This window comes from Phycodurus eques, chromosome 11 (genome assembly GCF_024500275.1).
Source record: "Phycodurus eques isolate BA_2022a chromosome 11, UOR_Pequ_1.1, whole genome shotgun sequence".
NCBI classification, from domain to species: domain Eukaryota; kingdom Metazoa; phylum Chordata; class Actinopteri; order Syngnathiformes; family Syngnathidae; genus Phycodurus; species Phycodurus eques.
In genome coordinates this window covers 6,113,325-6,232,266 of record NC_084535.1, presented here as the reverse complement: position 1 = coordinate 6,232,266, position 118,942 = coordinate 6,113,325, and the positions used below count along the sequence as shown (strand labels likewise).

General features: G+C 40.6%; 2 protein-coding genes across 6 annotated transcripts; both read left to right on the top strand.

Moving 5' to 3' along the window:
• The first annotated feature begins 12,764 nt into the window (after positions 1 to 12,764).
• LOC133409800 (cGMP-dependent protein kinase 1) lies at positions 12,765 to 103,739 on the top strand. 5 transcript variants are annotated; one of them, XM_061690280.1, is made up of 18 exons: positions 12,765 to 13,035; positions 27,402 to 27,568; positions 53,565 to 53,678; positions 74,221 to 74,326; positions 78,357 to 78,420; positions 83,180 to 83,257; positions 84,753 to 84,847; positions 92,999 to 93,064; positions 96,334 to 96,408; positions 99,949 to 100,045; positions 100,157 to 100,296; positions 100,938 to 101,027; positions 101,674 to 101,815; positions 101,887 to 102,050; positions 102,162 to 102,284; positions 102,348 to 102,410; positions 103,112 to 103,178; positions 103,267 to 103,739. In XM_061690280.1, the coding sequence occupies exons 1-18, from the start codon at positions 12,779 to 12,781 to the stop codon at positions 103,363 to 103,365; spliced, it is 2,007 nt and encodes a 668-aa protein (XP_061546264.1). In that variant the 5' UTR covers positions 12,765 to 12,778; the 3' UTR covers positions 103,366 to 103,739. The 5 variants fall into 5 exon arrangements, with proteins under 5 accessions (XP_061546264.1, XP_061546266.1, XP_061546263.1 ...); XM_061690282.1 differs by lacking the exon at positions 12,765 to 13,035 and adding an exon at positions 16,907 to 16,955; XM_061690279.1 differs by lacking the exon at positions 12,765 to 13,035 and adding an exon at positions 20,437 to 21,040.
• A 5,904-nt stretch (positions 103,740 to 109,643) lies between these two features.
• Positions 109,644 to 112,549, top strand: LOC133410150 (dickkopf-related protein 1-like). The gene is made up of 4 exons (XM_061690938.1): positions 109,644 to 110,022; positions 110,158 to 110,302; positions 110,383 to 110,511; positions 111,842 to 112,549. The coding sequence occupies exons 1-4, from the start codon at positions 109,813 to 109,815 to the stop codon at positions 112,111 to 112,113; spliced, it is 756 nt and encodes a 251-aa protein (XP_061546922.1). The 5' UTR covers positions 109,644 to 109,812; the 3' UTR covers positions 112,114 to 112,549.
• The last annotated feature ends 6,393 nt before the right edge of the window (positions 112,550 to 118,942 follow it).

The window sequence follows — 118,942 nt, the reverse complement described above, 5'->3', positions numbered from 1 at the left end:
GCGGCGATGCAAAAAAGGGAGCCGCCGATGATAACTCACAATATCGGCCGGAGTCGTCTTTGTCATGCAAATGTGGAAAATTGTGTTTGCGTGTCTCGAACTCCTTGGCTGAAGGACGCTTTTCTTGAATGAAACATCAAAGCGGCATCGGCACTTAAAAGAACAGTAATGAATCCATTAAAGGACAAAAGTCTTAATGGCGTCCACTCAAGGGGTGAGTGAGATGCGCAAATAAGAGCAACAATGGCCGTGTCAATGTGAGGCTCTCGAGTGTATAAAACTATCACGTCACAATTACTGGATAGAAACTATCAATACTAGACAAAAACGCAAAATATACAGCAACAACATGCAAGTGTGCCACATAGATCATCTGGAGCCGTTCACAATCAATGATTATCTAATAACATGACAACGAATCTGAACAGAATACATCATACTCACCAGAGTTGCTGGTTGTTAAATGTATTGATGTGTGCAGATTGCTACAGGTGTGTTTTGCTAGCTGAACAGTTTTGTTCTGACCAACCAGAGGACAGAGATATTGGGATGAACGGCAATGTTATTTTTGAAATGTGATTGGTTAAAAGTCCTATTGCTAATCTAGTTTAAGGTACATGGGCCAGCACTACCGATTGTGAAGGCCCTGGGCCGATTTGATTGACATGGCAACACATTGGGGCTGAACTCTGATTGGACACAAAAATCAAACATACACATTCTGGGGGCATTGTTAGGAATAAATTATTACAATTTCATGGAACAAATATGAGAATTTAGGTTGCGAATGTAGGTCAGTGCTTCTGCCAGCAGAGACCCTGATGACCTAACAATGACAGGTTCAGACTTGACAGCTGGGACAAGACTCAACAGAGACCCCCTCTGCCCCCACAGTTAGGACACCACACCGTTGATAAATCTTTCACTGCGTCGTCGGTAACTTTTTGCACCGATCTTTGTGAAGTGACAAAACATTCATTTGGAGTTGTCAACCTATCAAGTCTTCATTCATTTGAACATGACACGCTTGTGACATGTCCTTTCTCACTCTTAAAAAAACCAAGGGCACAGACTTTGGTTAATGTAGGTTTGGTCATTTTTTTTGTGGCTCTTTCATGGATTGTGGTACTAAAACTAAATATACATTTTTTAAAACATTCTTCACATTTAATACATTCCAATTTCCACTGTTCCAAACCAAAGTCCACAATCTTTGGTCTAAGCTTTTCATAAACATCTCTTGACGGCACTCGACATTCTCGTTTGAGCTGCTTTAAACCTTCAGGCATTATTGTCCTAGAATTAAAAAAAAAAAATTAAAAAAAAAACTGAATAATTCTTTCACTGTTCTAAAACCATCGGCGCACAGACCTTGCTATTGTAATTCTGTAGCTCTTTCAGAGATTATACCCCTAGAACTAAGGAAAAACAATTCATTTGACTTATTCTTTACATTAGTTAAAATTTTCCACTGTTCTAAAGACAAGGGCGAAGAGTTTTGTATTTAGGTTGTAATCTGCGGCTCTTTCATGGGTTATAGTCCTTGATTCGTAGAATTGTATTCATTTTTAACTATTCACTAATTTGACTAATTCTTTAAATTTTCATTTTATTTTATTTAATCAGAAGCATGACGTTTTGTACGAATACTGACAGGTATTTCGAAGTGTTCATAATTCCTTCCACCTTGTCATTGGACTGTAACAAAATCTCCCAAACACACATGGGAAAATGTGTTACGGTCTGATGAAACCAACTGTAACTAAGTAGAAGAAATTATTTTGGCTTTTTCCCTGTCAGGGGGTCACTACAGCGAGTCACTCACATGATTTGTTTGGCACTGTTTTTAAAAAAAAAAAAAAAAAAAAAAAAAAAAAAAAGTTTTGCCGGATGTCCTTTCTGACGCAACCCCCCTATTTTTAACAGGGTTTGCCTGGGAAATGGTACACTAACTGGGAATCAAACCCGTGCCGCCTGCTTGAAAGGTAGCACCATGTACAAATGTGCAAATACTGTAACTGAGTAACAGAAGCAAAGCAAAAAGTGTCATGAAAGACCTACTTGAATATCTGAACTTGATTTTGGCTTTAATAGGAGAACTTTAAACGGTGGCAGGTGTGTACTGACTCCCATTTACCATGTGTTTGAATGTGATTTGTCAATTATGAAGTGGGTGTGCACACTTGGGCAACCACTATTTCAGATCTTTAGTTTGAATTCTCAAAGATGTTTTTTTGCCGATGTTATCTGACCTGTGATTGTTGGCATAGTTAAGGTCAGGACACACTGTCGCGTGCGCCGCTTTCTGGTTTTAACTGCAGCTGTCCAGTAGTAAAGTCCTCTTCTGGGGCACTTTTACTAACACTTCCAGGGTTTTATGGTTCTTGACCGAGTGTAGTGGCGGTCTGCGCCTGATGACATGCTGCAGGTGGCGGCCTGTTGAACGTCCAGCTCTGGCAGGAATGCGCCAGGGCCTTTGGGGCGGTTGTATTTTTAGCAAAGATGATTTAAAAAAAAAAAAAAAAAAAAAAATGTACGGTCACTGTTTGGCAACTAACAGTCGCGTTTTCTCCTGGGTGTAATGAGAGGGGCCGGGTTCGGTTCCACGCCGGAGATCGGCTTAATGACAGCGAGCTAGGGCTTCTCCATCCGAGAAGTCTTTCTAGTCCGAACCCCGGGGTTCCTCCCGCTGATTTATGGCCGTCCCTCTCGCACAGCCTGTGTCTATCTTTAGCCGCGGCGGCTTTTTATGAGGCGCCTGAAGACAGGCCCGTGCTTGCGGCGCACTTATCAGACATTCGGGCCGTCGACTCGGCTGTGCCGGCTCACCGCTTGCTCACCTTCTGAGGTAGGTATTCGCCAAAGGAATTTTTTTTAAAGGCCAAAAACAGCTGCCGCACCAGACAACCCAAACAATGCAGTTAGCTCACGATGCAATGATTAGGATGCCAGCCTACAATCACTTGACTTAAAAAGCAATTTGAAGATTCTCGCTGACGAGTCGGGAGGCCTTGACAGTTTTCCACAGCATTTGGTGTACGAGGCTCCCTCTGAGCAACACGGTGTGCGCACCTCTATATACCGGGTGATTGAAAAGTAACTCCCTATTTTTTAGTACTTATTTATTTCCGAACTATAATTCTTAAAAGAAATGAACAGGAGAAGAAAGTGTATTGCATGGAATTTCATTTAAAATTTGATATGGGTGCCAGCATTAGCCACCGGTTTCTCAAGCTGCCTGGGAACCGCATGAACTGATTTCACAAGGAACTCTTGTGGGATGGAAGACATAACGTCTCGTATTGGCCCTCCGAGTTCTTCCAAAGTCGTTTATTTGGTAGAATAGACTTGCTCCTTTTAATCATGGCACATACACCAAAAAATTGAGAAAAATATTACAACCTATGTATAAATAAGTATTTTAAAATAGGGGGTTACTTTTCAATCACCCTGCACAGTAATGCAAATACAGTGGATATAAAAAATCTACACACCCATGTTCACAGGAAAAGCCTACTAGAACATCTGAACTTCATCTGAAGATAATCAGAGGAACTTTAAATGGCGGCAGATGTGCGATGACTCTCATTTAAATTTAAATATGACCAGTTCATTCTGAACACAACCGCATCCTCAGTTATGAGAGGGTGTGCACACTTGTGCAACCACATCATCTCTGTTCTTTATTTTTACTTTCCTACATTTTGTACATTTTGTAATGGTGGGGGGAAAAAAAGTTTTGAAATGATTTATTTTGGTTTAATTTTTTTATTTCTCAAAAACCTGACATTTGAACAGGGGTGTAAAAAAAAGACCTGCCCATGATAAACAAATTAAATATAAATATATCTTGAATTAATCAATACTTATACAAGTGAGTATTTGTCTGAGTGTCAAGTCAAAAGTAATGTATTGTCTGTTGCTAATATAAAATGTAATATTTTTCAATCCTTCTGAAATTTCACACAATAATAAGATAAACTAAGATATAAAATAAAAATACCCACCTATACTGATATACAGCGGTGGAAAATATTTTGGAATTCATAAATGTATCCAAATATACAAACGAAATTAGTTTATTGCTAACTTTATCTTGATAAAGGTAGAAATTTTTATTTGGTTTTTAATTTTTAATTTTACCTTTTAGGAAGTAGATAGTAGTAATGTAGTCTTTTGAGTGTACTATATAGTTTTCTGTTAGACACCATTATAATGCAAATAAGGTGCAAATTTACAGCAAAAAGTGCATATATTAAACAATGACCGCTTACAATAAGCCTGCGTTGGCACATCCGTGTTAAATTCAAATTCCTTCCATAATTATTCTGCCTTGAATCAAAGGGAGAATGTGCTTTATTTATTGTGCTCATTTGTAGTCAACCACAAACTCGGGGCGGCCTTCCCCCTTTTTGTTTACCTTTTGCATACTTTCCCTTCCCATAAAAGTTCCCCACCAGCTGAATCATGTCTTGTAAAAGCGTAACTGCCACTTCTTGGGAAGCGGCCTCATTTGAGGAGCGAGCGTACCCCACGTTTCCTGCCACAATAGCTCAGAAATCCTTTTGTATGGCGCACACACAAAAATATGGTACGGTTTACTCACGCAAATGCACGCGCAAACACACACACACGCGCAACCACACGACCATACAATCACACACACTGTCACATTCACGCTAAAACCTGCACATATCACACACCCATCTTACACCACCCAGGCATGTGTCATAGGTGACGACCTCCTTCAAGCACACAAAGGTGAGACGGAGGCGCAGGTGGTGAGAACGCTTGTATGAGGCTGCGGACACGGAGCTCCAAATATGTCACTTAGAAGCAGCGGGGGGAAGTAAACAAGTCAAAGATTTAGTTGGACCTTTTTGGGGGGGGGGGGTCTACCCGCCGCTGTGCGCTATTCTAATTCTCCACGATGGCAAACATCACCACCACACTCGCCTTGGTTTGACATAAACACGGGGCAAGAAAACCTAACAGAACCTGTCGGCAGTAAATTCTTGGGTAATGAGAACATCACTCAACTGTGTTTTTTTTGGGACAGGCGAGATGAGAAACGCCTATCTTGACTCCCCGGGACCAAATAATCTGTCTTCATTTTCACACACAGATCCAGACGATATACACGATGCAATTTTTCTCCCCCCCCCGTAGCTTTAGTGGCCTGCCTCAGGGGTTTCTGGATTTATATTCCTCTCGCAAATCACAACATTAGGTACTCCTGCACCATCCATACAGTAGCTAGCCAGTACAAGAGCTACAGCGTATGACAACGTGAACGATGCCCAGTGTCATGATCGGTTTTTGTTGGTTTCGATTACATTTATTTGAGTTTCATGTTATGTCTTGTTTTTCTGACCCATGTTCATGTCATGTTAGGTTTTCATTGCCACCTGTTTTCGTCAGCCCAGTCCCTCGTGTCGACCAATCAGCTTCTCCCCCCCCCCCCACAAACTCACATTCTTCTTATACAATCTGCACACTTTTCCTCATCAATGTTGACCATCTTCTTGATGTAAGGATTTTTTTTTCTCTCATACTACACTAATTTTTCCGTAAAATTCCTCCTTTTATTCTTGACTTTTTTTTCCCACATGATATTGACACTTTGTTCCATAGTCTTTTGCCTTTATGAACATACAATTTTTGTAATCTAACGAAATGTCGTCAAATTACGACTATTGTTCTCGTAAAAGGATACGTTTCTTGTAATATGAGTCTGTCATCTAATGACTTTATTCTTATAAAAGAATGCTCGCTAGATGTTTGGGAATCAGTGTATACAGTTGAAATGAAACATATATTAGAATTGAGGTTGTAAATGTAGGTCAGTGCCTCTGACAGTGTTTAGGCTTTGCGACGATTGAGCACCCCTCAGCGCGCCCTCACACCTGGAATACGACTGGAACGCCACATTCCAGAAGCTGAACTCTGACCTCTTCACCTTGGCTTTTGCCTGCTGTTCCTCCGGTGATGCTTGGAGGTGATTTCATAGCAAAAAACAATTACTATCCAGCCCCCCCTGGAAAAAAAAAAAAAAAGAAGCTAGGGCGAGCGCCGCAGGAAGCAAGCATCATTACTGTACTGCGTTTGCTAAGTCAATTTCCTGCGCTCTGCTTCTATCCGTCTCCAGTGCCACGCTGCCGATCAATCAGCAGGCCACGTGATGTGATATCAGGTTGCGGCATGAGACCTGCTCATGTCAAATTTCCTCAACCACCCCCCACCCCCCCCCGAACACCACACTCCCTCGACTCGGAAACAAAATAGATCTGAGGGGAAGAGAAGAAAAAGTTCCCAACAGCTCCCTAAAAATGTCTCCCATGTTTCAGTATCACCTCTCCTGGGACGGCAGGTCCAGACAGGCAGCCAGCTGGTGCGCTCTCGGCGGGCGGGACCAGCTGGGAACAGTGAAAAAGACACACCATATGTATCGGGACACATGGACGTGCAAATGGAAGAAAATACCAGTCCCTTTAAAGATGGAACTTTCCAAAAGGGATTTATTTTATATTTATTATATTTATTTATATTTATCATTTTGCATGTCCCATGTTGTTAAAGAGCGGTGGTAACATTTGAACAAAATACATTTGACTTCTTATGTGTTTAGTAGCTGGTGGTTTTTAGGCTAGCAAAAGACACTGCATTCACCACCGATCATTCCTGTAGACGACGACATCAAACGTTCTCTCAAATTTTGCATGTGTGTGTATAAGTACAGATATCTGCTTTCAAATGTAGGGAATAAAAAGAAAAAGTTATCAGATAAATAAATAGATACTTCGCTAAATCAATTTAAGTAGAGTTAGGAAGTATTTGTACTTCATTATGTTGACACACCAGTTGCTACTGTTTCCTCCAAAAGTCCTAGGTTTTATCCCCAGGTGGGGCGCGGGTACTCTGGTTTCTCCTGCAATAAAAAAAAAAAAAAAAAAGGGGGGGTGGTTGGAGGTGGGGAGGGGGGGGAACCCCACGTCTGTAAGAATCATTTCATTGACCCAAAGTGCTCACCCACTGTTCCTCAGAGATGTGTGGAATGCAAAAATAGTGTGCGAGTGTACCGAATAAATTTAATTCAAATATTATTTTAATTGTGCATTTTTACTACATGTACGCTATTTAATTAAATAAAAAATATGTTTATTTTATGTTTATTGTTGATAAATAAAAATGAAAAAGGAATAGTGTGCAAGTGGACCAATTGCATTTAATGCATAAAAGTTTTGTGATGCGTTTGAATTTTTGAATGTAAAATCAGAATATAGAAATATTTTAAAAAAATTAAATATCAAAAAATATTTTTATTTAAAATGAGTCACACACACGGACCTAATGTAGTCAATTTGAATTTTTGGAAATTATTTTTGGTCATTTTAATTGTACTAATATATATCAATAAAAATTGAATTGTGAGCAAGCAAACCTAATACATTTAATGCATGTTTTTGCATTGTATTTTTTAAAATAAAATATACAAAAATAATAAATTATAATACATTTTCCTTTCGAAAAAATGAATCATACCTAATGTGAAATTTTGATTTTGTACATTATTTTTAATCATCCTAGTTGTATTATTACTTTATCAAAATCATAAGTGAATAGTGTGCGATTCTTCCTCGATTTTGTTGTTGAAATTTCTTCAATAAATATAAATAAAATATAAGACCTAATATATCAGATTCAAAGTTTTGCAAATCATTCATCATTTTAAGGGAATTATTGCCATAATAAAAATGGAATAGAGCGCAAGTGTCTTGTTTAATGTACAAGTTTTTTTCTTTTAAAGTATATACTGTAAAATGTATTTATATTTTTTGCTAGAAATTTGAAAATGAACAATGTAATACTATTTATTACAAAAAAACGAAGGATACATATTTGTATGAATGACTCTGTAACTGTTCAAGCGTGTCCGATAATGATGACATCCCCCCTACCCCGCCTTGTGTCTTTCCAGGAAAACGGTGACTTCATGTCTGCCCTCTCGCCTTCCGTAAGATGATCCGTCCTCCCCCCACCCCGAGGACGACGGGAGGGCATACCGAGCGGGCCACCGCCGTGAACTCTGCGACACCCGTGGGTGCGGTGGGAGTGAACGAGGTCAACTCCCTTTCGTATGTTTGGGACGTCACCCGTGTCTCGCTCAAACTAGTGGTGGCGCATTTCTAGCTTTGTGCTCACATGCAAATAAACTCACTTTACGGACACTGCGATATAGTTAATAGTACTGCATCAAAGACTTGTAACTAACAACTTGTCTTTTTTGTCCCCATACATGAATTAATTGCCTTTTCTTGAATAGGATGGTGCCTTCCTATCCCCCCTTACACCACCCCCACCCATGTGGTGGATACACTCAGGGGTCGAGCAAGGTGATTCATAATTTACCACTGTCATTAGGAACTCCGACGCATGCATAATTAATCGATTACTTTTTTTTTTTTTTTTTCCCGCCGCTTCGACTCGTCTTTGAATGGTGGCGATCGGTTACCGGGTGACGCGTAAGACTCGGACTGTGTGATGACTCTTTGGGCGATATCTGCAAAGCTGTTGATAAGAAATATCACACGAGAGTGAGTGGTGCTGTAGTGTATATAATCCCGGCTGTGACTTAGTCTCCGTCCTTTACTAGTTAAAGGGGTTTGCAGTTCTTATAAAAATCACTCTTTGTCGTATTTGTTAAAACTGTCAGCATGAGTGAAATGATTGTGTCTGTTGTTTGAAATAATCTTGTCTGATCTTGTACTTTTAATTTGATTTGCAAGAAACCCGATGACCCGTTACCTTGGGCTTCAGGAGGTTTGCTGAAACTGTGGCGGAATATCTTCCTCGAGGGGGGAAAGAAAAAAGGAAGCTATATGTATACATGAACAAAGCCTAAACAACAGATATTGTCATCTTTGGGTGGGTCTGTAGTGAAATCTTACATTACTGAGGGGCGTGGCTTTGGTCAGAGACTTGCGTGTTGTGGGGTGATTAGTGAAGTGCATCTCCGCCAACTCAAATAGTTCGACTACCACGACATCCTAGCAAGCTGGGGTGCGCTGAGCTCTCGCTGGTAAGACAAGCCATCCTCGGTCCCCGTTGCTGAAGCTGCAGAGAGCGAGAGCAGAGGAGCGTGACAAGGCACTTTTGTGTGTGCGTGTGTGTGTGTGAGAGACTTTTGTCTTCATTAAAAGTCATTCAATGCTTTTCCTCCCAGTTCGCATGACTATTTGACTAGTATATCCGTCAATGGCAGTGAATGAGTTAACTGGAAGGTCTGTACTTGACTGACTGTAAAAGAGGAGGACATTTTTTTTTTTTACTTGAATTATTCAATTACAATGTGTTGCACACAAAAGTTAAATAGAAATTGTCCCGAAATAAATGTTTGAAAACAAACCGTTCTTAAAGATTAAATGCAAATATTTTGAATGTAAAAAGTTAAATACAATTGAATTGTACTGAGAGTGATTCCTTTACTCACACATTCCTTCACCACGAAAGGGTGCCACACTTTGAGAATCACTGACCAAGAGAATATTGATTTTATTTTTTATTTTTTTGCGAAATGGGCTCTTCCTTCGATCTTTCTGAATGTGACACTCTGCAGAAAACGTTTGGACACACAACAATTTAGTTTTAGCTAAATTTGATTGCAAGCGAGGAGAAAATGTGCAATTTTGGCCTGACTGTCTATATGTGCGTACCCCACTTTACCAATTACTTTTCCCTCATCATGTCTTGGGTCTTTCACAGTTTAAAAAAAAATAAATAAATAAATAGTCAGCTGAGCACTCCAAGACCCGCAGAGGCTGAAACAAAAGACGAGGGGGCCAAGTGGCAAACGCCAGGGCAAGACATGGTGAATTACAGCAGCAACAGGAAAAAGTGCACTCTATTTTTAACCCTGAATCTTAATGAGTCTCCACCACCCATTTCCACACAATCCACCATCACCCCTCAAACTGATTTAGGCAGAGGAGTTGGGGGGGAAAAATAAAAATGAAGCCCAGAAATGACTCTTTCCGGCTGTGGAGATTAATCAGCGCTAGTGAGACTTGCTCGGCAGCGAACTCTGCGAGTGACGCTCGGCAAAGTATATCAGTACTGCTTATGCTAAGCAGCCAGATAAAACGGCGCAAATTTGTTGGCTCATTAGCGGGGCGCTCTGGTGGATGACACCGAATCATAAATGATATCATCTGTGCATTGATATTATACAGTATGTACAGTACACCACCGCGGTCGCTTATGTCAGATGGATTATATGTACAAAACACTGCAGTGCTATAATGACCATAAATACGTTGCGGTAGGATTGATGTTCGATTCCACCGATTTCCTTTCCAATCAAAAAAAAAAAGACATTTGCAAACAACAAAACTTTTGCTTTGGAAAACAATGATCAACATTTTTGCCTATTTTCTGACATGGTACGGACCAAACCAGTAACTGAATTATAATCGATTTCTGTAAAAAAAAAAAACAATAGTCAGTTTAATTTATTACTTATTTGCAGCTGTATAATGAATAACCTGTAATTAACATGGAGTTGAACCTGAAGCATCCTCAGAAGTGTACATCCAACTAGTAGCCCTTCACATTAGTTAGTACCCAAGAAGTAGCTGTTATATAAAAAAAAGTACATCACTCCCTCGCGTTTTATATTGCTTGATTGTTGCTTGTTTGCTTTTGTTTAATCATTGAACAAAACCAAATGAAGAAGAAGAATCGGTTAATAGACAATAATTGGCAAAAAAAGATTTTGCAGTAAACTTGAATATTGCAGTTTAATTGTACTTTCTCTGAAAAATTGAATGAAACCTAGTCTATGTAATCCACTTTCAATTAGCAATTCTTTAGGAAACTTTTTATGGGAGATATTCTTAGTGATACAGATATATATATATAAATATATATATATAAATATATATTTATTTCACTACAAGCTGAATTCATGCAGCTATGTGTCGAATTTTTATTTCTATTTATTCATTTGAACATATCTGTTTGTAGCTGGATAGTACCTGCCTGCAGCACTGAAGGATCGAAACTGTGCTCTCCACTCACCCGTATCACAAGGTTTGTTGTGTTGCTTCAATTCCTTACCGGTTTTTCCACAAACATCCAAACCACGTCTTATGTACATATGGGCCATTTTCTCATAATTTAATCAATAACGAACAAAATCAAAACAAATTCTAATTTAGTTAGTTTTTTTCATACCACCTTGGTTTTATATGGGTAAATGTCTCCCATACTGAAACAGCCACACTTAAAATCCTACTTTCGAAACGTTATTGATGGTTTAAAATTGTAGGCGTTTATAGTAAACGCAATCCCTGACAGTTCAGTGTCCGGTTCAGTGCACGTCAGCTCACAGATCCCTCTGGTGTATTGCAACGACATGTTGAGGCTCTCTCCAGTGGCGGGAAAGACAGCTTGAGTGACAAAGGACTGTAAAAGATGAAAAAAAAAAAGGAACTCGAAAAGACACTAAGATGCATTTGTGTTAGTTTTCATGGAAACGGCATGTTAAGCAATAAGAGAAAAATTTTGCAAATCACGAAACTTCAGTTCAGGCAAGTAATCAGAAAGACATTCTGGCATTAAAAGTTTGAAAAATATTACTTTAGAATATTAGAAACCAATTAAAAGGAATTTGTAATTAAAAACAAGAAGATATAATATAGTTCTATATATCATATTAATAATTTACTAATAAGTGATAATTAAATTATTAGTAAATTACAATTACTTTACAATTACAATTATGAAATTTACATGTATAACAACTGCCATTACTTCAAATACAGTACTCATAGCAATCGATTTTCAAAAGGAAATTCAGCGGGCCATGTTATTATCGTTTTCGATCAAATTATAGGAAAATGACCCATATATGTACATATCTATATTTGAACCAAACAAAATAAATACAAATATACATTTTTAATTTTTATTTACCCAATACAGTACATTTAATCAATGTTATTTTAAAATTGTTTTACAGATAAAATGCGGGCATATCCATTTTTTTTAATTTTCTTTTTTTTTTTTTTCCAGCATAACTAATCTATCATTTTCATCATTCCCCCCCCCCCCCCCCCCCATTGTACCTAATTTATAATTTACCTCATTCATTTTATCATCACACTTGTATATATGATTCATATGATTATTTTTCGTGTTCAGCACATTGAACCGTTGCAAACCAAGGGAGAGTCGACCTGGAAATGCGATGCGTTCAAGTGCAGCATGTTATCTCCGCGTTCGTGTGCTGTTTAAAGAAGCGCAAATATTTGTTTACCCCCCTTTTTTTTTTTTTTTTTTTTGCAGGGCGAAAGAGGAAGAGGAGGAGGATGAGGGTGGACGAGTTCGTGGCCGCAAGTCCACGAAGAGAGAGGCTGCTGTCATTGGTTTTCTCAATGAGACATCAGCCCCCTCCCCACCTCCCTTACCCTCCCTCCCTCCCTCCCTCCCTCCCTAGAAGAGACGAGAAGAGAAGATTGAAGCTTCGGCGGGTTAACGTCGCTCCATCCGGCCGCTTAACGCCACGCTTTGCTCGGCTCATCCCAACAAGTGGAGCCGGGGCTGGTGGGGGCGGGGGGAGGCGAGAACCGACGTTTTTTGTTTGTTTGTTTGTTTATTTTTCCTCCCCTTCCCGCAGAGTCGACTTTTTTTTTTTTTTTTTTGTAATTAAAAAAAAAAAAAAAATATATATATATATATATAAGGTGGTGTAGGGGAAAGTTAAAAACCACGCGCAAGCATGAGCGACCTGGACGAGGACTTTGCCAAGATCCTGCTGCTCAAGGAGGAGAGGATCCGCGAGCTGGAGCGGCGTCTGCTGGACCGCGACGACGAGGTGCACGAGCTCAAGAGGAAGCTGCACAAGTGCCAGTCGGTGCTGCCCAGCGCGCAACTTCTGGGCCCCAGGACCCGGCGAGCGCAGGGCATCTCGGCCGAGCCCCAGACCCACCAGGACGTGTCCAGGCACACCTTCCGCAAATACGCCAAAACCGACTGGTAAGCGCGCAACTTTTTTTTTTCTTCTCATGAATGGGGAGAAAGAGGAGGAGGAGGGGGGGGGGGGGGGACGCAGCCCTTGCAAGAGAGCTCCTAATTGATCAGATCCATCACGCCCCCCCCCCCCCCCCCTCCGGAGTGGGGGTAGGTAGCATCCGGAGGAAGTGTGATGCATTATTGGCTTTTAGTAGCCCAAGTGCATGTCTGAGGATATTTAATACTCCATTAGAAGACGACGCGGTGCACCGAAACGCATGGCTGGACCAGATGCTTCCTGCTGCCCTGTATCATGGGAAGCCGCTTGAGCATTCATTCCACATATCCATCTTCAGGTTCACGTACTAGTGTGCGAAGCAATTCGGCATACGAGTCTCGCTATTAGTCATGTTTTTCTACTACTAGTGCCACTTTTGGGCCTTTAGCTGGAAATTAAGGACGTCGCATAAACAACTACAGTATGGTCGGTAAGCATTTATTCAGTATCGTTGATATCCAGCTTAAAGTCCGTGTACTAGTCCACTCTTTGTCCGGACGAGTAAGACAATTTAGCACACTAGTAGAATCACTGTGCCTTATTAGTAATGCCCCCCCCAACAACAACTAGTGCCACTTTAGGTCTACAGCTACAACTATCGAAAGGCGTTTGAACACTTTTTTTTAATATCCAGTTTAAGGTCCATGGTTTAGTATGTTCTTTGTCCTCACTAGAAAGAGAAATTCAGCACACTAGTAGAAAAACTAGAGTGCTAGTAAGCTTTTTTTCCATTACTGTATGACATTTCTGCACATTAGTAGGACAACTTTGGCATAATAGTAGTGCCTATTAATTGGACTGAGTAGTCTCGTACTAGTCTAGTACTAGTGCAGCACTGTAGTTTAGTAGTAAGGTTTAACTGCATAGTCGTAGGCCAAAAGTAGCACTGGTAGTGAAAAAAACCTTTACTAGCACTGAACTGTCTTACTAATGAGTAAGAATTATGAATGAATACTAGTGCGCAGCGAATCAATGCTCAAATGCATAGGTGTCAAACTCAAGGCCCGGGGGCCAGATGCGGCCCACCACATTATTTTATGTGGCCCGCGAAAGCAACTTCTGCGATTTTTGCTCAAATCTGTACCCAAATTCCAAATTGTCATAATGAGAAACAATAATGTTGAGATATTGCATTTTTCTGTTACCAAACCCTTCTTCTACAGTAACTTAAACAATACTTGAACAAACTATTATCCTTGTCTTCTGATTTCAAAAGTAGTTGTCCCTCAATTTGTTGTGTAATGGTAATAATATGATTTGGTGATTAAACATTTATATGGTTTCACTGTTCTAACGGCCCTCTGAGGGAAATCATAACTACAATGCGGCCTGAGACAAAAATGAGTTTGACACCCCCGCTCATTTACCCGTTATTCTTGATATCGATCTTAAGGTCCAGGTACTAGTACTCTCTGTTTTCTCCACTACTAGTGCCACTTTTGGCCTAAAAGTATGCAATTCGACCTGACAAGTAAACTACTGTGCTGCACTAGTAACATTACTGGGCCCAACAAGTGAGCATTCTGTCATGTGATGGTACCCTCTTGGACCCTGTTAGCCAGCACCAAAATGACCCTTAAGTTTGGACAAATCATTAGGTATACCCAACAATCTCGTGCAGTGTTTCACAACCTTTGCTGAGCCAACGCACGTATTTTACGTTATAAAAAATGAATAAAAATTATGGCACACTATCTTAAACAAAAATGTCACAAAAAAGAGGAGACAGGTTAAATGTGTACCTTCTGCCATCTAGTGGAAGAGCATTTAATTGTTCTGCCAGTCCCACTATACGTCGCTAGCATAGATAGCTGAACAAAGATACATTATTTGTAGTAAATAAATACATTTCCTTAATGTACATACTTCAAAAGTTATATTAATCATAGATTTGCCCGCCCACAAGCCCTCCAACAATGCTCTGATTTAAGCCAAATATTGGGAAATGGCATCAATACTCCATAATCCATACAAAATATCGTCGTCACGATGTATCATATTGTTTTTGCATAGACGAGTGTTAATTTGGATTCTTTTACTGTTATGTACTGTTATGAATATTGTGAGTTACTTTGCGATTCCCACTTGTGCTTCATACATCCTTCTCACGTCCTCCGTTAAGGTCGCCATATTTTTTATATTCATGCATAATTGAATGATAAATTCAGGTTTTCTTGATTTAAAAGACAACATTGTGTAAAATTTGACAAAAGGTAACTGTAAAATGTGTTTCCCAATTTGGAAAATGTAGTTCCTACAATTTGGAAAAAAATAAATGCCAAATTTATAAAAAGAAAAAAATTTAAAAAAATGATTGTAAACATTGAAAAAAATGTGTTTAATGTAAAAAAGAAATAGCAATGCCAAAAGTATTTTAGGTCAATTAGTGAAGTACTTCTTGCCTTTTTGTCAGCTGAAAACAAACAGACATGAAAAAGAATCTCCTTCCTTATTTAGCTAAAGCATCCACTCAAAATATTAGTATCACTTCTCTACCACTGCAAACGATCACCACAATAATAAATACAGTGATCTCGCTACTGACGAGTTTTTTAAGATATCAGCCATCACTAGTCGTATTTTTTTATTTTTGTTTTTATCTTGAGCTGTGAGTAAAAATTCGAGTCGCGAGTGTTAGCTATGGTGGAAGCAAACTTTACAACAAACAGCGGTTTGGCGAATAGTGACATTTTTTTTCCAAAAAGTGACAGAGTGCTTCTTTCTGAAGCTTACTATAAAACTAAACATAAAAGAGAACTTCACCTTTTGTACCAAAACCACATTAGCTTTGTCTTACAAAATTCCACTAGCTAAATGCTAACACACGATGCAAAAACACACTGATGGGCTAATGAAACTAGCATCGACTTTACATTGGAACACAAGCGGTAGCAACACATGCAGACAGAGCATATAACAGTATTCACAGGCATTAAACAGTACATTTTTTATTCTTTGTGAAAAACAACTTATATTATTTCGGCTGGTCTTAGTCTGCTTCATCATTAAATCTACGTGTAGTATGCCTTTATGTATTATACTCCCACCTTGTGTTTAAGGCGCACACACCAAAAGGAACAGCACAATGCCCACAGAATTATCATGAGGCACAAACTGTTTAATTATTTACATTCTTACTTAGTTAAGTAATAACTTTAGGTTTTTGACTAATGCAAAGCTGTAGTGGTGTCTATTAAAGAACACCCACAATTTTGTTATTTTGGGAGCATGAATGGATTACTGGCATTTCTAGTTATACCAAATAACAAGTCAAGGCACCGCCGTCGTACTTAAATACCTCTCTGATATTGTCAATCAAAAGTGAGCATTATTATCTTTATAAAGGCAGATTGTTTGATCCATATTTCAGATCGCCTTAGATTGCGACCAGTGAGTGTGCATAAGCGAAAGAACCACTGCGAACTCAGCTGAGAGACAGCTGTGAGGCTTGAATGTGCCAGATGAATGAAATTCAATCGAGACAAAAGGACGCGCGGGGCAGGTCCTCGTTTGCAAACTTCTAATCGACGCTTGGACCGCGAGCAGTAGCAGACGAACTCCTCGAAAGGCCGCTGGAAATTTACAACACGAGACCCCCCCCCGTATAATCCTATGTGTCCATATGCCGTGAAGCAGAAACAAGCACTGGTGACATAATGTGTTTTCTGACTGCGCGCACCTGTGTCATACTTGTCTGACACGATATAAGCCCCCCCGACCCACTCTTCCCGTATTCCAACCTCGGCGCATTAGAGTCGGGCCGTGGCACCAGCCGTCCTGCGCGGCGGAGCAACGGATCCTGTTTCTATTGATCTGCATAGGAAAAGGGCTGATCTTGGATGGTTGGGGAGGTGAAATTTAAAGCCCAGAGGTGCTTTGAAGGACAGTGAGTGGGCCTTTTTCATCATGCCAGGATGTGTGTGTGTGTGTGTGTGTGTGTGTGTGCGTGTGGTGGGGGTAGTGAGGTCATAGTTTGAGTCTATGGGTACGTGCTTTGTGTTGACCTCTTGTTAAAAAAATTGCGCAATGTGATTGGTTAAAGACACAGTCCCATTGCTAATATAGTTTAAGTTATATTTGCCAGAACTAGTGATTCTGAAGATGAGATCAGATTGACATGGCAACACGTAGAGGCTGAAATCTGATTGGACAAAAAAAAAAAAAAAAAAAAAGCGCACACACATCAACGTTAACATTCACATGTTCGGGATGCGGCCAAGGTAAACGTTATGAAATGAAGAGAAAAGCCTGTTGGGAATAGAATAGAAGTTTGGGTCAATTTCGATATTCCTTTAGGCCTGGACTTGGTCAACTATTTGAGGCCACATGGCAACAAATGTCAAACATAAACATTGGCTGGACATTGCTTTATTATACTCCTCACTTTCTCCCTGCCCTTATTCTCCTTTCGGATGAAACTTTGTCACCTCACCGAGAAGTAAACCCTCTCGCTTGCCTCGTTTGTTTGTTAGAGCGTCTTGACTGGTTTTTGCAGCTCCATTTTGAAGTGGACAACCGACAATGTCGGCTTACAGTGACCAACAAAAACACAATGTTTTGATTTATTTATCCATTGGATGAAAAAAAAAAAAAAATGTCATTTTCAATCTCCTGCAAACATGTTTCAAATAAGAAACCTGATCGATGACGTTCATTATGTCAATTTGACTATAATCTCAACAGCCTTCCAACACATTTAGAATATAAATTGCTAAGTAGATGCTTCAAGCTCATTATGTCTGTTTGTCTTTTTTCAGGGGGTCAGACAAGCGGGCCCCAGATTACTTTGATCTGTTTTGGCTTAATGAACAATTTACATTCATGTAGCCCCACTGGGCTCCGTGTTTCCTGTGTGTACATTTAGTACTTTTGAGAATGAACTGCAAAAAAAAAAAAAGATTACAGTAATTTATCAGAGGTGGTAAAAGTACTCACACTCTGTACTGAAGTGCAAGCACAGATGAAAGTAGGAGTATTGATTTAAGTCGTTGACTTAAAAGTAAAGATGTCGCTGCTGTCCTGTTGTTTTCCCTCTCTCTCTATTTGTCTTTTTTATGTTGTGTGGTCATTAACAGAGGTTTAAAAAAGTTCCGAGCCTATTTTGACGAAGGAGCATCTGTTATATTCGGTACTCAAGTACAGAGACCTGAAAAACCTATTTACATTGACATTTACTGTAATTTCTACACGTAAAGGTACAGTGACATACTTTTGGGAAATAGAACGATGCTGTGTGTGTGTGTTTTTTTTAAAATGGTTGCTAAGGAGAAAGTTGCCTCAATTGTGTTGCAAATCAATGCATAATCAAGGACTTTGTTGGAAAATTGTGCATACCAGTCGCTTTTGTGCAAATGAGGCCTGTTTTTTTGTGTGTTTTTTCATAAGCGATGCTTTTGCTGGCATCAAATCCCTCCCACTTTTTTTTTTTTTTTGCATCTTTTGTGTTTGCTCACACAACCTACTTCCCAAATTGCCCTCCTAAGCCATCACGTGTCGTTTGCACGATAAGAGGGTGGCATGCCATCTCTTGTTGTCGTTGAGCCACCTCTTTTTAATTTTTAATCCGACACTAGGGGGCAGCTGTGCTCTTTCTTTCACCCTATCTTAATAGATCATCTTGTCTCGGGACATGTTTCACCATGTTGTTCCTGTTGACAACAACAAAACCCCAAACAAACACTTTATCCTCCTCGCTGGCTTGTTGCCTCCCATTCTCGCCGGTGTAATTGCTATTTTATTTGAAACCCCGCTAAGTCTCCATCTCATCAGATTGGCCTTGACAGTTTATTCCTCCACTGAATTTCTGCGGGAGATGAATTTTGGGATGTGCACATGAGGCTCACGATGAGACCAGGGGATGTTTTCTGTTGTTGCTTATTTGAGAGGCCTCGACTTGAAGGAGACGACTCTTTGTTACCTTTATAGATAAACAGACGAGGCTTCAGACTGATGCAAAATCTGACGTTTTTACAGGGATAACGAAGCTTATTTTTGAGGTATTTCACGCATTCAATTGCCCTTATCCTCATTAGGGTCAAAGGTGAGCTGGAGCCTATCCCAGCTGACTTTGGGCACACCTTGGACTGGCAGCCAGTCAATCGCAGGGCACATGCAGTGGATATAAAAAGTCTACACACCCCTGTTCATTTGCCAGGTTTTGTGATATAAATAAAATGACGCTAAAATAATTTCAAAAGCTTTTACACCATTAAGATGACCTTTAATCTGTACAACTCAACTGAATAATAATAAAAAAAAAAACTAATAATAAAAAAACTTTTAGGGGAGGTAAAAAATAAACAACTGACATATTTTCCTAAACATGTTTGGGAGATTTTGTTGTGAAACCAAGGTTTAGTTCCAGTTGATTGTTGGTTGGTTAATTGATTGGTTACTTTGTTACCTGATTTGTTAAGTAGTTGGTTGTCCGTGTAGTTATTTTGTGTGTTGGCCGCTGGGTTAGTTGGCTGGTTTACGGCTTCATTTGTGGTTAATTGGTCGTTTAATCTGCTGTTTGATTGGTTGGTAAATTAGTTTGTCTATTAGCTAACTGTTTGATCAATATGTTGGTTTGCTGTCTGATCAGTTAGTTTGTTGGTCAATTTCTTAGTAAGTTAGGTGGTTATTTGATTGGTTAGTTTGTTGTTTAACTGATTAGTAGGGTGGTACTCTGTTTGTTTATTGGTTGGTTAGTATATCGGTCGGTGGTCTGGTTAGTTTGTTAGTTGGTTGGTTACTATGACCGTGAATTTGTAAATTGGTTGTCACCGTACTTATTTAGAGTGTTTGTTGCTTGGTAATTATTTAAGTGGTTGGTTGTCGGCTCAGTTAGTTTTTTGCTCGATTACTCAGTAAGGTAGATGATGTCATTGTTAAATAATTGGTTAATTTGTTGTTTGGTTTAATAAGGTTGGTTGCGTTGGCTGATGATCTGTTCTATTTGATTGATGGCTGGTTGGTGGGAAAGTTCATTTGTCGATCAATATGCCGATTGATTCGTCCGATGAATGAGTCGATTCGATACTTGATTTGTTAAATGGTTGTTGTCTCTGTAGCGATTGATGTGTTGGTTGGTGGACTAGTTTGCTCTGATCAAAGTCATTTCGAGCGTTTGATGGTGGGTTCATTAGTTGCCAGTTAGGTTGTTGGTTGACGACTTGTTAAGATGGGCAAGTTTATTTATCGGCGAGTCGTCGGGTTGATTTATTGTTTTGGACGCCACGGGATTGACCGCAAATGACGCGTGCAGTGTTCCCCCTGAGAACTTCTTGGAAATGGTCTCCATTCATTGACAATGACAAGTCAATGCTGCGCCGCCCCTCAGGTTCCTGTAGGCGCCCTCCTCTCCATGCTGCTCTCAGGCTGACGTGCAGCGATGAAGAGGAGGAGGAGGAGGCGGAGGGAGAGAGAGGGCGAGGGAGGCAGAGAGCTGCTGAGGAAACTTTGCGTGGTTGGGACCAAGCCCAGCATGTCAGCCGCGGGATCCAGCGCGCCTTGCTCCGCGTAAACGGACTCGGAGCGGGCTGTTGAAGAAAAAAGAAAAAAGAAGAAGCAGAAGAAGAGGGAAGGCAGGCGCAGGCTGTTGATGCCGGATAAAGTTTGCGCGCGGCGCGGCAGAGCAGAGGAGCGAGGACCCCCACGCGAGTGGAAACTTGACGCCGACATGGGCACCCTGCGCGACCTGCAGTACGCGCTGCAGGAGAAGATCGAGGAGCTGCGCCAGCGCGACGCGCTCATCGACGAGCTGGAGCTGGAGCTCGACCAGAAGGACGAGCTCATCCAGAGGCTGCAGAACGAGCTGGACAAGTACCGCTCGGTCATCAAGCCGGCCACGCAGCAGGTCCACAAGCAGAGCGAGCTGCACTCGGAGCATCAGCGCACCAAGAGGCAGGCCATCTCGGCGGAGCCCACCGCCTTCGACATCCACGATCTCAGCCACGTCACGCTGCCTTTCTACCCCAAAAGCCCGCAGTAGGTCCACCCGTCGGCACTCTGCTCGCTGCCACGTTGCCTCACTTTTTGCGCCGCTTGTTGCGCGGCAGGTGGCGCACCTGTAGGACGAGCGTGCCTCAAAAGTCTCCTTTGATTCCAAAACAGTCATTTTGGAAAGCGGGCTTTTCATTTGAGCAATCCTATTGCAATTCCATAGGAACTGTATCATTTCTAGGACTTTTGGTCATTCCTTGAAGGCGGAATGGGTAATGAATGCACAATTCATCTTTTAAATTGGTTAGGGGTTGATCGACAGGCGGACACGTCACCAGTCAGTCACACGCAGACAGACGGTCACACCAGCAGTGACTGGTGGGGAGTCACAGAGTACAAATACTTTTGTCGCTGTAAAAAAAACAAAAAAACGTTGCACTTTCAAACCATGGCTGTTGCACTTTCCTAAACAGAAGGAAAAACATGAAATTTTGCATTTTCCCTTAAAAGAAGACAAACCAGTACTGCATTTTCCTAAAAAAGAAGGCAAGCTGTGTTCGCAGTATTGCTACTGCATCTGTCGCATTGTGCGGGGGAGAATACGGCCGGTCAGGCAAGTAGTTCGAGGGTCATTAAGGGGAATCGAACCAGAGTTCTGTCAGTGACAGGTCATACAATTGACCACTCGTGCACATCTGTCCCCAATAGGTTTATTTTGGTAGTGCGTCGCAACCAGGGAGGTGAAAGGTGAAAGGTGAAAGCGGGGATCTTACGAGAAGCAGACAAAGCCGGTCTGATTCAGCGCGGGAGAATTTTTCCACACGCTGGCAGCAGATTTAGACGAGAGCTTTTTTGGAAAGGCTGAAGTGTGCCAAAGCGTCTTTAAACAAACTGCCAGTACCCTGACGGCGAGTTCTCGCAGGCCCCGGGGCCGGGTGCGTGTTTACCTTAAGATTGGACTCTGAGCGTCCGAATCTCTCCTCCTTTAAGACTCGCTCCTTCTTTCATGCTCACTGACTTTGGCCACTCTGGGAAACAACATAAAAACAAAAGTTTGCATTGCTTCATTGTATTAGTTTGTGGTTGGTCGGTTTGTTACTGCTTAGCTGTTAGCTGGTTGACAGTTTGGTTAATTGGCTTGATGTGTGGTGCGTTAATGAGTTGATTGGTGGTCCAAGTTGGAGTGCAGCTAACAGAGGCACTGTTGAGTTGTGTCTGGAAAGACGTTTAAAGGAGTCGAAATAGTTTCTGTCTAAAAGTTGAAACGGAAGTCCATGTTTTTTGTTTTTTTTCCTTAGACACGTAACGAGGGAGAGCTTACACAACCGCTCTCAACTCTTAACCCTGCTAGTCCATCGAATAGCAAGGTGGTCGCTAAGAGACACATCCTTGTAGAGGTTTGGAAATTTTTTTTTTTTTATACAAGTGAATAAAAATGTAAAATAGATCTGCTGTGCTCCCAAAAATGGAATGGTTTTCACCCTTGGTCAGTCAGGTATTCATTGTTTTTTGTTTTGTTTTGGTTTTTTTAACTTCAGCTCACAGACAAAAAAACAAAACAAAACCACACCTCGGCTTACTGATACTTTAGATCAGAAAGAGAAGAAAACACAAATCCCAGGAGGAGATGCCTCATCTAAAAACAAAGCAACAGGCAAAAAATAAAATAAAAATCAAACAAAGCTTCAAAAATGTCATTAAAAGTGAAGTTGGTTATTGTGTCGAGCAGGTGAAAGGTCACTACTGAGGCTGCGGTGTCCCTGTTTTCCCCTCGCATTTATATTTATGTGCTTTATTTGGCTTTAAACTTTAAAAAAAAAAATGCAAGATTCTGGACCTCGGAATGTGAGATATGGACAACTCCATCGAATGAAAATTTCATGACAATAATCATTCACGCACTCAATCTTTTATCGTGTGGGATTTTTACCATTAAGAGAAGTCCTACTGAGCGTCCTGATAGCATATTTATCATCATCATCATACCGCAGATACATTATTCCCTCTCGCTCCTAAATACTGTTTTTATTTTTATTTTTTTGGGGGGGGGGGGGGGGGGGGGGCAACAGTTAGTGGTCTGTGGCGTCTTCACGACAGTCTCCTTTGAGCAGCTTCCCTTGGTATCACTTTATAAAAGGAGGAACCATATATGGTGACTTGAGTGGAAAATGGCCGCCACGCCCTTCACAATAAGGTAGTAAAAGCATTGGATTTTTTCCCAGCCAATCAGCAAAGACCAATAAATATAATAACAAAGTACACTGTACTGATGTAATATTGTTATTCCCCCCACCCCCAATAAGAAACAACATACACGGTCTTAGGTTTCACATTTTCATCAAATGAAAGGTACATTTTGATGAAAACGTGAAGTCAGACTGTCTCTAATTGTAAATTTGAAGGGGAAATAAACACATTATGTTTTCCTATGGTGCGATATCATATAATTTCACCCTTTGTCAGCACTGGTGCCCTTCTGGGATGGCATCAGACAAAAAAAACCCCCAAAAAAACAAAGCTAAAGAAAAAGCAATCGTGAAATTAATCCTTAAGACTCTCTTTGAGCCGACGTCTCATCAGATTGGCTGATTGGCTGACGTCGCACGTGGTAATGGCTTGAAATGTTTCAAACGTTCATAAATGTTCATAAGTATTCGTTCCGCAATTCCTTTGCCCGTCTATGGCATTTTCCATCGTTTGTTAACATTAAGCTAAACCGAATTGACTAAGGCAAAGCTACGTGGTTGTTTTATGTTCCGTTTGACAGTAAACGTCAAGTGGGAGTGGCATTAAACAGCTCGAAGCCTCTCTCGTGAAAAATTGTCCACGATCTGCCATCCGTCTATCATCCATCCATTTTCTTCTGCTTGTCCAGGGTTAGTCATTTGTGTAAACATGCTCTTATTCGCTAAGTGATATTCAATTTCTCTCCATGTATGTGTTTTTTCTTCTTCTTGGTATTATTATGATTATAAAAAAAACATCACTATTGTTCTGTATTTTGCTGATGTCTGTTGCATTTGGCAGCATGTTCCTGTTTTCCTTGTATTTATTACATTGACACCCACTCTATCTTTTTTACAAGGCCCACGGAGAGGAGAGCTCCTCTCCCACAGAGTGCCTCTTTATTCCTCGGCGCTCCCCCACCACTTTTAACACCACCCCTCTAATGTCCCTTCCCTTTGTAAAATAGCATAGTTTGTCCTTTTAAGGAAAGCCCCACTTGCTCGGCCCTAAACATCGATATGCAGTCGAATACATCACCCTCACCAAAAAAAGAAAAATGATTTTTTTTTTTTTTCGGAGTCTGCTCAGTGGCGCCCCAAGGGGCTAAACATACAAATGTCGAGAGGCGACAAATCTCCCAGCTGTTACAAGGGTAATGAAGCGCATTGCCACATGTTCTTGAAATAAGAATAATAGATTTCCAATATTTTCCCAGTTAGTCATTTCCCAGTGACATTCTGCCGTACCTCACCATGTCATCTTTAATAAAGTTGTCAGCGTGAAATACGCTGCTGAGGAATTAAAAAAAAAAAAGACACGGTAAAATAAAAATCGAAGCAACATTCGCATCAGCAGAAATCTCCAAGGAGGAGCTTCGATATCGTTCTCAGGGGTCTTAAACGGCCACCAGAAAGACATTAGGAAGCTTTTTGATGGCGGGTGAGGGTGTCAAAAAAGACTTTGCAGGTGACGATGTGCCAAACATGATATATAGACTGATACATCGCGCCTGGCTTTCACTCATAAATATGATGCGGTGAAACTAAATATGAGATAAGATCAAGTGAAATGAAATTACAGTATATGAGATGAGACAAAGACAAAATGAGATAAGATGACTGCAGGGGACATAAAATTAGAAAAGATCACCTAACAAAGAGTCAAATGAAATGAGATAAGATACGGGGAGAAGATACGGTGCAGGGTGAGTTTAGGAAAGGCAAAAGACATAGATGAGATCAGATAAGACATAAAATGAAATGAGATTAGGTCAAACGAGATAACAGCAAGATAACAGTACAAATGATGTGCAGTGATCTTAGAAAAAGAGAGATCAATTTAGGAAAGATAAACTAGGTAAGAAGAAAATGCAATAAGCCTACTTGAAGCGGGGTACACTGAACCCTCGCCTCGTCGCGGTTTACGCCTCATCGAATTCACCAGTTTGCATTTCTTTTCCATGTGGAACCGATCCTCGACAACAAGTCACCTATACGCAGTTTTGGCTTCCTTCTATAATACTCTAAAATGCCACAAGATGGGGCCAAACCCTGAAAGTAGTAATTGGTGTCAAGGAAGTATGTTGACGTGATACATCACAACAGAGGGTATGAGATAGTATGAGAGAAATGAGATGAGGTATATAGAATATCTCTAGAGATCAATTTGTGTAGGAGCGCTACAGGCTGTACTTGGGCTGCACTTATTTTTGCCAAGAAAAATAAATATCAATTTCTGCTGCTGTGTTTCAGCGCCTTGGCCGATCCACAGTCCACAATGCTCAGAGAAATCTGTCGGCGTAAAGGCCAATGAGTACAAAGCAAGTCGGGGAATACATTTATAAAACGGTCACTTCTTCTATGTGGAAGAGGACTACTTTTTTTTTTTTTTTTTTTTGTCGTCGCTGGATTAACCTGGATGCATATCATTAACCTGGTTGGTCCTGCAGAAAGAAGGCCGACATGCTCCGTCTTTTTTTTCTTTCTATTCATGTGGTCAAACTTCTCTCCTTCTTGTTGGCGAAAGATCAAGTGGCTCCTGCGCTGCGCTCAAATGATTTTCATCATGCTGTCAGATCCCATCCTGGTATTGAACGCTTTCATTGTGCGCCCAGCTGCGCCCTGACAACGCCACATTACCCTTCTAATTAATTGTTTGCTACGTACCTGCAGCATAGCTTTAGTTCTTCAGTGTGTGAAGGCCAACAATTTGGCCTTTGGAGTTGCACTCTTGAATAGAAGCAATTAGCTTCAATTCAGCATGTTGCCGTTGATTGACATTTGTGTTCTTGCATGCTGCATTCAGTCGCAACAGCAGTGAGTCACCGAGAGGATACCGGACTTCCATATATAATGGAAGGTACGATGGTGCCTTTGGATATGAACTGTTGTTTGGATTATTTTTTTTTTACATTTTTTGGCAAAAATTGAAAATACGAGTGCTGTATGTACTGTGAACTCAACTCACTTCATGACAAAAGAGGCTTGAAGCTATTTTATGCCACTTCCCAGTCGAAGTTTACATTGCGTATTTAAAACAACCACGTAACTTAGTCTCAGGAGAGTCTGCTTAGCTTAATGCTAACAAACAATGCAAAATGCCATAGACGGGCTGACAAATGGCATTGGTGTGGCGGTGTTATAACCCTTCCAGCAACTGATCTTTGAACAAAAACGGTGGAGCAACACATGTACACAGACAGTATACAAATATTTACAGGTGTGTCTTCTTTATCCTGTGCAAAAAATAAATAAAAAGACCAATATTACTGCAGTTTACGAGCTGGAACGGAATAAAGCCATCTCCATTCATTTCACTGGGCAAAGATGATTTGAAATATGAGTGTTTTAAATTACGAGCGTGATCCAGGAACAAATTAAACTCTTATCTCAAGGCACCACTGTAAAGGGAGGCATCTATAGTTACAGTTGAAGCATTCATTCAAGCGTATGACAGACGTTGCAACAAAATGCTGCCTGAAACTTCAGCTTTACAGATGCCACATTTAGGTATTTCTTTATTTTTCTGGTAAGGTAGAAAGAGAGGCGTCAATTTGAGGTGTGACGTTCACGTATTCAAGCCGAGGGCGCACATTTAACTGTTTTGCAGCTTTGACTCGAAATGCTGTCAAAACTTCAGCTTTACAGGTGCCACGTCTGTTGCTCTGTGTGGAAATGACGTCCATCACGACATCATATGGCGAAGGTAATTACAGCCACCAGCTGTCTTTATTGTTCTGGTAGGATAAAAAGGGAAGCGTCTATTTATTCAAGTGGATGCCGCACATTTGCAATCAGCTTTACAGGTGCCACGTCTGCTGAGCAGGCTGAGTGTATTGTGGTAATGGAATCTATCGTGACACATGGTGGCACCAGTCAGAGTAAACGCCACCAGCTGTTCTTGTTTTCTTGCAGAATTCGATGATGGACCCTGCGTCCATTAGAGTGGTGGTGACTATTTGGGGAAACAGTTTCATTTTCAAGAATTCTTTTGCGGGGGGGAAAGCAACACAGAAGCCCGCTGCGTCGTTCGAAACCAAACCCCGCAGATTTTGTGCAGTTGACATTTGCGCTCGGCGACTCTTGCACTTCATTTGATCCCTCATTGTCCGGTCAATGACATTTATAAGTCTGATCTCGTAACGTCAACTTGTGTTTCTTTCCCTTTTTTCGTCTCCGAGGTCTAAGGATCTGATCAAAGAGGCCATCCTGGACAACGACTTCATGAAGAACCTGGAGCTGTCGCAGATCCAAGAGATCGTGGACTGCATGTATCCCGTGGAGTACGGAAAGGACAGTTGCATCATCAAGGAGGGCGACGTGGGCTCGCTGGTGTACGTCATGGAAGGTACGAGCACACGCATGCGCCCAGCCTTGACGAAAAGTGCACGAAAATTGCACGTCTTCCTGTTTTTGGGACATAATAACCCTTGCAGCTCCTGCGGTAAGGTAAGAGACTGCCACACTGCTTTGTTTGTATCTATGAAAAGTGATTTTGGTCAAATAAAATATGAGCCAGTGCTCCAATAAATCCTTTTATCAATCACCATAGAGAAGGGCACACACAATATACTGCGGTATTATTTGCAGTGTATTAAATACAATCATTCATTGCTGACTAGGAAAGGGCATACTTTTATTTATGTCATTTTTAAATGCAAAAAATGTAGTCGATCAAACATGAAAGTACAGTGAACTCCCGTTTAACGCAGGGATACCTAACCGCAAATGGTGAAAATCTGTGATGTCGAGGCAGCATTTTGAAAAAGACGTTGTTGTTTTTAACAGTTTTATGCCTCCCACACACTTTTTAACATTTATTATTACTTTGAAATGTTTCAGCTTCACAGGTATAGTATTTGAATACAAAAAAAAGTAGTGGCATAATCGCCTAATACATTTTTTTTAACATTATCGGATAACAGGAAAAAAAATTCAACAAACAAGAGTCACCTCGATTCGAACCTTTTCGGATTACCATGACCTGGATGACCGAGAGCCCAAATTTCCACATTTTTATTGCTGCAGTGACAGTCATTGAAAATAACTGAGGCAATTATTCTTTATATGCAAATGAACGAAAACAGGAACTAGAGGTTCCAATGTGCTCTTTTGGTTAACGCTAAACATGCTGCTCACAAAAAGTTGCGGATTTTGGGCTTTAATAATAACAATCTTTCAGAGACATCGCATAATCTCGCGTTTCCTGGCTCAAATGCGTCTCGTTTATCGGTGCGTGTGTGTCGCCCGCTTAGCAGTCTTATATGCTGACATAATGGTGCAACTAAAGATTTACACTCTTCTCCCGTGGAAAGTCTTTGCACACAAGTTTCAAGAAGGTGTGCGGAAAGCGAGAAGCAATAAGCCTCCGTCTTGTAAAATGATATTAGACTGAAAGGTCAACCAACGACATACTTTGGAGAATGCCGATATTGATCTTTTCATCTCACCCACGTTTTCCTGGAGGTTCGATTTGTCCTCGCGCTATTTGAACGGATCTATTGTAAAAGAGAATCAGACACAGTAAGTTGAACTCGTTTTTTTTTTTTTAAATACCTACACCACGCTTTATTTTCTACATGCCCTGCCTCTCGGGTAGGTACACTGCTGAAGAGGACTGAGCAGACAACGAGTACTGTGATGACAGCAGGAATGTTAAATGCTGCGTTTGTTCTCCATCTAATCTCCTGAGTCATTGGGGCCGACTTCCAAAACATTTTGTGAAGGGCAAAGTCAATTTGACTTTAAAATAGGATCACATTAGGGACTGGAATCAGTCGTACCGGACAAAGTTATGCCATTTGTATTAGCGTCATTCGATTACTTTTCTTTTAGCATGCAGGATTTCGCATGCCGTGGGCACGGTGTGCAAATGGTTAGCACATCCGCCTCACAGTTCTGGGGACCGGGGTTCAAATCCCGGCCCCGCCTTTGTGGAGTTTGCATGTTCTCCCCGTGCCTCCTTCAGTTGGTTGGTGTGCCCTCTTAAAATCTACTGTATTCTTATTCAGTCTTTATTTTGTGGAAAGATAAAATGACATGCTTTGATTGAAAAGTGTCCGTCTTACAGTAACCTTCAACTGGGACTGACAAATAAACAGTTTGAGCCACGCTAGTTTTGCTTCTTATTTGGAGAAGTGTGCGAGCGAGATTGTGGGAACAGGTGCTGAGGAATATTTGAAAAAAGTGTGTTTTAACATGTTTAAATGCGTTTAAAGCATGTGGGAGTCATAGATTATTTCTTTGCTTTGAAAAAGCTTCTTGGCAATAAATCTTATACCATTGGAAAGCCATTTTTTTGTTCCCACTTTGAAATGGTGACACATTAGAGGGATGTGCAGCTGAGCTGAGTATGTTGGGTTGAGCCCATGCAAGATTTGCCAAATCTTCTCTCGTCGGTGCTGTGCATGCCAGAGTTACCAATTCAACGCCGACTTGAGACAAATGCGGCTTCGAAATGCTACCGAGGCTTCTGATTGTTAATTGAATAAAATGGTGAAATTGCCAATATGTCTTGTTTCTTCAAACTCAAATGATCAAATCCATCAAAAACCAAAAGAGAGTAGATGGCAACAGCAAAATAAGATGTTTGCCACTGGCAGAGAATTTTTCCAGGGGCGCATCCCACATAGGCTCCGCTGCTCATCCAAGTCGTGCCAATATTATGCGGTATTTACTTTACAACTTCGTCTCAAAGTTGAATCCAGTTTAATACGGTTTCTTGCCCTATAAAGGTGATGGCCCAAGTGGATTAAACACTCAGTGACTCGCAAGCAACAGCTGCCTAAATGCTCGAATGAGACAGTAAACATTGTTTTCATGGATCCTTCATGTGTACTTCATTGTCGTTTTATGGCAAGAATGACATCAGATGCTTACCCGCGACACGCAGAAGGGGACGCGAGCCATCTAACGTGACATCACGCAGATAAAATGCAAAAAGCGCCACCGCTGATGAGACGCTCTAAGCAAATCAGGGATTATATCTTTGACAATAATTACCAAACACATTTGTTTATGGCGAGCATTGTGATGGCAGAAACAATATGCCTCTGGATGTTGAGCTGGGAAACAAAATCTGGTGTCTATTGTATTTGTTTTTTTCCCCCCATAGATTTTGTTAATGAAGGGTTTTGATCACGGTATCCATCTTGGAGTTGTCTCGTCACTTTTGGGGTCTCCAATGAGCCGGTCGTGTCACGCTAGACGTGATGAATAGCGACATACACAATGACGTGAAAAAGAGACTTCTGCACGGCTTAACTGGAGGGACTTTGTGATTTGTAAGAAGTATATTGGAAATGTGTCAGCTCGGCTGCAGTATTGCTTTTTTCTTTCTTTTTTTTTTTTTTTTTAGGTGGGATCCTTTGAGGGAATTACACGTTTCATTTGCTCATCTTTTAGGAGCTATATCACAGTTAATCTTCATCTCTATTGCAGATTTTTAAACAATGGTTAAAAAAAAAAAAACGTTACCGAACCTGCCTTGAGATATGAGTAACCCAACTAACGTGTTTTTCGAGACACGAGCCGTTGTTTGGACGATTTTCTGCTTTGACTTGCAAGTAAAAATTGGAGATATGAGTGCTGTATGGTGGCAGTGAACGCAACTCAACTACACTTCATAACAAGTTGCAGTTTGGCAGATAGGGAGCAATTCTTCATAAAAGAGGCTTCAAGCTGTTTATTGCCACTCCCACTTGAAGTTTACTGGTATAAAATGAAGGAAACACATTTTAAGAGACTTATCGTGCTTTGTCGAAGTTGGCTGTCAAACTATACATAAAACAAAGAGAATTACACTATTACAGTTATTTAACGAAACCACATAACTTTGGCTTCTTAAAATACACTAGCTTAATGCTAACACACAATGCAAAAACACCATACACGGGCTACCTAATAGCATGGGTGTCACAGTGTTCTGGGCAGAACTGTTTTTATTTCTTTCTTTTTTTGTCCCGGCGGAGCTTCGAGGCACGAATTTTGGATCAACCTATTTTTGAAGTTATTCCACACGGCGACACACGTTTTGTCAAAAGGTCCGTTTTGGGGCAGCGTGACTTTTTAATCCACACTGACTGCTTGGTCGTCCGTCGCACAATGTTAAACGCTTTCAGTTAAGCGTCGTACAGGATTTGTCACAGCAAATGAAGTGTTGCTCGCTTGCCTCGGCGATGGTTAGTGTTTTGCTATCGCGCGGTGAGAGGATGTCTGTCATGCGTTGCGTCGCGAGGCAACGGTGAACTAATTGTGCTTGTCCGGCCGTTAGTGTGTTTTCATTCGAATTTAGTGGGATTTCATATCCCAAAAAAATATGTGCAATACTTGCCATCAGTCCCCCATTTTTTTAAAAATTGATAAATAAATAAACCTTAACTGCTGGCAAATATATGTTTAATGGCAAAATTTAACATTCCTGTTGGGGAGTAGGGTTTTTAGGTTGTGTATTTGTGTGGACTGTGTTGCTCCATTACAATGTGATATTTTGAGGCGTTGATGAAAAATAGTCCATTTATACCTGCAGTGTTTAACCTTTGGTATAATTTCCGAATAATTCCCCCGAGAAAACTGTGATCTTTTTCCGTCACAGCCTCCCTGTTTGCCCCGATAGTTTGCATGAATCATTGTGCGAGATCAGACGAGCCAGAAGGGACGCTGGCTCGCTGCTTTGATGAGGCGCGCCATAATGAACTTTTGTTGTATTATTATTTTGTTTGCCCACATGGATTCTGTTTGAAAGACAGACCGTAACTCAGAACAAAAGTGTTTCTATGGCGACAAGAGCCACAAAAAGCCGGGACAGGTGGCTAATGACGAAAAGTAATCGAGTACTGTATTAACAATAAAACTGTCAGGATGTGCCTCATTGTCACCATTAAACATAATTAATTGCAACCACGTATGCAAATGGGCCCGAAACCCAAATTACACCTGTCCTCTAGTACCGCGTTTGCAGTTGACAGTGCAAACAGTGAGTGTGAACCAGCGGACTGTAATCCAGAGGACAGGGGAAAGAGATTTAAGGATTTGTTAGGATGCCAGTATAGTGGAAGACTGGGCTCAGGCCAAACATTTACAAAGTGAACACGATGGCTTCAATTGCTGCAGCTGTGGAATTTTTGATTTTTTGGGACAAATGACTCGCAGAAAACAAAACAAAACAGCAGAATAATGAGTTTACATGGCAAGTTGAAACCAAGTAAAGAGACAAATTGTAAACACACGGACGTTTGCATAAATAGCTACGATCACGAGTCACTGTAGCGAAAACGTTGTTCATTTATTGTCTGTGAATGAAAGTTTTCCCAAATGGACACGACACTTTTCTGCAAACATGATGCTTGGTTTGGGGTATTTGAAATGAAAAAGCAAGCTCATCATGACTACTTGGTTCAATATACCGTTGAGCTTCAGGCGAATATTTGCGTTTGTGTAACAGTAAACATGGATTTGGTATATAGGGGGTCCTCGGTTTGTGACTATCCCGAGATAGGAGGTTTCCATGCAATAAGCAACTACAGTAGCCACTGGGAAAATAATGCTCAGTTACCGCCGTACTTACTGTGTTTACTTTGATTGATTCATATTTATGGTCTATAATATTGAATCCAAATATTTACTGTAATCATGAATTTACTGCTGCGCTAGCATAGGTTAGGGGTGTACAACACCTTCCAATTTAGGTACGAAATCAAATTGCTGCAATCAAATTAGTTGCTAGATGCGTCATTCACAAAAATGAAAGCCTCCCTCAAATACATCATCCCTCCTTTTTCCTATCATACGAAACAAGTACTAACTGTACTTATTTCAGTTCACAGACACAATCGTTCGCATATTGACATTCAAGAGTTAACGCTTGATCACATTTCAACACAGTTCTGAAATAGCAGCACTGAAGAACGTAAACAGTTGCTCAGAAGATGTGTGTAGTGTTCGCTACTGCATGTTCAAAATGATTATTAAAGATAATCTCACGATATGTGGAGACGCTGTTTAACCTTACAGATTATGTGGTGCCGCCACAATGTGTCTGTACAACAGACGTATGTTTGTTCCGGCAAGCTACACAACTTTTTAAATACTAATTACTAATAATTTTAAGGAGTTTTCTGGTTTCTCAATGAATGTTGTGAACTTCATCTATATTTGAGAAGCGTCATTTTGCAAATGGTTGTGTTTTTATGATTAAGTACACATTTCATAGACATGACGTGTTAGGTTTTAATGACGATTCTAAAGTGTCCATAAATGTGAACGGTTGTTTGTCTATATGTGCCCTGCCATTGACTGGCAACCGGTCTAGGGTGGGCTCTGCCTCTCACCCGCGAACCCAATGAGGACAAGCGCAATAGAAAAATGGATGAGTGAAATTACCATCAAAATCAGAAGTGATTCAAAATCTCTTAGACCAAGCTAATCCTTTTAGCCCCACAAGCATTAAAGAACACATTTACAACTTCACCTTTGTGTTTTAGTTTTTAACTCCCCCTTAAAAAAGTTTGACATCTGAAGAGTAGTTTTAGGGTGTAATTTACGTTGCACATTAAGAACCAAAAAAATACATCCCACGGACAAAGGTGTCTGCAGTCATACCGCTGATGCTGAATTATGCATGTTGTCTTTTAGGGAGCTGGCTGGCAGCTCGCCCTCGTGTGCATTTTACTAGCTAGAGTAAGTGTGTAGGCAGAGCGGAGAGGAGAACTACAGAGCCGAGTATGTACAAGTGGAGAGCCCGAGTGCACACTGTACATTGACAGTTTCTGTGCCGCGCTCCCATAGTCAATGCGGCCATTCATGCTCATAGCATTTTCTTATTCAGCTCCAGGTCTTTCGGGGATTTGCGGTTACATTCCGGATTGTACATGCTATCACTACAAAGTCCCAATTATTTTTCTCTTTGGCATACCTTCTGGAACGGTAGCAATCTGACAGACTGCTACAGTATAATTTCAGTTTGGCTTTACTTGAAGCATTCCAAGCGTTATGATTGTATATCCAGTGAGGTGTGTCAGAAAAGTTTCAGGAACGGTGACACAGAAGATGTTTCAAATCTGAACTACAAGTTTTCCCCTTTGAAGTAAAATCCTTAGATCCTAACACACTTTCCAAGGCTTTTCTGCTATGTCTTCTATGTCTTCTGCTGTGACTGCTATGCACTCCTGGAAGAATTCTTCCGGGATCCTCCGCAGCTCCATTGTCATGGCCGTCTTGATGGTCTCCATGATGACCACCTTGATCTTGAGAAAGAAGTAAAAATTACACGGAGCCAGGTTCGGCGAGCTCCTGTTCCTTTAAGCAAGGAACTGTCAGATGGTCAGGGCATTGTGAGCTGCCACAAGTTGTCCAGCCACAACTCTCGCCTCTTCTCGCCCAGCGACCCAAGTGCCGCAGGATCTCTTTGTCTTTGTCTCGCCCAATTTGAAGGGGAAAACTCGTAGTTTTATCTTTAGTGAGACCAGTCCTTGAAATCTTCAGACACAGCTCGTATAAAACGGCTGGCTGGATGATGAATGTGTGCATTTTCCTTGGATAAACCGGTGAATAACAATGAGTATCAGTGTTTACCTGCTCACCACTTGTAGTAAGAGCAGGGTTTGAGGACTCTTAATGTTGCGACACTCAAGTAGCTCATCAACATGATTGTGTGCATCTTTAATCAAATTTAAACAACATCTGGCGTCTGTCGGCACTTCATCTCATCTGTATATTTTATCATGCGATCATTCCTTTTGGCTTCCTCCCACACCTTATCACATCTGTCACCTTGCACTCCGGCCTACGGTCTGAAAACCAGACGTGGAAATGTATCAGCGATGGCTTTAAGCATTCATCATTTGGTGTGCTTGTTAACGTCTTAGCTCTTCTGCCTCCTAACAATCGGAATCATAATTCAAGGAAGGGACAGGAAGTCTGGCTATAAACTTGTTGTCGTTCCGGTACCTCTGCTCTGGGGATTATTTTTCCGATTTGTGGTGGAGTTTAACCAGAAATCTGGAAAAATCTGAGGACAAATACCCATTCTGTGTTGGCATCAAGGAATTCAACCATGGAAGAAGCAGATAAAAGTGAAGCTTTACTCTCGCCGTACATAGATGTCGCCGTCCTTGCAGCTTCTTTACTGAAGTACAGATACTTGTGTGAAAAAACACTGGTACAAGTAGAAGTACTGATTGAACTCCTGTAACCTAAGCAAAAACATACAGACTCTAAATGTTCTTAAGTTAAAAAGTAAAATGAGGTGAGATGAGTGGTTAGAACGTGTAGTAGTGACTGTCCTAAATTTGATTGAGGTGGTATGAAAAAAAAAGGTTTCAAAACTTCAATTTGACTTTCCTTACGGGTTTCCTCCATGGCTTCAGTTGGGTCCTCTGTAATCTGGTACAAACCTTGTAGACGCAATCAGCGAAGGCACTAGAGTGAAACTGGGTGTCACGCGTCTGAGAAGGACACAATTTGTGAAGCTAATTAGAACGAGCACCTTTTCTTAGCACTACTACTAGCACTCTGGCGTTATTAGCACTCTGTTCACAGACTGATGATAAGGATTCCCCCCTCCCCACCCCACACACTGCCTCTTCCCGTGCTGATAAGCAGTATGAAAATAGCAAATGCTTCGGATAGCAGAAAGACAAGTGCGCGCACACAAAGCCATTGCACTGTCATGGTTGCCTGGCAACTTAACCGAAGCAGACCTTAAAAAGCGTTGCGAGTGTTGCCGCCACATTTCGGGGAAAAGCTTCTCAAAGCAAAGTAAGACTGACACACTTTACTTTGATGGTCACCAGGGAACCCCACTTCAACCACTTGGGATTAAATTGTCCAATCCATTGTGATGTTGCGTCCTGACGTTATTTGACCTGTAGTAAGACCACAATGACGTCTGTTTTAAAGGCAATCAAGATGAGGGTCTCAGTGGAGGCTTATCAGGATTCCATCATGGAAAACGGTGATGAGTGGTGGTGGTGGGGGGGGGGGGGGGGGGGTGTACTAATTGGAATGACACTCACCTTGTTATCTTGGCTTTGGTGTAAAAAAACAAACGGTCCGCTGTGCACGCATGTTCTCTTAAATTGCTGGTCAAGATGACACACTTTCTGGCAAAGAAACAAAGGGTGCCTGTTATTAAATCAAATGTCTGTTATCAGAAAAAGCACACATGGAATCATAGTTCACTTCCAGCGCTGCAAAAAGCGCACTGATTGTGTTTTCCTTCCCCGCTTGACCGACCGTGGTGTTAATGCAATATTCAGCCTGGAAAAATTCATGCAGTTTAGAGCTGTGTTTACCGACCTCTATTAACCAGGGCAGATATTTTACTTGAGAAAACTCTCACGGCACACTGCCAGACAAAAATGTCACAAAAAGTGTGTGTGTGTGTGTGTGTGTGTATATATATATATATATATACATATATATTTATATATATATGTATATATATATACTAGGGCTATCACGGTTTAATCATTTTTGGAATTAATTCTGCTATTGATTATTGGTTGAATAATTGAATAATTACCCCCCATTATTATTATTATTATTATTATTATTATTTTACAACCAACCTGTATTTTATTCTCATTTATCTTGATCCTTAAACTGCATATGCTGTATGGTATAAATTTGATGTACAGAATTTGAGACTTGAGATTTGAGAGCTAAACGGTTAGCAATTGTGATTAGCATTAGCCTACTAGCTAAAAAAAACAACCCAAAAACGCTAAATACCATTTAAGTCACTCATAAACCATGTTATATGTACATTACACATCTAACAGTGCCTTAAAAATCCACTCCTCTGTCGTTTTTGGCAAAGTTTACCAGTGGCCCAACACTACGTCCTTCTGCAATAAATGTCCGTGTGAAGCAGTGTTCTGGCAGTGCAAACGTGTTTTTTTAGTGTGGGGGGTGCCGGCGGCGCATCGAGGCAGAAATTTTGCGTCAACCTATTTTTCAAGTCAACTTAGCCGAGTTATTCTCCCCCCCAGCGTTAATATATACTAAAATAATATTCTCAATTTCAGCACGATTTCATTATTGTGAAATCTGAGCCTGATTAGTTGAAGGCAAAGCTATTATTCTGTTGTTGGAAGGGCAATAGGTGGCTACACAGGTTAATTGTGGCTTCTGGAGTATTTAACTGTTGAGCCTGTCACTATACATTGCTGGCATAGAGTAGTAACTAAATAATCATTTTCAGAGCAATTATGTGAAATTGGATCATTTCTGGCAGCCCACATGATGATCGCTCAAGGAATGTGCTGCAGCACAGCGATGGGAATCCCTGATTTAGAGAATACATTTGAAAAATGCTTGAAAGAAAGAAGAAAGAAAGGAACAAATAAATTAGTATTATAGTGACATTCAGTACTTTTCCAACGGCAGCCATGTTTCTGCATAGCCAATATCATTATTTTAAATGCAACATTCCCCAGCCAAATCAGTTCCATTGCTTCGGTGATCTGTTCTTCATCGGTTGGTGTCTTTTCTTATAACCATCCATAAGGAGAGCAAAATGTTTTTACTTTTTTGAGATACACTGCAGTTAGGCGAATCGCCCAGGATACATATTTGTGGTGTGAGTGGAATGGCTGTATTAGTGCTAATCATTACTTGCTTTGTTATGCCCAACCAGAGAGCTTTTATTTTATTACAGCCACACAACAAATGGAGTTCCTACACCAGCACTGCATTTAATACATTTACTGTCTTCAAGCCCATTTTATATCATACAATCTGTCAAGTCTAAATTAACCCTCAATGAACGATACAAGGGAAATGCACTCAGGCCATTTTTTAAAAATTGTAAATCAATTCTTGGTGCTTCTATCATGATCACTCGAGCTAAGTTTTCTTCTGGAAGCCCGTGAATTACTATATGTTGTGCTGCATATCTCGCATCACGTTTCCCTTTTGGTTATTTTTGATTCGATGTCTGTGGTTTTAAGGCTGTTCACGTTGATCCTCCTGAGTGACACGTTATCTTCCTTTGAGACTTTATTGAAAGAGTTGTCAAACCCCAGCGATGTCTTTAAGTCTTCAACATTGTCAACTTTTTTAAAAGATCGGGTTTTGTTAGCTCCTCTTTCAAGGTTGTTATAGAGTCGAGGATTTCTCGCTTTTGCTTGGCATTTTGTCGTAATACGACTGTGGCTATTTTACTTCAGTGGGAACTGGGGCCTTGTAAAGGTGGAGGGAATTATAAACAGTTCAAAATTCCAGCCAGTGATAGTACAAAATAGCAACACCATAGCAGGTGTTTGCTTGAAAGCAAAAAAATAAAAAATAAAAATAAATCAGGAAAAGGCTACTAAGACATCTGAACTTTATTTGGGATTAATCAGAGACTTTAAACGGTGGCAGTTGTGTGCTGATTTACATTGAACGCGTTTTAATGCAATTGGTTAATCCTGAACACAGCCACAACCAGTTTGTGCACACGTTACACATGATATATATATATATATATATATATATATATATATATGACACACACATTTTTACTTACGCTTTTGAAAATATCTATTTTTAAATTGAGTTGTATTTACATGTTGTAGGTCAGATTAATGGTGGAAAAAGTTTAGTTTTGTCAGATTTTTTTATCCTGAATATGCTGGGAATGCTGTACTGTATTTCCTCAAATAGTAAAGTCAATATCAATATTTGACTCCTGGCACTTGTGAGATATTTTAGTTTTTTTTAATGAATTTGAACAGAGGTGTGTTACTTATTACTATATTGCTTGACTGACTGTGTTCCAATGTTGGCTTCACTTGGGGTTTATGCTAGCAATGAAATTAACAAGTATGAAAAGTCATTCTTTAAAATATTGATTAAAAACGTTTCTTTTTTTTGCTGTTGTGGGCTTTTTTTTGTTCGTTTTGTTGTGGTGAATCTGCTGCAGTTGTTAGCCTGTAAGCAAGCAATAATGTTGAGCCAAGTAGTAGCTAATTAGCTATCTTGGAGAACTAGCACTGCTTTCTGAACTTGAAACAATTAGTGTCTTCCTTGGATAATTATGGCGTAAAATATAAAAACAAAAATTCTGAAATACAGTTTATTTACCTCTGTGCTTAAGATTTTGTTTTTTTAGATACTCGGTGCATATACCTGCATGTTAATAATTAAATGCTCATCTCGCAGGGTAAAATTGGATGTCAACAAGTTGCTTTTTCCATTTCGCCCTGGCATGTTCTTGTCACTCTACACCCACACACACACTCTCACAGGTACTTTGTTTTTTTAATTTCAACTTCTCAAACTACATGAGACAGACACATTTTCCTCCATTTCACTCCGCCTCACTTTTCTTTTTTTTTTTTTTTTTATACCCACATTGACCTCAATCGGTCCTCTTGTCACTCGCGTCCTCCACTCACTCATCGCTTTGTCTTTTTTTTTTTTTTTTTTTTTTTTCCCTCATCGTCCTCCGTCCGGCCATCTCGGCTCATTTACATTCTACTATCCTCCGTCTTTGTTTGTCTCTCATTTTCTCCCGACAGATAAAAAGGCAGAGGTGGCCTTTGTGTCAGGTGGGGTTCCCATTTTTAGCTCCTGAGAGACCGATGAATGCACCTCCGTGAAAGACGTAATTAGTAATGATCCCCAAGCACTGCTACCCTTTGAGAGTTCCGCAACTTGAGGGAGGATAAACCCTGTGTGTGCTTTGCTTTTGCCTTTTTAGTACGTTTAAAGGGGACGTGATGCATTTTTTTTTTTAACAATTTGAAATAGTTCCCAGGTATAAATAAAATAAAATAATATACCCTAAGATAAAAGGAAGTAAGTAAAATAAATAAATCAACTCATAACACCCTGGATAAAATTACGTGGTTTTGGAGTGGTTCTGTCCCATGCAAATGAGCCACTGCTCAGCCCGCCCCCATGTACTGATGTGCCAATGGCAATTATGGTTAATTGCCATGGCAACTGGTCTGCGGCCGTCGCTTGAAAATGGCAGACCTTTCCCAGTCTAGGTGTCAAGTCATCGGTGGAGAAACACAGAGTTGGTGCAGTATTATGTGAATTAGCTTCACTGTTACATTTAAAAAACAGCAAAGTTCATAACAGCTTGCTGACAGACACATTTTCAAAAATAGACAGCTGATGAAAGATTGGCCTGGTTGTTGGCCTAGTTGTTTAATTTCACATTTTACGGAGGGCAGGCAGTACAAAGACAAAATTATTTGTATTAAAAGTCAATTTCCCACAATATGTCCACTTTAGATAATTGGCTGTCCCATCGACCAATCCCTGCCTTTGTGTCAAAAATAAATGAATGCGCAATTTCACGCTTCTCTAGCTGCAAAACATAAAGACCCAAAAATTTTTTTTAAATAAAATTAAAAAAAACAGTTCTGTGTCTCCTGCACACACACTTGAAAGTTGCTGGGAAAGACTTCACCCGAGAGCGACTTTTCCATCATGTTAAGTCAACCGAATCAAGAGTGACTTTGAGATACTGTAAGGCTTTCTTTTCAATTTCTCTCGTTTCACCCTTCTTGTGGAGTTCAGTTAAAGCTTCTCTGTTTGAGCTCTTTTTGAACTTTGATTGCCTTCACTAAGCACCTTTAAAACCCGCCATAGTGCAATATATAGGTCCCTTTTTTTGTGTGTGCCCGAGTCTGTGGGTGGAAAAGTGTCTGTGTTTACTCTACGGAAGCTTAACTTGTAATATTCTTCAGTAAAACCCAAGTCCAGTGTTCTCCCGCTATTGTTGGGGATACAAACGCAAAAATCTGCAACTAATTGATGTCGTACCTAAAAATGACATGGCTTTGGCCTGAGCATAAAAACAGCAAATCCGTGGCTTTTGCAGTGAATAACGGAGGATACGTTTAGGTGAATTTGTGAGTGGTATCCTGAATATGCTGGGAATGCTGTGCTGTATTCCCTCAAATAGTAAAGTCAATATCAATATTGGACTCCTGACACTTGTGAGAGTCAAACTGCAGTCTCTGCCACTTCAGCTGGTTTCACCTTTTTTGCATCATTCTTTGGAACCAGGGATCTCTGAAGCGACACAAATTCCGACATCTAGGTTCGCAACCACTGCTCTGTAGTACATTAGAATGCCTTGAGAGATCATCAGGTATGCTGCGGGAAATGATCCAAGTTCACTTAACTGGTCCAAAAATCATTATTTACTCCAAATAATTAATCTTTGTTCATCTATTTCTGCAGCCTGCAATACTTCAAGTCAAATGCCTGCCTCTTTGCACATTAGCTACATATTTTTCTTTATCTTAATTAGTTTAAAAAAATATTTTTTTGGGGGTATCTTTTAACATTTATCTTTCAACTTTACAGCCTCACAGACAGCCGGAACTTATACACCTCTAACACCAATGCCCGTATCACAACTGCAGGGTCGCTACAATATTTTTTGTTCAGTCTCTCTCTGCGACCCGGCACCAAATAGTCTGCGGCCAAGTACCGGTCCGCAGTCCAGTGGTTGCGGACCCTTTGTCCACGGCACCTCTATGTTTCCGTTAAAACACAATACATCTGAATAAGTGTAGCCCTGCAACTCTTCTATACATTAAGTTCCCGTGGCGGCTCTTGTGTTTTGACAAGCTGATTGATCGCCCAAGCAGGAGTGCGAGCAGAAAAACTGTCATATCCGCAAAGCGTAATTAGCGGTTAAGAAACCGCGCCACGCGCACGTACTGTTTCCGTCACGCCGACCGGACTCAATTAGACAATACCAGAATGCAGATGAATGGCGTGTCGAGCGTGCTGCCATCGTGGGCCTCTTTCATTTCCGCAGGCTGCTTTCATTCGGGGTAAGCAGCCGCATCAGCCCGGATGCGAGGCGCCACAATGACGTTGAAGGAGCCGGCCGAGCATTTCCCCCTTTTCACAGTCGCGTTAGCGTCGTTCCGAGCTTCTTATGCGTGTCACGAGTCGGGATTTTTGAGAACGGACTCCTTCCTGGACGGGGAAACGCTGAAGGTTGTTTTTGTCCAATTGGGGCATTTAGTTCAACGCCATCTACTTTTACGGCTCATCTCTGCTTCAAAAGTTTGCTTTGTCCAGAAATGTAGTGAATTAGTATGTGCATACAAATGAAACTAATGTAATAGGTCACCGTCAGTTGCTAGCACAGCATACTAAAGCGTAGCGCTTTTGCTTGCATTAATAGACAGGGATGCTAATGACAGCAGTTGTTTTAATTCGGTGATGATATTCAACTATAGCATTCTACTCACAAAAAAGTTAGTTATTAGGTCGTTGACTGAAATTTCAGGATGAACCTAAAATTCCCTAAAACCTTTAAAGGTGAACTTTGTTTGATCCATCCATCCATCCATTTTCTACCGCTTATCCGGGTCAGGGTCGCGGGGGCAGTAGCTTTAGCAGGGACGCCCAGACTTCCCTCTCCCCAGCCACTTCATCCAGCTCTTCCGGAGGGATCCTGAGGCGTTCCCAGGCCAGCCGAAGGACGTAGTCTCTCCAGCGTGTCCTTTGTTTGACCTTCTGTAAAATTTGGAATGTTCCAGTACTCTTTGCTGAACTTGCCGTTCTTTCACATGGAGGTGAACTGCAAAATTCAAGAGAAAAGCCCAGTAGAACTGTCATTTATTGGTCCCAAAGTTAATTTCAGTGGGGGTTGACATGAACGCTTCACCCAACACGGTTGACTTGTTGTCAACGATATGATCATTACAACATTGCCAAAATCAAACAAATCTAATGGCGTCTTCAGACTTAATGCACAAGTCAGGCTGGAACGGATTCCTGTTGTTTCCATTCATTTGAGTTACGCAAGTGGTCACAGAAGAATGAAACTAATGTCTCAAGGCACCGCTGTATTTGATATTTTCTTCTCTCTCTATCGCTGCATCCTCCTCGGGCCGATATTCTCTCCACGTAAACAAAGCGAGAAACAACAACTGGCAGTATTCCTGTCATTTCCAGCGCCGGCTTCTTTTTGGCTCCTTAATGTCACGGAATGCCTCGCTGTTTTGCTCTCACTTCGGTTTGGCTACAGTTTACGCAGCCCGTAACTCTATGACCATCGCACGTCTTTGATCAGAAGGAATTATACATCTTAAAATTGCGGTTAGCGTCATAAATTAGCCTCAAAAGCTTTAAATGATGGACTCTTTTGTAGGAATGAAATTTCACTTGAGCCGATGCTGCTATACACGTATCTCTTTAGATCTGTTTATTTGATTTTTGAAGGATGTAATGGTCCTTTACGGTGGTGATTCTTGGGTCTGTTTTTTCTTAAAGCAATAATCTGTTGCAGCATCTTGTTGCCACGACAACCACTGTACAGCCACTTTTATCAGTTGACAAGTTATCTGTGCTACTTTTACTGTGTGGGATAACATTAACACGTTCATTATATGTTTAGTATGTGCATACATTAGCTTTATTTTTTCCACCTGTGTAGCCTGGTATGGATTTATTTGATTTACAATGGGGAAAATCTTTTTTTTTTTTTAAATATAGACATCGTGAATGTTCTGCACTCCTGTTTCCATGCTATGAGCAAAGGTCTGCATGGTTGTAGCGCAATCTAGTAGTGCTCTCAATTTTACCTCAATTGCAGTAATATAAACTCAGTTGCCCAGATTCTTAACAATTCATACATTTTTTTATTCCAGTATATGCCTTAGTAGTGTGTCTGAAAAGTCCATTTTTGCCTGAGAGCACTTAAGCAAATAAAATCAAGTTATTCTTACTTACTACTTTAAATTGGTATTTTTCTATAACCACATTTCTGGGATGTTTTAGGATTTCATCATTCTTTGTAAAGGTGGAAAAATATCAATCTTTGCTACTTTAAAATGTGACCGTTTTTTTTTTTTCATCCTTTAAAAAAAAAAAAAAAAAAAAAAGCGCTTACTTTCATGCTTGTGAATAAACAGCCATTTCTATGATCTTTCATCTATCAAAGACAGCAGATGGTGATTTCTCTGAATCCTTTTCAGACTCTGCTGAATAGATCCCGTGTCTGACCAAAAGATATTGCAATGCTTGCCTATCGGCTCATTTCGTCAAACCTTTCAAACTGTCACAAAGAAGGCGATTTAAGGTGTTTCTCTGAGGTCACAAAGTTGAGGTGCATTGTGCCACCCACATATAATCAGTCAGCGGCAATGGCCCATTCATCACCAGGACAAAAACAATGTCCTCCATGATATTCTATCAGTTCCATTGTGACTCCACTCGATAGGGATGAGGTTGAGTAATCCGAGTGGCGACGGAAGGTCCGGCAGGATGACGTGTCAGCGTGTCCACGCCGCTATCCTGCATGAGATTTCAATTCCCCAGCATCCTGTTTTTTGAAGTTCACGCGACCCTCCCCAAATTCAAGCGCCTGACCCACCAGTGTTACGGCCTCGGTGTGAACGACTCCTTGTGAATTTCATGTGCTTTTCTCACAGATTATTTTACTGTTTAACCCTTTAGGGAACTATATGGTAGCTAAAGTGACAGCTGACTTTGGGGCGAGAGGCAGGGTACACCCTGGACTGATTGCCAGACAAATAACAACAACAAAATGTCATTATTTTTTAAAATAATGTATGTAATAAATGAAAAATGTATTTAATACTAGATTAAACAATATTAACATGATACAGTATATAATAATTATGATAAATTATACTAAAATCACAGTCAGTCTGATATTTTATACTAACTGACTGTTAGGTAGCAAATTAAAAATAAGAAGTATAAAATATATTGTACTAAGAATACTGATGAAAAAAAATCAATACATTTAGCATAAAATACGCTTGTACAAAAATAAAATATATACATGCATAAAAATAAAATAATTGTAATAAAACCAATAAGATACAGATAAAATATTTATCTAAAGGTTACCTTGCAAAATATCTCCTAAAAAAATATTATTTTTATTATAATTATTATAATAATAATTATTATTATTCTATATACTTATGATTAAGTACAATAATACAATTATACAAATAATATAACAAAAACTCTCCAAAACTATACTAAAATCACAGTGAGTAAAATAATATACAAAAATATATTTGACCGGTCTGACTATAAAGTAGCGAAACCTTAAATATGTTATTGACATTAAGAAATATAAAATAAAATGTAATGCACTTGAAAGAAATCGATGAAAAAAGTACCTTTAATATAAAATATTATTATATAAAAAATAAAATTATGATTACTATAAAACCAATACAATATACTAAATTTTATAACTGCTTTTAAAAATCCGCCCATTTTCTATTACCTTGCAGAAAATCTCCCCAAAGTAAAATAAAAATAAAACAAATGAAAAAGAATATATGTAATGATTAAATAATTATGATATATATTTATGATTGTGTTTAATGATAACAATACAACATATGAAAAATATAATAAAAAGTCTCCAATGTAAAAAATACATATATTTCAATTCATTCTCTGTAGTTTAATAGGTTACTCATATACAGTAAATCATCTCATCACAACTTGTATACAACAAGAGAGCTACAATTGGAAACTTAAAAAAACATCATCACCTGGCCAGACTTACTTAAGTACAATCTAAAGGATTCCGCTCTGAAGGAGCAAGCAGTACTCGTTCATGTTGCTTATACAACGAGATATTTTTAGCACCAGTGTGAGATAAAGTCAACCCAAAAGACAGCGGCCCTCTGGAAGGCCTCCAGAATCCCATGTGATCCTCAGACAGGAGTGGCGGTGGTTGGAAGGGGCGGGGAAATTGCTCCAGAGGTGTGTTCCGATGTCCCGCTGTGTGGAGCGCCACGCTGCGTGCATTCAAATGATCCGCCAAAGACAAAGCTCCACGTCCTCCGGGTTGGGATGGAAAGATGGCATGCTGAGAAAAAAACCCCATCTAATGACATCCATTATACATGCAGAATTTTACGCATTTTTAATTCCATGCTTCTGCATTGCACTATCCCGCTCTGTATTTGACTTTCCGCCACACGTCCACAGCTGTGGGGTTGCTCACCCTGCAGATCAACTGGCCAGTGTGGGTGTTTATTTGCCTGCGGTGCTATTTGCATAAGATTTGAATAACTCTCTCCGACGAGAGGGGAGCTGGAAGCTCTTGCACCTTAATGCTTTCGTAAAGCAAGCCTTATTGGATGCAGAAAAAGCCAAACCTGCCTGCATTTAATGAACTTGTTCTTCTTCTCTTCAATGCAGCCGTTCACTGAAAGCATTCCAGCTAGGTCCAAAACTGGCATCCTCTTCTGACTTCAGTAATTAATTACATGGTTCTTCTACACAGGAAATTAATAGTTTTGTGCATGACGACCTGAAAATAGCGACGTGCGCGAGCGTTTATCCTCACGTGGACCCAAAACCAAAGTCGCTGCTGTTATTACACTTTGCTTGCTTGAGTCTTGTGACCTTTTCAAAAGGTCGCCGATTATCCGAAGATGCTGGTGATCCATTCTTGTTAAAGCAAACAGTGACAAATGTTTTCTGTCCATGTTGTATAAACACCCTTCTCAAATGTTTACCTGACACTGACATGATAAGTGGTACGATTGAGCCCAAGTAAGTGATTTCAGGAGTTGCCGTCACCTGGTTGGTTCAGTAGCATTTGCTCCATTCTCCTTGTGAGTGTTTTCATTTTGTATTTGTGTGTTTGACTATCAATAAATGGCTGAAAGCACATCAGTAATGGCTCATAATGCGAACATCTCCGAAATTGGGGCACACGCAAGTAAAGGGACCTCTGTAACTACCCCCACACCAAGTTTTCCTGCCCATGACATTAGCAAGGCAGAGCAAAGATGCAGTGCCCCTTTCAAGCAATGGCCAGATTCTCGCCGGCAGACTATGCTGTCTGAAACACTGTCATGCAGAAACACTCTCATCGGATTGGGTTAGCCAATCGCTTTAACTTCTGATAAGCGGCAAACACTCGATGTCTCTGTGAAGTTGTCGATCCATTGACGGAGGGTGTCTGTGTATGTTGGTGTGTCCACGCTCCACATACACACAAGGAAGTGTAGGAAATGCTTACTGCAGGAGTGAAAATGCTTTTACAGTATTGTCTTAACGGGGCACTCTCATAAGTAGAAGCAGCTGTAGTCTGGGTTCTGCTGTTCCCCTGTTGCCATGGAAATGAAAGCTAGACTCGCCATTGGCCCAGCAGTAGATGGGGCGGTGTGTAGAGTTGCTCACTTGCAAAACCAGGCCCAGCCCTTAAAAATGGGCTACTTTCAGAACGACAAGAAATAGGGTGTCTTGTTTTAAATTGTGAAAAGAAAAACCTCAACATCATGTCTTTTTTATAAGGGTACAAAAGTACAATTATGCCATTTCTTTCTGGGAGTGTGAGGAGCTGTCACAATGATCTGTTGAAATTAGAAATTAGGCGTTTTTAGTTGTACTTTCACTCCATTAAAGCATCGACTGGGCCGCACATCAGTCAATTTGTTGAAGGTTTCACACAAAACATGAGCTGCAGCGTCTACATTATTAAATCTCAGAGAATGCTGCCTAATTGGTTGGAATGCTTTAAATCAATCCGTGTTGCAAACGACTGCATTTGAGGCCCGACATTGAAAAGGGGTACTTAAATGCAACAAGACTGCGTTGACATCCTCGCCTCGACCTTGTCCTGCCCGCATCCAAGTACATTAGTGCCGCTAAGCGAGTGCGATCATATGCACGCCATCTAGTAAAGCCAATAGGCTGAAAAGCCATGACTCCCACAGCAACAGGCTCAGCTCATGTTTCTTGTATCCCCGCACGCATTCCTTTAGGAGCCCCATTCAATTAATCTTGCTGCTTAAACTCCCAGATCTTGGGCAGGATCTCAATCATTTTTCCTCTGAGACAAACACAACAACGATCTCACACCATCATTTCGCTTGACAGACCAAACCCTCATGGATGACTGACTATCAATTGAAACGTTTGGACTGTTTTGCCCTCAGTTTGTTATGAGAGGATGCGCTTTTTTTGGGGAAAAAAAACTCTAAATGTGATGGACAATTTGATTCAGTTTTGATCTTGATCCAGATTCCCTTTTTGTAACGAGAACATAACTCAAAGATTTGGGAATGGATATGGATGTAATTTGGTGCATAGAATTATGTATGAATGAAAGAGAATTGGATTACCTTTGAATCATGGTCTGGATCAGTATTCCAGATTCTGGATCCAAATTCTGAATGTCTTTTTGTAACCCTGATAGAAGAAGCTGAGAACAGGTTTTAATGTACTGTAGTTTGTAGTGATTTTCGGTATGACTAAAGGACAGATGGGTTAATGAAGATCTGGACCAAGATCGTGGATGCTTTTTTTTGGGGGGGGGAATCCAGACTCAAAATGTTTCAATCAAAATTTATGTGACTCTTTTTTATGACAAAAGGACAAATGGACAAACTTTGTTTTGGATCAGTAAATCAATTCTACACTGACATCTGAAATCAACTGAAATTGTCACAAAAGAATTGGGAAGGGATTTGGACGTTATCTGGAGTGGAGCTTTGAAATGACCAAAGGAGAATTGATTAACTTCTGATCCTGATCTAAAGTAGTATCCAAATTGAGATAATACAACTTGATCCCTTTGCACTGTAATTTAAATAAAGGAAACAAATTGATTCGTTGTTTTTATTCTTTAACTGCACGTCCACATTCTGAATCCCCTTATCTCAAAAAGTTTCAAATGAATTTGGATGATGTGTGTGGCTTCAGTATGACTGAAGGAAAAATTAATGTTCATCCCTTAACAGTATCCAACTCCAGATCCACATCCTTGATCCCTTAATAAGGTAATGTGTAAAAGGTTAGCAACAGATTTTGATTAATTAGGATGTGTAGCGCCTGTTTACCCAATCGAAAAATTGGTTAACTTTCGATCCTGAGCTGGATCAGTATCAAAATTCTGGACTAGATCCTAGCTCTATTTACATTGTAGCCAAAAGGAATTGGATGAAATTTGTGATCTATATTTTAGGTATCACCAAAGGGTACATTTGTTACTCTTTGATCCCCATCTGCATCAGTGTCCAAAATCAGATCCATATTCTTAATACCTGCATACTCAAAAGGTAGGGTTGAAAATAGATTAGATTCGATTGTGTTAAAATTTGAGGTCTGGTTTGCATATGACCGGACGATAAAATGATTACGCTTTGATCCTAATCTGGGTCAGTATCCAAATTCTCGATCTAGACATATTCCCAAATATTTTACTCACAGTTTGATCCTTCAGACTTAACTAAAACACTTGTGAATCTGGATTTGGATGAAATTTGGTTTGTAGCTTTGGACTGACCCAAAACCAACATGACTAACTTTTGACAATAAGATCCGTGTGACTATTTCTATTCATCCTGGTCATTATATTCTCAGGGCATTGAATCGATTGCAAATGGACTGTTCTGGATGATCATAATATAGATTCAGAATCATGGTTTCAGGCAAACTTTAGCATGGTTCAAAGGTTTTTGTGTGAAGCACGATAGCCGATGCTATGTCAACCTGGCAAATATTCAAAACACGTCAAGTCATTACAGACAAGGAATCCTAGGTTCAATAATTCATGGCGGGTGTTAATACCGCATTTAGTAGTTTATTACGCGCAACTGAAAACAATTAATGTTTTATCTAAAATGTGATAGGATGTTTATTATGTGGCACAGGTTATCCTCATGAGCGAATGAAAGACTTGCCGCAACTGCCCAAAAACTTGGCCTCATTTATTGCAGCATTTTTCATCTTCTAAAAGAGCTTTTGTTTTATTGTTCTGTCTATTTCCATTCAATTCAAGCGTGAAAAAGAATTTCCTGATTTCTATTCATCAAATGACCAAACTCCTCTCCATCCCTTTGGGCATAAACAGCTGAGTGTATCACGTTCTAAAGCCCAATCAATTCTCAAAGGATGACCTCCTAAAAATTAAACCTCACAATGGTCTTCTTTTTATCGTTTTCTGTGAAATAACGTCAGCCACTTGCTCGGGGGGGGGGGGTTCGCGCATGAATGCTTTCAGTACCTCCTGAAAGAAATGGTGTGTGACCTCATCTATATAATACTTGACTCAAATGTGTTGAGAGGGAGCCCAAGTCAAATTAAAAAACATTGTTTTCATAATTGTGGACGTGAGCGTGTCGCAAATGTGTCACCGTAAGAAAAATAAATATATTGTTGTCCTGTATTTGGCCCGATAAGACTGAACTTAAGATACATTGGATTGTCTGTTATGTTGATGATTTTCAATTAAAACTTACTCAGCTAATAGTCAAGCTAAAAGATTTGCAAGAATAGTGCTGAAAGCCGTTTTATAGCATACAAACTTGTTGCTATATGAGTGGAAAAAGTTGTTTTCCCCCCCTGTATGACTTGGACACAAAATGGAAGACAAACGAGGGCAATCAAAACAGCGGTACCAATTCTCTCTTGTGCTCTGCGTCATGGAATGATGCACACAAAAGGATGGCGTGCGGTGGGTTTTTCTCTCATTTTTTGTTCTTTCTAACAAGAACAAGCAATCAAAACTATTTCCCGCAGAGCTGGCCTGGAACTATTTTCTCCGAGTTTCCGCTTTGTGAATCATTGCAGTCGTTTAAAGTCCCGCCGGTATGCCGTGTTTCCACGAAAGCCTGAATCCTCTGTGAGCACGGTCCAAAAGCAGAAGAAATTTCTGTGGAGCAAGTGGTTTTTTTTTTTCATCAGGTTTTTGTTTCGAGGCTCTGTGGTAATTGGAGTTTATTACTTTAATGAGCACTTGCTCGCCAATGACTCTCAAGAGATGAGGGGCTTGAAGAAGAATACTCAGTGTAAATCTATGGTAATTGCACAAGCATTTGGTAATATTATGTTATTGAGGCTTCTTACATTTACTTACTCATTAAGTACAAGTCGCAAAAGACAAATTACCAGTGGCGGTATTTGCCGTAAAGCTGCAAAACACGCGCTGCTACCATCTTTGACTCCAGTCGTCTTCCCTGGGCAAACCAAGATCTTGCATAAAAGTAAAGACGAGCAGGAATTGCACTCGGGACTCCATGCTAGTTCAAATATGTCAACTGTGTTCTCTCTTTGACAAAGAAAGATAACCTGAAAGTGTTGGAGATGTGGCTCACAGATTATTTGTGCATTGATTGAATTAAATCCTTTCCTGTTCACGTAGGTGAATTTGTTATGTGATGGTGCTTTAATTAAAATGTGGGTGCAATCTATAGCTCCAGCCTCCAACTATATTTTGGAAACCCTTGTTTAATTTCGGCATGTTGGTGATGTCTTTGTTATAATAATAAATACAGTACTATTTCAAAGAAATAACACTGCTGGCACGATTTTTTTTTTTGTTGGTTGCGAAATGCCACGTACTGCATGTCCCCAATCTCCGACTGAAATGTGCCGGTGTCGAAAACCCCCAGGAATGACAGGAGCTGGATATGCATTGGGAGGGCTTTTGTGACCGTCTTGGTGCATTCTATTAGTAGTTTCGCTATTCTACCACAAGGTTTTGTGTGTACGCATGGCTGTGACTCAATTTACGCATGTCCCCACGCAAAAGTCCAACTTGATAAATCACATCCTTTGCGCGGGAATGTTCTTACGCATGCTTTACAGACACTCCTGTGCGTACACACGCCTGATAAATAAGGCCCCAGGCATTTATCTGCCTTTGCATCGTTAACAAAGCCCAGCAAAGGCAGGATATTACACACCATTCGTCAATCAGATAATTGTGATGTACAGTATAAACTAAGAGTATTCGGGATAGGGACCAAGTTCTGCCGCAAATAGCATAAAAATGCGAGTAATTGCCTTAATTAACCATCTAAAATGTAAATATACCACCAACTCACAAAACAGTTTATCATTAGTAGCTCATCAACATAACTCATGAAAATACAAATATAACTTGCAATAGCCAGCCTAAGCTAAACTTAGCTCCTCCCCGACATACAAAGCTTGTCTCTCAGTTGTATCACTACAACATACTTCCTTGACAGCCATATTACTTCTTTCCTTTTTAGACAGTGCTCTGGTGGCATCTTAGGATTTTGGAAAAAGTACAAGAAAGCAAATGTGGGATGGTGAGTTTTCCAGAAACTAGCTGTGCAGGTTACACCGAAAAAAACGTGAAAAGATGTATTCATAAATAGTAAACTGTGAAAAGGTGGGGGCTCTGCACTTGCCTGAAGAAGAAGACATTTATCACTTACACAGGCATCAGAAAACCGGTTGCTTTTTTTTTTTTTTTTGCTTATTTCAAACTTGTTGTTACATTTTACTATCATTATATCCTTTTAAAAAAGCAACCAAATCCAATAAAGCAGTGACACAAAGCAGATACATTAACTCATTCCTGATGCATTACCGTATTACTTGCTTGAATTATGTTCTCTGTCAGTGTTCATTAAACATGCATTGTGGTTTAGTCTCAACTGAAAATATAATTCTTCAGTTTTACACAAAGAATATGTGTTACTCTCAAAAGTCCTAACCATTACGTGAGTTTTGAGATCTACGACCCCTATCTCACTGGCCTGGAGACGAGTTGGCAACCGAGTTGTCTCCTCGATGTCTCCTGGAGACTAGCTTGGTCGCCAGGGCATCGCGGTGAAATCGATTTCACTGGAGACCTTTTAGAGAATCGCCTACTATAGAAAAAAAAGCTTAACGTAGCTTAATGTCACAAAACAATAATCAATCATCACCAAAATGTATGTGGACATCTCTACTTATTTCCACTTAAATCTCAGAAAATATCAGAACGATCTCCCCAATATTTTGGATTTCATGGGCGTTAAGCATTTTCCTCTCCTTATCCTCACTGCAATGGACCTCCGCTATTAACGAGGTACAAGAACCGGGCCAGGCCGCGAGTCGTGAAAATCCATGTAGAGTATAATTATCGGCCATTAGAATTGCATTGGAATTTTTATTTTTTTTTTTCTACAGCTGTCAGTATGATGCAGTAGTGTTCGACTCTACTGCAAACTGCAACAACTATATTGCCAAAGGATTACGTCTCTGACAGTGCCATTCAACCAGTATGGAACAGTATAGTGTCTGTCGCGTTGGTATTACTGACAGCTTTTTGACTTGGTAGTAGCTTTGCAGCAGCCCACACTGGAAGTCCCACACCGTAAAATAATCTTTTTCTAGCTCAGTGAGCCAATAGCCTTCTGGCTGGATGCCCTCAAAAATTAAGCACCAGCCCTCAGCGATCGTTCCTCCACACACACACACACACACACACACACACACACACACACACACACACACACACACACACACACATGCGCACACAGTCAGTTCCATCACTCCCGCTTACCTGGACCCGAAATGTGCAATTCAAAATAGCACTGTGCTTCACGGCCGCTTCTTATGTTTTGCAGACGGGAAGGTGGAGGTGACGAAGGAGAGCCTGAAGCTGTGTACCATGGGCCCTGGGAAGGTGTTCGGAGAGCTGGCCATTCTCTACAACTGCACCAGGACCGCTACTGTCAAAAGTGAGTCTCTCTTGGCACCTTGATGATCTCTTGGCACCATAATCCTTTATGGCAGTAATATTCAAAGCAACAGGCCACCAATGAAGTTTACCGACTCTCCGCTCCAAAGTAAGAAGCAGAGAGAGTAAAATAAAACACTATCCAAACCAGAATAAAATAAGGATCGCAAATAAGTTACCGTTCTGATACAAAACAATAAATTACGATGTTAATATTAGACATCATCATAGTAGTTATTACCGTAGCCCATAATTTACGCCTTCAGAAAATAAAATGCCACCGTCACAATTAAGGAAGACAACTGGAAGTAGTGAGTTTCCACATCAACACAAGTTTAGCCTCTTAAGCGAACCACACCATTGGCAACAACCTGGTTGAAATAAATATTGCAAACACATATTTATAAACCATCTTTGGAAAACATTAGTTTCATGCTTATGTCAGGAAGTAATTTTTAATAAACTTTAATTTTAAGCAGTACTGCCTTTGCCTATGTTTGAAAAGAAGCGTCTTTTCATCGTCTTAACCCGATGACATTTTCCACAAAGATTAAGGAAATGTTGTTATAACACTTAGTTGACGTTTACTGGAAAACCAAAATGTCAAAAAAGAGAATTAAACGTATTTAACCACCATACTGTGAAACCAAACCATATAATTTCCCCTAACAAAAGTCCACTAGCTTAATGCTGAGATCTCATGTCAAATGCCATTGAGGGGCTTACGGAAACTAGCAAACAAATGCAAATTTAACACACACGGCGCAGCAGCCCTTACATACGGAGCATGCAACAATACTCACAGTCATATATTGGACCTGCAGTGTAAATTCAGCCAATGGCGTGCTTTTGTGCGATCACTTCGTTACAAGGCAGGCAAGTTCATCAGGCTCACTCCTTTCTTCCCTGTCGGCCAGTGACAAAATTAGCATGTGTCACTCACTCCCACTGAGCTGTTTGAATGGCAAATTAGGGGTTTATTGTGCTGAGCCCCTGGACAGAGAGATGACAGCAGCAGGGAGTCAAACAGATGGAAATAAATCACACAAAAAACAAAAACAAAACTACGAGTGCTACTATATGGGTTTACTAGAGTTACTGATTGTGTAGTGGTTTAGTCACCTGACTTGTGCAGGGAGTGCTGGTTCAACTCCCACTCATTCAGTATTAGGGTTGCCACAATCCGATCGCGTGATCGAAAATCTGGGTCACCTAATCTTCAGCTGATCGAGATCGGGTGAAAAAGATCAGTTTTATTCATTTTCTGACATTATAAATGTCACAAAGTGACAAAAATATTCCCAAGGTACAAATATCTTGCCAAATGGAACACTAATAGCTTCGTGTTTTGTTTTTATTAACAATGTAACTTTAATTGTTTGTACTGGTATATGACTGAAAGAGACAAGCAGACTCCGTGTATTTGTGTGTGCATACAGTCTCTGCCCTCTCTTAGCAGTGCCTAAACAGTTTTTAATGACACCTCAGGTATAGTTTACTGTAAAACTAAACACGCAACAAAAATAATTAAACACACTGAATATTTAAATACAAGACACACATGATCGTTTTAGAAATCGTCAGCATAATGCTAACAGTCAATGGAAAACCCCATTGACGGCCTAGCTACAATTAGCATTAGATCACGAGGGGATTTACCTTCAAATTACGACTATTTATGCACAAACTCTGTAGTAATACATACAGATAGCTAATATAATAATACTCACAGGCATATATACTTCATAATCTGTGAAAAACTAGTTAAATGAATGTTTTAGCACGACGTTCTTCTTCTATTCTTTATTTCCTGCAAAGGTGTGGCTTCGTGCATGTATCACACGACACTGCCCCTAAGAGACCAAGGCGCGCACAGCAGGAACAGCAGACTCCCCCTCCTGACATGAAATGAGACAAAAAAAAATCCTGTTTTCAGTCAATTAGGATGACCAAAATTAAAATTAAAATTTGTGAAATGCAAAATATGTGTCTTTTAAAATGTTTTCTTTGTTTATTTGTTTTTAAAGTACTATAATTTTTATGTATTTACTTTACGTATCGGATCGGCACTCTGTATCGGCAGATACTTAAAGTCAAAGACTCGGGTGCAAAAAAAAAAAAAAAAGTGATAGTTTCTATGCGCCCTGCAATTGGCTGGCGATCAGTCCAGAGTGTAGCCAAACTCATCTGGAATATGCTCCAGCTCGCTCACTACCCTAATGAGGTCAAAGTCTATTGAAAATGGATGGATGGATGTTTTTCATGGCTATATAAGCAGAATAGGGATTGTTGGCTTGGGCATGATGACACGCGATCCATCTGCGATCCACAAGTTTGTGTGTGTGTGTGCGAAACCCTCTTTTGGAATCCTCTGCTCTCCCCTCTTCCAGCTCCGTAGCGTGCACGGCGGCGAGTAGGTGGTCTGCCAGACGAGCCATTTGAACATTTATCGAAGGGAGTCCGGCGTGAGCACAGATGGCTGCGAGCAAGTGTGTTATAAGAGTGTGTCAGGATGAGGAATACGTGTTTATGTGAGGCAGGAAACGGGGAAATGGCTGGAAATGCGTTCCCGGACTGGGGATAATAAATCCACCATAGGTGATATGAGGTCCACTGGCTTGATTCGCACGCCAAGAATACACTTGATGACGACACGTTCACGGGTGTGAAAATTGCTGTGCTGGCGTGGAATGACGGCAGAATTCTTTGATACCGTCATCGATCAACGGCGAGCGCGTGTGTGGGAATCACTTCATAATTGGATCCTGTGGGATTTGATTGCGACAGAACGAGGGGTTTCGTTTTACTTAGTTCATCATTATTCATAAAATCATCCCCAAAGCCTCCTGTGTAAATATTTTGGCTGTATAAATCAAATGGATCATGTGTTTATCCTTTTCTTTGGTCATGTGTAAGACTGGTAAGATATAATTGTATAAGGTACTATAAATATACTGTATACACAAAGCAATTTGTAGTAGTTATTGCCTCTCCTCTGCCATTATCGGACTCTTGGTTGAACAACTTTTATGGCTCATGTACAACATCATAAATAACTGGAGAATTTCCATCGGGATACAAAAGTCTATGACAATGGATTTGTAGTATTGTTGTGATTGTGGCTCTTTCTACCTCTGAGATTGCAGCATATTATATGGTGCAAATTAAATCAGTCCAATCAAGTACACGCATTGTTTGTAGAGTTATTAATTGTCTTTTCATATTTTAATAAGATAGAGTGTCACTTCTTCATTGTCACTGGAAACAATGAACCATTCTGTTTGAGGTGACCTTATTATATGAACCCGATTGTTTTGCTTTTGTGGAGCGACGTCGAATGGCTTCTGGGTTGGAATAGCAGTTCGCGGTTATCTCCGTGCAGCACAGCGGCGAAGCAGTTCTCAGAAACAGTGAATATATGACTGAGTATTAGCAGTGGGCAGGCAGTGACTTCAGGAAATGAAGAAGGAAACGAAATTGTGGAATGCCATCGAGTCTGCGACTTAATGCAACACAGATGTGAAGCAGGTTTGAGAAACAGTTATTGTATGACTAAATATTAGTTTGGTGACTTCAGGAAATGTGGAAGGCAGATCATTTGTCGAATGTAGTACAGTCGTGCTGCGCTGCAAAAGCGGTCTGCAGATGCCTCGACGCAAGAGAGCTGAGGTGAAGCATTTGTCAGAAAAGTGCTTCTGCGACTAAATATTGGTTCAGTGACTTCAGCAAATGAGGAAAGAAGATACATTGTGTGGTTCACAGGTGCCTCCATGCAAAACAGATGTGAAGCAGTTCTCACAAAGAGTGCATATACGACAAAATATTAGTTCAGTGACTTCAGGAAAAGAGGATTGAAAAGAAATTATTGTGGAATGCCGTCCAGTTGTTGACTCCATGCAACAGAGAAACAGTGCATATACGAATAAATATTTGTTCGGTAACTTCAGAAAGTGAGAAATACATTTTGGAAAGTAGTCCAGTCGTTGATTCCATACAACACAGATGTGAAGCAATCCTCAGAAACAGTGCTCATACAACCAAGTGTTAGTACAGTGGCTTCAGGAAATGAGGAAGGGAGAGAAATTGTGAAACGTACAATAGTGCCGTCGTCAACTCCGTGCAATAGCGATGTGAAGCGCTTCTCAGAAACTTACTTGCTTTTATGGCAAAATATTAGTTCAGTGAGTTCACGCAAATAATAAGGAAGAGAAATTGTGTAACGGCGTTTAGTCGTTGACTCTCTACAGAAAACCACAACTCCGCGTACCTTTACTGGAAATCAATAATTGGCCTCCACCTGGTATGAATGAATTCATGAGGATGGGTTTTGTGAGCTGGGCTTTCCGAGTCCAAAGAGGGTCTAGTGGAGGTGCGATAGCGTCCACTTGATGGGGTTGCGAGCGCCTTGCTGACCCCTTTCAAATCTCGTGATCCGTTGCGCTGACCAGCCGACCTGACGCTGCCCCTCCTCCATGGTAGCGCTGCTATGGCAACAGGTACCCGAGTGGTGGTCGGGGGTGGGGGCGGCTATTACTCTTCCCATTCATCTTACCCTGGAGGACACAGTGTCTTTCCTTTTGGCGCCTTTGAGGTGTCAATCAATGGGTCATCGAGGGTCTCAGATGAGGGGGAGGGCTGCTGTTTTTATACGGGAATGTACTAAGGAATTCATTTGGTTTATTTGAACACATTTAAACTTAATTAAATGCACATAAACTAATTGAACCACATTGTTAAAGTATTCCTTAGCACCTGTTTTCACTCTCTCACGTGCAGAGTTCTCCGAATAAGATGCCAAGCGTGCTTGCTTCAAGCTGTTTATTTGTCCCTCCCAGTTGAGCTTGACTGTAAAACTGATACATAAAACAAAATAGATTTAAACATTTTATATTTAAAACACCAAAATGTTCACCCAAACCGTATGATGATAGGTTAATGCTAACATTTAATGTGAAATGCCAAAGGTGGGCTAACTGATATTAGGATAGACGATAGCATAATTACAAAATCACTGCTATGAGTGAGGAGATTTGGGTTTGAATCTCCATTCGAACATCTCCGTGTGGAGTGTGGATGGGAATTGAAGCCTTTCAAATGTATTTATGTGTCAATGTCAGTATAAATGGTTGTTTGTCTAAACTGGCTGGTGACCAGTCCAGGGTGAACATAAAAAGAAATAGACGTCTAGAAGGAAAACAAAACAATTAATTTTTAAATCAGATTAAAACTCCGTTAAAATATTGCCGCACGGCTCGACGGTTTTGAAGCGTCACAACCACAACATAAAAGCTATTACCTTGTCTTTAAAAATATATAAAGGACCATTTTTCATCACATGCAATAAATTCAAACCCATTTGTCATCGTGTCTCCTGTAGCTCCAGGGCGTCATTTAAAAGCAACCCCCTCCCTCCTCCCCCCTCCCCCAAAAAAAACATTATTCACCTCACAACGTTATGACAATCATTGCGTTTGTACTCCATCATCCGTCACCGTTAGCACTGTGCCTACAGGCTGTCCACATCAATCAATCTCAACATAATTATGCACAACATGAAATGGATAGCTGTAACACTCGTGTGTCTAATCATTCGTACAACACGAATATGACAATACCAACAGCGAAAGTCAGTGTTTCATATTTCCTTTCGGGCTTTGTATTGGATCATTTACGCCGAATCACTTGATCTCATATGAATGTATTGTAAGGGATTAGAAGCAGCCTCACGAGGGATTATCTGGAGTCTTACAAATTTCTCCCGTTTAAATCATAGTGTAGAAAATCATTGCGAGTCCTGTGACGAACGGCAGCTGCGGCGATGGGAGCGTGCCTGTTGCCATAGCAGCAGTTTTATCAGAACTGGCTGTGGTTTCTTTACAGTGAGCAAAGAATAAAAATAAGTATTTTGCAGCCGTTGTCTTCTTAGTCTTCTAATTGTGTGACTAATGAACAATATCAGGATTTAGCAGGTGCTTTCCCTTTTCTCAACATTTTCTGTTGCTTCTTTCCCAGCAACGAACAAACCATCTGATGTCTTAGTTTTGTTTCCCAATATATGGAAACTTCAATTATCAATACCACAAATGACACTCAAATTTCAATTTCATATAACACAGTTTAGATTATTTGTAATATATATTAAATATAGGATACAGTGCTTAACAAAAAATATTAGATCAGCGAGATCTTGTGAAGTGTAGTTCCCCATTGTGGAGGTATAGCGTATTTCCCACCATTTCTGTTTTCCAGATTTTTCTGGGGTGTGGCTAAAATGGGGCCCAGTGATGTACGCGGCCCCCAGCAAGAGTTGCCCCTCCCACTAGATACATAAAAACTTAAGCGCCTTCGTTCGCATCAGCTGTTTTAGTTAGCTAGCAAGCTATACGTACACCGCAAAAATCAATATTCCCTTCAGATGGTCCATTGCCGTGACCACTTAAGAGCGCCTCGTTGTCAGCCGTTAGTGCACACGCATCATGTAGAGAAAGAGCGAGGAGAGGGAATGTTTTTTATTTATTAGATTTCTTTTTACATAAAGCTTTTAACTAACTTAAGTTCTTTTCATTAGTATAAAATATTCATTTATTTATATTAACGCTTTAAAATTTTAGTTTGCACAATGCACAGTTTGGAGAAAAACCTTCATAAAATGACATTTCTATATACAATTTTCTCACTTCCACTTTTTTTCATATATTGCTAGTAGTACATTAGAGGGATTTTCCACTTCTTTAATTAAAATATAATTCTTTTCCATGGTTAGCAGAGGCTATCTCCACTTCTTCAAATATAAATTACTTCATTAATTCATTTGCCCCTTTGGTGTGCGGTAAGCCGTTAAACACTTCGTTTGAGGGGGAAAAAAAACGGAAAAAAAAACAGGAATAATACATGAAATTGCTCCCTTGTCTAAAAATTGATAAACGATGCAGTCTTGTAGAAATTTCTTTTAAAAAACAGACATTCTGAGTGTTGAGCCTAAAATAATTCCCATTTTACTATTTTCCATGAAAATAACAAGGAATTAAATAAATGTAGTTTTCTTTGATTTCAACGAGCTAAAAGTGGCTACGATAAAGCAAAAAGGTGCAATTTCATGTATATCAGTATATTATTGATAAGATTAAGGAGCTGAAGTTAGAAATGGCAAAATCTCCCCTTTTGGGAACTTTCATTACATTTGCACCACTTGGTTCAAAAAAGCGAGGTGGTTAGTATCGAGCCAAGGGGGTTAATTGATTTATTTGTTTAGCCGTATTGGGATCAAACAAACATACAAGTTAAACTTAAATCAGACTCCAGTATGAAGAAAAGTAAACCTGCATTTTTACGAGACAGCAAAGTGTTTACGAAGTCTTCCTTCCGCTGAGCACAAACCAAAGCGTTGTCGCTGTCACCAGTTTTGCGAGAGCTGACGTGCAAGTGCATGCGGGCAGATGACGTCTGCTCAGTGTCATGGATCTTCCTCCGGCAGTCGCAGAGAGTTGGGCCTTAAGTTTATGATGGAGCGGGTTGTGTTTACGTCGTAAAACATCCTGCTGGTACGCCTGTCACTCTCTGTCATGTTTTGTTTTATTTATTTATCCCATATTTTACAAAAAGGGTTCCAATGAGATGCAATATTCTTATTCAATATTCCTCTGCAAAGGAGACAACACTGATACAAGCTAAAATTTAAAGAGCCCACTAAATCTTTGGGCAGACTTAAGGGGAACAATGGCTAGATTCAGTAAGTTTAAGTTGCTAGATTAGTTGCTAGTCATTTAAAAAAAACAAAATTTTAAAGAGCGATTGAAAAAGTCGCTAAATATTGCAAAAAAAAGTTGGCAATATTGGAACCAGTGGTGCATTGGTACCTATATTTATATTCAGATTTTTTGGTATGTAACATTCGGTTCGGTACAGAGGCATTATCATCTTATATAGAAAATATGTAATGTAAAAATAGCACTGAAAATTTGCTTACGCCATTATTTTAAAAAAGTGAAAGAAATGAATGAGACCAATAGAATGAGTTTAAAACCTTTGTTTCCCCCTATGTTTTAAATATGTTAATTTGACCCAAGAACTTGCGTGCAAATAAATCAATTGTATAGAAAATTATAATTGTTGATTTTTTTTTTCCAAACATTTTTAAACAAATAAATAAATAAATAAATAAATAAGGCCAGAAGAAGATGTTAAAAGATGAACTCAACAGGGTAATTATTAGATACATTCAGAAACGAATTGTTTATTTTTTTCCCCAATATGATTTTATCAAGATAAAAGGAACAATATAAGGCCAGCAGAACACGTTGAAACCTTTTTTAAATACAATTATTAATAGTAATAATAATAATAAATAATAATAATAATAATGGTGATGATGATGATTATTATTAATTCTCGGCCCATAGCTTAAATGGTGGCGGCTTCTTTTCCAAATAATCTTATTTCTTAACCTGCAACATAACAGTGTGGTTAAAAGAAATCACATCCATTGTTAGGAAGCCAATGGCGTACAGTACATGGGTTCGCAATGGGGCAGTGGAGGTGGGTGTAGTTATTAAACATATTCAAAAGATAATTTTTTTTTTTTTTGAATGAAGAGCGAGAAAATAAGACCAGCAGAAAATGTTTTAACATTTGTTTTTAATTAATATTCCAGGGACAATTGAACCTGTAACACAACAGGAGAAAGAAATTCTTCAGAAGCCAAGGACGTACGTACATGGATTAGCAATGGGGGTTATGATTATACGCTTAAGAAGGCACCACCACCTGTGTTCCAATGTGTAGCTGACCTCAGTCACACTTTAGTTGTAAGAAACCACATAAAAAAGTCAAATTAGCTAAAAAAAAAAAAAAAAAATGCGCGTAAGTGTCAGATTTATTGAAACTCATTTTATTAACTCATTCACTGCCAGCCTTCCCAGTTAACATGGATATTTGACTTCTAAAGCCGTCAATGGCAGTGAATTTGTAATATGCAGCCAGCAGAAAATGAGTTAGATTCTCACTTTCTAATAATTGTTGACAAATAAAGCTCATGATCCACTAGCCAACTGGTGCGACGGACTTGTTGCTAATGAGGGGGAGGCGTTTCGAGATAAGGCGTTTCCAGCGGATATGCGAAAGACCGAGCGACACCAGGGGACAGGAATAACGAGACAGTCCAAGAATGGCTTTGAGGAAAATCCAAACGGATGAAAATCTTCTGTTTCCCGCCGCTGCCATAGCAACGCTGCTACCAGAGGAGCTGCCAGAAATGTGATGGGGCAACAGTAATGGTGTCATGGTAGCCGCCACCCCGCTGTTTGGAGTCACCTTTGTTGTGTGTATCTTGACAAAAGGGGCTGGGATGCAAGAAGCGTTTGGGTCCTTACTGCGCTTTGCTGTGCACAAATGTGTGTGTGTGTATGTGTGTAAGTGTGTGTTCAACTGCTGTTGTCATCCTTATCTCAGCGGGAGCGCAGGTGTTCCGGAGTTAAGAGGTTGTCAGGGTCTTTTCAAAGGTTAGCTCTCCGTCACTGTCTTGCAGGTTTAACCACGAATAAATAAATCAATATATATATATAAAAAAAGACCATGCAGGGTGTGTGCGTGTATGCATGTGTGTGTAAAATGTCTGTTGTACTGCCCCCAGGTGGCGCACACACCAGAAGGGTAAGCACAATGTCCATTGAAATGAGGCAAAAATGTGTCAAAAACTGTTTAAGTACTGCACATTTTTTTAAAGTAAGATGATAGAGAGTGGTATTTTTCCTATTAATAAACACGCTATAATCATATTAGTTTTATTGTTTTGCGGCGGCTGGAACAGATACATTTCATTTCAAAGGGGCAAGATAATTTGAGATATGAGTGTTTTGAGTTTCAAGCGTGGTCACGGAACAAACTCAAGTCATATTTAAGGGCACCTGAAGTCTTTTAGTGTTTTTCATACAAATATTTATTGTAATTATGACTTTACTCCTGCATTAGCATAGTTTAGTGATAGATTAGGACGGGTCCCGACTTCGAAATTCGGCGACATCGCCGCTGTAGGAACGGAACTCTCTCATATTGGTTTGTATTCGCGCTCTTCTTATTGATAATTTACAAATAGATCAATTCAATCATATTCTCATATTTATATGGATTTGTACTAATCCAGGTTACATTGCCGCCATGTAAACAGAACTCCGTCTTGACGAAATAAGCAGCCGGTCTACTGACTGGCTTCGCTCTAACCATCTGGTATGTCATCAAAAATAACCACCAAGTGCCATAAAAGTTGTCTTAAATAAAGTGTGTTAGGAGTGAATAAAAGTGGGATTTTATTGATCGAGAGCTTCATATAAGCAAATCCTCTGACTGGAGCACGTATGACTCGCAACCTGGCTGATTCCATTGACAAATCGACTCCCAACATATTGATCCATCAATTTAGAAGGGATTTCTTCGGGGCGCTGGTTCCTGGAAAACATGTCACCTTGACGGCTGCAAAGTCGACAAGTGGATTACTGATTAGAATTTCCCTGCGGAAAGAAAGCAATAAGGTTTTCAAACTACGAGCCACAGCTACTGTCTTGGGAAGAAAATGTGCTACTATTCATGTGAGGGGAGATGCAATGTGTTAATAGCCGTCCGAAGGGATGGATGTGCTATGCCAATGTGCTACGCGCTATCCAAAAGGGGAGGTGAAGCGCTGTCATGTAGTCAGTGGGACGTCCATTGTGCCACTGACCTTATTTCCAAGAGGGGATTATTTTTGATGAACAATTTCTCCATTAATGACATACATTATTCTCACGAAATCCATACAAATCATACGGGGCTAATAGATGACGGCTCCTACGACCTGGCATTACCTCCACCAAGGAGCTAAAAATAGTGTCAGTCGCTGATAAATAGCAAACAAACGCAATTTCCCTCCATTTGATTTTCTCTAGCTTGGCACACACAGACGGAGACTTATCAGGTTATTCAAACACATTTCCTCTACGCCTAATTGTTTCGGCTTGATTGTCTGTAATGACTAGGGCAACAAACAATTCAAATTTATCTCGCACACCAACCACAGAGCAATTCACGGCGAACGGGTCATTTGTTGTTGGCCCAAAGAAGTGGCCCCTCTCTGTGTTGAGTCGGGATTTTGTATTTCGGAAAAAAACGTCTGTTAATTCATATCAAAAATACAATTCATCACGTACCTGCTAGATAGCTAGTTAACTGCCCATTTTCCCGGGATATATGTCATCCCATTACCACGTTATGTGGGAATTAACAATGTAGTTTTTCAGTAACCCTGCTAACCAACTAGCCAATTAGTATTTTTTGATATTTTTTTGCAAGGAAAACATAACCATATTCTGTGTCAGACTTTGGGGGAATCCCTCAATTTAGATGACATATCTAGCTACTTACAATATTTGATCTAACGTCTGCCTTTTCCCACATCGGTGATTGCACGGTGATGACGGCACATTTCTTGCTGGCCTTTTGGCCTCTTCATTCATCATTGATTATTATAACATGAATACTTTGTGTGGAACAGAGTACCATCATATCACTATCGGTTCTTCTAATGACTCCCACAAGTGTGGCTGTCTGTTCTGAATTTTAATGATGGGGGCGGTTGGACATTGCTTGAGAGAGCTCCATCTGTCTAGGAATAGAAACACCTTATGTAACGACATCTCACTCCATTCTCTTCTGGAATATACAAGCCTTCTGTACTCTATACATAGCACAGATGATGGCAGGTGGGCTGACACACGGCAGAATATTACTCTGGCAGCTGCGGGAGAATACTGGCATCTGGAGTTTGCGGCTGATTAAAACAAATAGCTGTCTGTGTTGCGAATTGTTGATACGCGAAAGCTGTCAGAGGTTGTGAAGCTTTGGCACAGGAGTTGTAGAAAATGTGCTGGCATAACTGAACATTTGTTGGTCTTACAAAAGCTTCAAAATAATAAGTTCCAATAGCTCTGCTATGAGGCCAGAACAAGGCAGAGCTGTAAACAAAAAGTCCCTCTCGCTAACTAGCTAGCACATGGACTAGTCTTCTTCGAAATTTAGTTTAATTGAGGTATATTTAAAAACTGTGTTTTTTTTTTCTACAAAGTTTAGAGAAATTAGTTGTACCGTATTGTGTCAACCAACTCTCCGTACGAAATGTCACTTTTGCGTAAACTGACTTACGAACTACATTGTTAGCTATGTAGCTACCAAGTTTACTCCTGCTGTGTAGCTGACTAGCTAACATATTGTATAGCTAGCAAAAGGCAAAATATGTTCAATATCTGAACCTTCCTTCAAAACTACATTCAATTTGAATTGTTTCGGTTCTTTGTTGTGTGTTATGGCTCACTAACAACGCAAACATGGGCTGCTAGGTGGAGGTAATAAATACGCAGGGAATTCCTGATTTATTTACCTGCAGCTCTGTGACCGAACGTGGCGTCTAATGGCCCGTCGTACTTTCTCACGCTCTGTTTCCATCAATCCGACCTAACTTGATGCTTTTAATGACTTTAGGGAAATGGAGCCTGCACTGTTCCAGCGCGCTCCCACGACAGCCGCTGCACTCCTTCCGTACTTTGCGTGCGCGCGTGTGGGGGAAGTTGCAAAAAGCAGGCACGTCACATTTTGACGAGCAGGAACAATTCAAACGCCTTCTCTGATTATAATAATACACCTGAGTGAGAGCTCTCGCTCATTAGTTTGGAGATGCAGCTCCTTGCTAAACATCGGCAAGTGCTAAAATCACCACCTGTGGGCAAGAGCATCTGAATAAACAATGCGGCACATTTGATTATTATTATTTCACACATTTTCTTTGCCGCATCACAAGGTTTTGATGAGGAGCATGTTAAAGTGCGAGAGAGAGGGGGAAGATTCTGCCAGGATTCTGTCAGTCTCATCATCTGGCGTTAATCGTTAATGATTATTATAATTTTTTTTGCCAGTTTATTTCTTCAAATCAGTTTGGGAGGGTGTTGGCGTCCATTGCGGTGTGTTTTCGGGCTCTCATCCACATGCAGCTATCCTTTTAGTTTAGTGAAAACAAACTCCATGCCAAAGTTAGTATTTCCAAATTTAGTGTTTGGATGTACATTGAACCTCTGCCTATTCACAAATTCACATTTTTTCCCCCTGTGGAATGTACTTACACCTACAACCCCAATTCCAATGAAGTTGGAACGTTGTGTGAAACATAAATAAAAACAGAATACAATGATTTGCAAATCATGTTCAACCTATATTTAATTGAATACACTACAAAGACAAGATGTTTACTGTTCAAACTGATACACTTTATTGTTCTTAGCAAATAATCATTAACTTGGAATTTTATGGCTGCAACACATTCCAAAAAAGCTGGGACAGGGTCATCTTTACCACTGTGTTACATCACCTTTTCTTTTCACAACATTCAATAAACGTTTGGGAACTGAGTCCATCTTAGATGAGCTCGGGCCCAGAGAAGCCGGCGACGTTTCTGGGTGTTGTTGATAAATGGCTTTTGCTTTGCATAGTAGAGTTTCAAGTTGCACTTACGGATGTAGCCCCGAACTGTATTTACTGACATTGGTTTTCTGAAGTATTCTTGAGCCCGTGTTGTTATATCCTTTCCACATTGATGTCGGTTTTTGATGCAGTGCCGCCTGAGGGCTCGAAGGTCACGGGCATTCGATGTTGGTTTTCGGCCTCGCCGCTTACATGCAGTGATTTCTCCAGATTCTCTGAACCTTTTGACGATATTATGGACCGCAGATGATGAAATCCCTAAATTCCTTGCAATTGTACGTTGAGGAACACTGTCCTTAAACTGTTCGACTATTTTCTCACGCACCTGTTCACAAAGAGGTGAACCTCGGCCCATCTTTGCTTGTGAATGACTGAGCAATTCAGGGAAGCTCCTTTTCTACCCAATCATGGCACCCACCTGTTCCCAATTAGCCTGTTCACCTGTGGGATGTTCCAAACAGGTGTTTGATGAGCATTCCTCAACTTTCTCAGTCTTTTTTGCCATCTGTCCCGGCTTTTTTGGAACGTGTTGCAGCCATAAAATTCTCAGTTAATGATTATTTGCTAAAAACAATAAAGCTTATCAGTTTAAACATTACATATCTTGTCTTTGTAGTGTATTCAATTAAATATAGGTTGAACATGATTTACAAATCATTGTATTCTGTTTTTATTTGTTTAACACAATGTCACTTCATTGGAATTGGGGTTGTATAAAAAAGAAAAAAGCTCACCTATTTGCACATTTTTGTGCTCTTTCTGTAACACAATAAGATGTCACAAAATGGCACCAAAGCTCTAGCTAACCGGAAAGTAGTCATTGGTGTCAAGGAAGTAGCTTTAAAGTAATACATCTTGATTTAGAGAGGATTTTTGTATTTTGGGTCAGAGGTAAGTTTTGCCTGGGTTGTTAGTGGAAGTTATGCACGTTTGCCACATGTGCCTATACACACACACTTCTGGGTATTTTCATTTGTATGCAAGAGTAATTGCAATATGATTCCTGATTAAATTAGTCTTTTCTTTTTCGTTTTTGTTTAGTGTGTAATTATTTTTTTTTTAGTGTGTTAATTTTCATGTTTTATGTCATTTTGTTTAGCTTAATTCATTTCATTTTATTTTTCACATTTATTCAGGAGTAATTAGAATTAAAAAAATGCCACGTCAGTTCATTTAATTTTGTTTTAATGTCATTTTATGTATATGCATTTATAGCACTTATCTGTGTGTGTTTTCTTTTTTTTTTTTTTTTTTTTTAGTAGAGACAGACAAGCTTAAAAAATATTTTGTCGGTGGAAACAGTTATTTTAAACCTATTTGTAATTTGTGACGTGTATACACAGCGGTGAGTGTCATTTGTATTGTTGACGCTACGGTGCTGACAAATGCGCGTCTTGTTTTCAAGCTCAGCTCACTGCTTGAGACCGTGGTCTTATCTTTATTTAAGTGCATTGGGATAAGCCTGCTGAGTTTTGGGAGATGATTTCCTGCCGTGAAAACACACTTCAGCTAAATCCTTTTCAACATCGTAAAAATGCACTGAGCTTGAGGTAAAAATACTCAAATACAACAACAGAATGGAAACTGCCATGACTTAGCATAATGAAAATATGCTTTGTCATTTAGTGTCACAATTCTTTTGGCAACAAAGTGAATTACACGACCAACGCATGTGCTATTTGCATAATACCCGGAGGTTGAAATTGAGTTACACTGAGTTGTAACAAGGGCAAACAAATGAGTGTGTGTCTTGTTTTGTGTTGTGTAAGATTAGGTGCACCTGTGCAATTTAATGATATTTATAACTATGTTAATATTACAGCATAGCCTTAGCCTACCCTGCTGCCCTCAATCTCTTTTTGGATAAAAAAAGGAGATACCATCGTTCTCCTCCATTGTTGTTTGCATGTGTTGTTTAGAATGATGTGTTCAATACGGCGTTTTTTTTTTTTACAGGGTTAGCCGCAATACTATTGTGCGAGTACGGGTGTGAGCTGTGGCCGACAGCAGCTTCTGCATGAGTGTGTTTGTGTTTTACTGTTCTTCCATCGTGCAATAAGCGGCAGAAAAATGCTTCTGCAACTGTGGCTCTCCTTCCTACATGCGAGGGCATTACTGTTAATAAGTCTCAGGATTTTTGTGCTCCTCTGTTGTTCGTTGTTGCTTTGGCGCTGTTTTGCGGCATTTGGTGCCAAGGAACTACATTGAAGTGAGTTGAGGCGTTTAATTCAGACAAAAGTAGTGGTTTCCTGCCAACTTGTAGCACCTTAGTGCCGAGGAACAGTGTTGAACTGAGTTGCGCAGCTTAATTCAGACAAAAGTAGTGCTTTGCTGCCATCTTATGGGATCTTGGTGCCAGGGAACTATGTTGACGTGAGTTGAGGAGCTTCATTTAGAAAAAAGTAGTGCTTTGCCACCATCTGTGGCATTTTGGTGACAGGGAACTATGGTGAAGTGAGTTAAGGGACTTCATTTAGACAATTTCTTTTTTTTTGCTGCCATTTTGTGGCATTCGTAGGCAATTAGAAACCTTTTTTGGTTGCATCAATAACGCAGCAGGGCTGGGTTTCCTCCAGCGACCCATTTTCTGCCCTATAAGTTGGATAAAATGTGTCTCCTTAACAACAGCCACATACATTAATTTCCCTCTGTAATGGTGTGACTCTAAAAATTAATTAATCCTCCTGCCACGCTCCCCAAAATTCCTTCAAACCTTTCATTTCCCGTCGCTCAGCCCTAGGAAGCTAATTGGCAACTTGTGAGCATTACAACATTCATCAGCATCCTCACTCCGAGATAACACGTTCCCCGGGTCTCAGTGCAATTTAGTGTCGCCTCAGAGAAAGACGTTTACCAAGTGGTTGGCCATACATCTTATTTCCCAGTGCCCCTCGTCTTGCTTCCGCCCCAAAACACCGCCGTGGGCTCGGCTTTGTGGCCGATGACGTCCGACCTCCCACTCATGTGACCCGGGGGTCAAATTAGAAGATGACACTAATCATTTTTCACACTTTTTTATGATGCGTGCCTGTGCAGGCCTGAGTAGGGTGTAAAGCCGCATATTTGTGTGACACATTTCTTTGTTCTAGCTTGATTTTTTATATTGTGTCTCTTCTAGATACAGTATAAGGGTGTCAGGCTGTGTAATGAGGATACCTCCCCTGCTGATCGGTCCTATTTATAAAGTTGTCTCTCGAGAGATGGGAAATATGAGAGAGGACATTCATTTTGAATGTACAGTGAAGCTCAAAATGATTCATACGCTGGATGAATTTGGAGTTAAAGTCATTTTTATTTGTTGAATGGTTATCCTTTGGTTGCAAGTGACTGTGAGAGGGGTTGTGTTACAGATTGAATGAAAATATTTTCATTCTTCACCTTCTGTCCACCTGCAAATGTGATACAATTTTTTTTAACTCGTAAAACAATAATGAAAGTACTGTAGCTATGAATATTTTACAGGCTTCATGCTACTCTCTCGTGCCATTTTCAGTAAACAGCCCATAGAACTAGCTACACTCTTAGTGCAGTTTTTTTTTTACAAAAAATAACAAAGCTCTGTTTGGCTACTTTCAACATGCTTCTTATTGTGGTTATAGTTCATATATTGTGGTTGTGACCTATCACTAAAACCTTAGCGATCCCAAAGGAAATGATGGTATCTAGTAGCAGCAATAACAGTAAGAATGAAAAATTAAATCACATCACATTTCACAGCAATTATTAAGTCACGGGTAAGGTCAGCTGAAAAAGCAAGTGTGAGGTAATCATAAAAAAGGCTATGCTGAATTTATAAAAAAAACATAAAATAACATTATGTAGGGCTATAGATCATGTGTGTGAGGTGATTCTGACATTTGTTTAAGTCAACTGAAATATTAGGAACACTGCTGTAAAGCACAATACAAACAAATTGACAATCAGGCCTAATTTCAGCACTTTTCCTACTTTTCGAACAAGTCAGCAAAGGCCCGATGTGTCTGTAAGATCATCGTGACAGATTATCCTGTGATGTGTGTTAAGAGCAGTTTTTCATCCCCAATCTACTCAGAATATATTAGGCGCCAACTATCATCAATCTTAAAACTGTTCAATACTATAAGAAACTGATCACTGCTGCAAATAGCAAACATCTATATTGAGCCCCACCTAAAAGGTTTGCAATTGCCTGTAGATGCCACAAGATAGCGGCAAAGCACTATTTTCTATTAGATACAACAATGGCTTGACTAAATGCCACAAGATGGCGCCAAATCAATATTTTTACATTAGACATGGCTTGGCCTGAGCACAAAAAAACATGAATAGGGGAGTTCTTCAGCAAATAACAAAGTATAAGTATCCCCCCCCCCCCCCCCCCGAAAAAAAAAAAAATCCTTGAAGAGGCAAATTTGTGAACACCAAACCACAAATATGCGGGAGTTACCTATAAAGGACATTTAAAATGGTAACTATTTTGTATCAGTTGTTAAACGGTTAAATACTACAAAAAGCTCCAGAACCAAAGACTGTCAGAACACAAAGAAAACAAGGTGTTATTATCAACCCCCCCACTCCACAATCCTCCTCCACCATAAAGAGCCATTATTATAGAAAATACCGATTCCCAAGTTAACTGGAAATAATGAGGCAAATAAAGCCATTAGGAAAACAGAGAGCAGAGAATGGTCAAAGCCGCTGTACATGGATGACTCAGCCACGATGCAATGTGAAGAGAGTTTTGGGGCCCCGCCGAGGACGATGAAACACGCTTTTAATGGGGGAACTTTAACGACACGCCGGCGCTCTCATGAAGCCAACCAGTCTGCTCTGCTCCACACATAAAGATCCACGCAACTCAGTGACACGATATGTCAGTGGCAAGCAGTAAAACAGTATACTGTATATTCGTTCTGTGCACAGAAACATACAAAAATTTCAAATAATATATTAATTTAGCGGATGGTCTTTTCTGATTCCTTTCACATATTGTGAGTATATGCTGGACATGAAACTGCACTTCCCTTCGTAGAGTGGTGCATTGCGATACGAGTGATCGCACGAGCAGTCGTTTGGCCGATTTATTTATTTATTTTTTGCTTTGACTTGCAAGCGAAAGTTTGAGACACGAGCGATGTATGGTGGCAGCGAACTCAACTCACTTCACAACAAGCAGCAGTTTGGCAGATAGTGAACAGTACTTCAAGCAATTTATTGGCCACTCCCAGTACAGGTTTACTGTCAAACTAAACAAAACAAAGAGAATTCCGCGTTGTGTATTTAAAACAACCACATCACTTTGCCTTAACAAAGTCAATTTAGCATAACGCTAACAAACAATGCAAAACGCCATAGACAGGCTAACTAATAGCATCAGTGTACCCTTTAAGGAACGGATATTTGAACACAAACGGAGGAGCAACGCATGTAGACAGACACTATAAAAATGCTTACAGACATATTTTTTATCCTTTGCGGAAAATGACCAATATTAATTCAGTGTTCTGAGTCAGTTGTAAAACTCTTCTTCGTGTGTATCTTTGTGTCTGTGTTATACTTCCCCCAGGTGGCCAAGATGCACACACCTTAAGGAGCAACACATTGCCCACTGAATTGAAGCAATAATGTAGCAAAAACTGTTTAATTCCTTACATTTGATTTAATTATGTCATTACTGTATGTTTTTATAAAGTACAATAGTATAGAGTACTATTTTTCTCATTGAAAAACACATGCCCAAATGTTTTTTTGTTTGTTTATTTATTTTTTTGGGGGGGGTTTGGGTGCTGGAACGGATCAATGGTATTTCTAGTCAGTTCAATAGGTAAAGATGATTTGAGTGTTTTGAGTTACGAATGTGGTCATGGGAAGAGTTAAACTTGCATCTCAAGGCACCACTGTATATTACTCAAAATTAATAGGTTCCTTGATTTACTGAAGGTTGGCCATTAAAACCAGTAAAGAGGTGACTAGGACCATGTGCTAGTTTGATCTTAAACTTAATCTATCTCCGCCGATCTTGAGTTGACTAGAGTTCAAAATTAACAGGGTTCTTTACACATTTTTGAAAACGATTGGTCACAAATTCAAACCATAAGAGACAACCCCCTATAGATGTAAATGGGCAATAACAATCAGATACAGACAGTAAATGGGAACAGAGCACTTACTGTAAGACCTGCAGTGTGTACACAGCCTTAATGCGGGCGAAATGTAACGGCCATAGCCAAAAGCTAGAATGACCAGAAAATAATCTGGAAAAAAAGAAATAGCGCTGAATGTTTTGTAGCCAAAAGAACTATCTAGTTTTATAGCATATGGCCTACCCCAAAGGCCACAAATTGAATTCCATGGTGGGAAATGTAAGTTCCGAACTGTTCCAGCATGTTGGGGAAAAAAGATTTTTTGGCCTAGCACATATTGTGCAAAAGCCCTCTTAAAATTGCCTTGTATCTTCGTCATTATTATTCTTTGGGCGAACTCACCATAATATCTTTCATTCCTATCATGGGGAATATTTACGTTGGCCTTGACCAATAAATTGCCAGAGTATTTTGAAAATTCAGCACCCAAAGCCAGTTTGACATGGTGACGTTCAGTCAGCCAAGGTGCGAGGGCCCGTTCATCGGTGCTCACACCTTTAATTTGTTTTTGTTTTTTGAGCGCAGTCACAATCAGGAAGACAGGGGGAAAAGCTATTTTAAAAAAAAAAACAAAAAAAAGCAGTCTTGACCTTCATTAAGATGCCATTGGGTGACTTCGAACAAGTCACACATGCAAGGAATTCCAAAAATACCCGTGAACACCGAGCACTCGTCGACAGTTTGCTCACTAAAATAAGAGACTTCTCTCTCTTTGCATTTTGAGAAAATGAATGATTCTGGCTGCATATCAACTTCATTTTCTGCTGCTTAAGATGGCAAAGTTGCCTTATGCCTGCTCTGCATACATAACATTTGAAGCCGCCAATGCGTGGGCTGGTACAGTATATTACCCTATTTGCAGGAGAAATGTCCATTTATTTATTTATTTATTTTTAATGTCTGTGTATCTACTCTCATTTCCAGCGCTGACAAACGTGAAGCTGTGGGCTATCGACCGGCAATGTTTCCAGACCATCATGATGCGGACGGGTCTCATCAAACACACAGAGTATATGGAGTTTTTGAAAAGGTAAAGAAGTGGCCTGAACAGATCTGATATGAAATAACAAAAGCAATGGATTTCTGATTTGTTTTTCACATTTGCCCAAAAAAACCCAACTTGAAAACTTTTGGAGAACTATTCTGTGGACTGACGTGACAAATGTTGAACTGTTTGGAAGGTGTGTGGCCCATTAAATCTGGCTTTAAAAAAAACAGAGCATTTGATAACAAAAATATCCTACAGTCAAACATAGTGGTGACAGTGTGACGGTCTGGGGCTGCTTTTTACTTCAGGACCTGGACGACTTGTTGTGATTAATGGAACAATGAATTCTGCTGTCTACCAGAAATTCCTGTAAGGCGAACATCCGGCCATCACTTTGTGCCCTCAAGCTCGATCGCTCTTGGGTTATGCTGCAGGAGAAAAGGCCAAACCATACCACAAGTCCACCTCTGAATAGCTAAAGAGTCAAGAGTCAAAATACGGACTTAAATCCAATTGTGATGTTGTGGTACAATCTTAAAAGCAGTTGATGCTAGAAACCCTCCAATATAAATTACTTAACATGACCAGTTCTTAGGTTCAGGGGGAAATTACTTTTCAACGGAAACCTGATTTCAGGCCTCTCGGCAGAAAAACGTCTGGAACTCAGGAATGCGTGGCCGATTTTAATTCATATTTCATATGTCTACTGAGGCACCATAGAAACAATATTAGATCCCAAATACTAGAAAACGTTGGTTTGCCAAAATACGCCCCCTTTAAATAACTTATCAAGTCAATCATGCGATTTATCTTTACCCTCTCCGGAGAATAGAAGAGTTTATCACTTTAAAGGCCCGCTGACTGTTTTATCTGCGTGCACGGGGTATAGGATGAAAGATGATCAAACGACACGGAAAGTGCTAAATGTGTCGATAAAGACGCATGAGATGCGGTTTCCCAACTAGACCTCGACACGTTTTATACCGTCCACTAATGTGGACAGGACAAAGAAGGCTGTTTGATGTCTCCCCCTGCGTTTACATGCGAATGCGCCACGTTCTCTCCTTTCCACAGGATCACTTCCACTGCACAAAAGCGCATGAATCACAGTGATTGACATCAGAAGCTGTCACTTTTTGACAAGAGTTATTTCATCAGAGCCACCCACTAAAATAATATTTGGCCGCAGGTGCCGCGATGAAGCGGAAATGTCAAAACCAGCTGGGACAATTGCAGAAGTCGAGCAAAATTAGCTTCACGGAACATCAGAGTACACGTAAAGACATCGAACGATTAACTCTGCGTGTTTTGCTATTTTAGATCACAGCCTCACAGACAGTCAAAACTTGTAAAATTCGAACATCAATAGCATCAAAATAGATGTATACTGTAGCAGCTCGCTACAGTATACATCAATAGTACTAGATATAAAAAATATCGAGCAGGAGTGAATGCTTTGCAATAATATATTGTAGCAAACCTGCCAACTTACGTGGCTTGTTGCAAGAGTTTTATAAGATCTGACTCGCTTTGAGAACATGTCATGGAAGTTCACTGTCACATTAAAGAGGTTATTGATCGACTACCATTTGTCTTCGTTTTAAGCAGACGCCAAAGCATATTGTTTGTCTTTGAACTGTTACAGAAGGGCGTTTGGTGAATACTTGAAGACTTTGGCGGTTGGTCAGCTCGCGTCAGCGGACGGCTTTTCAGATGGGTGTTCGTATAGCACTTGTGCTTTCGTTATATTGGAAGAAAAACTTTCTCCAGTGACCGTGCGACCGGTTTCATTTTTCAGAATCAGAATCAGAATCATCTTTATTTGCCGAGTATGTCCAAAAAACATACAGGGAATTTGTCTCTGGTAGTTGGTAGTTAGTTAGTATTTAGTTAAGTATTTCCACACGCTTGAGGCACCGCTGCTAGTTTGCTGCGCCGATCGACCACCTGTTGATTTCCGTTGATTCATCGACTAATTGACCTGTCGACTAGTTGGTTTAAACCCTACTTCATAGTCTTCATAGGCAAACCCTAAAAGTAAGCGTAGACGTTTTGTCTGAATAATGGTTACATCTGGAAATCTGCCTTCAATTGTAATTTTTTGTTTGTTTGTTTGTTTGATTTTGACTTGCATAAGCGCAAAATCATACATTTACCTCTTCATGACTTCAAAATGTTTTCTCCCTTTAATAGTGACTGCGTTAAGGTGGCAAACCTGGACTCGCCTCCCAGGAGCGCATTTTTCCATTTGCCTATCTAAGAAACACGGCCAAGGCTAACTGTTCCAAATATTCATGAAGCGAAAGGGAGTAGATTGCAATTGCATTAACGTCAGTCTCGACAGAGCCAGACGTCGTCTTGTGAAAGAGATAGGGATCGCCTTCCTCTGTATTATTGTATTATTTAATAGTCGGCGCGTAGCCAGACGCTCATATACAGGATCCTCGAAAAGGTCAAAGTCGTATCATAAGCCGCATGATCATTAGCGCAGCTTGATTTTTGTACATGATAGGTGACTTTTGTACGATGATTTGGACCGCCAGCTGTTGCGTAATCAAGTATGACTCCAAACCTCACGACTTTAAATAACTGTTTGTTTACTTGTTGCCTCTACACATTAGGACTTTGTGGTAACGTGGCTGTAAAAAAAAACTTTGTTAAAGTGTTCCCTAAATGATTCATTTTGGCTACTAACTTCTAAAATGAATACATAACAAAAAAAATTAGGAAATTAATAGAAATACGATATATTAAGAAAATACCTTAAATTAAATAAAGATCATTGAAATCAGATCATCAAAAATGGCCAAGAATTCACTTCCAAACAAAAAAAAATTATTTGTAGAAGTCCATCAAACACATAAAAACACACTGCCATCTGACCACCAACACAAGTGAATCCATTTCCTCACAATTGCGCTTGATTAGAATTGAGTAACATTTGATACATGTCATTAGTACAATAGTGAAATTTGTTTTTCTCAAGGAATAATGAACAATGATTTAGTCATCCAATTCTATATGCTTTTTAGCAATGAACAATAATAAGACGTTACTTATGTAACTATGGCATATGGTATTCATAGGGAATACAAATGTAAATAAAAAATGTTCAAAAATGATAATCAATCACATTAAAATTATATAGCTACACATGTAAACATTGCATCACTAGTTCACAAAAAAACATGTCTACAGTGTCCATACTTTTTTTTTTAGTATATTTTAAAAGGGTGTTGACATTATGAGCACAAACCACGTATGAGCTGTTCTTAGTTAGGACTCCCGAAAATATTTACGTTGGCAACGCTGAAGACAAGTCGTTGCTCTTGTTCGCTTGCACTGCTGAAATAAAATAAAAGCAGCGCATATTTTCCATTTTATTTTGACTTCATAAAGGCAGCGAGGGCCGGTCAGCGACCATGGATGGGCCGGATGTGGCCCCCGGGCCGTAATTTGCCCAAATGTGCCGTAAAGGGTCATAAAGGCTCAATATTGAGTCCAAAAATACTTGACTTGCCCCGGGGACCCATGTCAACGCACGCTACGCCACTACATCCGGTCGCTACATTGTCAGCTCGCCTCCATTGAGAAAGCTCGTAGCGGAATGAAGCTCAGCAGCGATGAGATGATTCAGATTACAATAACACAACGTGGAAATTGGGGTGGGCGGCGGGATGGAACGAGACGATACGGCCAGATAAGCTCTTTGTTCGCCAATGCGGGTTATTTCCCTCTCGTTCTTGGTAAACATCGGGTGATTTTTATTCAGTCGGATCCGTAACAGCTATGTGGTGTTCAATGGAACTGTTGAAAAGCAAAAAATGAGCTAGAATTAGATGCTCTGTCTGGTGTGTTCGACCACCTCCGCACTACGGCCCACTGTGTAACCAGACCCGTTGCTCACTTAATGCTTAAATATTAATACGCGAATGCTGTACCATAGCATAAGCCAGCACCTATAGAATAATAATGTTGCCCTTTTTGCATACATTTTTAATGAGCTCTGCTTAGATGACACCAGTGAGAGTAATTTTCATTTTTAAAGTGCTTCCTGTTCTTGTTCTTGCAGCGTTCCCACCTTCCACAGCCTTCAGGAGGACATTCTGAGCAAGGTCGCCGACGTCCTTGAGGAGGTCAGTGCTCCCTTTTGCACAAGACGCGAACAGCAATGCACTCGAGCGAGTTTATAGATTCGAGTCACAGTGAAACGAAGCTTTCAGATATTTGCTTACCGTTTTCACGCAGAGAACATCTAGATCAGGGGTCGGCAAACATTTGACTGGCTGATGGGGTCATTTGTTACTATTTAAAAAATATTCAAATATGTATGTCATATGTGTAGTATTTTTTAAAATCATAAAATAGTGATGAAGTTTTAATGTTATTATTTATATTTAATGTACAGCGTACCCTGGCATACACGTGGCTCAGTGCCATTTTTCTTCAATGTTGTTTTTCAATGTCTTTCTTCTTTGTCCAATCTTTTATTTATTTTTTCGCTGTTTTTTTTTGGATTTTTTTTTGGGGGGGTGCAACCAACTCCAAAAATGCTTATTGGTGGTTTATCCCCACTTATTCAAGATTTTTCGGGTTAAAAAAAAAATGTAAAGAAATTTAATTATAATGGGCATCAATTATCCGCTGATTCGGACGAGCCCCTATCCCCCGCGAATAGCCGGCCGGGCTCCACTGTAATTATAATTAGACAGCAGTAAGAGAGGGGAAAAAAAAGTTTTGTATAAATTACATTTATTACTGTAATTACTAAATTGTTAAGAACAAAGGTGATTAAGAACAAAGGTGATTAAGAACAAAGGTGATGTGCAGAGCTGTGGCAACTATAGAGGAATAAAGTTGATGAGCCACACAATGAAGTTATGGGAAAGAGTAGTGGAGGATAGACTCAGGACAGAAGTGAGTATTTGCGAGCAACAGTATGGTTTCATGCCTAGAAAGAGTACCACAGATGCATTATTTGCCTTGAGGATGTTGATGGAAAAGTACAGAGAAGGTCAGAAGGAGCTACATTGTGTCTTTGTAGATCTAGAGAAAGCCTATGACAGAGTACCCAGAGAAGAACTGTGGTACTGCATTCGGAAGTCTGGAGTGGCAGAGAAGTATGTTAGAATAATACAGGACATGTACGAGGGCAGCAGAACAGCGGTGAGGTGTGCTGTAGGTGTGACAGAAGAATTTAAGGTGGACGTGGGACTGCATCAGGGATCAGCCCTGAGCCCCTTCCTTTTTGCAGTGGTGATGGATAGGCTGACAGATGAGGTTAGACTGGAATCCCCGTGGACCATGATGTTTGCAGATGACATTGTGATCTGCAGTGAAAGCAGGGAGCAGCTGGAGGAACAGTTAGAGGGATGGAGGCATGCACTGGAAAGAAGAGGAATGAAGATTAGCCGAAGTAAAACAGAATATATGTGCATGAATGAGAGGGCTGGTGGGGGAAGAATGAGGCTACAGGGAGAAGCGATAGCAAGGGTGGAGGACTTTAAATACTTGGGGTCAACCGTCCAGAGCAATGGTGAGTGTGGTCAGGAAGTGAAGAAACGGGTCAAAGCAGGTTGGAACGGGTGGAGGAAGGTGTCAGGTGTGTTATGTGACAGAAGAGTCTCTGCTAGGATGAAGGGCAAAGTTTATAAAACAGTAGTGAGGCCAGCCATGATGTACGGATTAGAGACAGTGGCACTGAAGAGACAACAGGAAGCAGAGCTGGAGGTGGCGGAAATGAAGATGTTGAGGTTCGCTCTTGGAGTGACCAGGTTGGATAAAATTAGAAATGAGCTCATCAGAGGGACAGCCAAGGTTCGATGTTTTGGAGACAAAGTTAGAGAGCGCAGACTTCAATGGTTTGGACACGTCCAGAGGAGAAATAGTGAGTATATTGGAAGAAGGATGATGAGGATGGAGCTGCCAGGCAAGAGAGCTCGAGGAAGACCAAAGAGAAGGTTGATGGATGTCGTGAGGGAAGACATGATGGCAGTTGGTGTTCGAGAGGAGGATGCAGGAGATAGGCTTACATGGAAAAGGATGACGCGCTGTGGCGACCCCTAACGGGACAAGCCGAAAGGAAAAGAAGACTGTAATTACTAAATTGACAATGTACATATGCTCACAAGAGAAATCGAAAAGCATTGTTTCATTCATCAGAAAACCTGTCACCCAATTTAAAGTATAACATTTTATTTATTTATTTATATGTCCAATTATTATAATCTGAAAGATAAACATGGAAAACCTAATAGATAGATGTTGTCTCCAATGCACGTATAATATACAATATATTTTTTCTGATATGTATATTAGATTAGATACAACTTTATTGACATAGTGAAATGTTGATTAGCAGATACAAAAACAGTAAACTGCAGTTTAATTTGGCATATGGGAATGCTAAATTCTGATGTAATACTCATAATTAACATGTATTAGCATATTTGAACTGCACCACAACAAACAACTAGGGTTAGCAATCTGGTCTATAAAGGGCTCAAAATGGAAATAGCCTTTTGATTGACTTTTAAAACCAGGAAAAAAGACTTGGCTCGCCAGATGTCAATACAACAAAGAATAAAAGCATCATTACTACTATTGCATCATTCGTAGGGGCATTGGGCATTTCTTCACATTTGATTATATATTAGCGTTACCATTTTAAAAGATGATAATAATTAGCAATTAGTTTTAATATAATTATTATTTTTTTTATTATTGTGGCGCCACCTGGAGGTCCCAGCACTCTTAGCATGTACCTATATTGCCAATATTGAGCTAGCCAAATCTGGATGATAGCAACGCTCGGTGAGCAGGATTAAAGATCGGAGCGGCCCGTATGCAGCCCGCGGGCCATAATTTGCCCACGCCTGCGTCGTTGCAGTTTTATTTACAGAGACAGAACCCGGAGCTGTCGATTTCATGAACCATTAAATCAACAAATGGAAACCTTTCACACGAGCCCAAGCAGAAATGAATCCATTTAGCTAATGTGGCGCATTTGCGAAAGTGCACGCTAATTTCAATGTTTCACCATCAGTGCAACAAAAATGAATATGTTCCTTTTTAGTTTTGTCCCTCTCCTGTTTCAATTAATAAAAAGTATCCGTCCAAGTGGCTTCATAAAAGGAGACAAAACTGGTGCAGTTGCAGAATGTTCATTCTTGGTGAAACACGTCTCCCCCTGCATTTGTTCAAGTGGAATTTACCACCAATGTTGTGAATACAAATGAAAAGCGGTAAAAAGGCCATTTGTTAAGCAGCAACGACATGCTCAGAAGATAAAGAACAAGTCAAGCTAAAGATTGTGTTGTGCTCGGGGGAGGCGATAAAGAAACACGGGTAATTCTCCTTGCCAACCAATTAGTTAATTAATTCAATAGATAGGCTGCGGTTGATTTTTGTGAAAGATTGTCGCTAATTTTGGTGCAGAATGCAGATGCTAGAAGTTTTTTGTCACCTTTTGTCGTAGCGGTCAGCTTGAATTTAGAGATTTAGACTGACATGTTAAAGATTGTTAGCCTTAGCTTTCCATTCCAGCTTACCCTCATCTTGTTGCTCTTGATAGTTTGTGATGTTTTTTCTTTTTTTTTTTAAGTAGACGAAGCCATTGGTGTGGACAAATATTATTTTGGAGCGGGGAACAATTGAGTCGATAAATATCAGTTTCTGGGTGGACATCTAGCCTGAAAACCCGATTTTCCCCAAACTCGATTTTCATTGACTTTAAAATGCAGTTTGCTTTTAGACCAAAGGCCTAATTGCACAAAAAAATATTGTTTTTTATAGCTACCCATGAGTCTAACAACATACAGTATCTTAATGTAAAAGCTAAAGTCCAAAATCTTTCTTTGTTTTACTATTAAGGTTAATTAACTTCTTTTACATCTGCCAGATGTTAAAATTGTACCTTAAATGTTATGGTTGTGACAGTTTAACAATGAATGTAACAAATAATTATAATATAATATAATAAATTTAGACATTCAACGCTTTGAACAAAGGTTACAGCTGAAAACCTAGAAACCTTTGCTATAATGCATTCTTGAAGACCAGAGGGCAATTTTCATTGAAAATATGATACTTTTATAACCACCCGCAGTTTCATGTAAAGACTAATATTATAGTAGCCTGCAAATTAATGTGTGACATGACTAAAAAAAAACAGAGCGAGACATGCGTGCCGAAACGGGGCCTTAGAGGTTCCACTGTATGATAATGTTATCATATAAACGATAGCTGATGGATTTGTTTCTTCTTCAATACAAACGGTCGTATTGGCAATGGCCATTTTTTTGAGCAATGTCTCTTTCGGCATTACAATTGCTTGTTTTTCCACACCTAGACAGGTCCTTGTTTTTCACATTGAAAAACACCTCGAATTCGTCGAACAGTGTTATTCGGAATGAGCCCTGCCACGAATACAATTCTCCACAAGTGCCACAAGATGGCAGCAAAGCACTACTATTCTATTAGATAGGGCTATGGCCTTACTAAAAAGTCCTGCTCTCACTTCAACATAGTTCCATGGCACCAAAATGCCACAAGATGGCATCAAAAGTGAGTTTTCAGCAAATAACCTAGGATAGGTTGAGGAAAAAAAAAAAAAAAATCATCAAATAGGTGACTTCACCAAAAACGAATCAGGAACACGTGGGAGAACACTGTAGATGGAGATCTAAAACTGACATGATAAAAACAACAGCGATTATTCAAAGCATAATTAAAGCACTAGACGGGTCCATCAAATTGTGGTACAAACAGGAAATAAAACCATCTCCTTGTTTTACGTCCCCTATTTCAGCCTCGTTAACTGTAAAGTTTGCGCCAAGGGAAGCAAACAGTACGACCACATGTACCTGAAAGTCTTTTTTTTCTCTTTTCTGTCAGACCCATTACGAGGACGGCGAGTACATCATCAGACAAGGGGCCAGAGGAGACACGTTCTTCATCATCAGTAAAGGAAAGGTGAGACGACGTGTTGCGGGATGCGAGTTGGAATCGGTTTGCGCGTCTTGCAGGAGAGGAAAAGGTCGCATTTATTGCTCGTCGTCCGGGATTTTAGCGGCACGCCAACTTGTCTCTCTGCGTTGTTGTTGTTGCTGTTGTTGTTATTTTCCCTCAGCCCTCGAGCTCAGGACGCCTTCCTCATCACCATTATGTTCTTGTCAGTAATAACGTCCTCGCAATGACACAAGAAATGCCCAAAGTGAAATACAAATGGAACAGTGGGGTGTGAGCGTGATCAAGAAATGTTATGTAGCACTCTGCACACACACACACACACACACACACACACGCACACACAAGCTATTACGAAAACTCCCGCTTGCATTTTCTGTCAAACGTTTTGAGGCTGTTGGTCGAACTACAGCAAGAATTGATTTGGAACGCAACCAGACTGAAAAAATGGCTGGCGTGTAACTTGTCAAAAAGGTCCGATCGGTATCTCGCGGTCACAATTCTCAACCAGTTCCATTACTTTGCGATAGAGCGAGAACCTTATTGATTTTGAATGATTGTGCGCTAGCCGAGCTCTTCTGCGGTATCTGGCGTAAAAAGGTCCCAAACTGCACGACCAGTCACAATTTTCTGTTAAAATTCAAACATTCAGTGATTATTTTACTAGATCGGCACAATAATTTTGTACGATATCCTTAAATTAGTACATGCATGATTTCATTGCTCTACCAATCTCCATTTTCAACCAATCCGCTTTAAACCTTCTGGGATTATTTTGCCATTTGTATTATTAAAGTTTTTTTTTTCATGTGGTACTTGATCTTAGCATTTTCAGAACCTCTGGTCTACTGGATGCCTTGCAATGTATGGAAATGTGCAAAAAGCGGAATGGACAGCTTCTTTCACTTCCTCTACTATCACAAACCAAGGCCTGGGGGCCAGACCTGGACCGCCACAACAATTTATGTGGCCCGCGAAAGCAAGTCATGCGTGTCAGCTTCCGTGATTTTTGCTAAATTCTATACCAAAATTTCAAATTCTCATATGCAACAAATAGCGTTGAGATACTGCAAGCATTATTTTGTAACCAAGCCCCTTTTTAGAGACACTTGATCAATAGTTGAACAAACAATTATTCTTGACTTCAGATTTCAAAACTAGTTATCCATCAATTTGTTGTGCACATGTAATAATATGATGAGGCGATGAAACATTTTTGGGTTTCACAGTCGTAACGGCCCTCTGAGGGAAACCGTAACTACAGTGTGGCCCAAGACAAAAATGAGTTCGACACCTGTGCGTCTTTATGGACTGTGTGGGCGTCAAGTTCCAGAAGTGCACGGCGACCATTACTCACTCATGTCACGCCGCTAATGAAGTGATCAGCGGCCACAGCTCACCTGTTTGTGAAAGGTGTATGTGTGTGGGCAGGGGATGCACCGCCATTCGTTTATTTTGATTGATGGACATGTGCGACGTCTCAGTTCATTTGTCTCGCCAGGTTAATGTGACCAGGGAGGACTCGCCCAACGGAGAACCCGTCTACCTCCGCAGCCTCGGGAAGGGAGACTGGTTCGGAGAAAAGGCGCTGCAAGGGTACGTTGATGCCTAATGACGCTGCCTCTTCCCATTTAGATCCTCTCTCCGTTTCTATTTCGATCACTGTCAGCCGCTTTCTCTCCCATTGCCTCGCACATCCTGCATTTATCCTCTCTAATTTGCTATCCATCTTCCGCCCGTCTCTTATGGCATCCTTGTTCTTATTTATTTTTTATTTTTGTTGTTGCCAATGCTCACTCCGCTTGACAGGTGCGAATGTATTCAAATGTGACACGTGGGGCGCCAAGGCACATATTTTACTTTGGCAAACATCTCACGGCACACCACCAAACAGAAATGTCACAAAAGAAGTGCCATGCATGTGGAAGAGCATTTCAAATCTCTTTAAAGTAAAAAAAAAAAAAAAGTATAGTGTGTCACTTTAAACTTGAGTTACAGTAACTAACAGTATAATCACTTTAAAGTATTTTACTGTATGGTATGTGGAAAATAACTGCAGAATGTACAGATGCGTACAGCAAAGAGCCAGATTGTCTATTTGAAGTCTCAAGTAATCCACGGCCACTGCAAACAGTCTGAGCCTTGTCACAAGCACTTTTGTCTCGAAGAACACTTAAGCACAATAAATAAAATATTTTCTCTGCCGTCTGGCGCAGACGACCGGTGCCCCCGAAAGCTATTTTTAATTCGGCCGCCGCTTTTGCCTCCTTGTGCTTTTTTTTTGCCTTTCCGGGGGAGTTAAGTTGAAACTAAAGGGAGAGAGGGATGGAGAAGTAAATTTGTTAGAGGAGTGAGGCGTAAATGGTCAGATGTGAAAAGAGGAGGTTGCCATCTTGTGGTCAGTCATGCCACTGCTAAAAGAAGCTCAATTGGTCATCAAATAATCACCTTGAAGGCTAGAAAATATAGAAAATTGACTTTTTATACTGTAAAAATGCATTTAAAATTATCACTTAAAAAATATAAATATATAGATATAGCAGGGACGCAAACATTGTACTGAGATACTGTATATTGGGGGAACACGACTGTAGGCTACAGTTCTAATAATGTTCACTACGTTGAGATGTGTGGTATTTTCTTTTTACCAATGTCATGCGGCACACTGCTTCATTCATGGGCAAGTGAATTTCTATGACTTGGTGATGAAATGCTGCATCCAACAGAGATAATGCAATGTAATCGCTAATTGATTGCTCCGTGAAGTTGGCGAGAATAAAATAGTAACAACATTTCAATTCATAATGCCCCCCGAATATAATGAATAATTCAGTTTCAAACGCAAAAATGGTTTGCTCCACTTTCTGCTCCGTGTCACGTTCCGACATGTGAACTTATCACATTAATGATCCTCAGGTAGCTGCTTTAAAATTGTCATTTGACTACACAAATTGTTAGTTTAGGTACTTTATCTAAAAAGTAAATAAGTAGTTTACAAGTTACATTATTAGTTATATTCAGCAGCTGCATAAGACACATTAACAAGGATGCATACATGTTAATAGTGGTATCGCGGCAGATTAATCGTTACTGAAAAGGTGGTCATCAGTGGTGTCACTAGGCCTATTTTAGGGGGTCTTCAGGGGCCACCCCACTGGTGCCCCCACACTATAGTGTTGTAAAGATGAAAAATGTATAATATACACATATGTACACTACAATTCACCACCATAGAGTATTTCCGACAGGTTAACCCCCTCGGTTACGCCGACGCATACGCGACAGCTGGTGAGGTGCCGACGGCCCGACTTTGGCCATATGTTGCTGACTAATGACCGTACGGTATGAAAGATGACATCCACGACATTGCTTGACAAGGATAGTTCGGCTCTTCAGAGGATCGCTCCAAATGGACACCCGACCTAACAAGTGATGTAAATGACAGCCTGACGGCGTACGCATCTGTTAGTATATCCGGCATCTGTGCTACCATTAAAAAAAAAGATGAGATGAAATCATACTTCAGAGAGAGGACATCTTACATAATGACCTTTTCCACAGCTGCCTTTTATTTTATTTTTTTGACATAGTAGCATGCAATTTGATGTAACTGTTACTGTTGTATCAGTTTTGTCCAATCAACTCTTTTTTGTTAGACTCTAGTTTTAAAAGGGAGATATGGAAAATGTACTTTTCTATGGCTTTTATAAAATAATTGAGTCTCTGGAGTGCCTCCCCACCTATCACGTGTAAAAGTCAACAATGAAAAAAAGTCTATGAATTTATGCTGCCCTCAGGTGGCCAAAGCAGGCACACACGAAGGAGCAGCACAATGGCCATTCAATTAATGCAGTGTGACAAAAACTGTTTAATGATTTTGAAAGCTATTTCATTAGGTCATTACAAAATGTATTTAAGTACAATATTAGAGAGAGCTATTTTCCTTATTAAAAACACAACTTTTTTTAAAGGTAGGCCGGAATGGATTGCTGTTGTTGTTCTTGCACGACTAATGCATAATACATATGAAGCGTATTCCCAGAATGCAATTTCAAGCAGGTCCACACTGAAAAGATCATCTCGCCGTTTGTTTATTCAGACAACTTCATCTCCATGCCGCAATAAGGACGCTGTTATTATTATCTTTCTTCGTGCCGCGCGCCGCTTTTGTCCGTTGCGCCGTCTTGAGCCAGCCGAGCTTTGATGGCTGCGTCTCGGCCAAATGTAAATGACGCCAGATGACGGCCGTCTTGCAAGGCTGGCTTTTGATCAGAAAACCCGCCGAATACCCTCTCCCCCCACTCTAATTAGAAAGTTAACTATGTGTCTGTGTATGAAAGCCAACAGCGCGACACCCCCGAAAGGTTTCTCTTGTCTTTACCGGCAATGTCGGCCTTTCGTCTAGGAGGAGAACGATAAATCAAAGCTAGATAAATCAAAGCCGCTAATGGCCCACGACAGAATGCGCACGTGTGTGCTTTTAAGCTGCACAAAGATTAGGTTACATGTTTTTCCTGAAAGGTCTTACTTGTAGAATGGCAGGAATGCCATATGGATGTCATCCTTATAGGTTCTGACTGCTGTTTGGATTTTGCTAAAAACATATGTCGAGAGGTGTGAACTTTTTGAGACGATGTGGACATCCATCAACAACATGCGCAGAGCCCACCCTGACCCGTGTGTGTGCTGCTGTGTCTGTATTTATTTACACGGCGTAGTCCAATAAGTCACCGCTTCACTGGATTTTGTGTCATTTCTGGGTCCACATAACAGAGAAGCTTCAGGGAAATCTGGCGGGCTTGTTCACAACATATTTATTTTCACTTTACATGGCCATTTTTGGCCAAAATATGATTTTTAAAACAAACAGAATCTTCAACCTTCAAACGGAAGATTATGATGCTCCGCAACCTGAAGTCGGTACTGGTAAAGCTTTCTCACTCTCCTAAGTTTCCGCTGAATCCAGCTTGTATTGATGCTGAGTTCCAGTGCAGCCCTCCTGGTAGGCTTTCCCTGGATTTGCATCAACACCTGCTCCAAGAGTTCTGTGTTTTCATCAGTGGTGGTAGTAGCAGGCTTTCTGCTGCGTGATTTGTCAAGAACAGATCTTATTTCAAGAAGCTTGCCATGGAGAGCGTAAATTGTACTGCACGTCGGAGCAGTGTGACGGCCATAAAACGTATCAAACTGGCACCGAACTTCACTCGGGGGAAAAAAAGCTTCTTGTCATTGAGGCTCCAATGTCAATTGGCGAGTTATGAGCCAGGGAATGATACGCTTACAAAACTGCAAAGCCTGAGCTGTCAGCTGCAAGTGGCCTCACGTCTGTCCAAATGACCTGAAACGAAAAAGAAAAAAGGAAGTGAATAGTGACTTTTCGAACACCCTGAATTTTTTTCTGCTTTGTGAGAACATTGGCTATTACAGGAGCTTGGGTGTTGTGGACCTTCTCTACCTCTTATTCTTTCTTCCAAAATTACACTGCATCTCTTCCAGTAGACTTCATAACATGACTACACTTAAGGAGCACAACTCTAAATTTAATCTTGCCTGTATACAGTGCTGTAAAAACCCCTAAAAATGCTTAAAGATCCTCCATGAACGGCAATGTGGTTTATGTTGACTTTACCACTCCGCAATGACGGTAGAGCTTGAAGTCGATTCCATCGGCAATCATGTAAATTCTCGACATAGGCAACATCCTCGCAAGCATCTGCCCGCCGGCCGGAGCTGGCATCTGCGTGTCCGACTTTTGACATCAGGGAGGAATAAAAGAGCGGCGGAGAAGATTCTGTCCTTTCTGAGGCTTTTACTGCTGTATCGTGTTAGTCTTTTCTTTCCCTTCGAGAGCACAACAGTTGCTTGCACAAGTTCGCCCTAAAAGCAACAGTATGTAATACCTGAATCACTTTGATGCTATACTGGCTTGTAATGTATACACAATGCCGTGGTGACCGCGGCTTAACGGCTGTTGGGGTTTGTAATTATGGTGGACCAGCCAGGACTCTCGGAATGATGCTTCCAAGCACTGTTTTGAAGTTTTTAACCCCATAATAATGCAAATTTTGAAATGTGATTCCTCGCAGACTGTCAATAGGCTTTCAAGAGTATCGACAGTGGTAATAATAAAAACAACAGAATGGAAAGCGCAATACAGTTAAAATATATGAGTCAAATTTTGTCAAATAAAACAATAATATGCCATTCCTACACGTCTTCTTTCGTACACATTTTTTTTAATTCATCAAATATTTTTATAGAAAATATTGTATTTCCACTACTGCTACTACTAATATTACAACTCTGACATTTAATAATAATAATAATAATAATAATAATAACAATAATAATAAACATTTAATTTAGTATTGTGATTTCTAATATATCATCTATTAATAAGAGTAATATTTCTAATGAAATAATGTGGCATTTCATATAATAAATATTAAATAATTACTCCCCCTATGTTAACTTTAATATTTAATCAAATTCCATAATGTTACAGCACTTTGTATTATAATCAGTATTATTATTTTTATTACTGTATTATTATCATTAATTATTATTAATGATATTAATAATGAGTAACATCAAAATGATTTAGTAAAACATAAATTATAAATCTAAATCTATTACCCATGTGTTTATTTATTCCAATAAATGTATATTGTATTATACATTGCAAAAATATTGTATTCTATATCAATAATAATAATCTGAATATGAATATTATGACCTATAATAATTTTAATAAATACATCAAATTGTAATGGATCTTAAAATTTCACATTTATTATTTTTACTGCTTTTCCATCCTGCTCAAATGTTCCCAGCATTTGGCAGTGGCGTGTGGTACAAATCACTTGTTGCACGCTCATGTTGCCATTTGGCCACTGTGAGGCTGCGTGCTTGTATATTATTTTTATAACCCGTTTCCCAGGACACCAGATCGCTGTCAAATTACCAGGTTAATCCCTGCCCTCCCCCGTCGGTAATCAACACTGCTGGCGACTCCAAAGAACATTCTTCTCCGCTTTTAGCGTCTGAGTTAGCATGTACTGTTCGTACATCCCGGATGGCGTGTTTGTTCTGGCCTAATTAAAAAGCACCTCGTCCATTTTCGGGGAGCTTAGTGGGTGACTTAATATTCTGGAGTGTGCAAATGACAGATACGGTGGCGGGCCTTGTCAATGCAATGGCACCCTAAGTTGCTGGGAGGGACAGGTGTACCGAGACGCAACAAACTCTTGAGGTCACTTCGGTCTGATTCATACTTATGTAACCATAATGTACATGCATCCCCGGGCCTTGTTGTGCGGCGTCACCATGGCAAGTAAGTGACACAAACACCGAGTACTTCCTTGTTTGGGGCGCTAATGAGCTCATGTAACAGATCGTGGATGTCATTATCTGTCCCTCATCGGCGCAGGAAAGCAAAATGATGCTCAGGCCTGGCTTGACATATTTGCATCATTAGCAAAATGAGGTGTCCTCTGCTTATGGTTTGTATTGAAGCGACGTTATGTAAGAGTTCAACCCAAAAGCCGTTTGATTTGTTTTTTTACACAGCTGACAGTCCATTAGCCACACATGCATACAGTTTTATAAAAAAAAACAACAACAAAGAACATATGAATATATTTAATAAGCGTTGTCAGAGGCCATCATCATAATTTAAATAAATAGACATTAAACATTATATTTCACAATGCTACATATTTAAATGAAATTTTAGTCTCTAAAATGAGTACTGAAATTGACAGTATTAATAACACAAGCATGATAATAATCATTATTTTATAAAATAAATATTGTTTAATCTAATATATAATAACCAATTTCATAAAATAAAAAATATTTTTAAATAAATAAAATTTGCTATATTACAACATACAGTAAATTAAATTTTTTTTTTAGAAAGGCTTCAGCTAGCCCGTGGCCCTTAACAGGACAGTACAGAAAATGTACAGAAAATTGATGGATATATGGAAGTTCAGCCTTTAAAATGAAAATAAAATCCTTTCTTCTCAGGTAGTTTCAGTAAAATCTGAGAAATGCATTTTCGTTCTGTTTTGATGAGACGGGCTGCTGGGCACATAAGGGCGGCTTCCTTGTTGTGTCCTTGTCTGGCACATATGTGGCATGAATTAAAAATGAGCTCTCTCCAGTTGCAAAGGAGGGGAAGTTATTATTTTTTATTTTTTTGTGAAGTTGAGCGACAACTTGCTGCAGTCGTGTCAAATTACATCTGGTGTGTTCAAAGAAAGTTGACGAAAGCGGGTTATAAACAAGTTCACTTTTGTACTTGAATTTTTAATGCTGTCCTCAGTCTCCTCTCGAATAAAATCAATCTGGTTTCTGAGTAAGTTACTTACGAGTAGTGGAAAACCAACCTCCCCAAACTGAGTCAGTCTCCTCTTTGCTGCAGCGGCCCGTTTTCTTCATTTGTTACCAGTGTGCAGTTTCCCGCGACTACTGCCACTGATGAAAACACCGCACTCTTAGAGCACGCGTTCTCGCAAAGCTAGGGGAAGTCTATACGGAGCGCCGCACTTGACGGAATATTACGATGCTCAACAGCCTGGAGCGTAAATTGTATTACGTGTTGGAGCAGTGTGACGGCCATAAAGGGTCTAAAACTGGCGTTGAACTGCAGTTAGGGACGGAAAATCTTAATGGGTGGAAATTTTGCAACGCTGTTTTAATGTAAGTTGGAGAGCCATGGGCAAGGTAATGATATGCTTACAAAAACTGCAAAGCCTCATCTGTCAAATGATGATAGCCTCACGTCTGTCCGAATGATTCCTGAAACGAAAGAGGAAAAAGCAAGTGCATAGTGACTTTTGGCACACCCTGTAGTGTGCTCATCTGTAACCATGCATTTCTAGTTCATTTTAGTAGTAGGAGCAGTCGTATCGTTGCAGCTGTCATTATGTGCATTGTTTTATAATCCCACCAATATAAACCCAACTCGACACTGAGTCTGATTCAGAGTTCCTCCCTGTTAGAGAGGATTTTTCCCACTGACCATTTTCGAGGGGAGTGGTGCCAAGTGCCACTTGTGACAACTTTTAACTGTGATTTGCCTCTAAATTGAATTAGCCATCTTCATCTAAGAAAGGAAACTAAGCACTGGGATGAAGTTGTTCATGTTGTCCCCCCTAGCACAGACACGGCTCCCGATCCATTCACTGTCAATGCCTCCACTGGCCTTAACAAAAACCTCCTTCCTTCTTCGGCTCTCCTACACTCACCTATCAAAACTCACCGGCTGTGACCTTTATTCGTAGAGTTCGGGAATGTGGGGGGGGGGGCAAGGCGGCGTCGGGCGGGTTCGTGTGTGAGTGCGCTAGGAGGAGGAGGAAGAGGAGGGACGTCAGAGGGGGTTGAAATGAACCATCATTGAAATAGGCTGTCAGAAGTTGAGCAGAGAGACAGTGAGTGATGAACCACACGCACTGGAGCGGGGCTGAGCCCCCTCAAGTGTCCAAATAATCTTCCCCGGCTTTGGAGCTCGTTAACGATGGATTCTTGGAACACAGACTCAGAGGATTCGTGCGATTGGAGCAACTCGTCTGATGAAGAATGTCAATCAGATGACGAATTGGACTTCAAATATGATAAAGTGTAATTACATTTACAGATAGACGCCAGTTTCTGCATCTGATGAGCCATTTAAATGCAAGGTGAAAGTTTCTTACATGAATGATTGAGGCTAATTGTACTTTTTTTTCCTCCCCCCTACAGAGAAGACATCAGGACTGCCAATGTTATTGCAGCAGAAGCGGTCACCTGCCTCGTCATTGATCGAGAGTGAGTATCGATCTGTCAGCTTCTACAACAAATAATGATTATTTTATTTGCCAGTTGTAATTGTTTTATCCGAGTTCCACGGAGATATTTATGTCACTAGCAGTTTTTCACCGGCTCATTCTGTATTTAATAAGGGTGTGCCGCTAACTTTCAATGGTACAGTCACACACGGATCACTGAGTCCTCTTCCACCTATAGAGACGTCTCCATGCAAGACTATTTTGCCACGCTTTTAAAGTGGATGGAAGAAACGGCTTTGACTGGAGAGGATTGAAGTCTGCTGTGGTGATGCCCACACTAGTGCAGACGTCCCTTTTTAAATGCGCTGGGGGTACGCCGGTCCACAAAATTATCAAAACTGGGTCTAGCCGGCCTCCTTTCAGAGTTATGACAATTTGTGCTAGTCATGGAATAGTTTCTTTTGTTTTACACAATACGTCTTCAAGAGCAAGCAAAGATGACAATACCCCATGTTTAGACTTCATTTGTGTTTACATATATCATACCGTATTGGTATAAATCAATGATATACACATATTTACTGTAACTTTTGTCCGGAGACACCAGCCAAAAAGAAAATTTGGGTTCAAGCCATCATGTCATCAGCCCATTGTTATGCTAGTTATCACAGCATACACAGGAAGTTTGCTAACCTGTTTTCTGGGTTTTTGTCATGTGACGTTCCGTATATTGCAGATTGAAGACTCTAAATTGTCCATTAGCGTGAATGTCACTGTGAATGGTTGTTTGTCTATTTGTGCCCTGTGATTAGCTGACAACCAGTCCCAAAGACAGTTGGGATAGGTTCCAGCTCACCCGCGACCGTCGTGTATATAAGCGGTACAGAGAATGGATGGATAAACTGACCCAAGATCCTTGAGTCAAAGTTTGTCTGAGGAGTTAAAGCCCTTCCACACTGCACTTAGCACAGCACAGTGCACCATTGACCAACCTATTCATTGTGTATATGCTGCCTCGGCGCAGCACCGTGTCAGAGGTTGGCGGCACACGAGGTGGGCACCTGAAAAGTGTACATTTAACAAACACCCTCTAAAACGCATTAAGCTCTCATTTTTGCCAACCGCGTCATCACCAGCTCTCCGCCGAGTTGCACAGCTTTTGTGTTTTTTGTTCATCTCATTTGCATGGAAATGTTCTCCCAGGCGCCAAAGAAAATAAATGCTTTGCTTTGTGGAGCCATGCCAAGAGGACAGGTATAAGAATTCAGAATACGAGAAAAACCGAGCAGCGGGGCTGTTTGCTGTTTTGATTGCCACGGAGCATAACCATATTTCTCATGTTTATTGACCCTGAAAGAAGCCCGATTTATAGGGAACAGTTTATCCAAGGAGTGTTAAGTCTTGTGATAAGAATAAACGAAGCGGACGAGGTTGAGCGGGTGGGGGTATCGTCTTACCCAGGGCCCAGCTGTGGCCTATAGTGGGCTCAAATGGGCCTTCCTCAGAGCTAACAGATAATGAAAGAGTCCTCAAGCACAGGTGATGACCAATGCCTTTCGCGTTGCCTGTCATTCCACCACAAGTTCCTGATGGTGTTGTAACCTGCAGAGACAGCTCGATACGTGTGAGCGTGTATTTCCCTTTTGTTCGTTATTGGCATCTTACACTGTGAATGAAAATAAGCAGAGGGCCATTAATGGCAAGGCAAACACCACAACTCAGAACAGAATGCTCTCAGCAGATGTATTAAATTCGAGGTTTGACAGCTTAATGAGGCCTGAGTGGAAGTTTGTTTTGGTCAGATGTTTTTTGCTGTTTTGATTGTTTGAAGCAAAATGAGGCGATATTTTTTTATTTTTTATGGGAAAAGAGGAGTTACACAGACCCAACAAAAAGGTGGTTGGACTTGGTCTGTTAGTTCCAACATGGGGCATTTTACTCAGATCACTTGATTCAAGGTTCACGACGGAGATACAGTGCCATTATACATACTTAACTGTTTACTGTTACTGCCATTTATAAATTACTGTGTGGAAAATATGGGGCAGCACGTGTAAAACCCAATCTTAAAGCTACGGGGTAAAAAAGCAATCAGAATTATTGATCGTGCTGAAACCAACCAATTCCCTATATGAACTTAAATACACTCAACTTTCACAACTTAGTTGAATTCAAAACAGCACAGGTAATGGACAAAATACACAACAATTTACTTTGCCACAGAAGCTGTTTAAGACGAGATAAGGTTGTTGTAATTTGAGAGGAATAGGTGTATTTTAAAAAATCAGAGACAAGAACGAATAGAAAACAGAGTTGTGTCTCCGATGTTTTTTTTTAAAAAGTGATAAAAAATATATACATATACAAATCATGTAAAATAATTTTAAAAAGGACTGTATTGAAGGATGAATTCTACAACTGACTTCCTTTTGTTTTGTTTTTCTTTTAGAACTTATTTTGTGTCAAATTGTTTTGTTTAGGCTATGTTCAGTAAAGACTAAAAACATGGTGGCAGTGAACTTCACAAGTAGCAAATAGTGAACAAGTCTTTAAACAAGAGGCCAAGCGCTTGCTTTAAGCCTTTTATTGCCATTCCTAGTTGAAGTTCAAACATAAAAAAAGAGAATTAAAAAATGCGTATTTCACCGAACCATATAACTTAGCCAAGTCCGTTAGCTTAATGCTAATGCAAAACGCTACAGATGGGCTAACGAAACTAGCTTCGATCTTGCTGTGGTTATAACCCTTTTAGCAATGGATATTTGAATGCAAACAGTGCACCAACATATGAAGACAGACAATGTATCTTAAAATACTCAATATTGTACTCTATATTAAAAAATAAAACTTTTAATCGCCATCTTGAAAGCAAAGATCACAAATGGAGTTAGTCCACTCGAGTTCTCAGTGTCTCAATTATGGACTCATAGCATCCCAAACAGTATGAGTAAAGTATATCAGTCTATCCAAGTCCTTTGGTCAAGGTCTCAAGCAGGTCCAAAGTCCCAGGTTATTCGGTTCAAGCACCAGGTCATTTCAAATTAATTCAAATCAGGTCACCTTGCACTCACTTGTCACAACCTTGTTGTTAAGTTTTACTGTAACATCAACTCTCAACTCCTGTGCTCTCACTTTTATGTGGCTTTCGATTAGTTCTCTGTTGTGCCTTCTATTTATAGGCTCACCCAATGAACATTTTATTATAACTGGCAGCAGTTGTTATGACAGTCTGGTCAGATTTTGTGTCAGTTCCTCATGCCATAATCACACGCACAAACCGTGTTAACCCCAGCTTTTCTTTTATTGCAGCTCATTTAAGCACCTGATTGGAGGCTTAGAGGACGTGTCCAGCAAAGGCCATGAGGATGTTGATGCCAAAGCAAAGTAAGACACGTTTTTTTTTTATCGTAATATGCAACCAATAATAAGCCACTTTTGTTGTGTACTATATTGTCTTTTATTCAGCAGTCACAGAGTCACACATTTTCAACAAACGGCAGGACTTTGGAGTCAACCAGTTGGTTAATATCCCATCAAAAAATGTCCAACGATTGAGTGAGAATAAAAGGAGAGTTGGCATCAAAGGCTCGAGGGTGAAACTGAGCACAAACCGGGCAGGTGGCGCGTTCGGCTTGACCCGTAGCGTTAATGGCCCATCTAAAAAAGAACAAAAGTTTCTTACGCGCTGGTATAAGGCATAAACTGCACCTTTCGGTGTGCTGGATAACAGATGGTTGAAAAGAGAGAAAACTAAAGCGACGACCTGCGACTCGGTGTTACCGTCGTCATGGAAACAGGAGAATTTCAATAGAGAAGTCATAAGACACGCTCAGCTATGAGTTGGGCATACATGTAAGAGGCTGCCTTGAAAAGATAACGCTTACTTTTTGATTAACACTGTCATAGAGGTATGAATATGTATCGTACCTTACCGCATACGATGAGGCGTGCTGAATGTTTTGCACCTTTTATATGAACAATTATATGATATTTCTAGTCGTCAATAACTAACCCATAACTGTGAGGCAGACGCTGCAGTCAACACCTTAAAAATTCAAATTCAGAGCGTCTTCCCCGAAATCCCATCAGCGCCATTTTTAGCTCAAGCTTTCCCAGTTCCCGTACCACACGTGCATCACCTCTTTGCAGGAATTCCTCGCCCAGTCTAACAAGGCTGCACGGCGAGGAAAACCTGAGTCAGCATCTCGCGGCGATGGAAACTACTATATCTCCCCCATTGGTCGCATGACTGTAACGATCCAGATGCTCCCCCGCTAAGTTGCCAGCGCTTTCCTTCAAAGACTGTCAGCGTTGGTTTTGATCAAGCCGCCCCTTCACTCTGCAGGCGTCCGCGTTTACTTGAAATAGAAAGACGCATTGTTTTGTTGTCATGCTGTGTCTTTTTTATTTTATTTTATTCTATTTTTTTTTTTTTTTTTTTTTTAAACTTGGAATGCCGTAGATTTTCTAGATATTCGATGTTCTGTATAACTTAGTGTAGTTCTTACATACACTCCTCACAAAAAGTTTGGGGTGTTGGGCTTTTGGGTTAAATTTCAAAAACGGACTAGAAACTTTACAGGTGGATTTAATTTGACCTTTTGTTAACTTTTGAATGCACATTGTCAAGTCGCTCGTCTTCTCTAACAAGGAGCTGAACGGCAAAATTCTCGTTGGATCCACGAATGAACCGAAACATTTCCTATAAAACACTCATTGGCAAGATCCCAGCCTATCTTTGTTCTCTGCTCACCATGCATACAACCACCCGCACTCTCCATTCCTGCAGTTTTATTAACCTCTTCTTTCACAAGGTCTGCGCTAGTTTTGGTCGATCTTTGCAATTTTCTGCCCCAAACGACTGCAACGCTACAATTAATAGAGAACAGCAAGTTGTTCAAGTTGTACTGAAACTTTAATCAGTTGAACACGTGCATTCAAACGTTTTGAGAAAATCACATTAAAGTTCATTCGGAAAGGTTGTGCTGTAGTGCATTTTAGGGTCATCCTGACATGTCACCTGAAAACCCAATTCCCCTTACTCTTTGTGAGGCGTGTAGATGGAACAAACATCTTTATTCATGGAAGCCAAGAAAAAAAGAATGTAAACAGACTGCATTAGACACACTCACTCTGGCCTAAACTCATGGGGACTGCGTTATTCCTATGACTTCATCAGTCCTCTCCAGTTTTATCGCCCACTGGGGTGCTACTCCATCTGCAGAAGAACATTTTGCCATACAACACTTTTTAATAGATTTTCTGTCTAACATTACGACGTACTGTTCTACCTGCAAGTGTGCAATTGTAGACAGCGAAAGGGCTATTTAAGGCATCTTGAATTTACATTTTGTGCATGGCTAAAAACTGAGCAGTGGTGAGATGAAAACCTGTATCGATCCGGAAAGCTGCGTAGCTGTTACCATGGTAACTTAATTTTGTGTTATCATTGGATTCAGGTGCTAATTTGTATGGTTTAAACTGGCTTTAGTTTTCTGAAACTGTAAAAGGGTCGGAGGTTGGGGTTAGTGTCAGGGTTTGGGTTACGTTTATGGTTTGGTTTAAGGCGCGGATTAGTTTTACGTTTATGATTATTGTCGAAGTAAGATTCAGATTGGGGTTTGGTCTTTTTAAAGTGGTTAGGGTTAGGATCCTTCAAAGTGTTTGTGTTAGAGTTAGGGCTCGACTAAGAGTACGGCAAATGTGGGACTGACCAAAAACTGAAGATGGATGCGGATCGGCTTTGTTTCAAGGTCAGGCTTATCTAGTTCCGGTTTGATGTACGGCTTGTAGTCGATCTAGCAGGCAGTATCATTTCATCACTGAGCGCTTCAGCTAGCTAATAACAACAAGTGGCTTCCCCTGCTGGAAATGAATCCACGTGAGCGTAAGAATGCACTTTTAAACCTGCCCAATCATCATTGGCTGCTCTTAGAGGTTATAAACTGAACCGTGTTTGTCTCCCCCTAGACATGCATATCAAAATTGATGACAAATGCTTCAGATTTAATGGCTCGCTATGCAGCACTGGGACAGAGCTATGTTGCCATCTGCTGGCCACTTGAGACACGTGGCTACTCTTGTTCTTGAGACTTTGGCACACTGTGTGTCATGTCTTGCGTAATTGGGCATCATTCTGACACTTCATAATGACACACAACTCGCCTCCTTTTCTTTAAGATTTAAATTGTATGGTTTTTTTTTTTCCTGGCCGCACTCCAGATGATGAAAAATAAAAAAAAAATAGAAGCGCTCACGTGAATCATCCATTAAATTTGTTAACGGGTCAACGCACACAAATAAACAAAGACTGCCTCGGTTACCTCACTTTGTTTGTAAGAAACACTGAGCTCCGATACCTGTTGGCTCGTGCTCGATCATGTAGAATTCCATCTCTAATTATGATTTGAAACTTCGAGCAGCGCAAACAACTGACCCCCTTGTGGCAAGAGCCGTGTGACCCAGAAAGAGCACGTGGAATACTAAGCCCGCTGATCCGGATCCTGATCTGATGAAACTCGATCTGGATCAAACAATAACCCGAAAACACGGGCGGCGTGAGGGGATCGGGGACGGACACGTGGAAACAATTTCTGCACGGGTCAACCACGGCAAGATTAGGCCAAAACGCGTCTTTAAGAGCCAGGGGAGCGTCTCGGGTGACAGACGTCCACCGTTCTTGTTTTATCCTGCCCTGATGGGGGCAGGCTGAGGACAATTAAGTCTTTTTTTCCAAGGGAAGCGTTTTGTGTATTCACACATTTTACATCCTGGAGGCCATCTCTGATCGATTGCGTCGAGGTAATCCGCTGAGATTTGCAAACAAATGAACTCAGAGGCCAAATTGAAGGTGGATTATCTTGTCTTTCGTCATTCGTCTCATGTCTAATCCCGTTCCTTCCTCCTCATTCACGCCAACCGCAGGTATGAAGCCGAGAATGCGTTTTTCTTCAATCTCAATCTGTCTGATTTCAACATCATCGACACTCTGGGGGTTGGCGGCTTTGGGCGTGTGGAGCTGGTAAGGAGGGGAAGGTGTGGCTATTCGATGGGAATATATGAATGATGCAAAACAAAAGTGGCTGTGCATGCTCATTCTCTCTATTCGCTTCTTCCGCCGTCTCTCGTCAAGGTTCAGCTCAAAAGCGACGAGAACAAAACCTTCGCCATGAAGATCCTCAAGAAGCGGCACATCGTCGACACCAGGCAGCAGGAGCACATTCGCTCGGAGAAACTCATCATGCAGGAGGCCCACTCTGATTTCATTGTTAGGTAGACCCTCTTTCCCCTTAATAACTATGCAATGTGTCTTTTTTTTCCATTTTATTTTATTTTTGTCGTTTTTCCTCAGGGGACCTTGTGCAAGGTCACACACATGTCAAGGTATCTTCACACATCCAAACCAAGGACATTTTATAGGTCACGCCGCTTTTTTTTCTTAAATTTATTATTTCAACTTTTTAAATCTGCTTTTTTGACCCCGAGAATACAAATGCACAAAGACAGCACGGTCCAGTTTTTCCCAACCGTCGTTGAAACAAAGCAAATATTTTACATTAGCAAAAGCTCGCAACATACCACCAAACAAAAATGTCGTCATAAGTATATCACTTATTTGTGAGTAAATTGAGTCGCGATCACGATTATTTCAGTGCAGTATAATGCGATCATGTACCTCTGCCAACTAGTGGCATGGCATTTAATTGTTCTGCCTGTCACTATACAATGGCATGACTGCTGGATACGATCTGCTGACTCCACCTCGAAATTAAAATTCCTCACTTGAATACGAGTCCAAACTGGTTTTGTGGCGCAAATATTTGACTCGCTGGCATCGCAATGAGATCACCGTGTTCCCGTCACACCGTTATATTTGTCAGCTAGTGTAAGTCCCGTCTACTGTGTGTTTTCAGACTCTATAGGACGTTCAAAGACAGCAAGTACCTCTACATGCTGATGGAAGCTTGCCTAGGAGGAGAACTGTGGACCATTCTTCGAGACCGGTGAATGACTCGTGTTTCGAATGTTTATTTACATGTTTTGTACTTAAAACAACCACATACGGTAACTGCTAGTTGAATTCTCACACATAACGGGAACTGTCACGGATGGGCTAACGAATAAGCAGCTACGTGGCGGTGGAGTAACGCTCTAAGGAGCTGATATTTGAACACGAGCGGTGCAGCAACACATGCAGACTGACAACATCACAATACTCACAGGCATATACTCTTTATCATCTGTAAAAAGCGACTAATGTTATTGCAGATCACTTACAGTATTTGAAGTAAAACTACTTCTTTGTCACCATGACTGTACTTTGCTGTCGCCCGGTGGTCAAATTGCGCACACCAGAAGGCGCCACAATGAATTATCAATTCTTTACATTCTATTTATGTTATTACTGTAGGTTTTTATGAAGTGCAATATTATAATGTGCTATTTTCCTTATAGAAAAACACTTTGGGCGTTTTTTTTTTTTTTTGGGAGGTTGGGGGGCAGTAACGGATTCATGACATTGCCATTCATTTCAATGCGGAAAGATGATTTGAAATGCAAATGTTTTGAGTTACAAGCATTAAACTTGTACCTCAAGGCACCAATGTATAGTAGAAGTGAATTCTCTGACGATTCCCTCGCTGTTCCCAGAGGTTCATTCGAGGACTCGACCACCAGGTTTTACACAGGCTGCGTGGTGGAGGCCTTCGCCTACCTACATTCCAAAGGCATCATCTACAGAGACCTCAAACCTGAGAACCTTATACTGGATCACAGGGGTTATGCCAAACTGGTAGGAGCTCCTCTAGATGATCTCGGTCCTTTCTCGTTCATTCTTTCTAGGAACTTACGTCTTTTCACAAGGTGGACTTTGGTTTTGCCAAGAAAATTGGCTTTGGCAAGAAAACGTGGACTTTCTGCGGGACGCCTGAGTACGTAGCGCCGGAGATCATCCTGAACAAGGGCCACGACATCTCCGCCGATTACTGGTCACTAGGAATCCTCATGTTTGAGCTCCTGACTGGCAGGTACCAGCAAGCCCGGGCATATCCTAGTGTTGATATTCCATCCGCAAGGAAGTCCAAAAAGTCGCTTTTGAGTCCAAATGACAAATGTTCCACGTCTGGCTCTGCTCCTAGCCCTCCGTTCTCGGGCCCCGATCCAATGAAGACCTACAACATCATCCTGAGAGGCATCGACATGATCGAATTCCCAAAGAAAATTACCAAAAATGCTGCCAACTTAATCAAAAAGCTATGCAGGTGAGTCATTGTCTTCGACGCTGAATTCATTTCATTGGCGCGCTAACTGACACGTCTTTGCAGGGATAATCCTTCTGAACGACTGGGAAACTTGAAAAATGGTGTCAAGGACATCCAAAAGCACAAGTAAGCATATTTATTCATGACAAATGACTGCACTGGCATGCATATTATAGCGTGGTCATAAAGTTTTGCACATCATCCAATACAATAGAATACCGGCTGTCAATGAAATGAGGTCAGCAGTTATGTAAGATTTTGAAAATAAAATTGAAAAAACATATTTTAAAAGTGTTTGTGAGATGGAAAAATGAAAAGAAAAATCTTTATAATTACATAATTTGGACAATGTTGTTTTCTTTAAGTGAAACTTAAAATAATAAATGTCAAGAAGAAAAGGCTTTTATTTAGTGAGTGTTACTTAAAAGAAAAAGGAAAGAATACATGGTAAAACTTAAACTTCTCAAAGATATAAATTAAGAAAATCAAATGCATATAGAATTCCCCCCCGAAAAAAAAAAATACTAACAAAAATGAGCATAAACTGTATTTACACAATGTTGTAACCTTATAAAAATGCACAATTACGGTATCATAATTATACACTTAATTATACTCCTTTGTGTGTGCTTATGTGAGATGCATAGCATAGTAATGGGGAGAAAGAAAACAATACAGAACAAAAAAGAAAAAAAAAAAAACGTTATTTAAAAATAATAAAACAGACAAAAATAAATATATTAGTGCAAAAAAACAAAAATGTCGTCTTGATGTGAAACTTTTCAAAAAGGACCACATCCCTAACGAGTACCGGTTTTTGCTTGTAGGTGGTTTGAGGGCTTTAACTGGGAGGGCTTGAAGAAGGGGACGCTGACGCCTCCTATCATCCCCAATGTAAGTGCAAAGCGCTCTCTCTGTGTTATTGCCGTCGGTACGTACGTGCAGCAGTAAGACGACGCCGTGCGCTCTTATTCCTCGTCAGGTCACATCAGCAGTCGACACGAGTAACTTCGACAGCTTCCCAGAGGACAACGAGGACCCGCCGCCTGACGACAACTCCGGTTGGGACGTTGATTTCTGAAGCTCTCCTTCAAGCTCCCCGGTGGAACCAAAAGAATCTCTTCTTTTGTTGGAATGGAGGCCATGCTGAGGACATGGCTACGTCGTACAAATAAAAACAAAACAAAAAAAAAGCCGATATGGAGAAGAAGTACAAATGTAGAATTAACGGATGGATGGATGGATGGGCACGCTCTACTGGGTCACCGATATGCCTTTATTTCACTGTGGCCCCGGGTCAAGCATTTATAGCGGGACAGCTGTAGCACATGTTCGGTGTTGTCTTACACTCGACTCTGAGGCGGAGAAAGTGCAGGGATACACATGCGCGCGCACACAAAAACATGGCTGATGACCGAGCCAACGTTCGCATGTGACGGGCTGGCGAATGTTTCTTTATCTGTTTTTATCTTGTTGTTCTTTTTTTTTTTTTTTTAAGGATAAATACGTTTGTGAAAATGTAAAACGTTGTGTTGCGATCATCTGCTGGCTTTCTACGGTCGCTTCTCCCGTTGTAACAACAAGTGCTCTCGACTAACCTGAATGTCACCAATTGCCGCATTACGTAGTATTGAACGTTTTAAAGGAGACATATTATGCATCCCCCCGCCCCCACCCCACCCCACATCTGAAAGGCCATATCCCCACCACAAAAAGCCAGTGCCCATAAACGTTTGATCGCGGGAGCAGCACTTCATCATCAAGCTGCCGAATTACACTTTGTCAATTAGTGTGTCGGATCCTGCACGTGGCGCATGCAGCGGACACGTCATCAAACACAAATGCCCCCCCTCTCCCCATTTTCCATTTTAGGAAATTTAGTGATAAGCGTGTGTTGGTTATCAGAAACTAACACTGGAAACACTGTTAGCTAATCTAATATGTGCTAACAATGCAGCTCTGCTTATTTTTTGGCTTTGACATGATAGTGCTTCCGTATAAGTCCTGACAAACTCCACTTCACCTAGCCTAACTCTCAAGTCAATGGCGAAGAAACTTGGTGTGACGCGGTCATGATGTAAATTAGACGTCACAATTCACCAAAAATCTGAAAGGTTTATTCACATCAATATCTCCGCCCTATTTTTTGTCTTGCTGAAAATAATATAGGGGGAGGTACTATCTCAGGCAAATGAGCCTCTGTTCAGCCCCCTCACAATGTGGCAAATGGCGAGTACAGCATTTTTGACCATGCCTGACTAAATGAAGCTCACCACCTCTGCTCAACAAAGTTGAAGATGCCACCAAGATGCCACCAGATGTCTCCAAAGCAATATTTTTTTATATTAGACACGGCTTTGGCCTGAGCATAAAAACAGCTCATCGTTTTTTTTGTTTTGTTTTTTTTACATCTAATAACACAGGTTTGGTTCCCCTAAAAAAATCTGCAAATGAAATGATGCTCTACAATGTTATGTTAAACAGCATAAGAGTCCATTTAATAAAATGAAGCTCTGGTAGGTTGACGCTTCCAGGGAAGCGGTTCTCCTCGGAACCTGTACGGAATCCGTACAGCAACAGGTCGCTCATCACTAGCACCCTATCCGAGGAGGAGAGGAGGGGGTAGGATTAAGGAGAAGTGGCAGTAAAACAGGCCAAAATCCAGATTAAGGGCAGGAGACTAGTTGCATACTAGGTGTGGTTTAACTAAATGCAAGAATGTGGAAATAAGTCGTAAATTGAGTTTTAAACATTTCTACAGAGGTAACCACTCTTAATTTAATGAATAGGCCTATTTGCGAAGGCCGGGGTTCAGGCAATTGATAAATCAAGTTCCCATAATATGTCCCCTTTAAGGTACATTGTAAACAGAAAAAGCACAAAAGTGTGTGCAGTCAAAGAAAGGAGACTCTCCAAGTGCCCTGTTTCAGATGTCACCCATCACACAGCTGACACGAGAAACGACAGCATTTCCATGAGGTGACGTGTCATCCGATATGCACTCATAACACCACACACGCATTTATTTTCAGGCTTCCTCAGTCGACGAAATTCGGAAACCTTGTTTGTAATGTCACATGAGGATGCTGCTAACACTCGGTCGTCCTCCATCGCGCCTGTACAGCTCTTAACTGTGAACGAGGTGTCAATCAATGTCTTTGGTGCTGTTATTGATTCATGACCACAAAAGGAGACGGTGACATGATAGTAATATTTGGTTGGCTTTTTTTTTTTGTACAGTGATTACCCTCCTTTCCTGTGCTTGTTTTTTTTTTATTTTTACTATTGGATATTTTGTGCAGAAGTTTTTTTACTTTTCTTTTTTTTTTGGGGGGGGGGGGGGGGGTATTTTGGGTAATATTTTCAACCATCGCATCTGTATGATGTTCAAAACGTCATATTGTCACCTCTCACGTCCCAACAATCAAGAGCATAAAATGGAAGTGCCTTAAATCAACGGCATGCAAATCATCGTCACAAGGCCTTTTCGATGCTGCATGAACACACACACACATACACGCACACCTTAAAACTACACTTCGTCCGAAAGATAATCGCTTCACGTAAGCCACATACGAATTAAAACTCCATCACATACGACTGCAATGACACGCTTTTCACGTCAATATGAAATCAAAATATCATAGAAGCAGGAATGATTTGCGGTTGTAAACCTAAATTTGTATTTTTTTTAATTTAAATAGTTGGGTCATGTGTCATACAGTTTCGTACATGACACCATGTTGAGGAAATAAATAAAATGGCAGACGAGAATAGGCACATGTATTTATTATGATGATTATGATTATGAAGGTAGATTTAGTTTTTCAGCCTTATCATATTGTACACTCACTTGTCAATTCATTGGGAGCGCCCGCATTAAAACGATCAAGTGGAATGCAACAGCTGTGCCATTTGCTCCCCAAATGCAGTAAATGATAGTTTTTGTTATTGTTTATTTATTATTGGTCATAAGTTAAATACAGTAAGGCAATTGGGTTATACTGTGAGTGGTTTTTATTTTTATTTTTATTTTTTAATATAGGTTTATCTAAAACACTGATAAGTGAGTGGATTCATATCATATTTGGACTATCTTCTCTGCAATGTCCATCTTGCCAGATATTTGCCTTGTGTTGTTTTTGTTTTGTTTTGTTGCTGTAAATTTATTTTTAAAAGTGCCACGTGTATGATTTTTTTTTTTTAATTATAGAGTAAAAAAAAAAAACGATATCCGTGTTGGTGTTTTTATTAATCAAACCCACAGTTTAAGTAATTTATGTGCAAGTGCGTGACTTTTTTTTAGGGGGGAATTGCACTATTAGAGTAAAAGAATACATATTTTAGTTTGTGTTTTTACTAACCAAATGAAATCTAAATAACCATTAATAATTTTAAAACATAATAATTAATTAAGTGAGAATTTCCAATAAAGCGCAAAAAATTGAAACAAATAATGTCAATTATTATTATTATTATTATTATTAATCAGTTTGAGGCAAGATTTGAACTGGACTGGGCCAGTCTCAGCATTAAGATCTTCTACTTGCTTGTGATGTCAAAATATAATTTAAAATATTCTATAACCGTATTCAAATGTAATAATATACATTTTAAAATTGATTTATTAGATTATTCTCTTTTTGGAAAAACGTTTCGAATCTACAGTGGTGACAATTCACCAGGTGGCCACATGAGGGCGCTGCAAGTAAATGTTACAGCCTTTACCCACTACCGCACTCCTTCAGCCTCCAATAACCCGACAAATGTCTCCTCGGCTTTAATTAACAACCTCCGAAATCCAATGTCAGTGTTTAATCGTAAATTCATGACTCATATTCCTCGAGTTAAACTGTTATGAACACAAATCGTGTAGTTTTTGTGGCGGTGACAACAGGTTGACACGTCATGGAGATCAAAGGGAAAAGATGGCTCTTCAAAGGTGTTCACTCCGTTAAAAAAAACGAAAAGAAAAGTGGAGATAAAAGCTTAACTTCAAAAGCTATACGGCAATTAAACTCCGCCAAATTGCCTTCGTGAAGCTTTGTCAGGTGTTTGGCACTCATTCAGAGCTCATTTTCGTGTTTATCGGCCGCTTGGATGACCGTAACAACATGGCGTCATGTTACACCTATGAAGAAGATCCAAATAAGATCGTCGCCCGGGATTTTGAATGAATTTCCTGTCAAATACACACTTTTTTTTTTTTTTTTTTTTTAAGAGGCTTTAAGGACAACTCTGGCTCGGTTTCGGCAAGTCGGAACCCAAACGAGGGTCGAGGGGGTGTCCTTTCATCTCCAAAGTGCCAGTCAAGCCTGAAAGGCTTCGCCACGGAAGTCTATTAATTCGGTAAACTTTTCACACCCTTTAATGGTCTTCTTGCATATCCTACGCATTCATGTCCGCCCCTTGGTGTCATCTGGAGGTGTGTGTGTGTGGGGGGGGAGGATAATTGCCCCCCTCCCCGCCTCTTGAGCTCCCCCTTTCGCAAACAACGGGATCAAATGAAAAGTTAATCGACGCGAGTGACTTCAATCGGCCTCAGAAGACGCTTGAATGTCAAACAACATGATGGAATTAGCGCCGATAAAGACACAAAAAACATTAGCATTACAAACAAACAAAAAAGAAGAAGTTTAAATGCATGACACATCAAAGTTAAATAGAATTGTGCTTAAATAATTGTGTAAAAACAAACAAGTCTTAAATGCAAATGTATTGTACTGTACTCAAAAGTTAAATAAACAGCTCAATCGTACTTAAAAATGTACTGTACACGAAAAGCAAAAAATGGACTGTACTGTATTTTCTTTAAAAGAATAAACCGGCTGTCAGAATAGCTACAAGTTGCTTTCTAACATGTTAGACCTTATTTCACGTTTTAAATGTATATTTTATTGTCTTTTTCATTCAGTGATTCTTTCGCGAGCCCCCTAGAGAGAGCCCCCGTACCACAAGAGGTACTCATACCACACTTTGACAACCCCCCATTTAGCCTGCTTGGATGTTTTTTCTTCCTTTCTTTCTTTACTAGTTATTTTATCATCACATGAAGACTCCTCACGTTATCTTTGTTAAAAGACATCCAACCTTTATTCGACTTTTTTTTTTTCACATTTGACCTATTAATAAAATTATTAAATAATATTTTCCATACAAATCTTATATCATAGTCATTTATTTAATTATAAAAAAATAAATCTCCCGCAATAACGTATTTAAAAATATATATATTTTAAACATTTTTTTTAGATTTTCCATCCCAACGAAAAGACAATAACAATAACAATAAGCTCAAATAAACATACTTTCCCTCCATTTTGTTCCTCTTTTATTTCTCCAGCTTGGCCTCCCAAAAATCAGTTATTAGGCCCAAAAAGAGAAACACATGAACACAACTTTGAAAAATAAAATAATAATAATACAAATTTAAAAATAAAATACCAAAATAGTCCAACAAAATTTTAAAACCAGTTACATCATAGAATTATATATATATATATATATATATATATATATAGTTTTTTCTTTTCATTTTTTGAAAAATATGAAGTAAAATCTAGACTTTTCTGGAATTATTCCAGGGCACAACTTGGACAAGAAAATGCTTTAACCTCCTTATAATATATAAGGAGTTACCCTTTACTTTAAAAAAGGGCAAGTTTATGAAAATAAATATATATATATATATGATGGGGATTGCAGTATTTTAAGATATATTGATTACATTTAAAAAAATATTTTTAAGTAAGATTTTTCATTGATATTTTCTTTTATTATTATAAGGGTGAAATAAGAAAATGGAGAACATATTTTGATTTAACTCTACTAAAACGCGAAAAAAAATAATAACGAATTGAGATAGTTTCATACTTTAAAAAATGTGTTTAAATAACCATCTTATTAATAACATAAAAACAGCTTTTAAACTTTTAAAAGTTTGGTCGTGAAAATATTTTTAGGAACATGTTTTCCTTATATATATATATATGTGTGTGTGTGTGTGTGTGTGTGTGTGTGTGTGTGTGCATCAATGTAGCTTTGACATTATTTGATTAGATTTTTTTTTTTTTTTTGGAGTGGAAATTTGAGGTGTCCAACTAATCTAACTGGCACCAACTATTTGCAATGGATTTCTGCTGGCGACTTTGCAAAGTCATCTTATTTGCGACCATGGGACGGACTTAACAGGTCGTTATCGTTCCCCAAACAGGGAGTCCCTCAGCAGATGAGCGTTTTCCGCCCCCCACTTTGAAATTCCAGCCCTTCGCCTTTGTTGTGTTGTGCTGTGCAGGGGGGCGGAGAGAGCAACAGGTCCGCGCGTATAAATGCGTCAACGCGGCACTTGGGGCGACACTGGAGACGTGCCTGCAACGCTACAGAGAGACTCTCCTTGGAAAACTTTTTTTTTTTTTTTTTTTTTTTTTTAAAAGAGGGAATTCCTGGACTTGTTCTTTTGGCCGTCATCGACAACAACGAGCAGAAATAGTTTTAAAAAAAAAGGAAAAAAAAGAAAAGGATCCCGATCATGCTGATGCGATGCGCTGCGCGTTGCTTCCTGCCTCTGTGGCTCCCGCTGCTTGGATCCGTTTACGCGGGGCCGATTCTCCTCAACTCCAACTCCATCAAGAATTTCGAGGCGGTCAGCCCCAGTCCGCGCACTTCGCCGCCGCCGCCGCCGCCGCCGCCGCCGCCGCCGGGCAGCCTGGGACACAAATCGGCCGCGGACACCTTGCAGGTAACGCTGACCGTTGAGTCCGTGTCTCGAAGCGCGTCGACGTTTTTCTTGCGCGAAGCTGCGCGGGTAAAAGTTTGCGTGCGTCGCAAGCGGTCGCTTTGTCTCGTCGTGTAACGGCTGCTCCGTCGCCTCCAGGAGTCAGGCGTGTGCGCGGACGACGACGACTGCGGCGCGGATGAATTCTGCAACGACGCCCGCAGCGTGTGTCTGCCGTGCCGCAGGAACCGGAAGCGTTGCGCGCGGGACTCCATGTGTTGCGCCGGGAGCCGCTGCAGCAACGGTAAGACACCAAAAACCAAAACCTCCCAACCTCCTCCTGTCTCGACACGTGTACATTTGACATTCTCCTTTTCTCTCCAGGTGTGTGCCAGACGAATGACATCGACGGCCCGGAATCTTCCGCCATAACGGGCTGGCATACACACAACAACACCATGGAGCATCATGCCAAGAAGCCGCTCACTGCCCTCGAAGCCCACACTGCGAAAGGTAACAAAAAACAAAAAAAAAACACTTCAAACTCTGCTCCCTCAGTCCATGTTGTTGGGTTCCTTGCGTGCTTTCATCTTATTGGTTTGGCTTTTTACGCTTGTCATCTAGTTTAATGTGCGCTTTCCTGTTCCGTCGAAGCACTTTGTAAATATGCCTTTAAGGTACTATAGAAATAAACTTCGCTCCCTACTCACACACACACACACACACACACATACACACACATATATATATTTTTTAAAATATATATTTATATATATATTGCAACCTATCCTGCATTATCTGATGAAAAACTCATCTATTTGCTCTTGTTTTTAATTTTTTTTTTTTGCTCAGGCCATATTTAAACAATTGCCTTGTTGTCATTTTGTTTCAAGGAACTATGTTGAAGTAAGGGGATAAGCTTCCTTGAGACAGTCCATCAGCCGGTCTTATATAAAAGTAGTGCTTTGCAACACCAAACTGTTTGTGGGGGATGTGTATTGCTCATGCATTTTTGTTATGTATTTCGTGAAGAGCTCGACTTGAACCCACACACGTTTTTTTTTTTTTTTGGGGGGGGGGGGACTTATCCTCTGATAGTCACTGAAAAACTCACCTAGTTGCTGTTTTTTTCACTCAGACCAAATAATAATAATTGCAGTATTGCTTTGGCACCATCTTTCGATTTCAATTTGAAGTGAAATGGGGTACTTCATTTTGACAAAATGGTCTTTTGCCACCATTTTGTGGCACCTCCAGGTAATTTCAAAGGCTTTTATCAATCAGTCGCAGATTCTCGGTCCTATCCCCCCGCAAATAGCATGACTTGAGTACAGCGAACTCTCATATTCGCAGTGCAGCTTTCACAAATGTGCAGATCGTTTCAGAACTTAACCTCCATTTTTCACTGATGCGCTCGTATTATTGCTTTTTTTCTTGTTTTTTTTTGCCATCTTGCTCCCAAGGAACTATGTGGACCTCAGCAGAGGCGCTTCATTTCGACAAAAGTAGTCCTTTACCACCATCTTGTGGCCTTTATAGGCCATTACAGACCCTTTTAGTCAAGCTGTTGAGGATTTTTCACTTTTCGCGGGGGTTCGCTGTATTTACTTTTACTCCCCCTACATTTAATAAACTATCCTGTGTTATTTGCTGAAAATCACACATATCGCTGTTTTTGTGCTCAGGCCAAAGTTCTGTGTAACATAAAAGTACCGCTTCGGCGCCGTCTTGTGGTATCTGTCGGCAAATGTAAACCTTTATGCAGCACACGTCAATTAGTCGTGGATTTTCACTATTATTATTGTCGTCATCATCATCAAACATCTTGTCGTTTCCCTCCAAGGTCAGGAAGGGGACACGTGCCTGCGCTCGGCCGACTGCGCCGAGGGTCTGTGCTGCGCCCGCCACTTCTGGTCGCGCATCTGCAAGCCGGTGCTGACCGAGGGCCAGGTGTGCACGCGCCACCGCCGCAAGGGCACCCACGGCCTGGAGCTGTTCCAGCGCTGCGACTGCGGCGACGGCCTGGCGTGCCGGCCCGAGAGAGGCGAGCGAGAGCAGCACGCAGGAGTCGGCAGGACGTCGACCCGGAACCTACACACCTGTCAGAGACGCTGATGCGCACACACACACGCGCGCGCGCACACACACACGGGTCACAGACACTGACACACACACACACACACACACACACACATATGCCAACACCCAAGACTTTCTTTCCTGCCAACGCTGCTGACACCGAGACAGCGCCAGGAAGTGAAGACGCACTTCCCGGGAAAAGTGATACACCCGCAGAGATGATGGACTGATCTCGTTGCCTGTGAATGGATGAGAGGAGATGTAGAAGTGGTGTGTGTGTGTGTGTGGGGGGGGGGGGGCTCAATTGTCAGCAGTGGTTAATGGCAGAGCTGTTTTTTTTGTTTCTGTTTTTATGGAACTTGAAGCGTCGGTTATTGCAGTAAATTACTGCATTGTGAATGACGGCTGGGGAACCTGCAAGAGATAATTAACCCACGAATGCTCATAATATATAATAAAACAGTGAACACACGTTTATCGCAGCGGACACATTCCAGACTCACCCGCAACAGGTGAAAATCTGCACTATAGAGAGACCATGTATTTTTTTGACATGATAGACGTACCCCTCCCAAATGCTTTAAACACGTTTAAATGTATTCGACACTTTTTAAAGTATTCCTTAGCGCCTGTTTTCGCTCTCACACAGTCAAGAAAAAGGAGCCCCGTAGTATAATATCACTTTGAGGAAACAAAAAGTACACTTGCAAGTAACATGTAAAGCGTGCTCGCTTTACGATTTGTCCTTCCCACGTGTAGTTTACTTTAAAAACGGACACGTAACACATAAGAGAAATAATGATTGCATATTTAAACAACAAACCATGTCATTTTCGTCTCACACATTTAGCTTAGTGCTAAAATATCATGCGGAACGGCACAGATGGGCTAACGCAAATTAGCATCGAGGTTACGGTAATTAGAAATGTTGAATCAACTACTATTTAAACGCCAAACCACCTAATTTCGTCTAACACAAAGTTTGCTTAATGCTAAGATATAATACGAAAACTGCATAGGAGTGCTCACAGAAATTAGCATCGATGTTAACGGTAATTATCAATGTTTTAAACAACTACAGCTACTTTAACACAAACGGAGCAGCAACACATACAACCAGCACGTTCTTCTTCTTCTTCTTCTGCAAAAACCCGTCAACAAAAAACAATTACCCAAACAATCCGTGATATGGCGGCGGTAGCACTGTAAAGTTTGGTCATCGTATGTTTTCGTAAGTTTAGCATGGACTGAACTGTCCCGCAGAGGTAGGGAAAAGGTTCCTCAGCCCTGTTGTAAAAAGTACTCTGGGTGTGGCAATTAATTGAGCTATGGAGTCAACACCAGTATTATAACAACACGGTGCTGCATGCAGTGTAAATGTGTTACATATTGTTTTATAAGAAAGCGTTATCTATATATTGAGAATGTGAATGTTTTATTAAACACTACTCTTAATAACCTCACTTGTCACCGACCTATTTATTGAAATAGTTGAAGGCGCCAACATTTTGTTTGGGGGGGGGGGTTGGTATGGGGGACAATTACCAGCGTTGTTGTTTAACACGTCGCGCCATTTCTCACAAATCAGCGGGTTGAGAGCGAGCGGATGGTTGGAATACTTTGGCCGCGCGCGCCACGCCAACTCATTACCCGCAAATGACTGAGATATGCACTCACAGGGAAAAAAAAAAAAAAATGAAACTTTTAATGAGGCATTGCTGGAGCAGCCTGCGTGCCACATCCTGCTATGGAAGAGGAGGAGGCCATGTCATTAGATGAACATTAAAAACAAGACAGGGTGCTGACATATCAAATGGGAAGAGCAGAGAGGTAATAACAAAGTATCGCCCGTGTCTTGGTGAGTGGAACTCTTTGGTGTCGCCGGCTAGTTTGTAATTAGAAGACCTTCATGTCAAAGACCCACCAAATTGCAATTTTTGTTGTTGTTGTCGTTTTTAAGTTATTTGGTCTCTGCAGTTTCCCAGCACGAGCCCTTACCGCTCTTCCCAGCGTGCCAATGGATGTGCACTAACCGCCCAAATACACCTTGGTGCCTGTAATTAGACCTCTTTAGATTAGAAGATGGCCGGGAAATTACTGTGCTTTCCTTCTTTACTCTCACGTCACATAACATTTTTTTTTTTTTTTTTAAAAGGCAAAGACGTTGATGTGTCTTCATCTGGTTACGTCCACACAGGCGTCTTGTAGCTGTACACTTTTCTACTTCACGGTGCATGCTACACAATGAGTATTGAAATTATACTCAATGTGCTGCTATTTTACTCTCCTTTCTTTCCTGATCCAATATTTTTTTTTTTGCCTCTGGGTCATTGTTTCATTGTAGGATGATATTCTGACCATCTTGTTTAGTCACGAGCTTGTAACTTTATTGCTGCAACGATTATTCGACTAACTCCAATGATTTGATGACAAAAAAAAAAGACGAAGCAAACATTTTCACAAAGACAAATGTTACTGCAGGCAACTCCGTGTAGAAAAACTATTTGGCGCCATGGCGGCGAGCCCGTAGGAAAGAATGCGTAAAAGACAGCAAATGTCCAAAGTTTGGGATCGTTTGACACTTAAAAAAAAAAAAAAAAAAAAAAAAAAAGAACCAAGTGCAATGTGTCAACTGCAAATGAGAACACGAGTACAACAGCACGTGTACGATCGGCAATTCAAGATAACACATTTATTTATTTATTTGCTCAAATAAACACGGAATAAACTCTCCTTTCATGAACTGACATTCACCTCACACACACGGTCAAAGTCACAGATAATAGAGTGTAGAACGTCAGGTTGGTGACCCCAAGTAGATAATAGTAATACATGCGTCTCACGTGCACATTTAGTTGCTTAATGATGCCAAATCTATTCTTATCTGAATACTCGATTAGTCGATTGGATAACTGGTAAAATAATCGATTTGTATCTGAAGCTGGCTTGTAAGTAAACATTTGGCTAAGTTGTGGCACTCGTAAGTCAGGGTGCCACTGTAACGGGTGAGGTCGTGTGTGCCGATGTAGCGAGAGGCTGGCAAACGCACGCGCGAGACAAACTCCATTTTATACCATTTCTGTTGAGTAATTAAGAGTAATGGGGAGCATTGTCAGCACTGCAATATACCATGCAGCCCTCGGCCAAGTCATGCTTGTGGGGGTCTTGGAAGCTATGTGTGTGGTGTGTGTGTGTGTGTGTGTGTGTGTGTCATCATTACACCAACCTCAGACTAGCACAAGCCACAGGCATGTAGCCCGAGCCCAAAAAGCCGAGTGTGCTTTAATGTGTGTGTGAGATGTTGCATTTAGTGGGAGCGTCAACAGTAATAAGAACAACAAGAAGCACGCACACACGATCATGTCCCTTGTGTTATTACACATTTATACATGGTCATGCTCCAATCATCGGGTGCGGCGTGGGCAGCGGACCCCCGCGTTGGCATCCTGACCAGGCAAAGGTGTCATGCCACGGGCATGACTCTGCATCCCGACGCCCATGACGTTCTTATCCCATAGTTGACTGATAGCATTGATTTCGACTTGTTTAGCGTCCCTGTCCGTCATACCGATCGATCCTTTTTCTATTTGGCTTATTATCATTCGAATCATGGGCGAGCTGGAGCCTTTCCCAGCAGACCTTGGGCCAGAGGTGGCGAACATCCTGGACTGGTCACCATTGACGCCATTAGGCAGCAATGCGCGTTCAAGGACCAGACTGCGGTCTTGTTTTCCTTCTCAGTTAAGTTCCGTCTGAAAGGGACAAGCGAAAACCAAAATCCTGGCTGGAGTGTTACACCCCCGATCACAGCAATCTGTGTGGACGCTAAAGCTCCTAAGAGCTTTTTTTTCTGCCTTTTCCTTTCTCAGTGTCCTGTCTTTTAGATTCTATGGATGTTTGATTCCACTTTTTTCATTAACAGATAATTGTAAACAAAGACCTTTGTTTCTTTCTGACGCACATGATGATTCGCTGATGTGTCCAGTTACCGCAGAATAGCGCCAACTACTGGTGAGGAGGACTCACTCCAGATTCCCCCCCCCCCCGTAAGTATCGGTGGCTTCAGCCTTCACGAGTACCTGATGCCCAGAAATAAGGCCAAAATCGTGCATGTTAGGTTCACCGAAGACTCTAAATTGTCCATAGGTGCGAGTGTAAATGTCGTTTGTCTATATGTACCCAAAGCCATCCGGGAGAGGCTCCAGCTCTCCCGCTACTCTAATGAGCACAAGCACTATAGAAAAAGCATGAATGGATAATTCAAACTGCTACTAAGCGAGATAAAAACACAACAGCACGCAGAATTCCCACGATTATCCCACATAAAACCTGTCAGCCGCCACTAATCATGCGTTTTATTTGCTCAGACCTGTCTGGTTGATGCAGCACATAATACATTGCGATAATACTTAATTGAGCAATAAAAGTCCACGGCACTCCTGTTTACACCGCAGCATTTGTTTGCAATAAGTCTTTTCTCCTGCTCGAGTGCCAGGAATATCTGCCATTGTTATTCCAAGCGTCCCGATAGACGTCCTAAAAGCTAACAATTCCTCTGGCGAGCCATCGCAGATGAAAGGCCGATAGCGCGCAAACGGAGGTGATGCGTGTTGTCGCGTCAGATGAAAGGAGGACACTTTGCGGATCCCCCCTAAAAAAAAAAAAAGCCAGCCAGCCTCTTGTGTAAACAAACATTCACGAGGAAGTGTCAAAACTTCTGGGCGCTGGTATCAATCACATCCCGGAGGGCCCAGCACAATGCTCACCATTCATCTTTGTGAGCGGAGGACAATCTACCTGATTGAGCAACGCTCTAATAACTAGACAAAAGACAGCTCGTTCACCACAATGAGGCGAGTGTGGCTTTGTGATGTAACCTGGGGGCGAAATTAGAAGACATGTCGAGGGTTGATAAACTTGGATCTTAAAAGTTTGGAGGAAGTTCACAAGAGGGAAGGAAAAAAAAAAAGGTCAATGCGGGGGGGGGGGGTGTGTGGGGGAGAAAGCGGCGATAACGACTGTTGCTGCGTGTGATCAGATAACAATGTGCTTGTCTTTAAACTTGGTGAAGTAGCATGTGGCCCAGGCCTGGACACAATGTTCTGTCTGACCGTAAACAAGTTGTATGGCATGACCCACCCAAAAAAAAAAGCAAACAGTCCATCCCTGGCGCACTCCTAATCACAAAACCTCTCGTCTTCCATGCATCGAATGGAATGTTGCCCCCTGGTGGCCGAGGGGCGCACACCAGAAGGAACTGGCCAATGAATGCATAAAAATCATGATGCACACATTGTTTCATGGTATGTACTATTTAATTATGTCATCAAAATCAGTTTGCAGGGGCCGAGCCCTTTCCGTGGATTGCGAAAGTCCGCAAGTAATTGACGCACCGCCGATAGAGCCCATAAGATGGCGGCAAAGCAGTAATGTTGTCTAAATGAAGCACCTCAACTCACTTCAACAATGTTCATTAGCACCAAGATGCCACCAGATGACGTCAAAGCAGTACTTTTGTCTAAATGAAGCCCCCAACTCTCGTCAACAAAGTTCCTTGGCCCCAAGATGCCACAACAAAGTAATATTTTTATTGCTTTGACCGGAGTTTTTCAGCGAATAACACAAGATTAAAAAAAAAAAAAAAAAAAAAGCAAGATAGCGAGGTTGCTCTGTCCATCAATGAGATGAATAACCTCATAGATCATCGCTATGATGTTTCCAATGAGAGCTGCTCCTCGTGACATCCACAAGGCGGTGACTGGTTTGATCCATCCTGGCGTTCCTTCCAGCTGTGACCATGCGGTCTCCACGCCCTCTGCGATGATGTCATACCCTATTGGAGTCCCCACCCACTCCCGGAGACCACATGAAGAAGCTCGCTCTGACTTCACCGCAGCGGCGACGGCGCCGGGCCCAAAAGAGAGACAAGTGTCATATTATGTTGTATCGGCTGCCCCGTTACGGTAATATGACGTGAAAGATGGAGTATGGAACGATGCCGCAAAAAACGCGCTGTTTCGAAACGCTCGCTGACGTTCTGGACGTGTTTATTCGACAAAGACAAACACGAGTTGGCCTTACGGGCGAAGACGACAGGCGACGTCAAAAGAGCACGACTGCGCTGTTAATCCGAGCAACAGAAAGCCAGTCCCTCAACGATCGCGTTAACAACGCCGGAATTTCCAGCGCGGCTATTTTGCAATCATCTTACAAGCGATTCGCCGCACGGAACATTTTCTTTTTGACTGACACTTCACACATTCAGACGTCGGCAGTCGAGAAGAAGGCTAAAATCACTATTCAAGCCATGTAGCCTGTTTTCTCCATCGCTCTGCCATAGAAAGCCTTTATTTATTAGTGGTGGCATCGGAGACCACGACACGCCAAATTAGGAGTATAATGTGTTCAAATGTAAGGCGTAGAAGTAAAAAGCTGCGAGAAAAAGAAATATTATAGTTGTTAGCAGAAAAAAACAACAACCCTAGGCCGTTATTCTACTGTTTGTTAACTATAACCTCATATAATCTTTTGTTTTAGGATGAGGATAAGAAAGTAGAACTTGTTCACCCCTTTCTCTCTCTCTGATATTGTATTCTCACTTTGCTGTGAGACAAAGCAAGATGTCTGTGGTTGGGGTCTCACCCGTTGCATAAGGCAGATGATAACTGCCTGTTCAAATGTGTTTATATGATCTCGCCTTTGCAGAAACAGGCATCCACTTCTTAAAGCCATTCGGTTGTATTTGAACTCTGCTTGCATGAAGGTTTTTATTAAATTAGGGTTCACGTCTTTCTCCCGATACAAGTCCAGATACCTGAAAAATCGAAAAAGTGGGTTACTTCCCACCACTGTGTGTCGGTCCCCC

Coding starts and splice junctions, on each gene's coding strand:
- LOC133410150 (XM_061690938.1), top strand. CDS start 109,813: ATGCTGATGCGATGCGCTGCGCGTTGCTTCCTGCCTCTGTGGCTCCCG. Junction 110,023..110,157: donor CGGCCGCGGACACCTTGCAG/GTAACGCTGACC, acceptor CGTCGCCTCCAG/GAGTCAGGCGTGTGCGCGGA. Junction 110,303..110,382: donor CGGGAGCCGCTGCAGCAACG/GTAAGACACCAA, acceptor TTTTCTCTCCAG/GTGTGTGCCAGACGAATGAC.
- LOC133409800 (XM_061690279.1), top strand. CDS start 20,655: ATGCCGGATAAAGTTTGCGCGCGGCGCGGCAGAGCAGAGGAGCGAGGA. Junction 27,569..53,564: donor GCTGGTGTACGTCATGGAAG/GTACGAGCACAC, acceptor TATGTTTTGCAG/ACGGGAAGGTGGAGGTGACG. Junction 78,421..83,179: donor TCGCCGACGTCCTTGAGGAG/GTCAGTGCTCCC, acceptor CTTTTCTGTCAG/ACCCATTACGAGGACGGCGA.